The sequence below is a fragment of the Siniperca chuatsi genome, linkage group LG20 (genome assembly GCF_020085105.1).
Source record: "Siniperca chuatsi isolate FFG_IHB_CAS linkage group LG20, ASM2008510v1, whole genome shotgun sequence".
Lineage (NCBI taxonomy): Eukaryota > Metazoa > Chordata > Actinopteri > Centrarchiformes > Sinipercidae > Siniperca > Siniperca chuatsi.
This window is the reverse complement of record NC_058061.1, coordinates 19,096,639-19,239,118: the sequence shown is the minus strand read 5'-3', so window position 1 is coordinate 19,239,118 and position 142,480 is coordinate 19,096,639. Positions and strand designations below refer to the sequence as shown.

Here is a 142,480-nt window from a genome sequence, read left to right as displayed (position 1 = left end):
CTCTTCTAAGATGGTGCTAAAGGGGAGGATTTCATAGGGATGTCCTGTGGATTTTAAACCTCAGGAGGGGTGGTGTGAGACCAAAATAGCAGCTTGTTCTAATTGTTGACTCTGACGGTTTGTGCTGCTTCAGATTCTGATAGTTGCGTCTTGTTATTGTCTGCTGCTCTAGTGGTCCAATATCTGCTTTGGAATCATTAAAAATGGTGAATATTACACTTTTTATTTTAGTTTGTCACCACCTTTGGAGCTTTATTGTTCCGTGTCACTCTTTTTTTCCAGCTAAGATTGCTTTTACTGCTGACCCATTTTAACCACTCTCCCGTGTTTCATATGTGTGTATGTGTTTATTGTGAGCGCGTGAGAAAGACAGAGAGACTGATGAGCATCCTCGATTCTGACCACATCTTCTGTGCCAGGAAACTTCACACATTGACGTCTTTGCTCAACAGATTGAGGCTGCTACACAGAGGAAGGCTCACACTGTGATGCCGCGCATTGATGCCAAGTTGTCACTCACGAATGCACGCGTGTGTTTGTGTGTGCGCCACTCCGCAGAGTCAGTGTGTTAATCCTTACATGGCATTCCCTCCATTCCCCTGGTGTTTTGTTGTTTTTAGACACAGATTGACGCGGTGTGTCGTCATCAGGTAGTGGGAAACCTGGTGCAAACACACACTGTGGATTATATACTAAATTTAAGGGTAGGTTATGAGTAAATACTGTTTTGAAATACCTGTACCCTAATGTAATATTATTTAGTCTGATACACCCTGATCAACTCCCAGACTAATCTGTGTTACGTATGCTTCACAGCTAGAACCCAGTTTCAGCCAGTTGTGAAATAATTTCCCATGAGGTGTTGACATTATTTTATTTATGCCCTGTGTGTGTGTGTCTATTAGCTGTGTGAGAGCTTATTTGTGCCTCAATCATTTAGCGTCAGTAATCTAAAAACAAAAGTGTGAAATACATCACAGTTTCAGCTAATTTATGATCAAGGGGGTGACATTTTGTGGCTGTTTTAATTACTGTACTACAGCGTGATGTCTCATCTTTATTCAGGTTTATCTTGGATTGGGCTTGAGATTTCAATATTTTAACATAAACCCAGAGGTAGGAACTTAGGACGTGGGCAGGTAGGGCCTAATTAAAGATGAAATTGGTTGCACTATGGGAAATGTAGGATCCACTGTTTTTAGAGCCTGACCTATTCTAGAGACTAAATGTGACAATATATCAATATCTCGAGTCCACCAACTTAGCACTAGCATGCTCCTTAAGGTGCTGTTCTTTGCCAGGAAAAAGCATTGATCATTTTTTCAAATGCCTATATATTTACATTTATTTGACAAGGACCTCACTGACATTGTGAATTATTAGTCTTGTCTGTCAAAAGGCGGAATTAGCATAGACCTATTAGCATCGCAAAGAATGTGACTTTGACAAGGAAGGCCACTGCTAGACCCATTTCAGTCAACTTTGGTTTCATTTTACCATGGCCATGATGGTCTAAAAAAATGCTAATATAAATGTTTTGTGCAATATTTTTATCATATGGGTCATTTTGTAATGCACTATGAGGACTTGTTTGAATTAAGTGCACGCCACATCCAGAAGGAGCAACAGTAAACTCCCTGACCTCAGTGCTGCCAACCCTCCCACCCAACTGCTGTCTGAGGATATAGGAAACATACAGAAGGAAGAGCACTAATGCAGGTTATCATCATAGTATCATCATACTTTCATCATATGAACCTTTATGTCATTCCACTGGCTATATATAGGTTATCCTGACTGCTACTGTATAAGACTACATATGTTAATTCTGTTATATGCCTACCCCTCCATCCTAAGTCCTGCTCAGTGTACAGATAATGAAACAAAAATGAAAGAAGGCATTAAGGGCATCCATGAGACTTGTGGGCTAAAACCAATCATACACTCTTGCACACATTTACATCTCTCAGATGTCGACCCACACTTGTGTGATGAGGTTGGGTGCGTCAGTCCATTTACTCCTACGTAATGACTGTTGAGACGTGCATGCACGCACACAACTTCTTGATATGGCATTCCTGTCATTGCTAATGTTGGCACATACATCTCCCACAGCGAATGTTTCATATTCCTAGAAATACTGCCTCTCCTTGGTGCCGCTCCTAGGCTTACATATTGGCCATTACAGTACAGCCTTGCAGTAAAGTTACTATCTGTAACTGGCTCTTTTTCTAGGGTTACAGCAACTGTTAAAGGATTCGCCCAAATTACACATGTCCCTGTTTCTCTGGATACTTTTTAAATTTCTATTTATTTATTTGTAAGTTGGGTCTACTGATCCATTAAAGCTGCAGTAATCAATGTTTTTATATTAACAATGGGTCAAATGACTATGTATTATGTGAAATGGGTCACCCATAGTGACAAACCCGCAGAGAATTATCACCCGACTCTGCAGTTCCCCTCAGCTCTACAGAACTTCATAGCATCTTTTAGCTCATTGTTTTGGTTTTAATGTTGTTTCAGTTTCTCCGCTCTCATGACACTTATTCCAAGCAGTCGCAGGCAGCTGTTTTAAGTGAAAAAGCTCTGATAAACACACTTTACGCTACCTGCCCAGCACCAAATGGTAGCTAGATGAAGTCAGCAACTACCTGGTGGAGCATTCAGCAGCTAAATAGTCACGTTTTCTTCAGGAGTTGCTGGAGACCGACACAGAGCTAAAAAGACGGTGTAGTCCCTCATTCGTCCAGGAGTGTTCTATCGTAGAAAAGGTTTCAGTCGTAGTCATTTGGACACTGTTTTCAGAATCAAGACGTTTCGGCTCCCATCCGGAAGTCATTCTCGATTGTGAAAAAATTGGACGGGAACTGGAAATTTAAGCTACTCTGAGGGCAGGGCTTATGTAACTGAGAGTAGCTTAAATTTCCAGTTCCCGTCCAATTTTTTCACAATTGAGAATAACTCAATTGTGGGAGCCGAAACGTCTTGATTCTGAAAACAGTGTCCAGATGACTACGACTGAAACCTTTTCTACGACAGAGCTAAAAAGGAAAGCTAATACCGGACTTACATTCATCAGGTGACCAGAACAATGACGCCTAGTGAATGCTTATGTTGCTACGCATCTTCTTAATGTGTAAATACACAACTGTTTGCTAACCCTTTCGCAAGTTTGTAAGGTGATATCTTAATATTGTTTACAGGTTGTTACGCTTGTTACGCTATAACTTTTTATAAAGCATTCCAAATTGCTTTAAAAAAGCAACATTAAACAGTAAGAGAAAGAGTGGGCGGCAAGACAATACAAATACACAAAAAGGCCCAAAAGAAGAGCTTAAAATCAAGTCACAAAAACAGGTAACAGGTACCAGTGAAACTCTACCGAGTTTCCATAGTACTGGAGTATGCCCCGACCAGGTAAAACAAAACCCCAGCTCCACTTATTGTTCTTCCTCTTTATGCTCTTACCAGATCACCTCTGCTCGGAGCAGACACACAAAACTCTTTTTCTCACGGCAGCGAAGCGAGAGCCTGCCTAAGATTCCTGAAAAGCTTAGTTAGCGTCAGCAGCTACGACACAAAGTCTACCAGCTAACTTTGCAAGCAACATGAGCAACAAAGCAAGTTAGCACAGAGCTGCTAACTCAGTAAGGAGAACAAAGGAGCGACAGGTTTCCTCCAACCTGCACTACTAAAATACTGCACAGCAAAGACTGCTTCATTCGACATTGGAACCACAACTCTTCCCAGCTTGGCTCATCTGCAACTTCCGGAATTGCCAGCTGACAAAGCAGCAGCAAAGCAACCCCTCTCTCTTCATGAACTGGTATCGTTAACTGGGCTTAGCATAGCGTAACAGTGTACACAGTTAAGCACAGGACTGCTTAACTTTTGTCAATGTACATGTATTGATTTGGTTTTTTCACAGTGGTTTATTGTTGTGATGTCTTTTCATAGTTACATTATTGGGTAGCCACACTGCTAAGTTGATGATAGTTATGCTTCACCCACATACTCACAGAACTTGTTACATCCGGTACCTACTATGTCTCGCATGCAAACTTTCCTCTTTTCTATTCTACACGAATCCCACGCACACATACACACACACATACTTCAAATTGGCCTTAAACATAGTCACACATGTGAGAAAACTAAAGCTCCCGCTTCACATACTATCTTTATTTCTGACCTAACTTGATCATGCTCATGCGCACGACACAAACAGAGGCAGAGCAAAAAAACATACATATTCTTTCTGGCGCATACCCGACATGCGCACAATCACACACACGCTCTCTCTCACATACCCTTGGTACACACACTCCCTTTATTTCTTTAGCTGAATACATTTAGTTAGATTACCTATTGTGTGTTTTACTTTTATTATCTTGTAAATGAATGCTTTTGAATATACAAGCTGGTCTCTTTAATGTTGCACAAGAGTGAATGCTGCCAACCTCTACTATTCACAACTCCAAAAACCTTCAACCTTTACTAGCTATTGGTGGTCATTTTGGTTGTAGTTATTAATTGAATTATTAAGTTCCAAAGTGATAGTTCAAGTATATTTGATGAGACTGAATTAATTAATTGGCTATCATTTTCCCTTCTTTAAGGGTGGTGCCCCGAGGTGAATTTAATGCTAATAAGTTAAATTCTATTATTTAAATGTTGATTGTTCTGATTGCCCAAAGTGAGTGCTAAGTCTTTGATACACCATGTGGTGCAACCTGACGTATCCCCGAGAGTTCCAGGACCCGGTGTAGAGACTGCCCTGCAAAGCCTCTGCAGCCCTCTTCCAGCTCACAGCAGGCCTTCCACCCATTCCCCTGACACTCAGTTACCAGATGTGCATACTTGGCTCTCTTCCTTTCTTGTGTTTCTTCCATCCAATGTTCCCAGGGGACAGTTATCAATTAGCAATTGAGTTAGCAATCACTCTGCTTCGTCTTTTTGTACAGATTAATGTGTTAATGCTATATAATTTTGGTGCCTCTTTGAGGTTTATTAATTATCGTTATTGTTATCTTGGTATCCTTTAAGCCATTTTCCCTACGCAGGTCAGCAAGAATATTACAATACCAGGAATACAAATGACTATTACAGACAACATTATATAAAACCAAACAAACCTGGGTATTTAACAAATTACCATATCTTGCCAACTGGGTTGAACTGAGGACAACATAATGACACATGCATTCTGTTGTTGAGAGAGCAAGCAGAAAACAAACACTATGATTAATGTAATTACACTTACAAGAAAGGCGTCTGCGTTGGACTCTGATAAACTGTGACCCAACAACTTATTATTTTTACTGAGATTCAGTTCAATCCAAAGTGCAAAAATAAGATGCATGTGATTTTCCATTTTACTTAATCAGTGTTTATCAAACATTTTGTGGTCACTGAACGACGGGCCACTAGTCTCATGAACAGTTCCTTTATTGTCCAATGCTTAACTAGCAGATGGATTATAAAACCAATGTTTGTCTCTCCAGCTAGTGGATGAAGTATGAGAATCGACATGAATCTCAAGCAAAAGTCAAAAGGAGCTGCAGTCAAGTGGATGGCTGAGCTGAGGAAACTGTAGTGTCGTTCAGTCAGACATCTCAGTCACTCACCTTACCACTCAGCTAGCAGAGGCAATTTTCTCAAATGTTGTGAAGTTATTTTAAACAACTGACTGTTTCTCCCATCTTTTGTGGGGGGTAATTTAATCTTATGTAATTTGAAAAGATGTTGCATACTTAAAATACACATAATCTCTTTCACTTTTCAAAAGTTGGAATGTGTTTGTCTTGCTTTTCTGGGTCCATTTTCCATTTTGGTGTTTGATGTAATTGTCTTAGACCTGAAACTGGTCAAATATAGACATTGTGACGTCACATCACGTGTAGTTATTTCTACAGCAGCTACGATGATAGCAGAAAATGTTTTAGCTTTCAAAGAATAGCTTGACATTTGAGGATACACTTGTTACATGTTCTGGCCTCAAGTTAGATGAGAAGTTTGATACCACTCCCATGTCTGTACACTAATTACGAGGCTGGGGCTAGCAGGTGATTAGTTAAGCTTAACGTAAAGAATAGAAGCAGGGCAGTGACAGATCTAACATATTTTACATGTGGTGGCAAAGGGGTGGCAAGGTAGTGGCATGGGAGTAAATAAAACACATATTACTACTGCAGGCAAATGACAACAACTGGAATTGATATGAACAGAGAGCAAACACACCATGAGTTCCAGCTGGATTTGTGACAGGAATGGAGCCATGTGTCTCCTATCTAGTGATGTGCGAGTCATGAGTGAATCGTTCGAAACAAAGTGCTCATCTTCACTAACTCGTTCACTGACTCACCCCTCCTACCTGCTACAAGCTAGTTCGAACTGTGAAGGCGAGGCGAGACTATGTGTCACTCACACTATTGTGCAAGAGAAATTCTGTTAAAATATTTGTTTTGTACATGTTTACAGTGACATGACTGAACTACATTTAAATAATAATTCATACAATTACCAGGAGGAATGATTTTAATGAAATTAATGATTGTTTTTCTTCTTTCTGGTTCACATTCTGCAGAAGAAGGCTGGTCCTGCAGTCAGTCCTGTTTCTCCCATCCCAACCTCCCTCAACCCCTCTGGAATCTGTATATTTTTACTTACTTTATTTTTTACTTGATAAATAACTTAAATTTGAAAGTAATTTCAGGACTACTTTTGCAAATTCTTGTCTTGTTCATTTATTTGTTTATTGCTTAATTATTTGTGTAATTTGTTAATTATTTATTTATGTAATGTTTTTATAATGTTTATTATTAATTTGATACCTCATTATTGTATTCTTCTTTAAATTCTTAAGGTATTACAGAAAAAAACTAATTATCCTCGAGTTAAATTTTATTTGGTATTGTAATCTTTTGGTTTAATAATTGCTCTCTTCTTGGACTTACTTGTGACTCTCATGTTCAATTTGTTCGAGAAATGAATGACAGCAATAATAAAGTCCAGGCTATTTATTTTAGTTTGTTTTTGTTTCCAAATAAACCCAGAATATTGCACTTTTTACTGAAATGTTGTCAGTCTCCCTTATTGTTTGTGAACATTTCACTGGGGAGAAAAGAGACCTATATATGCTCAGTATACAATGAAGAGGATATCGACTTTGTAGAATCATAAAATATTTGTTTGAATGCAAGTGAAATTATATTCTTGTGATAAACTTACCAAGATGTATCTGAACATTGGATTTCACCCTGGATTCTTTAACCTCAGCTGCTTCCTCCCTTTGGTGAACGCTGGGGTAATTAGAAAGACACCTAACAGAGAAAAGTCCTCCTGAAAGGTAAACCCTCAATCAGCCAACATCTCGAATACATGAATAAGACATAATCCAAATTATTTGTTAAATATCTGTAAAAAGTATCCAGGGCACCTCTGTCCAGCAATGCAAAAAAAGGGGGCGACTGTAGTCCTCAACTTGGACTTTCAATTCAGAAAACAAGTCATCTTGCCCAGGACACTATGTATACGTGTATAATAGTATTCATTATGTAACCTCGATCTCTTCACTTCAAACTTACTCTGATATTTTATATGGCCAGATTTTGATATTTTGTCAATTAATGAGAGGGCCTAGACCATGTAGAAGAATGCTGATCACTTAATGTGTGCTAGGCAACAAATTCACATTAAAAAAGGAAAACGAGCGTGCACAGTCATGTTCCTCAACAAACCTTTGTTGGAGAATGTCTTTGCACCTACGAGCTCTTGGTTTTGCACAGGTTTGGCCTAATAAAAAACCCTGACGCATTCGGAACAGCTAAGCATGCAGCTCTTTTTCCTTTTCCAAGGTTTAGATCAATAAATAATCTACATTACCTGGTCTCCAGGTTGGTGGTACAGTGGGGATATGAATCCTGATTGTCTGACAATCTTGACATCGGACGCTCTGCCACCACCCCAACCTGTTTGACAGGAACGGGATACTAAAGATGGATGGATTCTGGCACAGTTTCAGTAAGGTAAGGAAAAGCTGGTCTTGAGTGGGCAATTTGAACACCCTCCTTGGCTTAATGAACTGGACAAGATACTTGTGCAATCATGAAAAAACTGCCCAACTGAGCCCAGTCATGGCTTTGCATGCAGTATCATCCCCTTTCACTGCATTGGCACTCAGGCGCTCTCTTGTCCAATTTTCCTTTGCAGCATCATTCTATCTTCTTGCTTCATCTCTCTCTCGTCTTAAATTATCCATTTCAGCAATCATTTGAGCCCTCTCACTCTCTGCCAAGGGTCTTTGGTAACCAACTGCGTTGTCGTCAACATTACATTGGGCATTGTTGTCAGGTCCGTCAGACAAAGCAGAAGCACTTGGCTCACAAACAGGACCTTCAGACAAAGCAGAAGCACTTGGCTCACAAACAGGACCTTCAGACAAAACAGGGGCACTTGGCTCACAAACAGGACCTTCAGACAAAACAGGGGCACTTGGCTCACAAACAGGACCTTCAGACAAAACAGGGGCACTTGGCTCACAAACAGGACCTTCAGAAAAAGCAGGGGCACTGACGCACAAACAGAGGTTCTGAAAGGGTCTGTCTTCGGTGGGAGAAAATGGAGGGCACATAATCAAGATGAAGTCTGTCATTTATTTGGAACCCTGAAATCACGATACATCACAGTTAGCTAAGGTTAACATTAATGTGTTAGTCTAACGTAGTGGTGGGCTTTCAGTAATCTAAACACAGGGATAGTATTTATAGCTAGGTATCTGCCCATAGCAGCATTTAATTGTTAATCAGACATAGCATTAGCTAAGTTAGCTCTATCGGTATCAGCATATCAGCTCAGTGACCAACTGTTTTCACAGAGTCAGGGGTTTTTGCTGCAGCCTTACTTAGTATCACCAGTAGCTATGGTGGCTAATGTTAGACAATGCTAGCAAATATATGTTGACATTAGCCACCATAATGTTAGCTCAATGTCAGCAAACTTGGGACTGCTGTGTAACTGACATTACTAAGTCAGTTTGCAGACTTAAGTATTATCCACTTGTGATAGCCTACTGTTCCACAGTTTAACACACAACAAAAGTAAAACAATCAGCTAAGAAATTTGTGGGAAAATTAAGGGAAATTTCCTTGAATTATTAGTCATTATCCTGGAATTTCTTTTAATGTTTTCTACCCAACTCTCTATGGCGTTAATGTTGGCTAATGTTAACAAACATAAGGCAACATTAGCTAATAACTGTGACCGTAATGTTGGCTAATGCTAGGTTTTATCACAAAAGTTAAACAAGCAACTGACTTAATAAAATCTTGAAAAATAAAGGAAAATGTAGTTTTGTAGTCATTATCCCACAGTTGCTGCTGTTGAGGACAAATGACTTGTCTTGTCACAGAAAGAGAGTGTGTAACAGAAAGAGAAAGAATGTCAATGATATTTAATTATCACATATATTTTAGGCTTATATTATCACTTTGCTCTGCACTCAACATTTCTCAGCATGTTTCCTCATTTCATTGCTCATCTCCCTTTTCTCCATTTCTTTCTCTCTTTTTTGACACTATCTTGCCTTTGTAGATTAGCTCATATACTTCAGATGGCATCTTTTTTTTTAAAATACATGGCAAGTTTTGTATGACACACAAGAGTCCCTGATCCAGTCCAATGTTCACAGTAGAGCATCTCAGTTGCTCTCTGTTCAGACCATGTTGTGTTTGAACAGTGTCTGTTTCGTTCCAACTGTTCTCTCCTTTTGCTCTTACACACACATAGACCTAGGATTTATCCAATCAGTTTCCTTGTGGGCAGGATTATGTTCCTGCAAACTGATCTGTTCTACACCAACCTTGTTCTCACAAAAGACTCCATGCTGTACAATAATACCTGTCATGTTTGCTTTTGTTGTTGCACCCACTCACCTGCTGCAACGTGCCCAGAGAAAAATGCCAGCCATTCGTGCAGCAGAATATGAAAGAACATCCAAAGCTGTAAATGCAATTGCATGATGGGTTTGTTCACTTTCACTCAATAAAACCAGGAATAAATGACACAACAGACATTGTTGTCTGTTGTCTCCAACTATGAAAGGTTTATAAGCTGGGAGGGTAAAAGGAGACTCATTACCTCTCATTTCTGTTCATGAGTTTACATAGTGACCCGTGAATACAAATAAAGTGTGTGTTTGTTTAATGTAATATGAGTGGAGAATATAATTGATTATTGCTAAATGGTATAAAGCACAATAAAAATGCTTGCATGTGTGTGTGTGACAGAGAGAGTGTGAGTGTGAGAGAGAGAGAGTACAGCTGTGGGAAGGTCACAGCAGAGAGAGAGGATGTTGGGAGGGTGCATTCTGTGCTTGGATGAGCTGGGTTACACAGATAAAGACTGACCTTTAATCACCAATGTAAATCCATTCACACACGCACACATATATGTACAAACACACAAACAGTTCAAGTCCACCATCAACAGCTCTTTTTTTATATGGGTTGTGCTGAACTTGCATTGCATTATAGGTACATTTTTTATGATACGTTTAACTTTACCATAGTTCTGTTATGATGCAGAGTAATGTGAAAGCAGCTGATGGCCAGTGAAAAAATGCCATGCTCCTTAGACAGATCAACTCCTACCAACTTATGATCCACGTCTACTGTTTCTCAAACTGACATTATGGTTCTACCAGCTACAGGTTAATTGTGAAGTGTAAAAAAAAGCCCCAATACAGAGACATGATTGTTGTCCTTTGCATATGTCATTTGTAACTTTGAGGTCCATGGTAGAAAAGGTACCTGGACGAATGAGGGACTACACCGTCTTTGAGGTCCATGGCTCACACAAAAGCAATTTTGTGGACATAACAATTTTATCTAATTCAATTCAATTCAATTCAATTTTATTTATATAGCTCCAATTTATAACAGAAGTGATCTCATTGCACTTTTCCTAAAGAGCAGGTCTAGACCGTACTCTTTATAATATTATTTACAGAGACCCAACAAATCCCACCATAAGCAAGCATTTGGCGACAGTGGCAAGAAAAAACTTCCTTTAAGAGGCAGAAACCTTGGACAGAACCAGACTCAATGGTGGCCACCCATCTAAAATGCATAAAAATGCATACAGATGGAGAGGGAGAGAAGGAGAGAGGAAAGAGGCGTATCATGTGAAGTCTCCCGGCAGTCTAAGCCTATAGCAGCATAACTAAGGGATGGTTCAGGACTCACCCGAGCCAGCCCTAACTATAAGCTTTATCAAAGAGGAAAGTCTTTAGCCTACTCTTAAATGTGGAGATGGTGTCTGCTTCCCAAACCCAAACTGGGATCTGATTCCACAGGAGAGGAGCTTAATAACTGAAGGCTCTGGCTCCCATTCTACTTTTGGAAACTCTAGGAACCACAAGTAACCCTGCATCCTGGGAGCGCAGTGTTCTAGTCGGGTAATATGGTATTATGAGATCATTAAGATATGATGGTGCCTGACCATTAAGAGCTTTGTAGGTGAGGAGAAGGATTTTAAATTCTATTTAAAATTTTACAGGGAGCCAGTGCAGAGAAGCTAATATTGGAGAGATATGATCTCTTTTCCTAGATCTTGTCAGTACACGTGCCGCAACATTCTGGATCAACTGGAGAGTCTTAAAGGACTTATTCGGGCAGCCGGATAATAAGGAATACAAACTGAGATCGATCTGATAGATAGGATTTAAACCAGCTTAGTGTGGTTCCTTTAATGCCAATTACATGTTCCAGTCTCTGTAATAGGATGTGATGGTCAATGGTGTCGAACGCAGCACTAAGATCTAACAAGACAAGTACAGAGACAAGTCCATTGTCTGATGCAATTAAAAGGTCATTTGTAATTTGAAAAGAAAGGGAAGGTTAGATATAGGTCTATAGTTGGCTAAAACTCCAGGATCAAGAGTGGGCTTTTTAAGAACCGAGGCGGAGTCCTCACCGCTTCTCGGACTTCTATTGCACACATGTGAGACTGAAACTGTGGAATCAGTGAGGTGCTGTAGTGCTTTAGTCCCAGTCTTGAATGCCTGCTATATGTTTTGCAAACCACTAGAATTCACTGAGCTTGCAGATCTAAGCTTCAAATTTGTTTTTAGCCACAAACAGAAAGCCCCAAAACTTCAATAGGTTTCATCTTCTCATCACTACTAATTAATACATGCAGGTTGGTGACTGCACATAAATCCCAGCATATAGCTTGGTCCTCCTTCAACCTGAGCAGATCTAATCAACCACAATAACAGCAAACACCTGTGTGGGTCTGCAGGGCAATAATATCAATGATAATACATTCTATTTTATAGGTTGATCATAGGCAAAGTTGTTCTGTCTGTCAGTCTGTCAGTTCACCACTTTGGTCCAGACTGAAATATATATATATATAAAAACTTCGTCCTTCACCCTCCGCGGGTGGTCTCATCCTTCGAGCTCGGGTCCTCTACCAGAGGCCTGGGAGCTTGAGGGTTCTGCGCAGTATCTTTGCTGTTCCCAGTACTGCGCTCTTCTGGACCGAGATGTCTAGTGTTCTTCCAGGGATCTGCTGTAGCCACTCCTCCAGTTTGGGGGTCACTGCCCCGAGTGCTCCAATGACCACGGGCACCACTGTTGCCTTCACCTTCCAGGCCTTCTCCAGCTCTTCTCTGAGCCCTTGGTACTTCTCTAGTTTCTCATGTTCCTTTTTCCTGATGTTGCCATCGCTTGGTATCGCCACATCAACCACAACGGCTTTCCTCTGTTGTTTGTCAACCACCACGATGTCAGGCTGGTTCGCCATTACCATTCTGTCAGTCTGGATCTGGAAGTCCCACAGGATCTTGGCTCGGTCATTCTCTACCACCTTTGGAGGTGTTTCCCACTTTGACCTCAGGGTTTCCAGTCCATACTCAGTGCAGATGTTCCTGTACACTATGCCAGCTACTTGGTTATGGCGCTCCATGTATGCTTTTCCTGCCAGCATCTTAAACCCTGCAGTTATGTGCTGGATTGTCTCAGGGGCCTCTTTGCACAGCCTACACCTTGGGTCTTGTCCGGTGTGGTAGATCTGGGCCTCTATTGCTCTGGTGCTCAGGGCCTGCTCCTGTGCAGCCATGATGAGTGCCTCTGTGCTGTCCTTCAATCCAGCCCGCTCTAGCCATTGGTAGGACTTCTTGATATCAGCCACTTCAGTTATGTTCCGGTGGTACATCCCATGTAGGGGTTTGTCCTCCCATGATGGTCCTTCCTCCAGCACGTCTTCCTCTGTTCTCCATTGCCTGAGACATTCCCTGAGCACGTCATCTGTTGGGGCCTTATCTTGGATGTACTTGTGGATCTTGGATGTTTCATCCTGGATAGTGGCTCTCACACTCACTAGTCCACGGCCGCCTTCCTTACGGCTAGCGTACAGTCTCCGGGTGCTGGATTTGGGATGGAACCCTCCATGCATGGTGAGGAGCTTTCGCGTCTTAACGTCTGTGGTCTGTATCTCCTCCTTTGGTCTGTCAGTCTGTCAGTTCACCACTTTGGTCTAGACTGAAATATATATATATATATATATATATATATATATATGTATGTACTAGGAACAGCAAAGATACTGCACAGAACCCTCAAGCTCCCAGGCCCGAGCTCGAAGGATGAGACCACCCGCGGAGGGTGAAGGACAAAGTTTATATATGTAATATATAACTATTACATGGATTGCTATTGCATTTGCTACACATATTTTCAACGTTCCCAGAGGATACGTTCTGATGACTTTAGTGACCCTCTGACTGTTCCTTTCCTTTTTTCCATTTTTAGTTGTTGCCATCCTCCCAGTTACAGCCTTTATTGCTTCCATAGCTGTCTGAAGAGGAGTAGTGACATTTTTTAATGGAGCTTTCTCAGGAGCTCGTATTTAATATTAGACTTGCTGCTTAGCATACATCCAAAACAAGTAATATGACATAAATACATACAACATTCTCAGAGTTTTATAAGCTGAGAAATTGTTTTACATGCTTGTCACATGAAGAGCTGAATCTCAACTAGCACTGATTCCTGAGAGACAATTAGAGCTGATCAGCAACAGCTGTATCACCAGCATGATGGGCTTTTTAAAACCTCACATGTGGCACAGGGAGTATTTTCCCTTGGTGACTGAAGCAATGGGAGCTGTTTGGGTCTTGTTTATTTATGTGCTGACTGTTTGGCTTGCCAAAGGTTTTTATATTCCTTCTGTTTGAGGCATATGTTTAAGAAAATGGTAGTGTAGTATAACAAATGTAGGAGTAAGGTCTTTTGGCATACTAGAGTATGCTTTGCCATGACTTTTGAAAGTTCCTTAATTCCTCAAATGTCATTTAACTGTAACAACTTGGTGTTGTGTTGTGCCATAAAACAGCACAAACATTTGATTAACAGCAAGTGTAATGTCCATAGGCTCTTGTTTGCCAGTTGGTGGCGCAAATGAAAGACGTGATAATGGGCTGCAGAGGAGAATGCGAGGTAACAACATTTGTGACTAAACTCTTTTCAGAGCTCTATTCTGACACAAAGTAACTTAATTTGTTCTGTACGGCAGCTTTGTCTCCCAATGAGATCTCCATAAAGAAGGCCCTTGTCCTAGTCCAGTCAATGGAGTCCATGTTGCAGCAAGATGCTAAAGAAGGTGAGCAGGTTCTGTGAAACCCTACTGGCAAAATGCAAGTTTGTGTAGAACCTTAGTTCTTAACCTCACAATGTGGTTAAGGAAGTATTCAGTTTAATGCTTAATCTGGCTTTTAATCACCTGATACTGGGATTCCAAACAAGTGTAATTAAAACTACATTGACCATACAATGTCAAGTCAACTTTCTCTACTTAAAATCATGCATACAACTATAAAATAGTATAACTACATACCATGACATCATGGATGCAGAAAGACTTAAATATTTGTTCTATCAGGTCATATAAAACTACACTGAACTGGTGTTTTGGACCAATTCTGTAGTCTGTTAATAAATGTTTAAGCTTTGGAAACTCAGTCTCTTGGCAGTCAAATATTGCAGCAGTGTGTCGAGTCTAGCGAAATTGAACATGACTGAATTTCTCTTGGTTCTGAAATGTCTTACTTTTCAGTACAACTGGAAAGCAATGAAGTGGAAGCTAAGGCATCAATTGGCCACAAGAAATTTGTACAATTCCTGAACAGCCCAAAAGACATCAAAACTGAGAAGGATGACAATCTACACAGCGACAACGTGACTGCAGCAGCCGACAACGTGACGGCCAGCGACAACGTGACTGCAGCAGCAGCAGCAGCCGACAGCGTGGACGGCCAGCGACAACGCGTGACTGCAGCAGCAGCAGCCGACAGCGTGGCGGCCAGCGACAGCGTGACTGCAGCAGCCGACAGCGTGGACGGCCAGCGACAACGTGACTGCAGCAGCAGCAGCCGACAACGTGGACGGCCAGCGACAACGTGACTGCAGCAGCAGCAGCCGACAACGTGGACGGCCAGCGACACGCGTGACTGCAGCAGCAGCAGCCGACAACGTGGACGGCCAGCGACAACGCGTGACTGCAGCAGCAGCAGCCGACAACGTGACGGCCAGCGACAACGTGACTGCAGCAGCAGCAGCCGACAACGTGACGGCCAGCGACAACGTGACTGCAGCAGCAGCAGCCGACAACGTGACGGCCAGCGACAACGTGACTGCAGCAGCAGCAGCCGACAGCGTGGCGGCCAGCGACAACGCGTGACTGCAGCAGCAGCAGCAGCCGACAACGTGGACGGCCAGCGACAACGTGACTGCAGCAGCAGCAGCAGCCGACAAGCGTGGACGGCCAGCGACAACGCGTGACTGCAGCAGCAGCAGCAGCCGACAGCGTGGACGGCCAGCGACAACGTGACTGCAGCAGCAGCAGCAGCCGACAGCGTGGACGGCCAGCGACAAGCGTGACTGCAGCAGCAGCAGCAGCCGACAACGTGACGGCCAGCGACAACGTGACTGCAGCAGCAGCAGCAGCCGACAACGTGACGGCCAGCGACAACGTGACTGCAGCAGCAGCAGCAGCAGCCGACAACGCGTGACGGCCAGCGACAGCGTGACTGCAGCAGCAGCAGCAGCAGCAGCCGACAGCGTGGACGGCCAGCGACAACGTGACTGCAGCAGCAGCAGCAGCAGCAGCCGACAGCGCGGACGGCCAGCGACAACGTGACTGCAGCAGCAGCAGCAGCAGCAGCCGACAACGTGACGGCCAGCGACAACGTGACTGCAGCAGCAGCAGCAGCAGCAGCCGACAACGTGACGGCCAGCGACAACGTGACTGCAGCAGCAGCAGCAGCCGACAACGTGGACGGCCAGCGACAACGCGTGACTGCAGCAGCAGCAGCAGCCGACAGCGTGACGGCCAGCGACAAGCGTGACTGCAGCAGCAGCAGCAGCAGCAGCCGACAAGCGTGGCGGCCAGCGACAACGTGACTGCAGCAGCAGCAGCAGCAGCAGCCGACAAGCGTGACGGCCAGCGACAACGCGTGACGGCAGCAGCAGCAGCAGCAGCAGCCGACAACGTGGACGGCCAGCGACAAGCGTGACTGCAGCAGCAGCAGCAGCAGCAGCCGACAAGCGTGACGGCCAGCGACAGCGTGACTGCAGCAGCAGCAGCAGCAGCAGCCGACAACGTGGACGGCCAGCGACAACGTGACTGCAGCAGCAGCAGCAGCAGCAGCCGACAACGTGACGGCCAGCGACAACGTGACTGCAGCAGCAGCAGCAGCCGACAACGTGACGGCCAGCGACAACGTGACTGCAGCAGCAGCAGCAGCCGACAACGTGACGGCCAGCGACAACGTGACTGCAGCAGCAGCAGCAGCCGACAGCGTGGCGGCCAGCGACAGCGTGACTGCAGCAGCAGCAGCAGCCGACAGCGTGACGGCCAGCGACAACGTGACTGCAGCAGCAGCAGCAGCCGACAAGCGTGGACGGCCAGCGACAACGCGTGACTGCAGCAGCAGCAGCCGACAACGTGACGGCCAGCGACAACGTGACTGCAGCAGCAGCAGCCGACAACGTGACGGCCAGCGACAACGTGACTGCAGCAGCAGCAGCAGCCGACAACGTGACGGCCAGCGACAACGTGACTGCAGCAGCCGACAACGTGACGGCCAGCGACAACGTGACTGCAGCAGCAGCAGCCGACAACGTGACGGCCAGCGACAACGTGACTGCAGCAGCAGCAGCCGACAACGTGACGGCCAGCGACAACGTGACTGCTGCAGCAGCAGCCGACAACGTGACGGCCAGCGACAACGTGACTGCTGCAGCAGCAGCCGACAACGTGACGGCCAGCGACAACGTGACTGCTGCAGCCTTATCCTAGACCTTCTGAACTGATCACATTAAGAGGCAACTGAAGTATGGGACTAGGTTTGAGGAACCATGCAAGTGTTAATTTTGCATTGAAGATGTTTCTGCATGTACCCATTTTTATCTGTCTCTGATTTAAATAAAATCTCTAACTGATCTTTGTTTCCTTATTTTTCCAGATATTAGTGTATAGGTTAAATGATTAGGCCTAGTTTCTTTCAAATCCCTATATTGTTGCACATTTATGGCTTTTAACGTGCTGTAGTTTAAACCAGATACCAGTTGCATCAATTCAACTTATAACTGTTGCTGCTGCCAGGATATTGACCGTAACAAGAGTACCTAGCATAGAGGTCTTGTCAAAATGTACTTATGGCTGCAGCATTAATATATTGACCTGATTTGCTTATTTTCAGTACCTAAACAACTTTATTGCTGCTGTGTATTCCTGCTTTAAGTTGTTAGGAATGTCCTGACCCTCAATGCAACACTGCTTAACTATGGGGCCCTGAAGTGACACAGGAAATAAGAATAATAAATTACAAATGGAAAGTGACAATTGCGTGATGCTATTATCTCACATACAGGAGATGTGAGAATCAATCCTCGAACTGCCAGAAAGCAACGGTGTGTATTTCCCAAAATAGTGAACTATTCCTTTAAGCAGGCCTCCAAAATAATAGGGAGCAATCGGCCCCACCTGGATTTTGTGTGTGTATATATAGTACAAGGTGCAGGAGAAAAGCACTCATCCAGGCCACTACTTATTCTTGCTGCTGCCTTCAGGGAAGCACTATCAAGGCATGCAACACTGGTTTTAAAGACAGGTTTTATTCTCAATGGTGGGCGGCCATCTGCCGCTGCTGTGTTAGATTTGGAGAGAGGGGGAAGGTGATAGGGTTAGGGATGCACAATGCAAAGACCACATAATTTTTTTCTTTTTTTTTATTATAGTAGAATAATAATAAATTAATAATAGGAATGACAGCTATAGGAAGAATGTCAGCGTAACCAATAACAGCTGTGGTAGCAGTTGTCTAGCAGGAACACGGGGGCAGCAGGAGGCCCATAGACCCAGACCCTGCAGCTCCGGAGGCAGAAATACCTGCTGAAAGCGACAAGAGGAGAGAAACGAGAAAGCACAGAACTACGGGAGAGAGAAGATGAGTTAGTAACATGCAATAATGGGATAATAATGCATACAAATGGAGAGAGGAAAGAGGCCCATCATGTGAAGTCTCCCGGCAGTCTAGGCCTATAGCAGCATAACTAAGGGATGGTTCAGGACTCACCCAAGCCAGCCCTAATTATAAGCTTTATCAAAGCGGAAAGTCTTTAGCCTACTCTTAAATGTGGAGATGGTGTCTGCTTCCCAATGCTGGAGGGCAGGGCAATGCCATCTAGAGTAACTATATCTGTAGATAATGTGTCTCAGAGGTGTTTGGGGCCAAGTACAATAACTTCAGTTGTGTCTGAGTTTAACAAAATTGCAGGTCTTCCAGGTCTTTATGTCCTTAAGGCATGCTTGAAGTTTAGCTAACTGGTTAGTTTCATCTGGCTTGATCGATAGATATAATTGGGTATCATCTGCATAACAATGAAAGTTTATGGAGTGTTTCCTAATAATATTGCCTAGAGGAAGTATAATAAAGTCCAAGCACAGAACCTTGTGGAACTCCATGACTAACTTTGGTGTGCACGGAGGACTCACCGTTAACATGTACAAACTGAGATCGATCTGATAGGATTTAAACCAGCTTAGTGTGGTTCCTTTAATGCCAATTACATGTTCCAGTCTCTGTAATAGGATGTGATGGTCAATGGTGTCGAACGCAGCACTAAGATCTAACAAGACAAGTACAGAGACAAGTCCATTGTCTGATGCAATTAAAAGGTCATTTGTAATTTGAAAAGAAAGGGAAGGTTAGATATAGGTCTATAGCTGGCTAAAACCCCAGGATCAAGAGTGGGCTTTTTAAGAAGCAGTTTAATTACAGCTACTTTAAAGGATTGTGGTACATAGCCTGTTAATAAAGACAGATTGATCATATCCAGTAAAGAAGTGCTAATTAAGGGTAAAATGTCTTTAAGCAGCCAAGTTGGAATGGGGTCTAAGAGACATGTTGATGGCTTAGATGAATTAATCATCGAAGTCAGCTGAAGAAGGTTGACAGGAGCAAGGCAGCCAAAACACACATCAGGCTCTACAGCTATTTCCAAGGTTCCTGTGTTTGAAGACAAGTCAGCACCGGTTAAAGGCAGGACTTGATGAATTTCTTCTCTAATAGTTAAAATTTTATCATTAAAGACGCTCATGAAGTTGTTGCTACTGAGAGCTATAGGAATACATCGTTCAATAGAGCTGTGATTCTCCGTCAGCCTGGCTACAGTGCTGAAAAGAAACCTGGGGTTGTTTTTATTTTCCTCTATTAATGATGAGTAGTAAGCTGCTCTGGCATTACGGAGGGCCTTCTTATATGTTTTAAGACTATCTTTCCAGACTAAACGGGATTCTTCCAGGTTGTTGGAACGCCATTTCCTTTCAAGTTTTCGTGATGTTTGCTTTAATTTGCGGGTTTGGGGGTTATACCACGGAGCTAACCTTCTTTGTTTTATTATCTTCTTTTTTAGAGGAGCGATAGATTCAAGTTTTGTTCGCAGTGAGCCTGCAGCGCTCTCAACTAGATGGTCAATTTGGGAGGGCTGAAATTAATATAGGAGTCCTCTGTTATATTGAGACATAACATTGAATTAAATGCAGATGGGATCTCTTCCTTGAATCTAGCCACAGCAATATCAGATAGACATCTAGAGTAAAAATTTTTGCTTAATGGCATGTAGTCCAGTAATAGCAGTTCAAAAGTTATTAAATTATGGTCAGATAAAGAAGGATTCTGTGGAAAGACTATTAAATGTTCAATTTCAATGCCATATACCAGAATAAGGTCGAGGGTGTGGTTAAAACAGTGACTGGCTTCATGTACACTCTGACAAAAGCCAATTGAATCTAATAATGAGATAAACGCAGTACTAAGGCTATCATTTTCAACGTCCACATAAATTTTGAAATCACCTACAATAACCACTTTATCTGTTTTAAGGACTAAACTTGATAAAAACTCTGAGAATTCAGATAAAAACTCAGAATAAGGACCAGGAGCGTGGTACACTATAACAAATAGAATTGGCGTGTTTTCCAGGTTGGGTGAGAAAGACTAAGAACAAGGCTTTCGAATGAGTTATAATTTAGTTTAGGTTTAGGGTTGATTAATAGGCTTGAGTCGAAGATGGCTGCAACTCCACCTCCTCGGCCAGTACCTCGCGGAATATGAGTATGAGTATGACTGAGCGGAGTAGATTAATTTAGGCTAACATATTCTCCATGACCCAGCCAGGTTTCAGTAAGACAAAATAAGTCAATATGATACTCTGATATTAAATCGTTCACTAGTACAGTTTTAGATGAAAGAGATCTGATGTTTAAGAGTCCACATTTAATTTGCCTATTTTGTTGTGCTATTTCAGTGTTTTTGTTTAGGTTTTTATGTATAACTCCTCTTCTGTTAACTTTAGATTTTATTAATTTAAGTGGTTGGGGGGCAGACACCGTCACTAAGGAGTTTTGGGTGGGTAACTGCTCTGGAAGTGCAGAGAAGCGTGTAGAACTGCAACTCTGCCTCCTGGTCTGAACTCTGAGTTGTCAAGTGAAAAGTCTGCAGGGCACTGGGGTGAGTAGTACTGTGCTTTCTCTTCTAACAAGTGTATTTATTTCAGTTTTTTACTTGTTTATACTGTATGTAACACCATGTGTGATAGTATGACTGCATATTGAGTACGGCATTGACAGGAGAGCAGCCAGTTGTTCCTTGTATGGAAATGCACCAGTGGCAGTTTAATGCATATGACAAATTCTTTGAGGGTGCTTTTCACATCACTTTTCAGGAGTGTTGTCATTCTATATTTTTGTAACCTGAGATAAGCCCAAATATAGGTGGCTTACCCACTTGTCTCGCTTTGTGGTGCAGTCCCCAAGTACACTCAAAGTCAAAATCTTTACAAATAAAACACTTTAGATCATTTAAATGTATAAAAAAGTGATCTGAGGGCGCATTGGGAGCTCACCTGGTAGAGTGCGACCCACGTATCGAGGCAGAGTCCTCACCGCTTCTCGGACTTCTGTTGCACACATGTGAGACTGAAACTATGGAATCAGTGAGGTGCTGTAGTGCTTTAGCCGCAAGCCACAAACAGAAAGCCCCAAAACTTCAATAGGCTTCATCTTCTCATCACTACTAATTAATACATGCAGGTTGGTGACTGCACATAAATCCCAGCATATAGTTTGGTCCTCCTCCAACCTGAGCAGATCTAATCAACGACAATGACAGCATACACCTGTGTGGGTCTGCAGGCCTATAATATCTATGATAATACATTCTATTTTATAGGTTGATCATAGGCAAAGTTGTTCTGTCCGTCAGTCTGTCTGTTCACCACTTTGGTCCAGACTGAAATATATCAACAACTATTACATGGATTGCTATTGCATTTGTTACACATATTTTCAACATTCCCAGAGTTTACGTTCTGATGACTTTAGTGACCCTCTGACTGTTCCTTTCCTTTTTCCCATTTTTAGTTGTTGCCATGCTCCCAGTTACAGCCTTTATTGCTTCCATAGCTGTCTGAAGAGGAGTAGTGACATTTTTTTAATGGAGCTTTCTCAGGAGTTCGTATTTAATATTAGAATTGCTCCTTAGCATACATCCAAAACAAGTAATATGAAATAAATACATACAACATTCTCAGAGTTTTATAAGCTGAGAAATTGTTTTACATGCTTGTCACATGAAGGGCTGAATCTCAACTAGCACTGATTCCTGAGAGACAATTAGAGCTGATCAGCAACAGCTGTATCACCAGCATGATGGGCTTTTTAAAACCTCACATGTGGCACAGGGAGTATTTTCCCTTGGTGACTGAAGCAATGGGAGCTGTTCGGGTCTTGTTTATTTATGTGCTGACTGTTTGGCTTGCCAAAGGTTTTTATATTCCTTCTATTTGAAGCAAATGTTTAAGAAAATGGTAGTGTAGTATAACAAATGTAGGAGTAAGGTCTTTTGGCATACTAGAGTATGCTTTGCCATGACTTTTGAAAGTTCCTTAATTCCTGAAATGTCATTTAACTGTTACAACGGTGTTGTGTTGTGCCATAAAACAGCACAAACATTTGATTAACAGCAAGTGTAATGTCCATAGGCTCTTGTTTGCCAGTTGGTGGTGCAAATGAAAGACATGATAATGGGCTGCAGAGGAGAATGCGAGGTAACAACATTTGTGACTAAACTCTCTTCAGAGCTCTATTCTGACACAAAGTAACTTAATTTGTTCTGTATGGCAGATTTGTCTCCCAATGAGATCTCCATAAAGAAGGCCCTTGTCCTAGTCCAGTCAATGGAATCCATGTTGCAGCAAGATGCTAAAGAAGGTGAGCAGGTTCTGTGAAACCCTACTGGCAAAATGCAAGTTTGTGTAGAACCTCAGTTCTTAACCTCACAATGTGGTTAAGGAAGTATTCAGTTTAATGCTTAATCTGGCTTTTAATCACCTGATACTGGGATTCCAAACAAGTGTAATTAAAACTACATTGACCATACAATGTCAAGTCAACTTTCTCTACTTAAAATCATGCATACAACTATAAAATAGTATAACTACATACCATGACATCATGGATGCAGAAAGACTTAAATATTTGTTCTATCAGGTCATATAAAACTACACTGAACTGGTGTTTTGGACCAATTCTGTAGTCTGTTAATAAATGTTTAAGCTTTGGAAACTCAGTCTCTTGGCAGTCAAATATTGCAGCAGTGTGTCGAGTCTAGCGAAATTGAACATGACTGAATTTCTCTTGGTTCTGAAATGTCTTACTTTTCAGTACAACTGGAAAGCAATGAAGTGGAAGCTAAGGCATCAATTGGCCACAAGAAATTTGTACAATTCCTGAACAGCCCAAAAGACATCAAAACTGAGAAGGATGACAATCTACACAGCGACAACGTGACTGCAGCAGCCGCCGACAACGTGACGGCCAGCGACAACGTGACTGCAGCCGCCGCCGACAACGTGACGGCCAGCGACAACGTGACTGCAGCCGCCGCCGACAACGTGACGGCCAGCGACAACGTGACGGCAGCCGCCGCCGACAACGTGACGGCCAGCGACAACGTGACGGCAGCGCGCCGCCGACAGCGTGACGGCCAGCGACAACGCGTGACTGCAGCCGCCGCCGACAAGCGTGACGGCCAGCGACAACGTGACTGCAGCCGCCGCCCGACAACGCGTGACGGCCAGCGACAACGTGACTGCAGCCGCCGCCGACGCGTGACGGCCAGCGACAACGCGTGACTGCAGCAGCAGCCCGACAACGTGACGGCCAGCGACAACGTGACTGCAGCAGCAGCCGACAACGTGGACGGCCAGCGACAGCGTGACTGCAGCAGCAGCCGACAACGTGACGGCCAGCGACAACGCGTGACTGCAGCAGCAGCCCGACAAGCGTGACGGCCAGCGACAACGTGACTGCAGCAGCAGCCCGACAACGTGACGGCCAGCGACAAGCGTGACTGCAGCAGCAGCCGACAAGCGTGGACGGCCAGCGACAACGTGACTGCAGCAGCAGCCGACAACGTGGACGGCCAGCGACAACGTGACTGCAGCAGCAGCCGACAACGTGACGGCCAGCGACAACGTGACTGCAGCAGCAGCCGACAACGTGACGGCCAGCGACAACGTGACTGCAGCAGCAGCCGACAACGTGACGGCCAGCGACAACGTGACTGCAGCAGCAGCCGACAACGTGGACGGCCAGCGACAGCGTGACTGCAGCAGCAGCCGACAACGTGACGGCCAGCGACACGCGTGACTGCAGCAGCAGCCGACAACGCGTGACGGCCAGCGACAACGTGACTGCAGCAGCAGCCGACAAGCGTGACGGCCAGCGACAGCGTGACTGCAGCAGCAGCCCGACAGCGTGACGGCCAGCGACAACGCGTGACTGCAGCAGCAGCCGCCGACGCGTGACGGCCAGCGACAACGTGACTGCAGCAGCAGCCGACAAGCGTGACGCCAGCGACAACGCGTGACTGCAGCAGCAGCCGACAACGTGACGGCCAGCGACAGCGTGACTGCAGCAGCAGCCGACAGCGTGGACGGCCAGCGACAACGCGTGACTGCAGCAGCAGCAGCAGCCGCCGACAAGCGTGACGGCCAGCGACAACGTGACTGCAGCAGCAGCAGCAGCCGCCGACAACGTGGACGGCCAGCGACAACGTGACTGCAGCAGCAGCAGCAGCGCGCCGACAACGTGGACGGCCAGCGACAACGTGACTGCAGCAGCAGCAGCAGCCGCCGACAAGCGTGACGGCCAGCGACAACGTGACTGCAGCAGCAGCAGCAGCCGCCCGACAACGTGGACGGCCAGCGACAACGTGACTGCAGCAGCAGCAGCCGCCCGACAAGCGTGACGGCCAGCGACAACGTGACTGCAGCAGCAGCAGCCGCCGACACGCGGACGGCCAGCGACAACGTGACTGCAGCAGCAGCAGCCGCCGACAACGTGGACGGCCAGCGACAACGTGACTGCAGCAGCAGCAGCCGCCCGACAAGCGTGACGGCCAGCGACAACGTGACTGCTGCAGCAGCAGCAGCCGCCGACAGCGTGACGGCCAGCGACAACGTGACGGCCAGCGACCGCGTGACTGCAGCAGCAGCAGCCGCCGACAACGTGACTGCAGCAGCAGCAGCCGCCGACAACGTGACGGCCAGCGACAACGTGACTGCAGCAGCAGCCGCCGACAACGTGACGGCCAGCGACAACGTGACTGCAGCAGCAGCCGCCGACAACGTGACGGCCAGCGACAACGTGACTGCAGCAGCAGCCGCCGACAACGTGACGGCCAGCGACAACGCGTGACTGCAGCAGCAGCCGCCCGACAACGTGACGGCCAGCGACAACGTGACTGCAGCAGCAGCCGCCCGACAACGTGGACGGCCAGCGACAACGTGTGACTGCAGCAGCAGCCGCCGACAACGTGGACGGCCAGCGACAACGTGACTGCAGCAGCAGCCGCCGCCGACAACGTGGACGGCCAGCGACAACGCGTGACTGCTGCAGCAGCCGCCGACAACGTGACGGCCAGCGACAACGTGACTGCTGCAGCAGCAGCCGACAACGTGACGGCCAGCGACAACGTGACTGCTGCAGCCTTATCCTAGACCTTCTGAACTGATCACATTAAGAGGCAACTGAAGTATGGGACTAGGTTTGAGGAACCATGCAAGTGTTAATTTTGCATTGAAGATGTTTCTGCATGTACCCATTTTTATCTGTCTCTGATTTAAATAAAATCTCTAACTGATCTTTGTTTCCTTATTTTTCCAGATATTAGTGTATAGGTTAAATGATTAGGCCTAGTTTCTTTCAAATCCCTATATTGTTGCACATTTATGGCTTTTAACGTGCTGTAGTTTAAACCAGATACCAGTTGCATCAATTCAACTTATAACTGTTGCTGCTGCCAGGATATTGACCGTAACAAGAGTACCTAGCATAGAGGTCTTGTCAAAATGTACTTATGGCTGCAGCATTAATATATTGACCTGATTTGCTTATTTTCAGTACCTAAACAACTTTATTGCTGCTGTGTATTCCTGCTTTAAGTTGTTAGGAATGTCCTGACCCTCAATGCAACACTGCTTAACTATGGGGGCCCTGAAGTGACACAGGAAATAAGAATAATAAATTACAAATGGAAAGTGACAATTGCGTGATGCTATTATCTCACATACAGGAGATGTGAGAATCAATCCTCGAACTGCCAGAAAGCAACGGTGTGTATTTCCCAAAATAGTGAACTATTCCTTTAAGCAGGCCTCCAAAATAATAGGGAGCAATCGGCCCCACCTGGATTTTGTGTGTGTATATATAGTACAAGGTGCAGGAGAAAAGCACTCATCCAGGCCACTACTTATTCTTGCTGCTGCCTTCAGGGAAGCACTATCAAGGCATGCAACACTGGTTTTAAAGACAGGTTTTATTCTCAATGGTGGGCGGCCATCTGCCGCTGCTGTGTTAGATTTGGAGAGAGGGGGAAGGTGATAGGGTTAGGGATGCACAATGCAAAGACCACATAATTTTTTCTTTTTTTATTATAGTAGAATAATAATAAATTAATAATAGGAATGACAGCTATAGGAAGAATGTCAGCGTAACCAATAACAGCTGTGGTAGCAGTTGTCTAGCAGGAACACGGGGGCAGCAGGAGGCCCATAGACCCAGACCCTGCAGCTCCGGAGGCAGAAATACCTGCTGAAAGCGACAAGAGGAGAGAAACGAGAAAGCACAGAACTACGGGAGAGAGAAGATGAGTTAGTAACATGCAATAATGGGATAATAATGCATACAAATGGAGAGAGGAAAGAGGCCCATCATGTGAAGTCTCCCGGCAGTCTAGGCCTATAGCAGCATAACTAAGGGATGGTTCAGGACTCACCCAAGCCAGCCCTAATTATAAGCTTTATCAAAGCGGAAAGTCTTTAGCCTACTCTTAAATGTGGAGATGGTGTCTGCTTCCCAATGCTGGAGGGCAGGGCAATGCCATCTAGAGTAACTATATCTGTAGATAATGTGTCTCAGAGGTGTTTGGGGCCAAGTACAATAACTTCAGTTGTGTCTGAGTTTAACAAAATTGCAGGTCTTCCAGGTCTTTATGTCCTTAAGGCATGCTTGAAGTTTAGCTAACTGGTTAGTTTCATCTGGCTTGATCGATAGATATAATTGGGTATCATCTGCATAACAATGAAAGTTTATGGAGTGTTTCCTAATAATATTGCCTAGAGGAAGTATAAATAAGGTCCAAGCACAGAACCTTGTGGAACTCCATGACTAACTTTGGTGTGCACGGAGGACTCACCGTTAACATGTACAAACTGAGATCGATCTGATAGGATTTAAACCAGCTTAGTGTGGTTCCTTTAATGCCAATTACATGTTCCAGTCTCTGTAATAGGATGTGATGGTCAATGGTGTCGAACGCAGCACTAAGATCTAACAAGACAAGTACAGAGACAAGTCCATTGTCTGATGCAATTAAAAGGTCATTTGTAATTTGAAAAGAAAGGGAAGGTTAGATATAGGTCTATAGCTGGCTAAAACCCCAGGATCAGAGAGGGCTTTTTAAGAAGCAGTTTAATTACAGCTACTTTAAAGGATTGTGGTACATAGCCTGTTAATAAAGACAGATTGATCATATCCAGTAAAGAAGTGCTAATTAAGGGTAAAATGTCTTTAAGCAGCCAAGTTGGAATGGGGTCTAAGAGACATGTTGATGGCTTAGATGAATTAATCATCGAAGTCAGCTGAAGAAGGTTGACAGGAGCAAGGCAGCCAAAACACACATCAGGCTCTACAGCTATTTCCAAGGTTCCTGTGTTTGAAGACAAGTCAGCACCGGTTAAAGGCAGGACTTGATGAATTTCTTCTCTAATAGTTAAAATTTTATCATTAAAGACGCTCATGAAGTTGTTGCTACTGAGAGCTATAGGAATACATCGTTCAATAGAGCTGTGATTCTCCGTCAGCCTGGCTACAGTGCTGAAAAGAAACCTGGGGTTGTTTTTATTTTCCTCTATTAATGATGAGTAGTAAGCTGCTCTGGCATTACGGAGGGCCTTCTTATATGTTTTAAGACTATCTTTCCAGACTAAACGGGATTCTTCCAGGTTGTTGGAACGCCATTTCCTTTCAAGTTTTCGTGATGTTTGCTTTAATTTGCGGGTTTGGGGGTTATACCACGGAGCTAACCTTCTTTGTTTTATTATCTTCTTTTTTAGAGGAGCGATAGATTCAAGTTTTGTTCGCAGTGAGCCTGCAGCGCTCTCAACTAGATGGTCAATTTGGGAGGGGCTGAAATTAATATAGGAGTCCTCTGTTATATTGAGACATAACATTGAATTAAATGCAGATGGGATCTCTTCCTTGAATCTAGCCACAGCAATATCAGATAGACATCTAGAGTAAAAATTTTTGCTTAATGGCATGTAGTCCAGTAATAGCAGTTCAAAAGTTATTAAATTATGGTCAGATAAAGAAGGATTCTGTGGAAAGACTATTAAATGTTCAATTTCAATGCCATATACCAGAATAAGGTCGAGGGTGTGGTTAAAACAGTGACTGGCTTCATGTACACTCTGACAAAAGCCAATTGAATCTAATAATGAGATAAACGCAGTACTAAGGCTATCATTTTCAACGTCCACATAAATTTTGAAATCACCTACAATAACCACTTTATCTGTTTTAAGGACTAAACTTGATAAAAACTCTGAGAATTCAGATAAAAACTCAGAATAAGGACCAGGAGCGTGGTACACTATAACAAATAGAATTGGCGTGTTTTCCAGGTTGGGTGAGAAAGACTAAGAACAAGGCTTTCGAATGAGTTATAATTTAGTTTAGGTTTAGGGTTGATTAATAGGCTTGAGTCGAAGATGGCTGCAACTCCACCTCCTCGGCCAGTACCTCGCGGAATATGAGTATGAGTATGACTGAGCGGAGTAGATTAATTTAGGCTAACATATTCTCCATGACCCAGCCAGGTTTCAGTAAGACAAAATAAGTCAATATGATACTCTGATATTAAATCGTTCACTAGTACAGTTTTAGATGAAAGAGATCTGATGTTTAAGAGTCCACATTTAATTTGCCTATTTTGTTGTGCTATTTCAGTGTTTTTGTTTAGGTTTTTATGTATAACTCCTCTTCTGTTAACTTTAGATTTTATTAATTTAAGTGGTTGGGGGGCAGACACCGTCACTAAGGAGTTTTGGGTGGGTAACTGCTCTGGAAGTGCAGAGAAGCGTGTAGAACTGCAACTCTGCCTCCTGGTCTGAACTCTGAGTTGTCAAGTGAAAAGTCTGCAGGGCACTGGGGTGAGTAGTACTGTGCTTTCTCTTCTAACAAGTGTATTTATTTCAGTTTTTTACTTGTTTATACTGTATGTAACACCATGTGTGATAGTATGACTGCATATTGAGTACGGCATTGACAGGAGAGCAGCCAGTTGTTCCTTGTATGGAAATGCACCAGTGGCAGTTTAATGCATATGACAAATTCTTTGAGGGTGCTTTTCACATCACTTTTCAGGAGTGTTGTCATTCTATATTTTTGTAACCTGAGATAAGCCCAAATATAGGTGGCTTACCCAGACGTAGCATTAACTTGTTAATTTATTAGATTGTGTATATGATATCTGTTAGTATATTATTCAGTAATAAATGTATAGTGATTAAATTTATATGTTCTGATAAGATGAGAATCCTGATGTTTAGAGTGCTTTAACTATTAATGACTGTAAGTTAGCTCTTTGCGTGATAATGTAGTATGTCTGTGACTGATCTGACTGAAAGTATACTTTATATCATAGTTCATGTTAGAGTAGTTATAAAGCATAGTGTCTACTCTACTAATGTATACTAATACTGTTATGACATAATGAAACTAGTCTAATCTTAACTAATAATGTCAATTACATATTGTACTAGTAATGCTTTGAAAGTACTGTAGTATCTGCAATGCAAGTGTACAGTAGCTAATTGAAAGTCATGACAGAATATGAATAGTACAACTGATGATACATCCAAGCACATCGAACAGACAGACACATAACGACACACAGACAGATCATGCCAGCTGCAGCTAGCGCATGCAACTGCGCAGCTGAATGCACGACAAGCAGTAGCATGCGCAGACTACTGACGAGTCGCAGAGACAGGACAGTGACAGCAGCAAATGCACAGCAGGGACAGCAGCTACGTGCTGCAGATCGCACGTGAACCACAGCACGCGATGACAGAAGCAAACTGAGCAGACTGAGCTGAGCGCAAACTACAGACCGACATACACGACACGATAGAAGCATAAGGACGTAATCGACACCTAGCGACAGGACTAGCTGACAGGAGCAGAGCAGATGCGCAGAAGACAGCGCGACAGGAGCATGGAAGCAGCTACGACATCGCAGACGAAGCAGACAGGAAGCACGACACAGACAGACGTGCGCAGCAACGAGGAGCAACGTCGCAGCGAGCAGCTGCAGCGCAAGTGAGCACTGACGACCAGAATGCCCAGACAGCAGACTCGATGCACTACAGACTATGCAAGCAGTCACAGCGCGATGCCAAGCGTGACGCAGGCAGCACGAACGACAGTGCACAAGTACAAAGCAGTACACGATGGCGATCACGCAGTACAGGCTACATAGTGCATGACTGACAGCTGCACTAGCATGCACAGGACATCTAGGACAGCAGACGCAGACTCGTGATCGACGACATTAGCAGAGAGACAGATAGAGATCAGTCATAGCAATACAGATAGCGCTGCAGCAGATAGTCAGCTCGAAGCTAAGCAAGCGAGACTCAGAAGGCAGGTATTGACTGAGCCGCGAATGTGTCTAGACAAGTCTAACAGATGAAGCAAAGTACGGAGCATAGGAAACAAGGTACAGAAGAATGCACAGGCTCTAAATGCATAATACATACACAAATGGTACTCACGTCAAGCAATCACACAAAACAGAGATGAAGACAAAATGAGCTCATGAGAACAGATTACAGAGAGCGGCTACAAATGACGACACGCAACACAGCACGTGCAAAATATGAAAACTCACGACTAACACATCAGGACTAAAAGCACTGTGCAAAGTCTACACATAGCTAAACAGTCATGCAAGACTACTGCTATCTGTGCCAAGAAACTGATGCGCAGCAAGAGCAATGACACGTAATCACAGAAAACGAACATAACACAACCTGAAGGACAGAATGAGAGTGCCAACCAATGAGACACAAGACAACCAGACACTAGCCGTGATATCGACACAGCACAGCGCAGCAAAAATGCTGAAACCATGACAGCAGTGAAGTGCAAAACGGCGAAGCACAACTACCGAAACGACACTGACTCAGAACAGCAGCAGGACACACATGCCGACACGCACAGAGCAGCGCAACAGCAGCCGCAACGGCAGACACGGAGCAGCAAGGCACGAAAGGACAGCGAAGACCGACAAGGCGCAAAAGTCACTCACAAGGCGCAGCAAAACGACGACACGCACAGCATACGCGCGACAGCAGCGCAGAGCAGCAGCAGAGCAGCACGACAGAGCCGAGCGACGCAGCGCAGCGCGAGCAGCAGCGAAACGGGCGCGACACCGCGCACAGCAGCGCACACGGGCACAGAGACAGCAGCGCAGCAGAGCGCAGCGACAACGGGCGCAGCAGCAGCAGCAAACGACAGCGCCAGCGACAACGTGACTGCGCAGCAGCAGCACACAAGCGGCGAGCGAGACGCTGCAAGCAGCAGCCACGAGCCCAGCGACAGCGGACAGGCGCAGCCACAGCGCTGCGACAGCAAAGCAGAACAGACACACACGCGGCGGCAGACAACGTGACCAGGCAGCAGCAGCCGACAACGGACGCAGCGACAATGACGCAGCAGCAGCGCACGCGCAGCACACACGCACACGCAGCAGCGCAACAAGGCGCGCAGCGACACAGCGACGCACGCACAGCGACGGCGCACACGCACAGCGCGCAGCAGCAGTGACAGCAGGCAGCAGCAGCGCCGCGACACGGCAGCGACAGCAGCGAAGCAGCCGCAACGACGCCAGCGACAGAGCAGCAGCAGCACACGAGCACGACAGACCTTCTGAACTGATCACATTAAGAGGCAACTGAAGTATGGGACTAGGTTTGAGGAACCATGCAAGTGTTAATTTTGCATTGAAGATGTTTCTGCATGTACCCATTTTTATCTGTCTCTGATTTAAATAAAATCTCTAACTGATCTTTGTTTCCTTATTTTTCCAGATATTAGTGTATAGGTTAAATGATTAGGCCTAGTTTCTTTCAAATCCCTATATTGTTGCACATTTATGGCTTTTAACGTGCTGTAGTTTAAACCAGATACCAGTTGCATCAATTCAACTTATAACTGTTGCTGCTGCCAGGATATTGACCGTAACAAGAGTACCTAGCATAGAGGTCTTGTCAAAATGTACTTATGGCTGCAGCATTAATATATTGACCTGATTTGCTTATTTTCAGTACCTAAACAACTTTATTGCTGCTGTGTATTCCTGCTTTAAGTTGTTAGGAATGTCCTGACCCTCAATGCAACACTGCTTAACTATGGGGGCCCTGAAGTGACACAGGAAATAAGAATAATAAATTACAAATGGAAAGTGACAATTGCGTGATGCTATTATCTCACATACAGGAGATGTGAGAATCAATCCTCGAACTGCCAGAAAGCAACGGTGTGTGTTTCCCAAAATAGTGAACTATTCCTTTAAGCAGGCCTCCAAAATAATAGGGAGCAATCAGCCCCACCTGGATTTTGTGTGTGTGTATATATAGTACAAGGTGCAGGAGAAAAGCACTCATCCAGACCACTACTTATTCTTGTTGCTGCCATCAGGTAAGCACTATCAAGGCATGCAACACTGGTTTTAAAGACAGGTTTTATTCTTAGTAAGGCTAGTTCAATTTTATTTATAGCGCCAATTCATAACAGAAGTTCTCATTGCACTTTTCCTATAGAGCAGGTCTGGACTGTACTCTTTATAATAGACCCAACAAATCCCACCATGAGCAAGCATTTGGCTTATAGCAGCATAACTAAGGGATGGTTCAGGACTCACCCAAGCCAGCCCTAATTATAAGCTTTATCAAAGAGGAAAGTCTTTAGCCTACTCTTAAATGTGGAGATGGTGTCTGCTTCCCAAACTGTGATCTGATTGAGAACTGGTTAGTTTCATCTGGCTTGGTCGATAGATATAATTGGGTATCATCCACATAACAATGAAAGTTTATGGAGTGTTTCCTAATAATATTGCCTAGAGGAAGTATTAATAAGGTCCAAGCACAGAACCTTGTGGAACTCTGTGACCAACTTGGGCGTGCACGGAGAACTCACCGTTAACTCTAACTATTCTACTATGTTTTTTTTTATTTTATTTTTTATAGTAAATCCTGCCAAAAAAAGACTGAATATGATAGCAAAAAGAAATAAATACATAACCCTAACCTTTTTCTAACAGACCTCCCCCTATAATAATTTTTATACAGTCCCTCTCTAGGAACAAGAAAGAAGTAGAGAAAACACCACAGACCTAATAAAGTGGCAGTAAATCTTCATTATGTCACAGACAAATGATGTTTAGACTGACATATTTATTAGTACTACATCATGTAATTTTCTCCTAAAAACACAGGACACTGCAACAACTGTAGACGTTAAACATATTAAAGCTAATATTAAAGATGAAATCTGCAACTTTCTGCCTCCCTCTGCAGCAGTGACAAGTGATTGAAATTTTGTTTTAACAGCAGTAACAGTGAGTAGTTTGTTTATTTGAACCAGTTACTGCAGAACTTGACGGAGCCACCACATGGTATAGTATGAAACCTCTTGGCTTGTGCTGCTGATTCCCAACTGAACATTGTGTGAAACATGTTGCTACAAATGTGATGGCTCTGTATTTGACAGATCTAACGTGGAACAAAGGAAGAACACAGACTAAATACACTCAGGTAGGGGAGACAACGAGACACAGGTGAAACTAATAGACACTGGTGAAAACAATCAAAGCAATTAATGAAAGAAAGCAAAACTACCAGACACATGAGGAAAGGAGAGTATTACAAAATAAAACAGGAAATCAACTAGACACAAACCCAGAACCATGACAAGTATCAAAGTTAGCAAATTAGGTGAAGGTATTACAGCTTCATACAGTGTATAAAGTGGTATAAAATAATAAAAGGCTGTCAAACAAAAAATCTGGTTCCCTTGAAAAAGAGATGTTGTCCAAAACAAAGTCTGACTAAAACTGAAACTGAAATACTTAAGTGTAAATAAGGTAGTTTCCACGGCTGAACAGTGAAACACATTCACTTAGTAAGAAAAAGCTCTTTTTCCCCTCATTACAGAGCCTGTCCTTTAACTGTGCCGTAAAGTCTAAATGAATTGACATCACAGCCAAAAACTGGACACTGGTGCCTGCATTCAGGAAGACACCAGCCAGGAACTCAGTGGCTTTGATGCTGATTCATGAAAGCTTTGCACTATGTACTGTATCACCAAAATGACCAGATTCAGTATCCCATGTTATTTTCTTTTTGCTTGCCATGATCATGTACATGTAACGTCTCATTGTTGTGCTTAAATCACAGATACAAAATAATGGAATTGCACATACGATCCTTTGAATAATGAACGCATGAATAACATTTCCACAGAATTTGTGATCACCTCCTTTTGATCTCTTTGAGCTTTACATACAAATTAAGACCATCAGACTAGATCAGACCAGAAAGGTTCAGCACAGGGCTTATCACAGCAGTTCAGAGAAACCCACAATAAAAACCCTCTTTAGGATGCAGGACTGCAGTCCTTGGTTGATCAGTCTTTAAGATGAAACAGCTTGTTTTCCACTTGAATTACTAAAGGAGGAGCTCTTTGAAAGTACAAGCCTCTTGAAATGGACTGGTTCCAACATCACCTTGATTTACATACATTTCTTACTGAATAGTTCCATAGAAATTCTTTTGTAGCTTAAGATGATGACTTGGAACTAACTTGTACACACAACAATGGATGCTGGCGTCATAGACTACGATGTGCTTGATAAAATCATCCACCACATGGCACATGTTTGTCATGGTAATACCAAGCCAATACATGATGAGCTCTTCTGTGAACTTGAGCTATCTAAGGCCAAACACAAACACACCCAAATGCTCGACTGGCCTTGTGCCTGCAGCGTCATATTCCCCCTACAGCTCCTCAAACACACAAGTTATTCAGCTGTTTTACAACAGCTTATTACAGCAGTGAAGTCTCTGAGGAGTTTCATTCCAAAGTAAGGGATAAGATGGGCTTAATAAGTCAGTTCACCTAAATCACTCAAAAAAAAGTTCTGGTTATTCTGGATAATCTACAGATCAACAGGCGCCGAATAAATTTTTCTCCCAGGGGTGCCCGAAACCTGAATGCAAACTGCACAAAGACCATCACAGCACAATGCAGTTTACCAGTGAAAGCAACCACCTCATCACCAAATGGATAACCAAACCACCAGCAACAAAGTAAAATATATAGAAAAGAAAATAATCAATCAGCTCAAAAAATCAAGAGACAATAAAACACATTTGATCAAGAAACACACACACCATTATGGGCTCAATTACCACAGTTCTTAATTTTCTGGCATTGCTGGTGTCACTGAAAAATGCAATACACACTACACTTAATCCACACTGTATGCACACTTCTCCTGGTACCGCTCCAAACGTATGGTTGATCCAACTTATTTGTTCATTAAGTGGAAATTAAGTTTAAAAAACTACTTTTCTCTGTCACTCAGTGCTGAATTTATACCTTTATATCACTTCATCTGCTTTTCTTCTTATATTACACTTATAGTAACACACTGTCAACAGTAAGTTTATGATGTTTTTCCAATATGATATCAGTATAAAGTTATTGTACGGAATCCAAGTCTACAGCCATAAAGATTTGAATTTTATTTTGGTGTCATATCCTAGTCCGGGCATCCTGTTCAAAGACTGTCCAACTAAAGGGGAGGAGATTTGTTTGCCAGATGTCTGTCACAAGTGGGTCTGCACTAGTCAAATTTGAACACTCTTTGGAATATTCGTAACACACCTGCATCATCAATACCACAGCCACGACTACAGTATGGTACTGAACAGGACATTTCATTAGCACCTGAGTGAAACACAGTGAATTTGTGCTGGGTTGTGTTAGAAATCAAACTACTTTAAACTTGTTTTCGCCAGTGGGAAAGCAATAAAACAGCAGGCTGACTAGAAACATTGATTTTCCCAGAACAGCAACATTATTTCCAGCTATTTTACTTGACAGATTCCAGTGTGCTTATGTTTCTCTGCAGCCCGTCTCAAAAAGGTCACCACGCAGGAGAGCTCCTCATCTTTGGTGACGCAAAATCTCCTGCTCCATGCAGAGCGATTAGGCCTTACTACTGGTTTGTTCTGCATTCAAGAAAAGAGAGATGGGGGTGTGGGAACTATGACTGGACTGAAGTGTGTCCATGATGCATGCAGGGACACTGAGAGACTTGCTTATAAAACAGAATAATGCTGTGATTGAATGATTTACACAGATACGTTAGCGTGAGACATTGGCGCATTTTGCCATCATCACACGTCATGCTGTGTTCCTTTTCTCTCACACACTCTCAGCTGTGTAGGAACATATTTTAAATTGTGCCACACACACACACTTGCTAAGTGACACCACTTGAAGTGTTTTGCATTACAAATAATGAAAATGACTTTTGATTAAAATGTGCAAAATCACTGCATACTGATTTTGAGTTGCTTTCGGTTCATAATGGCTAGAACCTTGCAAGCTTCTCCTTTTTGTCTTTTTTGCATTCTGTGTTGTTCTTAACATGTAGCATTAGCAGTGAACTTATTAGTATCATTTTAACAAGACATCCCTCCTCTGTTGCTCTTCCTGAGGTTTCTTCCATTTTTTCCCTGTTAAAGGGTTTTTTGGGGGAGTTTATCCCAATTGAGGGTCTAAGGTGTTGTATGCTGCAGAAATTGTAAAGCCCCTTAAGAAAAATTTGTGATATTGGGCTTTATTAAAAAAATTGACTTGACATAAAATCACAGATAATAGGTGTAAGCCATCTCTGTACAGCTTATTTTCCCCCTTTCTGCTTTATCTTATACGAAATGACAAAACCTACTTTTGGAAGTATGTCTGATGTTCTTCAACACATGGTGGCTGAAATCTTGGTTGGGTTTTTGGAGTTGGCTCATTTTGGCAGCCAAATTCTCTGGTGCTCTTACTGGATTATCCTGATTCAAGGGATTTAAAAGTACAATGTCGCTCCTGTTTGCTGTACTGTACTTTTTAATTTTGTGTGGTACTGGTGGAAGCCTCCACGCGACCGACAACTCCCGTGCAGTGCTCGCTAATCTGGATGCAACATGCAGAGGAACGTGGGCATCTGGCTGTGCGCCAGGTGTCTGACTGTTACCCCTGCAGCGTTTCTTCTCCTCTGGCTCTGTGGAATTGGTCCGTCTATATGATTTAACACACCTGCCGATTTTAAATTAAGGACTGGTCTTGGCTTTATTCATTTGAATGTATGCAGTTTGATCGCTAAAACTGATATGATTCGTATCTGGGCACACTTAACTGATGCTGATGTAATGGTTTTATCCGAAACTTGGCTGAGCAAATCTGTTCTGAATATGGATATCAGCATTGATGATTATAATATATATAGAACTGACCAACCCAAAAGTGTCCCAATGTATATCAAAAATAAGTTTCATGTGAATATGCTTCTCTCTACATCATTGAGTAAGCAATTAGAATTTTTAACTCTTGATCTTGAGGTCTCTAAAACACTTCATATTACTGTTGTTGGTTGCTACAGGACACCTGCAGTTGTCAGTGGTGCTCTACCCTCCTTAATACAGCTTCTATCAGAATTCAATTTTAATGAAACTGTCATTATTGGAGATCTAAACTGGAACTGGCTACAACCAGTATCTGATGATTTTAAAACTTATTGTGATTCACTAAATCTCTTTCAGATTGTTGATAGTCCCACCAGACCGAATCTGAAATGTCCTGAAAAAAGCAACTCTAATTGATCTAATCCTAACCAATGACCCTCATAAATACACAGCTGCCTCTGTATTCGCAAATGAAGTTAGTGACCACTGTGTTGTTGCCAGAGTTAGAAATACAATAATTCCCAAAACCATATAATAAAGCGTGATATGAAACATTTTATGGAACAAGAGTTCTTTCATGATCTGGCTGCTCTTCAGGCGACTGCGCAATGCATTCACAGTTGCAATTAGAAAAGCCAAAGCTGATCATTTCTTCACCAAAACTTCAAACAATCTGAACAATCCTTTTAAATTTTGGACATCTATTAAGTCCTTAGCTGGAAATAAAAATAATACAGAATTTCCACCCTGCATCATTAAGGACACATAAAATCTCTGATAAGGCAGAAATGCTTGCTTGTTTTAATGAGCATTTCATTGCCTCTGGTTTCTTGTTCGACTCTTTCAACATTTCTCATTAAAATTCACCTATTGTTTGTTCTGACGGTCATTCAGTTTTAATTTAGTTTTAATCTGGTTACAGTCTCAGAGGTGCATAAAGCCCTCAAACTTTTAGACACAAAAAAATCGGCAGGTCCTGATAACTTGGAGCCTTACTTTTTAAAACTGGCAGCTGATTTTATCGCCCCACCTTTGACATACCTCTTTAATCTCTCCCTGGAAACAAACGAAATTCCCTTATAAGGAAATCTGCTTTTGTTCTCCCCAAGTTGAAAGGGGGTGAGCCTACTGTCCTAATCATTTTCAAGCCCATCTCCAAATTATCTGTCCTAGTTAAGGTTTTTGAATCCCTTGTGAGTGAACAACTAAAAGAGTTCTTATCTACTAAAAGTATTTTATCTAATTTTCAATCAGGTTGTAGGAAAAAACAGTAGTAAATGATTTTATTGATTCCTTTGACAACAAACAACTTCAGTATAGGACTGTCAAAATAAACAGTCTGTTGGTTTGAAACTGGACAATGGCAATGTTTTATACATGCATGCATCATCACAATGCCTACACACGCTGGATACTGTCTACCCTGGAGCACTGAGATACATTACAAATCTCAAAGCTCTTACTCACCATTGCTCTCTGTATGATCGTGTTGGATGGTCTGCATTGGTTACCCTTCGGCTTAATCATTGGCATAATCTTATTTACAAGACTATTCTTGGACTGCTTTCCTCTTACCTACAGATCTACATCCTAAAAAAAACGTATGGGAAGTTATTGTCTTCGCTCCCAGGACTTATTTCTACTGACTGGATGACTGACTGACTGAAATCCGTACTGAACTGGGAAAAAGGGTGTTTAAGTATGCTGCTCCCTCGGCTTGGAATCAGTTTCAAAATCACTTGAATTTTTGGGAGCTGGTCTCATTAGACGTGTTTAAAGCGATTCTAAATGCCTGGGAAGCAGATACATCTGGCTGTAGATGTCTTGAAGATTGTTTCTATATCTTATAATTAGTTCTTTGTTTTTATTGTAAATTGTTTTATGTTTGTCTTATGTCTGCAACCGTGTTTTATCTGCTGCTACCTGTCTTGGCCAGGACACTCTTGAAAAAGAGATTTTTAATCTCAATGAGTTTTATTCCTGGTTAAATCAAGGTTAAATATATATATTTTTTTAAACCCATATGATGGGCAGTAGTTGCAGAAACAGCCTTGCGATCTGATGGCAAGGGTCAAATAATAGGGCTGGCTGGGGTAGTGTGATAACAAAAATATTCACAATAAACAGTCACAATATGATAATAAATAGACAAAAAATGACACCCACCCCTCCCACAGAAGAATAATACAAAGGGCAGAGGTGAAGGGGACAAAAGAAATTTATAGTGGAAACCATAGAGGAAGACATGGAGGTAGGGCTTTGAACTTGAACCTTACAGATACACAGTGTATGCATATTTACTTTGGAGGTGCTCCCAGTAAGGTATATATTTTAACAGATTTTGTGTTATTATATGAATAAAACGTTACTGTAAATATGACCCAGTTACACACTGAAGCAAGGCACTGGTGGATTATTAGAAAATGACATCACAGATGTTAAATGTAGCTTGATCTGTATGGCTTAAAATTGCCTTGGGAGAAATATGACATTTCCAAAACAGCTGCCATGTTTTTCCAGTTTGAAATTTAGAATCAAATACTGATGACAGCCCAGAGAAGAGAATGGTGTAGAAATGGTTTATATTGATGTCTGGGTGAAATAGGGAACTGTCAATCATTGTATTACTTAAAAGGACATCTGCCTACAATAATTTTACTTTCCCTATTGCTGAATGTCTCTATTAGTAGATAACAGCTTATCAATTTGAACTAGTGGTACATACCGTACAAATACCTTAACCAAGAATGTTTAACGCTACAACAACTCACAGTCAATATCTTCCTTTCTTTGCAGATGTAAACATTAGCACGTGGGTTGTAGGATTTCCTGTCCCTGCCTGTAAAATCATCCACCTGCTGATTTAGTGAGGGAGGAATACCAAACTAGGGTTACTGATTAATCACAAATGATCATTTAGTTATGAAGAACTACACTGGAACATTACAGAATTACACACAGACTTAGACAAACAGAAATTTAAAATGAGAATACCTAGGCATGTGGTTCTGTGTGTCTTATTTCAGTGTTAGCGTTATTATATTTTAGTTATGTTATAAATGTTATAATATTTCAAGCATTTGCCAGATAATTACATTATTATTATTATATTACAGATCTCATTTTGCTTTAACTCATCTTGACCCTGAAAAGTATATATTTAAAAATTTTAAAGCATGTTATAAGGAAAACTTGTATGTGCAACAGAGAATGGTGGAAGAAGCACTCAAATTCTTTACATATGTAAAAGGTGTAACACCACAGTGTAAAAGTACTTCATTACAAGTGAAAGTACTGCATTCAAAATTTTACATAAATAAAAGTACACAAGTATTATCGGCAAAATGTACTATAGAGTATGGTATCGAGAGTAAAAGTACTCAATATTCAAGATGTGGAGTTAAAAAAACAACAATATTTCTTCTGAAATTTTATGGAGTAGAGGCACTGTTTAAAGTAACATAAAACTGAGAAAAAGAGTAAGTACCTCAAAATCATTCTGAAATACATTACTTGAGTAATTGTACATTACAGTTACATTTCACCACTGGCAACAGATGAATATCTGAAGTGGACAAAACTAAACTTTATATGTCTTTAACAGAAGTGTCATTGTGGACTCCTCCACTCAATAACAACAAATTCCTTTATTTCATCCATGCTAACTGCTAAATAACAAGATTTGATCAGTAGCAACTATTTTTAATGGCTAATTTTCACGGTTAGTGGAATCATGTGCTGTGCTAGCTTGGACACAATTGACAATTATTACTCTGTGACACACATGGTAAATGATGAAAATTAAAGTCACTAAAATTCCTCCCAAAATGAAGTCAGTCACATTAGATGACATTAATAACTTGGATACATTTTCTGGAGAAAACTGCCACTAACCCTTGTTACTCAAACACACTGAAATTAGCATGATGGTGATGAGCTTGAGACTTAGCTTTGAGGCAACCTCCAATCCATCAATTCTACACAAATGCCTGTAGAAAAAAATGGTAGGTCCTGTGAATCTCCATTGAAGTCTTATTAATTCAAACTGCCTCCAGACATCACCTGTTAGTCAAACAGTGTGGACGGACTCTTTGTCCTTGGAATGTCAGTAGACAATAATTTTGTAGATGGCGGTCTCATCTTTGTCTGTTCATGGTGGCTAACATCGCTAGCACTGCTGATAAAGGTCTTCTGCTTATTCCCAAAAACTTACAAGATGTACATTAATTTCTATGAAATTATTTTAATTATTGGTATTTACAACCGTATCTTGAATATTGTTAGGTGATGAATCCTGTAAACTGAATACAACAATGCCTTAGTGTCCTTTGGACTCATCCAAACTTTTGAAACCCCGTGAATTTAGCAGTTGAGTACCATATTCTGCTAGCACATGGTGTGCAGGTTATCATCTTTAAAGGAACAGTTCACCCCAAAATCAAAAATACATATTTTTCCACTTACCTGTAGTCCTATTTACACCCACCAACCGTATCACCAGGCAGAAGTTTTTAAATGTATTTTTTTTAGTTCCATTATATTCGCGAAAAGGCTGACATCTCTATGGCCGATATTACCAAAACTATCTAGATGGATAAACAGCACTACAGGTAAGAGGAAAAATATGTATTTTTGATTTTGGGGTGAATTGTCCCTTTCTAAACTGTGTCGTATTAGCAGTCAATGAGATAGCAGGCATTTTTGTCATTGCCGATGGCTGAAATACTGCTTTGACCCAGATAGCAGGAACCTAAGAGATGCGAGTGACCTTATCGGTGTGTAACACAACACACAACATAAGTTCTTATTTTAGGTCAAAACTAATCCACCATAAAATTTGTTTCCGCCACATTAACAGTGAGGTGCAAAATGCAGTATTTTATATAACATGCAACTGCTTTAAAAGGAATACACCATGTTTGTGGAGGTTGTTGAGCAGTTACCTGCTGTTAATCCTGGAAGTCCACTGTCCTGACCTCTTTCCATCCGAGGTGTAAAATAGACCATGATTATGTGATCTGAACCCATCAATATCGCTCTACGTCCAGAAGAGTAGAGGTGAAAGAAAATAGGACACTTATTGCATAAGGACACACATAAAATCATATTGTACAAAATGAACTGTACTAAATAATATATAATTAAGAAAATAATGTGCTGATAGCATCCTTTCCCATTTCTATGAGATGCTGATGGTTAATGGGAGACTGTGCCACTTAATCGCAAGGCAGCACAACAATATGAATACTTGCAAGAAACATACAAGGATATATTTTTTTTAAAAGTACTTTCATGATATTGTTGCAAAGATAATACCTTGCTAAACCTTAGTTTCTGAAATAAACTAAGACAATGGGGGGCTCCTGTGCTGTGTGAGCCACTTCTAGATTGTATAGGCACTGATGTAGGCCTATACAAACAAACAAACATCCATCCAACCAACATACCAAAAGATCATAAGAAATGCTGCTGCATTTGCTCTACTAAAATTATATATTTTGTGTTTTTTTTATTATTTTGAAAAGATTTGACATCAACAATTTCCTGCAAATAAACTTCCTGGTATAGATAAACATTAAATTAGTTAAATTTTTATGACCCCCCCCCCAAAAAATTAGATTTTGAGGTTTTCAGGGCATACTAGGTTTCAATTAAGCAGTCAGAGACCCTCCATATTTTGCACACCACTAAACCTGGTAAGAAACCTGGCATCAACCTTAAGGGGTACTCCTTTAGTAGTGCACTTCCATAAAATGAGACATATTTAAAAAAAATGTTTTTGGTAGAAGTATGGGTCAAGCTAAAAATGCTGCATCCTATAATGCAGTTCAGTGTCTTTCAGTAGACCCTCTCTGATGGTTAAATGCCCGCATCTGTCCATCACTGCCCCCAGTTTGTAACGCAGGCTTTCTGATAAAAGGCTCAGTGTGTAGGATTTAGTGGCATTTAGCGGTGAAATTGCAGTTTGCATCAGTTTGAATACAGCTCGCCTCACCCTCCAAACATGTAGGAGAAACTACTGTGGCCACAAAACTCATGAAAAACACGAACGGTCCTATCTAGAGCCAGTGTTTGTCGTATGGCGGGTAGTAGTATGTGGACCCAAATGCAGAATACCAGGAAGCAGTATGAGGTGAAGTAGCCAGATGTCTACAATGTTTATTGGGGTGATGGTTTACAGGCAGGTACAGGCAGACAGGTAACCAACAGGTAATTGGAAAATGGGTTACCGGCTGGCAGTTGTGGAAAAAGGGAAGTGAGTCCAATGTGGCTAAACAGTCCAATAGGGAGCAGGCAAGGTACAAAATCCAGAATCCAGCCAAGGTCCAAAGGAGACAAAGAATCCAATACAGAACTCACAGTAAGAATGCTGGGGAACTGGGCACAGGAACCAGGTACAACAAAAAGTGCACCCAATGGCGACACACACAAATGTCAGGAACACCCATAAGCCCAGAACAAAACTCAAGATGGGAGCATCACCAGACAGGACTCACACCATGCAGAAACAACAATGATCCCACACTGAATAAAGACAGAGACCCGGACTGAATACCCTAGGGGAGGTGAAACAACGAGACACAGGTGCAAACAATTAAGGAAGGGCTACAACAATCAAAACTGGAGGGAAAGCAAACAAAGACAGGAAGTAAAACCACAAGACACACAAGGGAAGGAGAATACTAGAAAATAAAACAGGAAATGAAAAATCTTCAAACTATAACAGTGTTTGGTTTGTCCGTTCTGGGCTACTGTAGAAACATGGCGGTGCAACATGCCAACCTCCGTGGAAGGAGACCGGCTCCCTTTGTAGATAAAAACGGCTTGTTCTAAGCACAATCTGACATCATCAGGGTTATTTTCTCAGACTTGACAAAGCTCCTCCAGAACCACAGAGGAGATTGTACAAATGTTTCCCAGGCTGACAAAACTGATCTTAATGTGCCCCTTTAATAACATACCACTTGAGTACATTTCACTTATTGAGTCTACAAGCTATATATGCAATAAAATCTACTACTATCATTCTATAAGGTAAAAGGTCAGCCTTCTTACTTTTGGTAATGCTTTTTCACACTCCACATAAAGTATGCTAAATCAGAATCAGAATCAGCTTTATTGCCAGGTAGGTTTTTACATACGATGAATTTGCTTTGGTATTTTGGTGCAAAAAAATAAACATAGTAGAAATATCAGAAATATAAAGCAAGTACTGCAGGTCAAGAATCATAAATGAAAAAATATATAATTGGCAAAAAGATATTAAAGAATATAAAAAAAGGTAAGAAAATAATAAAGATTATGTACAATGGTACAATATGTTATTTAAATTACAGTTTGTGCAGGGATGTGCAATGTGCAAAATATTTACATACATGGGAATGTAAAAAAGTTTACAGTATGAGTATTCATTCTCTATGAGAGTCAGTGTTAGTGGGGGAGGGGAGTGTCTGAAACAGTTTGTGTCCAGGTTGGGAGGGGGTCAGCCACAATCTTTCCTGCACGCCAGAGTCCTGGAGGCGTACAGGTCCTGCAGGGAAGGTAGATTGCAGCCAATCACCTTCTCTGTGGAGCGAATGATAAAGTACGCTGCAGTCTGCCCTTGCCCTGCCCTTGAAGTGGAAGGACTCCATAGTGTCAACAGGGGAGTCACACAGGGTGATGGGGGTGGGTGGGGCTGGGTTCTTCCTGTAATCCACAACCATCTGCACTGTCTTAAGAGCGTTGAGCTCCAAGTTTTTCTGACTGCACTAGGTCACCAAGTGGAGGGATGAGGGTGATGTCATCTGCAAACTTCAGGAGCTTGACGGAGTGGTGACTGGAGGTGCAGCTGAGTCAGAGACATGTTTCCCCAGCCTCACAAGCTGCCTCTGGTCGGACAGGAAGTCTGTTATCCACCTGCAGATGGAGTTAGGCACCCTCAGCTGGGAGAGCTTGTCCTGCAGCAGAGCCAGGATGATAGTGTTGAGCTGAAATCCACAGATCCTGGCATAGGTTCCTGAGGGGTCCAGGTGCTGGAGGATGAAGTGAAGGGTCATGTTTACTGCACTGTCTACAGACCTGTTGGCTCTGTAGGCAAACTGTAGTGCGTCCAGGAGTCTGTGATGGCTTTGAGGTGGGACAACACAAGGCATTCAAAAGACTTCATTACCACAGAGGTCAGGGCGACAGGCCTGTAGTCGTTAAGTCCTGTGGTCCTTGGTTTTTTGGGGGACGGGGATGATGGTGGAGGATTTGAAGCACGCTGGCACATTGCATGTCTCCTGTGAGGTGTTAAAGATGTCTGTGAACACCGGAGACAGCTGATCGGCACAGTGCTTCAGGGTGGATGGAGATACCGTCTGGCCTCGCTGCTGTGCGGGGGTTCTGCCTCCTGAACAAAATTGTTAACACTGAGGAGCACAGCAAATAATATAGGCTAACAGAGATGTTCTCAACATACAAGTTGACCCAAAGGCCAGTGAACACATGACATAGTTCTTTAAAATCCTGCTCATTTTGATCAAATCCATAATAGAAACCCAGCATTAACTTTGTGTGTCATACCACAGCTCTCAGTGCTGATTCAACATAACAGAGCAGCGGTGAGGAATAGCACGTGTACTTCTCTTCTTTGCATGGAAAAAAAGCAGCCCAGATTGAAAAACATGTAGTTGAAGAGTTCATTTTTAAATGTTTTCCAAAAAATCATTATACTGGGAATAATTTCCAGAGCTGCATCACTTAAAATGTTCCAGTCCATGAAAAATATACTCATTCTGTTAAGGAAGGACTACATTTATTCACGATCCATTCACACAAGCTGTTAATTTCATTACTGTCAGCATTTTGTCAAAGCAGCACTCTTAGAGATGGAGCTCACTCCGTGTCACAGTGGAAGAAAGCTCAAATATCGACCTGAAGATCTACAAAAACAGCTAACATTAACAGAGCTGCAGAGTGATTAAGCACAGCAACATGTGGGATAGTCGGCACATGCACCACAACAAGGCAATTAAGTCCTTCAAACCCTCGAGTCATCGCCCACCCGCGGTGCATCAAATCCACCACCAGACCTGGCGGGTTTACATGGCCGTAAGACGCCTGTTATATTGTTTCTGTTTGAGTGATGTTGTGCGTCAGTGGATCAGCCTCCACATAAACACACACTCCCAAACTCACATCAGAGAGACTTTTGATGAAAGCGCCTTATGTCATCGATAATTGAATCTTCACTTGGGACTGTGTCTTGTCTGCTCCGATCTAAAGCCTTTGGAGGAGCAGATTATCGTCACACGCAAGGCACACAAATCATCTGCTTCTCATAAAAAGCTCCTCGTCATACATGCATTTGTCTCATCCCTGCTGCTCTGCTGCTTGTTGATCCAAGAACAAAACATGAAAATCCTGCAGGAGCAGCGTGGAGTGGAGACCTTCTGCAGGGATAAGTAGATGAGCAAGTTCTGGAAAAAAAGACGTCTGCCTGATAAAAAAAAATTGCAAAAAAGAAGTGTCTGTCCTTACGACGCCTGAACAGGTCAATCCATTAGCTTGGTACGGAGTCTGGCAGGTGTCAGGAGTAATGTTTTTTTTAACTCACTTGCTCTCAAATTCATAGCTCTTTACTCAATTTGTGAATTAATGTTAAATGAATGTTAAGTTACAGTAGCAGTAGCAGCTGACACTACAGGTTAGCCACTAAACAACATTGTGCTTCTTTTTTTGGACATCCATTTAAGTCCCCCTCCTCTTTTGCTCATTGTTACTTCACTTGGATGTTCACTGTGCAGAATGATGTATGTGCAGAGACACTAGAAGGCTGTTTTTATATTCACCTGCTGAAGGTGGAAAGTTACTGAGTTTTAACACGTGAGCATTATTTTGTGTAAATATTCCCATATTCATAGATTCTGGATTCTTCAATGAGAAATGAGAAGTGGATCTAATCTTGAGTTATAACTACATAATTGAACATTTTAGTAATTTCAGACAAGATGCAGACAGCACATTTGAAACACAATACTCAAAAACAATAAATGATAACTATCACATCATGATTTGCGCTTATATAAAAAAACATTAACATAAACATGTCCATTTCCATTGTTTTACGGTCCTTAAATTCATCATTTTTCAAATTTCCTGGCAGTGTGCTGTAAATAACTCAGTCCAGTCCTTACTATTACATTTGTCCAGCACATCTTTTTCATTAAATCTGATAAGTGCTGTGAGAAGACTCCATGAGACCACAGGAGGATATTAAATGACCAGACACCAAACACAGTGTCTTTAACCCATACTGAATAGCATTTTGATTCTCAATCTGCTCAATGTGCCATGTACGTATCAGCAGCAGCAAAATGTTAACTTTAAATGACAGACATCGTCTCTTGACAGCAAGAGGCAGCAGTCATCTGGGCACACAGACACAGTGGATGGACAGACAGCACGGCTGCAGATGCACCAAAATTAGATTTGTGAGCAATTTTCACGTGTGGTTGTGAGTGAACATGTGTTGGTGTATGTATGTTTTTGTACCACTGTGTGTCTTCCTGTTGTCTCTGTGTGAGTGAGACAGAAAACAAAGGGAAAAACAGTATCATTCAGAGCTTGGGCTCAATACGTACTTCTGCTTTTCCAATTTACATGTCTACCAAACATTTTGCAGGGTTATGTTGTATATACAGTTGTATGCAAAAGTTTAGGAACCCCTGACAATTTCCATGATTTTCATTTATAAATATTTGGGTGTTTCGATCAGCAATTTCATTTTGATCTATCAAATAACTGAAGGACACAGTAATATTTCAGTAGTGAAATGAGATTTATTGGATTAACAGAAAATGTGCAATATGCATCAAAACGAAATTAGACAGGTGCATACATTTGGGCACCCCAACAGAAAAATCACAATATTTAGTAGATCCTCCTTTAGCAGAAATAACAGCCTCTAGACGCTTCCTATAGCCAGTAATGAGTGTCTGGATTCTGGATGAATGTATTTTGGACCATTCCTCCTTACAAAACATCTCCAGTTCAGTTAGGTTTGATGGTTGCCGAGCATGGACAGCCCGCTTCAAATCACCCCACAGATGTTCAATGATATTCAGGTCTGGGGACTGGGATGGCCATTCCAGAACATTGTACTTGTTCCTCTGCATAAAGGCCAGAGTAGATTTTGAGCAGTGTTTTGGGTCGTTGTCTTGTTGAAATATCCAGCCCCGGCGTAACTTCAACTTTGTGACTGATTCCTCAACATTATTCTCAAGAATCTGCTGATATTTCCTCCATTTCCTCACTATGTTCCTCACAGTGGACACTGACAGCTTATATTTCTGCGATAACTTTTTGTAGCCTCCCCCTAAACCATAATGTAGAACAATCTTTTTTTTCAGGTCATTTGAGAGTTGTTTTGAGGCCCCCATGTTGCCACTCTTCAGAGGAGAGTCAAAGAGAACAACAACTTTCAATTGGCCACCTTAAATACCTTTTCTCATGATTGGATGCACCTGTCTATGAAGTTCAAGGCTTAATGAGCTCACCAAACCAATTGTGTGTTCCAATTAATCAGTGCTAAGTAGTTACAGGTATTCAAATCAACAAAATGACAAGGGTGCCCAAATGTATGCACCTGTCTAATTTCGTTTTGATGCATATTGCACATTTTCTGTTAATCCAATAAATCTCATTTCACTACTGAAATATTACTGTGTCCTTCAGTTATTTGATAGATCAAAATGAAATTGCTGATCCAAACACCCAAATATTTATAAATGAAAATCATGAAAATTGTCAGGGGTTCCTAAACTTTTGCATACAACTGTAATTAGATTTTTACTAACACTTAGCTGTCAGAGATCAAATGTTTATCGTTTACCTAGCCTGAAATTTCCTGCAGGACATGATTGTACGTAAGCCAAAAACAGCTGCGGTTGCAGTAATTTTATTTTATCCCGTTATCTCAGGTTCACAATTTAATTATCTCAATTTCTTTTAGTAACAAAGTCGTTTTCTTGAGATACATAGCGGGTTAATTATCTTCAACAAACAAAAGGCCATTTTCTCCAGAAAATAACATAATTAACTGATTAGTTTGAGAAAAATATTACTTAATTTTTTTGCGAAAACAAGATATTAATCCCGTTTTAAACATGAATTGTGTAATTCATATGGACAAAATATAAGTGCAAACTTAAAAAACACATTATGTTACCTTTTAACTATGGTATACTTCCTGTGGCTCAGTTACAGCCTAACCAGAGTCAACTTGACCATGTGCTGCAGTGTCCGGAGGAGGATGTGGGTGGCTGCGGCTGGAAGGCAACCAATCAATCATTGACCATGTTTGGTCTACACGAATCAGCAACTATCCACAATACAGGCAATCCAAGTGTAGGTTAAACCTGGTTAGGATGTAAATGGCCTATGAGTACATAATATGATTGCATGCATTCAGTTCCTATGTATGCACATGACACAACAGGGTGGCATTGACTCCTGCAGGACACTCTTCCTGCAATTTAACTAGTAAGTTTATACTAACTAGGCAGTGGCAGGTCAGTCGCCTAGCACTAACATCCATTCATATTTACAAGTGTGATATCATGTTCAGAAATCAATCGCTATTCAGTCTTTTTTTGAGATCTTGAGGAACATTTTCAGCTACTTCTTTGTTGGACAATTCTGTGCCTGACAGTTGCCAATTTTTCTCAAGAATTTGGCTCGGTACATAACTTGTTCTTGGAATGGTAAATGGTAAAACCGCCAACCAGCCAGTTTGCTGGCCAGTTTCCTGGCTATGGAGGTGCAAGGTTTAATCTGGGTCTGGAGAGCATCTCTGACATGCATCAGAAGTTTGATGCAAAGTCACAAAACTGTGCATTTAACTCTGAATCAATATAAAGGCTAAAAGCATTGTTAGATCTGTAAATGTATAATCCCAGGCTCATGGCTAGCTGCTAAATTTGTCTGTTTAAAAATTACATCTGTCTTGGGGGGAAAAGATTACTATTACAATATGACTAACTGCCCATAATGAAAACATATGACCTTTTAACCATGGTTTTGTACACAATAATGTTCAGTCTATATATATATATATATATTATATTTTATTACTTGCCTAGCCTCAATTTATGTCCTAAAAATTAAAATAAGTTTAACCATGCATCTACTTTTTTGGGAAGTTTTCTTTTCCCTGTTGAAACCTATTGCTTTTCAATTAATCCACCAATTAATTTCTTGATTAATCAGTTTAGTCTATAAAGTGTCAGAAAAGAGTGAATGATGCCCATTACTTTTTCCCAAAGCTCAAACTGACAAACTGACATTGCTTGTTTTGTCCCATAATTTTTTGTCATTTTTCTTAAAAAATGACTTAAATGATTTATCAATTATCGAAATTGTTGCAGCTTAATTTTCTGTTGATTGACTAATCTCTCTGCTACAGCCATACTACAATGACTTAATTACTCCAAAAGAATAAATCAAGTGTATTTGTTTTTTTGTTTGTTTTTTAGAGTTTTTAGTTTGTAGTTGGTATTGTGTCTTTATTTGATGGCTAAACGTGCAGAGTGAAAGGAAATATGGGGAGAGGGTGGACTGAATATTAGAAACACCTCTCAGTATAATACAGTATGACTGAACAGCACCACAAAATGCTGCTGCAATGCTATTGCCAGACAAGAACGGCTATATTGGATGATTCTGCAAAACCCTGGTATATGTTCAGTGACAACATTTTTTTTGTGTGTGTGTGTGTGTGTGTGTGTGTGTGTGTGTGTGTCCATAGTTATGGTAAATTAACTACTGTTATATGGTTAGGGTTAGGCAACTAAAGCACTTGGTTAAGGAAAGGGAAAGATCGAGAAAGATCATTAACTGAAAGGTGAGCATTAATTGCAGATCTGCGATGGGACGCACACTTTGGTTTCCTGCATAAAAGTCAAATGTGCTACACACCCATCCACCACCCTGACCACTTTGCCTCACTGCATAATGGGCACATCGCTTCCTGCATTGAACGTTGGCTTCGGACATAAACCGTGAGATTCAGAGTGGCCATAAAGTTGAATCAGCTATAGTAGGTGGACCTAATAAACTGGAAACTGAGTGTACAGTATGTTGTTATGTCACTATGTAATCGAGGCCTGTCCTATCAGTTTGATCTAAGCATGTCTGAGCCATGTCTGAGTCTGCTGTGGTGCTCTGCTGAAACATAAATACATTACGGATTGAGACTGGTGCTGCCAGAGATGGACTACTCATCATCCCCATATCAGTAAATCATTTTATGTAAGAGGTGACAGTTTAGTGTAACAACTATCCATCCACTCAGCCCTGTGTTGTGTAATAAATGTCTACAGGCCGGTCCTGTCAGACTGAAAATAGAGGGCTGTCCTTCCTCTGCTACACAATCTGCAAAGATCAGGAGGCCAAGATAATTCAAATGCTCATTTCTTACAAAAATGTCCATGCCAACTGGGTAGTACATCCATAGCTAGTTGTCGTGCAATATAGCTCGTAACACTCAGGGCTCAGAGGTTACCCAACAATCTCAATTCGTTTTTATGGCTCAAATTGGGATTGTATAGTTTTTCAGTTGACCGGTCTGTTATTACAAGATTTAATTTGAGGAGAATGAATATAAGGAAGCAAAGTTCCCATCTCAGAGGAAAATGCTGGATAGTGATAGTCACTATTCACACAGCAGCAGTGTTTAAGTAATAAGAGCAATCCTAGAATATCAAATAGCAGAAAAAAAGCAAAGGTGAAATCAGACCCATGTTGAGAGGCTGAAGTGAAGGTTTTCTAATTAAATGTGTTATTTTCTTTTAAATTATCCACTGCAGTGATAAAAAACACGTTATTGTTTAACAAACAGCTGCTGTTTTAATTGCTTGGTAAAGTTTTCTCATTCCTGTTTATGACTGGCCAAATGTGAAGCCACGTCCGGTTAGTTGCAGCTGCATCACTGGAGTCTGATAGCAGCAAACGTTTCAGGGATTAAAAAAAATAATAAAAAATCTGTGATAAACGTAAGATTTTAATGAGCTGCCACTTTGACATTCAACAATGATGCACAGACTAATTTCTACACTCATCGTAACAGAAATTAGACCAGAATGTAATTCATTTTTTATGTTAAAGCAGAAAAATATATAAATCAATATTATAATATTGTAAGACTGCAGAAATAATGCAATGTAAACTGAAATTTCTAGTTTCTTGCCATAAAGTGAAAAAAAAAAGTAATTATGCCACAAAAGAGGTGACATTTCCATCCATCTGTTTTATGCAATTTGTGCATTAAAAACTGAATGGAAATGCCAGAAAAGAAAGAAAGAAAAAAAAAGTTTATTAGACTTAGAAAATATGGTTATGGCTGGGATAAAAAAGTTGGCATACCAAAAAAGTAATGCAATGAAGTTTTTCATTGAATGCTAATGTTGCTCTTTGTCAGCTGGATGTGTAAATGAACCAATGTTACACGTTAGCTACATGTTAATGTTGTTTTTACAGCTTGATCTGCTGCCCTAAAGCGGCCAAAGAAACAATTATTGCAGGTTTGAATGAAATGCAGGATTCTTTACTTTATTCTGGTGAAACGAGCAATAAAATGGTAATATAAGCAAACCCATTACTACATTTGTAAAAAAAAACCCCAAAAAACCCAAAAAGAAGCTAGTTAGTTTATCTCTCCACATGTCACAGAGGCTGACATTTTTTCATGAATCCTGTGGGATTCACTATTCATCATGTGACTGGGACGGGACAGGAAAAAGAGTCAACGGGAGCGGCGTTCTTCCTGGATTGGGACGGGACAGGAACTTTTTTTTTTAGTAAAAGTGGGCTTTTGATGAGGCAGGAGAGAAAGTCCACTCCCGTGTCACCCTCTGCATGTCAGCACCATGCGGTAATGTCTGGGAACAGCAGAGAACGACCTCTGGCCTGATGAGGGTCTCTGCTCGGGAGCAACATGCGATGCAGTCTGTCAGCACAACTGACAGACTGCAATAAAAACTGACATTGTAGCGCAGGGCATGAAGTGACACCACTTCAAAACCAGACTCAGTCAAAATACGGGACAAATAATGAAACACCAATGTCACAGACGGCACTGTCCAGATAAAAATAGGATGTGTGTGACCTAAAAAAGCAGGAAGTCCACTAGATTGGTTGCTGGAAAGTGAGCACACCTAGAGTAACGTAATCACAAAATAACTCCAGGGATGCACAGAACATTGCAAATTGCTCTCAGATATTACTCTCAGAGTGCAGCGTCTCGTCTCTGCTCCTGTCTCTCCCAGAATAACTGGGACGACGCGCGCATAAGGCCACCTCAGCTCTCTGGGGGACTTCCTGATGTTCCCAACCTTGCTGTAACACACTTGAGGTCCGTTACGACATCGCCCTGGATTAGCAGAATCCTACGGACCTCCACCAAAATGGCAATTACATCTCCATTCCCTCGCCCTGTGTCTAGGATGACGCATGTCAGGCTGATCGTTGTCAGTTGATCAAATAGCAAATATAGACTGGAATATTTCATGATAACTCATTTACAGTGACGTTACATTTCTAAGAAGCGGAGGTCACCTAAGTTTGAGCGGTGAAAATCAAAGTGTCCTTTCATTTCCTCGTGTACATACACTTAGCACAGGCCTTGCATGTGAACACTTGTTTCTCGCTTTATTTGCTTTTTTCCATCAGTAGGCGTGTGTGTGTGTGTGTGTGTGTGTGTGTGTGTAACATAACATAATGTGACAGTAATTCAAACTACATCAAATTGTAATTCAAGCAAGGAATTATTGGTGAAATAGAGTGTGTGTGGCTAGGTTTGAGCGACTGACGAAATAAGCGGATTTGGCTAAAATTGCGCTCATGTCACGGGCTTTTCTGGGGGTCTCTGCCTTTACTGTGCGTTTCCTGTAATGTATGCATTGTAGCCGAGAGTTTGTCAGACCATCCTCATCTGCGCCAGAGATATTTTGATTGACACATTTTCAGATAACAACGTTTGACGGCCCATTCCGAAGAAGAATTCCCGCACTGTAACTCATGCTCTCATCGTTCTGTGCTATTTGTGGACACTCTGTCCTCATTTACTCTGTGATGCTGGCCTTCCTCTCCCCCTCTGACGCTGGTACAAATGTTGGCGCTTTTGCCGTATGAGAGGGTGATGGTGATAATGAAAAATGGATGCTCGGACTGATTCACAATGATTTACTGTGTGTAAACCTCGTACATCGTGATCTTATTAAATATATTTCTGTATTTTATTTGAGTGTCAGGCGTCAGGCTAAGAGTGCTGCTGTTGTCCCTCAGATTAGAAATCAAAGCACAAGTTTCACAAGGAGAAAAACAAATGTTGCCCTTCAGCTAATGGAGACAACGATGCATTTTAATAATGAATGCAACAAGGAGTAAAGCACATAGTGTTGCTGATTATTAGGAGGACAGTGTTACAGTACACTGCTGTGTGTCCCTGACTCCTTACACACTTTCTCTCTCTCACACACACGCAGGATCTCTCTCTCTCTCCCTCTGTGTGTGTGTGTGTGTGTGTGTGTGAATTGACAGTACACAGTATACAGGATTATTGCTGATAGTGAGGAGCCGTCACGTCAGAGAGAGGGAACGTACTGGACAGCGTGTTTCTGCTTCATCTCAGGGGAAAAGGTTGAACCTCTTAAAGCAAGGTGTTACAATTCTCCAGCGTGCTGTGCGGGGCGTATTTGTCGTACAGCCTGTTATTAAAATGCAGGCATAGTGATCATTTTGTTGCTAAAGGGGTTTAATCTGCCAACTCATGTAACAGCTCATCACGATTTGTTTTTTTAAATTGAAAATGTAACGTGTGTGTGTGCATATGAATATTCACACGTATTCACAAATTTCACTTAAGCTTCCCTCTCAAGGGCACTTCAGTCATTGTGATGGCGGAGAAAGTGAAAGGTGGAGGAGGAGGGTCCACTTCATTCATGTGAATTCATTAAGGCTTAGGAGTTGGGTTGTTTTACTAAAGCTGGAGTCACAGTGGTGCAAACAGATCTGATTTGTGACACCAATAAGATGGTTTCCTATCAGACTGATTTCCTTTCCTGTTCAAACATCCATGAAAGGCCTGCTTTCTCAGAAACCAGTTTCTCTGTGCTATATTGTCTTTATCTGATGAACATTATTCCTGTTTGGATCCAGGGGCCACATGCAGATCTACACTGTATTAAGGGTGTTTGTGAATTTTGCAGGCTGAAAGCTTTTCTGATCATGTTATATTCTGCAGGACAGCTGGGCAATTTCGATATTTGTATCGGTTTTGCAGCAATGAGACACACGTTTCTGGATTTTTGTTCCGGAGAATACTGAGATTTATGAATGGAAACTGTGCGGACGCCGAGAGATGTCCGTTATTTGGCCCACCGATGCTTATTCCGCAAAATTGCACAATGCAGGGTGCCTGAGGGGTTCAAACTTGGCAGTAGTATCAGCGTGTGTGTTCACTGCATGGGGCTTCTGGATACAAATGAAGTGAAAAGCAGGCATATTTGGGTTGTGTAGTATAGACAGTATAAGAGTATAGAAATAACTTAAGATAGAAGAAATGAAAAGCAGAAAAATAAGTTTTAGTTTGTGTTATTTTTATTGTATTTTACGATTTTGTTTGACTTCTTTGAAAAAAAATGACAGTGACAATAAATATACATTCACTATAAAAAACAAAACAGTTCAGATCGCAACAAAACATTCAAGTGTACTTAGCCATTATAAAATCTACGATAAGATGTAAACAAGACCCCAACATTGAGCCAAGAGTCTCTTTTCTCTCCCCTCTGACATCTGTAAAAGGCATGACGTCAACAAAACACATTTCACGCATCAATGCGCGAGTCTCACAAGGTATGAAGCCACGTCACACATTGGGCTCTGATTGACAGAACAAGCTTACATTCTCACATGTCGCGTGGGCAATGTTGTTTTTTTGTTTTGTTTTTTTCTGTTTTTGGCAGTTTTAGCGGACTCGCGTGTCCAGTCAGTGTCCTTGGAAACAGCGCTGCGCCAGAGCGCGCGGCGGCCTCGGCGACTCCACACCGCCTGTGTCAGTTTGAGCGCAGCCGGCAGCAGAGGTCGCCTCTCAAGCTGACGCACCAGGCTCCGTCTACTTTCAAAGATTTGTTTTGAGTTTGCGCCTCGCAGCCTGCCTAACTGATCACACACCGCTCTTTGTCTTTGCCCTGGCCGCCTCCTATGGCCTTCTCCTTAATGTACATGAGGTCGCTGTGCACGCTGGGTCTCCGGGCGCACGGAGTAACGATACCATACGCCTCCCCAATGTCCTTCATCTTCTTGTTTTTCAGAGACTTTCTGTGAAGCATGTCGCAGTACTGCACGGATACCTTTCGGTGAAGGTCGGGGCTCATTTCGTGAGGTAGTTTGGCCAAGGTAAACAGAGTCTGAAACATCTTATCCACGTTCTCGTTGCGCTTGGCGGAGATCTCGAAGTACGCGCACTTCTCGTCCCCGGCCACCAGCTGCTCGATCTCCTCCTGCTGCACCTCCCGGTGAAACCCTCTGTCGCCCTTGTTCCCGCAGATGACCAGAGGCACATCGATGTTCTCTTTGATCTTGTTTTTCAGGCACGACTTGGTCTCGAAGATCTGCCGCTTGAGCCGCTGCACCTCCTGGAAGGAGTCTCGGTTGTCAAGGCTGAAGACGAGGATGAACACGTCACCTGGAGGGAGAGAAGGATGCTTTGGTTAACTTGGCTTGCTTTCGACGCATGCAAACTGTTAGACATGCAACCTGTGTGTTTTCTAACCCTACAGTAGCCTATAAAATGCACTGGTGCATCCTGCAGCCATGCGCTCAAGGCGCACGGCGCGCACAGTTTGTGCAGCATTCAAAGTGCACTTTTACACGATCGTCATTGCTTTCTGGTTCTCTATAACTATTCTTCTTGCAAAAACAGAAAGACACATCTGTTGATAAGTACCTGTCAGTATGGACAGTCTCCTCATGGCGGGGAAAGGGTGGTTCCCTGATGTATCCAGTATGTCTAGCTGGTAAACGTCTCCCTTGATGCTGTACAGTTTCCTGTGGAAGTCCTCGATGGTCGGCGTGTACTGCTCGTCGAACCTCCCGTTCAGGAACCGGGACACGATGGCCGTTTTCCCAACTTTGGTGGATCCCAAAATCACCATCCTGTAGCAGTTCTTTGCTGGGATGTCAAAATCGCTATCGGAGGGCGACATTTTCTTAATCATGGTTATACCCGGGTTCGTGCACTGTGCGTGCGTAAAAGGCGGATGAGAAGCCTTCGGTAAGTGCAGATGCTGTAGCTTGCTTTGCTGTGCGTTTCTGTCTGAAGTCCGGACTGGAGCCGTGTATTTAAGCGCACGGCGGACCCCTCCTCCCGTCGACGTCACAGCTCAGGGCGCTCCATTGAGCGCTGGGAAAAGCGGACCAAACGCTCACTGGTGCGTCAGTCTGTCATTTCTAATGAAGACGGGAGCGCTGGGAAACAGCAACAGACAGACCCTCCGAAAACTAGTACAATGTATAATATTAAGGCGATGGGGCAGGGCAACTGACGCGGGGGCGTAACAGCAAAATAAGAACTTACACGGAACAGTACCAAGTTAATTAGTGACGTTTCTTCCGGCATTTAACCCGGGTTGGTACACTCTGTTGCAAGGGTGAACCTTGGACATTTTCCTAAAATATTAAACCTGGACAGCGGATGTGAGTTTTGTCTAGACCCAGCAAATATGTTGCTAGACAGTTCTACTCATCAAGTGGCCTTAAAAGTGCAGTTTATTTTTTATTTTTAGTTAACAACAAGCAGCACTGAACCCTGTTTTCAGTTTATTCTCATGCTTGCAAAAGGAAAAAAAATATGCAAAGTAATACACTGAACACATCTTTGCACTTCAAGATTAGGCTACAGTTGTTTAGGTGAGTTAGTATTATTGTACACAGTCACATTCATTTATTTATTCATTCATATCCACAGTAACTGCTGCAGCTACCTATTCATGACACCAGGCAGAAGGAGCCTGTAGCAGCCTTCTGTGCAATGGCTGAGGATTGAGATGCTGCAGTTACCAAAGTAACCAAAAGGGGTCACTCATGGTACAATTTTATCCAAATGAATCCATGACTTAAATGAGGGAAAAAAACTCATAACTGAGTAGCTTTGTGTGTGTGTGTGTGTGTACATCTGTCAACATATACTGTCAATTTCCACAGTCATTTGTCTGCAATGAACAATAACAGTTATTACAAAAGCAAAAGATGTGTGTATGGAGGTGGAGCAAAGCTTTTTTTTTCAGTAGTGCTTCATAAAGTTGAATGGAGTTTTTGAGGCTGAAGGGGGAGGCAGTTGCTGGGTTAAAGGGCCTGGAGGCACCAGAACAGTTTATTCATGCGTGTTGATTCCAAAATGAATTTTTGCTGCTTTAATGTGGCTCATTCAGCAGGTGTGAAGACTGACTTGCATTGAACTTGACAGGAATGAGAACTACATGTAATCAAAAACTCTCTGAGTGACACAGACAAACTGATGCATGCTTTTATGTCGAGCAGGCAGGACTACTGTAATGCTCTGCCGTCTGGTCTACCCAGTCTGCCAGCGGATTTGAGAGCAGCTGGAAGTGTTGACATTTTTAAACAAAAACTGAAAACCTACCTCTTCAGCCAGGCCTTTGATTAAGACTGGTTTGTAGACATTATTTACTTTATTTTATTATGATTATTTAATTATTTTTATTATATTATTTTATTGTATTTATGATTGAATTGATTTGTTTTTACTTTGCTGTCTTTTTAAATATTTTATCCAATTTTTTGTCTATTTTTTTAAATCTAACTATTTTATTATTTTATCTCACTCTATTACAGTCTACACTGCTGTCTTATTATCATGTTGTCTGTCATATGTGAAGCACTTTGAACTGCACTAACCTGTATGAAAGGTGCTATACAAATAAAGCTTGACTGATTGAATGTTCGGAAGTGCATCCCTTTTAAATGAACAAATGAACGGTGAGGAGGGGGTTGTAGTAGCGCAGATGAGAGATGACAAGCGCCTGGATGAGCACCTGGGTAGTGGGTGGAAAAGCACATCCATTTGCAATTTCTTCTGCTGATTACCTGGAGTGTAAAATTTGGATGGAAACCTGGCTAGTGACTTCTGACAGCCATCAGCTTTAAATGTAAATGTCACCATGCAGCCTGGACGAGGGATGTCCAATTCAGTATCGGTACCGATACTGACCTCATTAAGCAGATCGGGGATCAGCAGTGGAATAACTACTACAGAGTAAAAATACAGTTTATTTGTCAATGTCAGTAGAAGAATTGTGTCTTCTTATTCATTCTTATATTAATTCAGTCATGTATGTTTCATGTTCTAAAAGTTAGATTTCAAGCTACAGACAATTTATAATCATTAACCTTTCTTCTGTCATAATCAAACTGGAACCGCAAAGACAGATGAATGATTTTTATCATCTCTTGCAGTATGACCACAGAACCTTCAAGACAAGTACACATTTATTCCTGCAAAGATTCCAAACTGAGCTTCAAACAACTAACCACTGTGCTAAAAGCAACTATAACAAACCGAGTTGCAACCAGATAAATGCTTTCCACTTGTGTTCCCACCAAAGAACTCCCCATACCCCCGTTACGTGTGACTGGCCCCTGAGCCTTTAAACTCTGGGATAATGAGTAAGCGTATTGTCCGTGTCAGTGTTGTATCAGGTTAACATACTACAGAGTGTGCGTCACAGAGTCAGTGGACAACACTGCTCGGCCCGCTCCAAGCTTCTGTTAACTTTAATAAAAAAAAATTCTGGAGGCGTCCTGCTCAGATAAACAAGATCTTTGCTGGTGTTGAAGAAAAAGAGCCACACTGACCCTCTGTGTCCTATGAATGTTTTTGTTATGAGTCATGACTCAGTGTCTTTCAAGTATGTGTATGTCTCGGGGCAGCTGAAGAATAATGTACTCTTGTGTGAGAATAGGTGGTTTCATCAGTGTGTTACCTAGTGTACCACCCCCCCACACCAACTTCAATAGACAGACAGAAAAAAGCCATGCACAGTTAAAAACATGATAGCATAAGGGTGAGGTGCTCATTACATCGGAAAAACAAATAGATGCAATCAAGAGGTGTGTGTTGAGGGAGGCAAAAAAGAAACATCACTGGTCTAAAGTGGAAAACCATCTGAACAGTTCCCCACGATTCAGATTCAGCTCTCCCTCCTTCCTTTCATCTCAGCAACATCTGAAGCAAAAAAAAAAAAAAAAAAAAAAAACCCAACCAAAATTAAAGCAGGGCTACAAGTGTGTTTTCTCCTCTGGTGAGCAGCAGTAATGAGGAAGAGGTGGCGTGTGAAAACAGAGGTCATGTTTGGCTGTCAGATAGATAATGACACTGCGAGGAAGGACAGATGTACCATAGTACAGCGGTGGAACATGAAGTGCAGAGGGGAGTGGAAAATCAAATGGTGCCGACATATGTGAGCAAATACGAGTTCTGCCGGGCAGCTCATAAAAGACAGAGTGAGAGATACAGATCAGGCATGGAAATGTAGTTTGTGGAGTCAGTCAAATACTGGCATGAAGTATTGAAAAAATGATTCCCCCCCCCAATGATAATGTGAATTATGTTTAGTAGGTATAATGTGTGTTATGTAGCATGCTAACATTTGCTAACGTGCAAATTAGCACTTTAAATAAAAAACAGCTGAGGCTGATATGTCATTAAATGTTCTGGTATCTGGTCATAAACCAAAGAAAAAGAAAAATGTTCATCTCACGATGGTTCTAGATTAAACGTCAACCAAAGTTCAACCAAATTCATCCTGAAGGGAACATTAATATCTGTACCAAATTCCATGGCAATCCATCCAATAGTTGTTGAGACACTTCAGTCTGGACTGAAGTGGTGGAGCAATCAACCAAGCAACATGCAAGAGAACTGCTGTGGAACAAGCATGTTAATGTCATGCTGTGCGAAATGTATTAAAAATGCTTTCAAACCGCTCAGCTTCAGGGCACCAATGTCCTTATCTGAGACAGGAGGACGGCGTCTATTTGCTTTTGCTTTTGGCTGCTTGCTTGTGTGGGTAGTGCTGCGAATACACTTTCGCTGGACTAGACATGCAAAAACCCAAATGTTATCTCAATTATAATTAAGTCCACTATTTGATAGCCACTAAAGGTGACGAAAACACTGTTTAGAGAGAGAAATGTAATTACATCTGATTACCTGACTAATTCTTGCACGTAAACTTAATGAAAATCAACTTAATTATTCTAAAAAGAGCATGATTTCAGCAAGCACTCAGTATAATGTGGGATTTCTAACTTTTTTTTTCTTTTTCAGGCAGTTACAAACAGGGCCGCACGCAGGGTTTTAGAAATACTGAGGTCCAAAAACAGAGGTTTTGATTTCCCTGATCTAAATATGTGCATTTTAAGACGATTGGAGAGCATAAATTGGATAACAATAGCTTTAAAACTATGTCAGTGGGCAGCAGCATGAGAATCAGATTAAATGTTGCAATGCACATTCTTTATTTCATCTTTGTGTTTGAATTTGCATCATGATGTATGGCCACTGTTTAACGTAGCGCGACCGTACAGGAGCTATTCGTCACATGATGTCTGGGGATGAATTGCATTGAACGACAAGCAGTCCACTAGTATAATTCTGTAGTTACCTGTATCACGCTTCGCATGGATTCAGCTGCCTGTTCGGTTTACTCAAGTTGTTGACATAATCAAAGAACCACCGTGCTGAGTAAAGATTTTGCATTAATGACAAGATCATCCACTTCACCACCCACCCACCCACCCACCCACACACCCACCCACACCCACACCCACACACACACACACACACACACACACACACACACACCCACACCCACACCCACACACACACAGTCTGTTACAAAGTAAAGTTATTTGTAAGCAATTATTTCACAACTTTTATTATATACACCTCATACATAAAACACACAGAGGTAAATGGCGGGGATGGACATAGTTACAAGGACAGATGGAACTTAATGAACCAAACAACCAAATATAGTAGTTATGTTGTAGAAAAGGACATTGATTTTCATGAGGCAGACTTCTAAACTTGACTAGAGGAAAAAAAAATTACTCAAGGCAGCTGTTGCACGGTGACTCTGACCTACCTTGATAATAAGTATTCATACAATTTCTGAAGTAAACATTTAGTGCAGGAAAATGTAGCTTGTGCCTTAGCTACTTGCAAAGCATTTATTATACAGCAAATTCTTGTGCAAGCGCTTCTTCTTGTAATAAAACCAGGAAGAGAAGCTTGACTATGAGAGGCGTGAGAGACAGATGACCGATGTATTTGGTTAGTTGATTAAAAAATTAAAACTCACATTGACAGGTTAGTTCAGACATGTCTGTAACAACAACAGGAAGGAGAGGTGCAGTGCAGATGTTTTTAGACAGCAGAGACTACAGATAAACAGTTGCGAACATTACTTTAAAAGAGAGCGTTGGTGAATTTATGGATATGGACAAAACCAAGTTACGATGATGTAAATACCCGCGCTGCCACACTGGTATATTTTCATGGGATCTGTAGTTTTTTAAATGCTCACAAAGTTATCATTGTTTAACTTTGTTAAAATCACAAAGGTTTCAAACTTCTAATACCAAGTGCTAGTGGATGCAAATGTGTCAGCCCCAGGAACAAGTTCGATTTTTTCAGAAAGACTGACTGATGAAAGAAATGGTCAATGAGAGACTGCATTGAGTTACAGAAGCTAGTGGAACAGAGACTAGCCCCGACCTGACATCTCTATTTAAAGCATGTAACTTCCCCTAAAAACCATTTTACATTTCTGTTTGTGTATGGATTAACAAATGAGATATATATATGTTAATTAGTAAGCTTTAGCAGTGCTTGTAGGTGGATTTTTTAAACTTTGGACAAGCTAGCTGTTTCAACCTGTTTTCAATCTATATGCAAAACTAAGTTAATCCCCTCCTGGAACCAGAGCCATACTTAACGCACAGATGTGAGAGTGCTATCAAACTTCTCATCTAACCCAAGAAGCAAATAAGAGTATATTTCAAAATGTCAAACTATTCCTTTAATGCAACTAACCCAAAGATATAACTATACATTGCACTAACTATCCCAAAACACTATGTATAGCATCATTAGATGCAACAAAGGTTTTTGACCATCTTGGACACCTTTGGAAGTATGAGCGAAATATTATATTAATGTATTATTTGTCTTATTAGTATACCATTTCTCTTATGCATCTGTTATAATTAATGATCATACAGTATCTCTAAAATGATTCTACTTGCAACAAGCAGCTAGGTAAGAATATCCACTACTACCAAGTCAGCCCACAACAATTTATATTCGTAGTTTTAACTCTTTCTAGTCTTACTCCCCCAGACCCTGTGTTGTCCAGGTCATGTTCTTTTCTTTGTTGATTTTTCCTTGTGTTGTCTATACAACCAGAATTATCCCCTCAGGGGTGGTGTGCCTCCGCCAACCAGTCAATTTACAGTTTACATCCATGTCTTTCCAGAATCATATCATATATGTAGTGAATACTCGGAAGGAATTGAATAAAAGGTATAAAGTGTATTTTTGGGTAAATGGAAGTTATCACTACAGTGGTGTGAAAAAGTGTTTTCCCCCTTTCTGATTTCTTATTTTTTTGCATGTTTGTCACACTTAAATATTTCAGACAAATTTAAATATTAGTCAAAGATAACACAAGTAAACACAAAATGCAGTTTTTAAATGAAGGTTGTTATTATTAAGGGAAAACAAAATTCAAACCTACATGGCCCTGTGTGAAATAGTGATTGCCCCCTAAACCTAATAACTGGTTGGGCCACCCTTAGCAGCAACAACTGCAATCAAGCGATAACTTGCAATGAGTCTTTTACAGCGCTGTGGAGGAATTTTGGCCCACTCATCTTTGCAGAATTGTTGTAATTCAGCCATATTGGAGGGTTTTCAAGCATGAACTGCTTTTTAAGGTCATGCCGCAGCATCTCATTAGGATTCATGTCAGGACTTTGACTAGGCCACTCCAAAGTCTTCATTTTGTTCAAGTGGATGTTTGTGCCAAATTTGAAGAAATTCTCTCAGGGCGTTCCTGAGATAGCGTCTTCACAAGAATGGGACGGACAGACAGACGGACAACCCAAAAACATAATGCCTCTGGACACGGCTATTGCTGGCGTGGAGGCAAACAAAAAACATCGTAGGAAACAATCCTATGGAGTTCAACATGACCTCGTCTTGTACTGTACTGCAACTGCAAAGCATTCAGACTCACCTCTTTTATTTTTCTCTCTCACATATCTTTGCATGCCACATTCAAGTTTATATACTTGAATATGATGTTCAGGTGATACATTTGCATGCAGGTTTTGAGTGGATAAGGTAGTGACATGAGATTCATCAAGTATTCTCACCCAATGCTGCAGATTTAGCGGTCTTATACCACTATTTATCCCAGTGTCTCTGAAATCATTCAGGTAGTCAAAGTGCGTTTCAGGCTGTCTGGGTTGCTCTCGTTTCTGACGCAAGCAACTGCTTGAAGAGACGTGTGTTGGAGACCACTCGCTGGAATTGCTGCTCCTCTTGCTCTCTCAGACTTCAATTGAAATGATCAGTGCCGAGGAAGCCAAGACTGATGCTTTAGATTGGAAAGAAAAGTGAAACAACAGACAAAAAGTAGACTTTCAAAGTTCCGTATTCATATTGAGACAAAAAGTGAACAATCATTGTCTTTAAAATGTAGAGAACTCAGTCTATAAAATGCTTATAATATTGCCAAGCAAGTGTGAGCTCCTCTCTTTTAAAGGTACAGTCACATTAGAATCTGATTAAAAAAACTGCCCCACACTCAGCACAGAAAAGGACCTGGATGTTACAGTTCCAATGTGGGTAATATTTGGGGATATTGGGGAGAGTGTGTAAGAGTGATGCTCTCAGTTTGTGGTCTGGTAGTGTGAACAAGGTGATGACACATTGCTAGAATAATGATGTCTCCGATGCCAAATACAGTCTACCACTTGGGATTAAAAGTTCATTCTTGACCTATATTTGAGGTAGTTTAGCAACGACAGTGCCATTATTAGTTTGTCAACCAGAGAGCACTGACAAGTGTTTGTAACTGTAAAATGTGTTTATGTAAAGAGAAAATAGTATTGGCCGACTATCAACTAAGTTTAGAAAGACAAGCTAGCAAGCTTACCTAGTATGACTTGACCGCATGCTGAAAACCTAAAATGAATATGAAGTCAAACTTCATGGATTTGAGATGGAATGTGTAAATGGGTCCACAGATTATGACTTAACTTTAAGAATACAGGCTAATCTGTACATAGATAAGAAGTAGCCGTTAGTTATGTAGTAGCTACTTAATTACAAACCAATTAAAAGTATCATTTATCACAGGAGCTGCATTAGTACTCCTCGCTGCTGGATTGGCCTAACATACATGTTTTTGATGGTGGGAGAAACTGGAGCACCCAGAGGAAACCCACGCAAAAACAGGGAGAACATCCACACAGAGTTGGCCCAGCTGCGAACCCAGGCCTTCTTGCTGTGAGGGGGACAGTGCTAACCACTGAGCCACCGTGCTGCCCAATGTGGTTATGTGTTGCATCTGCCTGTAAGAGGTAGACATGGTAAAGTGCTGCTTTAAGTGCATCCATTAGCAGTCTTGATTTTTTGAGACACAAAGAAAGACCGGTGATGTGAACCCTAACTGACTCTTTTATTACATAAAAAATATCCCATTGACACAGAGTACATCAGCCGGCAGTGTGAATTGTTCAGTTTGGAAGGGTTTGCATAGGTACAGTAAAGCCATTATTGGTGTAGCGGTAATCTGATAGGGTTCACATTAAATATCATATAACATAACATTAAATACTGTGTACAACATTAAATAACAGTGTATTACATGAACTCTGTCACCACAACAATGGAGGTGTTGAAGGCTATCTTACATTTGTGTTGGTTTTATAGAATAAAAAAAAAACACAACTATCATGTTTCTCTGAACAGAATTGATGAGCTGAAGTCTACATGGCCCTCAACTCTTATTTTTTGTTCTGCTTTGGAGGACACCATGAACATTTCACTCACCCCAGTTGTCCCAGGATGAGGTCACAGTGCAGACATACAGTTACACCATCAAATCTAGCACAGTATTTTCAACATGTAGGGTTTTTCTAAGAATTGTGGCATTTCAGATTAATGGAGAACTCATGGCAGTGGTGAACTAGTGAAAACTATTTGGGGAAATAGGCTAGCTGTTTCCCCGTGCTTTCAGTCTTTGCTAATATCTTGAAATGGAGCCATTTGCACCATTTTATGTCAAGAAAGACACAGTGCATAACAGCAGAAAATAACAAGGAATAATATGGAATGTTATCAACATCACAAGTCATTAACATCACTGGGTCATTAACATAACAGGACCTTTTCACAGCAGACAGTGTGACTTGTTAAACACAGGTGTAATGTTGAACATGCCTTCATTCCATTTAGGTGCTTCTGTTGCAGGGTGCTGGTATTGTGCATGGTGGCTGACTGACATGGTTCAATGGTGCATCTAAATGGAACAAAGCCACCTGTGCTTTTTTTTGTGCTTAGAACTGTAAAACATTACTGTGCAACATGTAACACTCATGAACTATGTACTTCTTGTGCTATGTATTTCTATTTCTTCATGTCATCTGCTGAGGTGGTTAAGAGGTTCAGCATATTGTGGTAATTGCCCGTCAACTTCATGCCGGCTGCATGGCTAAGCTAAGCTAATCACCTCCTGACTCTAGCTCCATTCTTAGCTCACAGACGAGAGTGGTGTCAATATTCTCAACAAAAAAAGCAAATAAGCATCCTTTGCTTAATGTATGTCATAACCATGTGGTCCAAAATTATATCAGAAAAATGGCTCCATGTAGCTTCCAAATTCTTTGAAAGAGCATGAAACAAAATTAAAAAAATGCAACACTTGCAGCTGCAGTGTGACTGTACTTTGAATCCACACTGGAGGTGGATTAATGATCAAGGCTGTTGGTAAGTCTGCCTGTCGTCAGTCTGCCGGTCCACGCGACAGGACGGGAATCCTCAGCCAGACCCGCAGCAGGAAGTGCCTGGGAGGGAGGTGATTATTCATGCTTGCAGCGCTGACTCCTCTCCTGATAGATGTGCTCGGTGAATGGTCTGTAAATACAGCAGAACAAACATATAATGGGACAATAAATCAGAGACTGGAACACCGTACCACTCTGTGCCAGGACCGTTTGTGTGTGAATGATAGGAAGATGCCTTGTGTCTCCACATGTTCCTCCACTCTGTTGCACATGAATGCACACACAGTTTTGCACCACCCACGCCAATATCAAACTAACAGCTGTACTGTTCCTTGTGTGTAATTGAGGGAATTTGAAAATAGATGAGGAGAAAAAAAATAAAAAATAAAAAAAATAAAATAAAAAAAACTTTGACAGGAGCCCAAGATCTAGGCCAGGGATTAGAGCTGTTGTCAGGGGGCCCACGTATCTTAACTCGTTGACACCAGACCTCTGAATCACTACACACATTTGAAAGTGTGCAGGAGATTGAAGGATGCTGGCTAGCCTTTGTTATATTTTGTGGGAACATTGTATCAGTTCTGTGAAGCCTGTAGTATCCTGGTCCGAGTGTATCATCGCCAGCGTGTTATATCATTTTAAGCTTGGTTATGAATGGCTGAGTGAGCGCCACCTGCTGCAAGGGCCAAAGAGGAAGAAATTTTGTGTGAATGATTTCACACACCCAAATTATTTAAAGTAGTTGATGAAAGAGTGTAGACCGTCTCTCTATTTTCTCTGCACTGGACCGTTTATTCCCCCCAGACATTTTGTTCCCAGGACATGTACATTATTTCATTCAATAAAGAGTTTCATTTAAAAGTTCTCTGAGCTAACAAGCTTGCTAACTGTCCCCTGGGATCAGGACTGGGGCCAATCCAGGCATTTTTTGAATAATATTCATACTGGGTGTTTGCTCCGAGTGTGACAACTTTCGGAGATGCCCATTTGCGCTTGGTTAATACACTGACTGCACAGTGTTGGAAGCGCAAGACTAAACCACAAACTAAATAAGCTGCAGCCGGCAGTGTCAATCAATAGTAAGATTGCAAACATCAGTAAGTGAGGAATGTGAGGCAACCACACCTCTAAAATACTGCTGTTGGTTGAAAACGTATTAGTATTTTGATAATGTTGAAGTTGAGGAGAGTGTCTAAACCCTGAACAGACATTCCTGCAGCAGATTCATGTGGACATCCTATATGATATTATAAAAAAATACTCTGACACCATGCAAAATATGATATGAGAATATGATTAAGGATACATTTTCTTAACATATCTAAATTGCTTTACTAATTTAGTACATGCCTATTGTAGGCTAATGTAGAAATAAGTTAAATAGAATTAAGATAAATATTCAAATCTTAACAGTGATACTGTGATACAGACACTGATGTTTGCTCAGTCTCTGTCACCTCAATACAGAAATGACAGGGACTGTCTCCAGGAGTCTCCTGAATAGACAATCACAAATCTGGATAATGTCAGAGGGTCTCGTATGTTCCATATCACATCCCAAATATTATTAAAGCCAGGATAAGACTCATAACAGGGACTCTAGTATATGAACACACTCATTTTACAGACTATGTTTTGTTGACAAGACACCCACCCAGACCATTTATACTTAAATGATTTGGCTATAAAGTGATCAATCCTCACAAGGGCAGTAGAGGAAGCCTGAGGCACCAAAATAAGCCTTTAAGGTTCCTCAAGGGATTTCATAATAGAGGGGAAGGGATTAAAAGTCAGCTTTCACCACTGCATCTCACTTTGGATCATAGGCAATTATGAGCTAAAAAAGCTGAGAGCCGTTGTCTGAAGTCACCATTTCCACACAGTGTGGTTCCTGCATCTATCCCATTGGTGCCTTTACCCATTCCAGTCACTGTGTGAGGTAATAACCAACTGGACGCCTTGCTATCCTTGCACAGTTCAACTAAATGAGATCATTCAGAATCTATGCCAGATGCAAAAGATAAATATAGCATATGAATTCCCCAGTCACAGTGTGTGGTAAAATCTGGCACCTGCCTTTCCCTCAATTCACAGTTTCAGGCTAAATGACAATTTTGGCTTTGCGCTGCCGGAAATTGCCGAAGCGACATGTACACCTGTGCTCTCATTCACAGCGTGTTGATGAATGACATTTTCAGAAAAGTATGATTAAGACGCTGCCAAGGCTAACCTCTCTTTTCCTTTTCACTCGGACAAATGAAGCCATTCTGAAAGATGTGGCTAGACAAAAGGTGGCTGAATCTTTTCCTGCCAACACTGAGTGACTTATGTAGCAGCAGAATAATGGGTGAGAAAATGTGAATAAATCAACCAAAATATCCTTCAGGGGCTCGACGAGGTAGGAAAATGGACAAAGAGGGCTCATGAGGCAATTTGCTGATTTGTATTGGTAAACACTATCGTGTGTGTTTGGCTAAGGTTTTGTATGTGATAAATGTAGGTCAGTAAGTTGTGACCTAGCCTAATCTGCCATTTTCCATCATTTGGCTTGCTGCTACAATCTAGGTGAACCTATTATGGAGTCCTCAATATAGTGAGTTATGGCAAAGTATGATGTGTTTAGGTACAACCATCTGCATCTGTGCACATTTGAATCATAAGCTGTTATGTGTCAGGTTCCACACTTATGTAATGCAATGGACAGCTGCACAGTTAACACATGTGCATACAAACAAACACCTATACACCTGCTCTGAAGATGAGAGGGCATCACACACACACACAGCTTCCTTGCCGAGCTCTGCCTCATTTGTGACTGGCTTATGCAGTCGCACCATGTTTGTGTATTTCTGTACGCATGTGTCTGTGTAGACACGTCTAAAAGTAGGTTGTGGATAACTGTTTAAGTCTTATCTCGTAATCGCCATGGATGAGCAGGAGGAGGAGGAAGCAAGGGAGAAGAGGCTGACCAACAAGGCTTTTAACGTGTGAAAAAAAAAAAAAAAAAAAAAAAAAAAAAGAATATAAATGACCTGTCCATCCCTTTTAAGTCTCTCTCAGCTTTTCGCAGAACTAATGAATATTGTGCTCAAACGGAGATGACATTTGAGAAGAAAACACAAGAGAGGAGGAAGATGGGATAGGAGTAGAATGGTACGTCATTTTCCTACCCAGGTGGCCTTGTCTGCAAAACCAGTGTTGTAACGAGTCTGAAGTTAACTTGAGGTTGAGTGACATGTCCCTGTTTACCTGCCTCGATGACCTGCATGCCTGCTGTGTAGGCCATAGCAGAACAATTAGTGGATGAGCTCTCACTTTAAAATTAAGTAATCATAATAGAACAGACATTTACTGTAGCATTTGTATCAGTTACACTTAGTCACTTCATATGTCTTGGGCCGATCAGATATCATAAAAGCTAAGTGTAAATGGAGCCAAGAAGCATTATAAGTATGTATGCGTCTCATACATAATCTTTATTCCTCCTGAGAGTAACGACGTCAGTAAGCTTCTGTGGAAGTAGCTTCTATAGGTCTGCCCCTGTCAGAACGACAGCTGAAATTACACTGAAATCAGCTGTCGTTCTCGGTCTCATTAAAGTGACAGGAAAAACAGAGCTGTTGTAGCATTGATCTGATCCCGGCTCAGATCCCGGCTAGCTATTATCACTTACTGGTCATAGTTTTAACTAACTGATAAAGTGCACGAAAAAGTTGCACAAATTCTTCTTCTGGCATTTTTGGCAGTTACCAAATAGTGTCAGGTGCATTGCCACAACTTTCTGGGCTGGATTGGGGCTTACACTGATTTGCCTGTAACCCGGGAAAACCAAGATGGACGCAATCAGATTTGTGATCTGTCCAACGGACACACATACATGTGGCTAAGTGTATGTAAAGGGTGCCAAATCACATCCGAATTTTATCTGGATGTGAGACATGTGAAATGACAAATACAGTATAATTCAGGTCTAGGGTATATTGACACACAGACTCAAGATCTGTAGCAATAGAATGGAACCCTACTCAGAATGAATATAATTTAGACTTGGCCCTACTTGGGTCCTGGGCTGAGTCTTGGTTACAAGGAACCCAGAGTACACATAAGGACCAATACTTTGTGGGGAGATAGATGTGTAAGGCTAAAAGAGAGATGTTTATATAGGAGTTCAACAGGGAAGGATTTGGGGTCCCCTACTGTTTTAATTGCATGTTAATGATTTGGAAGCTACTTGTGAATGATCAGATTTTACTATGTCCTCAGTGCATATTGGGATTAATTTCCCCCCCTGTACACCAGTGATTAAACAAATATATTTTATTGACAAATGTGAACAGGGCCTGAGACAAAGAAAGACTCACCCCTCAAATCTTATCGCCACCTTGTAAGCTACAGCTACTATGGCAGTCAGGAGGAGACCAACAGGACTGGCACCACTGAAGAGAGAGAGGGAGAGAAAAAGAGCGAGACAGATAGGTTAGTTATACAGTGTGTGTACAACACGATATGTACTGGATATGAGATCCACTTCAGGCCAGCTGTAGCGAAAGAGAGGTAGAGAAATATATTAAGAGTGTAACATAACAAAGACACCAACATAAAAAGACAGCAGAACTTGAGATTTGATTAAAAACCAAAAATCTTTGTGTCCATCCCAGAGATTTTCCCCATTCTTTTAAAATATACAAAAAAAATTAAATGTGAATTTGCCGTTTCTCCAACAGTTGGACTGAAGAGAATATTTAGCTCCCTGAATTCCAGAAGAACAGAACAGAGGAGTGAAAACTGGATTTTTTTTTTTTAAATAAGTGGTTGTTTGAAGATAGGTATTGATAGAGTAAATATAAAATAGTAAAATCATATATTTTAATATAACAAACAATTTAAAAAAGACTAATTTTTAAACTGAGTTTAAAAAATGGTTTACCCTGTGTAGCATTCAGTTCAGGAGGTGGAACCACAGGAAGAAAATACACACAGAGATGGTTGAATGGACAAAACATGACTTTATTTACTTACTATGAAAAAAGACAAAAGAACTGAGGGCGGCTGAGAAGTTCAGGTAAACGTCCAACAAAGAGTAATCCATAAGTAGTCCAACACAAAAATACCAGAAGTCCAACAAAGGTAAATCCACAGGGAGAACACAGAGGCACAAGAAAAACGCAGAACTGAGGACTGACCGTGGAACTGGTGGGGACGACAATCAGACACAGACCAGAGGAAGACACAGACTTAAATACACTCAGGTAGGGGAGACAACGAGACACAGGTGAAGCCAATTAACACAGGTGAAAACAATCACAGCAATCAAAGACGGGAAGCAAAACTAACAGACACGTCAGGGAAGGAGAATATTTCTAAATAAAACAGGAATTAACCAAACACAAACCCAAAACCATGACACTCTGTGGTTCATCCTTGTGGGGAAAAATAAACACACACAACACACTGACCTACATATACCTGATCGGAAAGTGACATAGTGACATAGATTTATTTTATGATGAAAAAAACAAACATGCTGGTGTACTTTCATATAGAAGTGCACACAGAATTGCATGACGTAGTTAATGTGGTGAGCATAATTAAGTAAAAAACCTGCGCGTGTGAGACTAAAAGCAGCAGTGTGAGTAACAAAAAGTTATGAGATCTGTGTGATCTGTTGTGTAACCTCAAAACATTCTACAATGGTTTCATTTCTCACCACACCACCTATTAAAGCTTACCATTGCCAACCTTGTCACTAAGGCCAAGAAAGAAGCATAAGCACATGAATCAGAACAACAGCACAGTGTGGGGCAGCTAAACAAGGCTTGCTGATGAAGCTTATAAAACTGTCCACCGTGACCTAGTTAAGCAGGCGATAATGGAGGCACCAGAATACAGAGAAAAAAGTCCAGTTCAATTTAGTGCTTTTATGGAGTTTTTAAGGCCAGTTAGAAAAAAATCTGAAAATTAATTTCTTCCTATGGTTCAATAATAATAACATTCAAAGAACATTATGCTTTGGAACAGCAGATATTCAGAGAAAAAGAAGACGTTTTGAGTAATGCCCTGAAAAAGCTTTTTAGCTAGCTAGCAGCGTGGTTCTGTGGATGTTGCCAGTAAGTCTGTCAGCCCAACACTTGGGTGCAGACTGAAATATCTACTACTATTAGATGGATTGCCATGACATTTGGTACAGAAATTCATGGTCCCCAGAGAATGAATCCCATTGATTCTGATGATGATGCCCTGCCACTAGAAGTAAGGTTCACAGATGAAGTTGTTTTGTTTTAAAATGCCTCGACAATTATTGGATGGATTGCCATAAAATTTGATACTGACATTCATGTCCCCCTCGGGATGAATTTTAACAATGCTGGTGATCCCTTAACCTTTTATCTAGCGCCATCATCCTGTCCAAATTTGTCTATGCTTTGTGCATAGGTCCACCATGCACAGAGCAGATAGCGTGGCTGTAGACTCTTAGTCTGCTTAAATTCCAGTCTGTCAGGACATCGAGTCCGCGGTTTTCCTTACAGGACGTTCCGGCTGAATCTGTAATTGAAAATTCTGTTGTGTGTGGCACTCAGGACCTCCCTTTCTTCAAACGTCAGCATGCTTACAATGACAAAAAACAGCAGGTTTAGCAGGTATAATGTTTAGCTTGTTCACCATCTTAGTTTAGTGTGTCAGCATGCTAACATTTTCTAATTAGCTCTAAACACAAAGTATAGCTGAGGCTGATGGGAATGCCAGGTATTTGGTCATAAACTAAAGCATAGGACACATTGAAATTTTGACCTGACAGTCAAAATCCAACAGTGGTTGGATGGAATTCCCACACCTTCTTAAACATAAAATTCAAGGACTTCTCAAGAACCTTCCAGGCCCAATTCCCTCAAATTCAAGGACCCAACACAGCATTGTTTGAGACACGGATCAAGCTTAATTACTTTTTCAACACTGAGAATTTTTATAATGAGAACTAGCAGGCTTTACAGAAGCTCACAGACAACAATTAAACAGAGAGGCTTGACTGTGTGCCGTGATGTTACTTTAAGTAAAACAAATATAAAAAAACTTAAATAAATTCAAGCACTTTCAGTGACCCATGACTATTTATGTCTATTTTCAAAAACTTTCAAGGCATTGATTTTTTCCCCTCAAATTCACAAACTTTCAAGGATTTCAAGGACCTGTGGGAACCCTGTAGAATATTAATATTATAAAAGAGTACGGTTTAGACCTGTTCTATAGAAAAGTGCAATGAGATAACTTCTGTTATGAACTGGCGCTATATAAATAAAATTGAATTGAATTGAAGAAAAGTCACAGGATTGCTAAAGTCCCTGGGATTTACCATCTGGGAACCATGAATGTTTGTAACAAAAATGTATGCCAATCCTAAGAAACTAGTCCAGATATCACTGTAGAGTTTATTTGGATATACATATATACTGTATATATTTATTTTGAAAATCCAGTTTCTACATCATTTCTCCACACATTAATTCATAGGGGATGCCAAGCTAAAAGTTGAATAAAACTCAATAGCGCAAACTATTCCTTGTGCAAACCCCAAAATGATCTGCATGGAAAGATTCTACTAAGGATAGGAAGAAAAATATCTTTTTGTAATTTGTGTGAACTGACCCTTTAATGGGCTGGGAGGCAATTCCAGACTTCTTTGTTAGTTAGTCTACAATTGTGATCATCTTTAGCCTAACTTAAAATCACACTGACTTTATGCTCACAGTTGGAATGCAGTGCCAATATTTTGCTTTTCTCCCTGGAGAACCATAAACCAGGTCAAGACATGTGAAGTGATGCAAGGTTTGGCACTACCTGTGGTTTTCAAAAATTACTTCCTTCAATTCTTCTGACTGCCTTTCACCTTTTTGAAGATCACAGGAGCCTCAAAAAAATGGGACTGCAGCATGGGAACACTAGGAGCTTTCTGTTCAGAGATTTAAAATACAAGGTCAGTACTTTTTGTTAGAATTTGTTAACTTCCACTCGAGAAAGAAGTCTTTGATTTTTCATTCTGACACCAAATCTGACATTTACTCTTTGTGTTTGCGATCCCTGAAACATTTTCAAGGGTTTCAAATTTTTATCCAGCACTATTGTGTACTTTTCCATTGGTTACTGTGCTGGACAGTCGCCATTGCTGAGTCTTATTCATCACTTTAAGGATGCTCCCTCCTACACGTCTATCTCTGTAACATTTGAGTTTCACATCCCTTTCAGTCCATAGTGTAATGTATGTTGATGGCAGCAAGATGGGAACAAAATTGTCGAGTTTTTGAGCACTTCTCTCATGACTTTAGATTTCTGTGTCAGTTCAGTAACAACTGTGATTCCATTCCATTCACGGCTTTCATCGACTTCAAATTTGACACACTTGCTTCAGTGAGGCCCACTGTTTGTGACACACCAATCTGACACAATGATGAGTCAGTAGACCTTGTATGATAATCTCTATTTACCATTGACCCATATTACAAACTGTCATAATTACAAATGACAAAACCGAAACTGGTCAGACCATTGGCTAACTCGCTTGTGCCAAATTGGATAATAATCCCCATTTATCAGATTAACACAGCGCTCCGCTGTACTAGAATTGAGCGCCAGTTTTCTCTTTTACTCTTCGAATTCAATTTGTCCTAGACTTTGTCAGCTATGAGAAAAAGGAGCTTTTCTTTAAAGTAACTCATCACAAATATTTTTGTATGTTAGCCCTTTGGTTTCGGTTGTGGATAAGGGAGACTTTTTGAAATTTCACTGTTACACGATTTGTTATATGATATGATGATCAATCATATCATCCACCAACAACTGTCAGTTGTTATTAGAATTCTGTACATCCATCTAGCTCGCACATGTCTGAAGTCAATATCAAGATGTCAAGGACAGTTGCTATATTGATACATATTGTATATCACAGTATAGCAAATGTTTGCAAAATCACATATAAAATAACCAAATTGCTGCTTAGTTCAATGAACTGTGTTTCAATGTTATGCATTACATCGGACAAAACGTTTCACACATGTAAAACAAAAACTTCAGTAATTCATTTTGTTGGTTTTTGATACAATTTGTTTGAAATCATTCCAGTAATTCTAAGTCCACATGGATCCACTACGTGAACGTGCATTGCATATTTAGCCCCATATCATCTTCTATAAGCTTGCAGCGCTAGGGAGGTTCGTCCACCGAAACTGGGTTAATAACGTATTCAGAGTCATACTCTCCGTTTACCTCGCACATAATCAGAAACATGCTTCCTCATTGACATGCAGCAGACAGATTGTATGCGCTTTAAGTGCAGAGTGTGCTGTGATTCACTGTTGCCTGTGTTCTTCTTAACAAGACATAGATACCTGACCTGACCTCTGGGAAAAGCCATGCAGTCCCTAGAGAACCAATCCACACACAAACACATCAGAGGTTTGTTTCTGTGTGTGAAGGAGTGGGGGATGAGAACTACTAAACACTGACCTAGTTTGAGAAAGTAAATTTAACCTAGAACCTTGAAATCAAAGAAAAACGCTCTCATACACAAAACACATACACAGGACAAATGCATCTTTCATCTTGTCTCATTTCATCACTTTATCCTATCCTGTCTACAGGCATCAGAGAGCCACACTGCTGTCCAATCTGCCCTTGACTGACTGAAAAACTGCATGAAAACGGAAAACAGGATGTCTCCATTATATGGAGAGAATGTAGAACCACAGAGATAATAGTGGTGAAGGGAACACCAGCATGATGGAAACCTGCCAGATATATCACATTGTATCCTCTTTCTAGTATCTGTAAGATTTTAACAACTAAGTTCATTTATTCAAGTACTGTACATAAGTACAGTTTCAAGGAACTTGTACTTTCCTGAGTATTTCTATTTTATGCTACTTCATACTTCAACTGAACTACATTTCAGAGGGATAAAATGTACTTTTCCAATAGGCCTACATTAATAGACAGCTTCAATCAATAAATGTGGCGGCTGTGGTTCAGGTGGTAGAGCGGGTCATCTAGTAATCAGAGGGTTCGCTGGTTTGATTCCCGGCTCCCCCAGTCCAGTTGAAGTGTCTGCCGATGGCTTTGTGTGTGGGTGAGCTTAGTATCATCGTGAGCGCTATGGATAGCACCTTGCATGGCAGCCTCTTCCATCAGTGTATGAATACTGTACATGTATGAATGTGTGTGTGAATGGGTGAATGTGGCAAGTGTTGTCAACTTTGAAGGGTCGGTAGACCAGAAAAGCGCTGCAAGTCCATTTACTATTTAGTCAATCTTGGAACGGCCAATGTTTTGGGGCCTCTGGTGTATCCAGACAACAGATATCTGGGCCAAGACTTCCTCTTTCGTTCGCTGGTCATTGTTTACAGTCCGATTAGCAATCGTGGAACCCATCAGCTATCGTCTCAAGACGATTTGAATGCAGATAAATTAAAAACAGCTAATAAAAAGCTAATCTCTAGGGTCCCGAGATTGATAAAAGACGATAGCTCCGAGACTGCATTTCTGTTATGTTTGTGCTAGCAGAGTAGCAGGAAAACTCAAAGGAATAGGACCCAAATGCAGACTAGGAGGCAGAGCAGGTGAAGTTCAATGATTTAATTAAGAACAGATTGCTTACATGGAAAATCAGGCAGAGGACAAAACCAAGGGAGCAGTCCAAGCAGGCAAATGTATCCAAAAGTGAAGGAAACCCAAACCCAGTTACATTAAAATGCTGCTTACACAGTAATCAGCAATAAGAAAAAATTATTAATATTGTAGGTATGATAATAACACTGACGGGAGTCATTCTGAGTACTTTAACTTTACTACTACTACTTTTACTTTGCATACTCTTACATACTCTACATACTTACTTCCATTCCATACTCCTAGACTGTTGTATTCATACTTTTACTTAAAGCTGCATTAACAGATTTTTTGGCCACTTGCGGGACAGCATAACAAGCTGTAAAAACAACACTGACATATTGTTAATTTACATTGCCTCCTCCCAGGCAATGCTTGTATGGCCCTAAACAACACCATGCCAAGAGCTTTGTTAAATATAAACTCAGTCCTTTCCCTTGCTGCGATTCCCCATGAGCTTTGTGGAGGGTATGAAATTGCAAAAATATAGTTAAAAACACATTGAACTACATAAAAAAAGCAAAAAAAACAAAAAACAAACAGTCGATGACACAGACAACCATCACAAACTAGAGAAAGAACCATCTCCAGAAGGAGACGTCTTAAATGCCGTTGTGTTTTGACCCTCAGGGCCACCGCATTTAAATATTCGTCAGAGGGAGAATTCAGGGCCCCTCCAGCTACAGCGCGATCCACTGAGTTTGTCTTAATGACAGCGAAATCCACACAAATGTCTCCAAGTGCTGCAATTATCCTACCTATGACGGAGAACAAATGCAGGGTGAAGCCATGCAGTTAGATAGAACAGGGCACGTGGAGGCGGTGGCGAAGGATTCTAATGGCGGGGACACACAGGAGGTGGAAGCGCCGAGAAGCGCCATGCTAGGTAAACAAGCAATTCTGCTCCTCTGTTCTCTTCTAATCACAATAAAGAGCTGATCTTTATAATAACCTCATGAATTTATAACTTAAAGCTTTTTATGCGTTTCTGCAGGGAGTGGCTTCTTCTATAAGTTAAAAGGTGTGATGATCTGGGAGCACACACACACACACACACACACACACAGACAAGCAGACACACAGGCTTGTGTGTCTGAAAAGCAACATGCCAACCTCTATGTACTGTCAAGCAGTCATTTTAATGTTTTTTAAACATTAAACATTAAAAAACATTAAAAATTCCATGCATCTCATTCTAGGTGAGGAAGAAAAAGGACAGTTATATGCAGTGTCTATCAGTTGTCTATTTTTAGTTTGTTTTTAACAATAGTAAAGTAGTAAGTAGGATTGAAGGTTTATTACTTCCTGAGAATATATCACGTGTTTCCTGGAAAAAAACTGGATTTCTCACCATAACTGACATTTGATTTTAATAGAATTGTGGATAATTAATCATAAAATGGTGTTTATTCTAATTTTCTGATGTTATTATTTTAAATATGTTATATTATGTGGTAATATTATTTTGTAGAACAACAATTCCTTTTAAAAGTACATTATCCGTCCATTATGAGATGGAAAAATCTTAACATCAACCATACAGAATCATTTAATCCACTGCTTTTGATTATCTCATCTTATCAGTTTTAATATTTATGAGTGGTTACATGGTAGCATATGACCATTTTATAGCTTATTACTGCATGGAAAAAAGAAGGAAAATCCAATGCATGCAACTGTTTTGTCATGTTACTCCATTATTATTTTATTGCTCTTGGATGTTTAGATGTAACATTGGGACATTAGGATCTGCACACGATGCTTAGCCTGTTGAATGTTACTCTGAGCTCTGATTTGGGGATGGCAGCATGCATGTCTGATTAAGCCACTTGCTGAACCACCTGCCTTTGCATTAACAGATTTTGCATTCTGCTTTGTTAATCGTAAACTGCCATTTTATAATATGAAAATAAAGCAATTGGAAGCTGAAAAGTTTAACGAGTTCTATTATCATAATAATGGCATTGGGTTGGACTTATTTATTGGAGTATTTATTTATGGCAGGTAAGTGGTAGCATTAATAAGGCTTGAAGAAGGCGTCTTTGTTTCAGTACATATGGGTTCCTGCAGGTATTTTTCCCAAGAAAAAGGAGTAGGTTTTGGTGAGAACTCTTGGGAAATACAGGAATCTAAATTTCTGGTGTTCAACCCTATTTGTGAATTTGTGGACAACAACAATGCTTGAACTTTACAGGCTATGGCTATGTCTTGAGATGTATTTAACTGTATTATGACTGAACTCTCCCTCTGCTGCTGCACTGTTCACATACTGTATACACACTTTAGTATCAGCCACAGCTGAATAGCAACAGGGTAGGGTAGAGTGGGGAGGGCAGCGAAGTGATTTCGCCCGCACCAGAGTGACTTTTTGAAAGTCAGCGGATGCATGCGCAAAATTTCATAAAACGTGGAAACAACATTCAATCGTGAGTTCAGAATTACCCGCACGACAATGTCGAATGTTTGCTTTAGTCTTCTGTATTCTGACATAATGAATCCTCCTTGTTTGCTGCACCCAGTGGTCAATACATGCGTTATTTGGAAGTGGGGCCTGTATTATAAAAATTTCCACAACTGCCAGTAACTGCAGGTGTCGCTAAATCAACCAAGACTGAAATCTTATGGATTGTATCTTTAATACCTTCATTGCTTAAAGTCACATTTAATTGTATCATGAAGTTAACATGACTTAACACCGTATCTACACAGGCTGCGCAGTGAAAGCAACATGTGAGTAGTGCCGAAGTAGCAGCTTCAGCCCTCCGTCAACGTCTACACAAGCCCAATGTCTACACAAGATGCATTCAGGAACAGTACGGCAAGATGCAGAGCCCAAATAAATAAATATATAAAAATCTTCTTGGGGTCGTGGTTCCTCACGTAAAGTGTGAGGGAAACATCTGTCATCAAGCAGTCTGTGTAGACAGCTGTGTTGATTAAAATAGAAGTGCATCTTCAGCTGAGGCAAGCCTTAAGAGTCTTATTATTTATTATTCATGGTTTATTTGATAGGGACATACAGTATACATAGACAAACTGAATACAGCTATCCAATGCAAGTATCACAGTGTTACAGCAGATGCTAATAAACACTATCAGTCATGCTAGTGGCTTTATTTTTAATGTTATTTAACTTTTCGGTGCATTTAGTTCAATGCACTGCTGTGCCTATCAGCATGCTAACATGCTCACAATGACAATGCTAACATGAAAATATTTAGCAGGTATAATGTAACCATCTTATTTTAGCCTGTTAGCATGCTAACATTTGCTAATTAGCAACACAAAGTACAGCTGAGGCTAATGGAAATGTAAATTTTTCCAGGCATTTGGTGGTAAACCAAAGTAGTGGACAAATTTTGACCTGATGATGGCACTACATGAAAAATGGGTGACCATGAAAGTTATTTCAATTCATGCGCAGGAGAACATGAAAGCCTCTATTAAATTGAATGCTTAAATAATTATGTAGTTATTTATAGAGATATTTCACACAAAAACACATATGTCAACCTCTTGGTGGCACCAGAGAAAAAATTTGGGGATCACAATAGTCATTAGGATTTATCCATGGGGACCACTAATATCAAATTTCATTGTAATCCGTCCATTAGTTGTAGAGATATTTCAGTCTGGACCAACCGACCGGCACTGTCATCCTTGCTGCTAGCTACAAAAATGATGCTGTATAATGTATATTGATGGGTTGTGAAATAAATGTATGTATGTTTAATTTTGTTATTATGAATTCAACTGAAAGTTCTGACTGTTCCACTGTTCTTAGCCAGATGTGTAACATGCTTTTTTGATTGCTAAAAGCAATAATTTAACTTCTTTCCATTTTCATAATTAATTTTGTTATTACGAATTCAACTGAATGTTCTGACTGTTCCACTGTTTTACAGAGACATACAGATATGACGAGGGAGCAGATGTTCCCCCTTTTCACGCTTGATTTCACTGATTGGGATTTAGCCAGATGTGTAACATGCTTTTTTGATTGCATTTTGAAAAGCAATAATTTAACTTTTTTCCACTTTCATAACCTACTTTCCTAAAACATATGTGCATTATGCTGTTGCATGAAAAGTGCTGATCAGCATGAAATAAAGTTTCTGCTGTGAGTCATATTTGTCTGTACATTTTAAGCTGTCAAGAGCAAATATGATATGCACCCTACAAATTACAGTATAGACAGTAGCAAAAAAGGACTACTGTAATTTAGGACTACTCCAGCTTAGTACCACAGTCCTTTTTCTGCCGCAGTCCTCCATGCAAAAATACATGATATGTAACCAAAAAAAGGAATAGCATCATGCAGCAATTTTAGCTCCCATCTTATTTATTTAGCAACATGAGTCCAGCTCATGTTCATGTATTAGTCTAAGTGCATCTGCTAATGTGTGCCAGCTAATCTCCTGTCCAGGTCACACAGAGAGGCCAATAAGTGGCCTAATGTGTGCAAAGATTGTTTGGCACAGCAAGGGGCTTGTGGGAGTGGAAGCAGTGTGTGTGTGTGTGCGAGTTTTTTCGACTTCTGATGTTCTTCAGTTGTATTTGCATGTCAGTGTGAGTGAGTGCGTTCTTTGTGTGTGTTTGAGGTTGTGACAGAGGTCCTTCAGGATCTAAAGTACTCTCAGTCACAGAGAAGATGAGGGTTTTATGGCTTTTACGTCACAGTTAACAAGTTATCTGAAGTACATATTAATAACAAATGAGAGAAAAAAAGAAAAATCACCAAGATGTGACAGTAGGTATAGAAATGCATAAATTAAAAGGCACTCTATGGAGTTTTTGACCACTAGTGGTGCTGTAGAGCAAAATTTTGATGAGCAAGTATCTTTATAGTTTGTATCTTGTGTTCTATCAGCATGCACATAACATCGCACACTACACGAGCATTAGTGTAACATGATACACATTTCTGCTGAGAGCAGAGGGTGATACTGTTAATCGATAATAGGTGGTGGGAATGTGCCATTATGGCAGCAATGCAACAATAAAAGGAGAAGAAGAAGAAGAATGCAAGCTGATGTATACAATGCTCATTTTAAAACTTTCAAAAAAGTTGAGATCAATTCAAATCAATTTCAAGTTCAATCTTGACCTTGAAAACAGCACTTGACTAAACAATCTTAACTCAAGGTCAACTTACTCACCTGTTCTAGAGCTTTTGTCCATATCCCATGGTCCTTATTAGCAGATGGAGTATTCTCAGTTGTTGAGGAACTGTAAATGTTCAAACAAGGTCTGTTTCCAAACTCGAGAATGAACTGTCAAGCTCAACTTTTAAACCTGCAATAATTTTTTGGCCCCTTGGGGGCAGTGGAAACAAGCTGTGAGCACAACACTGATATATTATCATCTTTTAAATTGATATGGCAAACTCGCAAATAGTAAGCTTGAGTTGGAAATGCATTCAAAATGCTATTAAGGCTTTAAGGATACACATAATGCATTAATTCATTAATATAAAAACACCAAATATACCAATTGGCACCATATAAATTTGGACATTATTAAAGCAGCACACATACACAAAGACATTAGCACGTTTGTGTCAGTTCACTTATGAAGGGTTAAAGCACAGGTCCATTTTGAGAGCTTTTATTTGTGTTTCTGCAGATCCTGAGGACAACAACAGACAGGGCCAAAGGGATGAAGACTGAAGACGGCAGAACAGGTTGAGGCAGAGGCTACTACTGTATCTCAACAGAGGGGGAGAGAAAGATGGAGGTAACTGGAGGGACACAGGTGAGAGAGAGATACAGAGAGAAGAGGTGATAGTGAAATGAGGCGATAATTGATTTGTTGAAAATTAATTAAATTCAAAGTAGAGAGAAAATGGGGCAAAATTTGTCACAACAAAAAGGACTATAGAGGCGGTAAAATTAGGAATGGAGTCTATGTAACTCTGTGTGAGCAAGAATGGGGGGCTAATAGCTTTTTTCGGCGGCTGGCTCATCAACCCTGGAGCGCTCGCCTGGCAACTACGCACGCCGAGAGATGTGGTCACAGTTGTCATAGAGACGAGGCACACGTAAAAGTTTTTACCTCCCCACCTTTTTCAAGAGGGAAGTCATTTGCAACTTGGAGAAAACAACGTTTTCCATCTACGCCACTTCTGCATGCCCTCACTTTATTTAGAACGTCATTTGATGCACATCAGCATTTTGCCAGGCAGTTGGCGGTTATTTTTTCTTTAATTCAATTTTATTCATGTGTTAACTTAACTCCTCAAGTAATAGTTAATGACAAACCTGGTAAAAATAACTTGTTGCTATGATTTATTAGAGCCAATCTCAGCTACCGACCAAATTACACTCTTGTTGACCACAGATACATTCATTAAAGTGATCTCTCCTCCTTTCCAGTCACACACACACACACATACACACACACACACTTACATGAGTGCCAGGCCGAGGTAGTTGGCAGTGCTGCCCCAGTACATCGGGTTCTCTGTGATGTTGAAGGGAAAACCTGTCACCTTCTCATCCATCAGGATGCCAAAGTAATCACCTGGGAAACCAATACAGACACACAAACACACACACACACACACACACACACACACACACACACACACACACACACACACACACAATGGGTTAATGATGTAACAGGTTGAGCTGAGAGAATTTATTGAGCTCTATTTGACACAAACACTGCATTTCATAACTAAAGTCTCTCCATTTTTATACCCGTTTTTCCTGTTTAGTGATGCAGGAGGCTAGAGCCTATCCCAGCATGCACTGGGCGATTAGCAGGGAACATCTCTGGAGGTGTAATGGCTCCAAATTTGTCTCCAGGCACCAGTTTATCAGCCAGTTCTGGTGGACTGTTTCACACTGTTGCCATGGTTCTCGCTGCGTCGTCAACCTTGATGTCTTGTTTTAAACTCAGACCAGACAGATTTTGGTCAGGTCATCATGCTACAGTTATTTTTGACATGTTTCTGACAAACAGCTGACACTGAAGTCAGACTGAGGAAGCCCTGCCAGGGAAATGACTTTAGCACCACACAGCCTTGTTAATGTTACACTGTCTGCCTGCCCCACTGTCACTTGGCTGTTACTGATGTCAACAATATGACGACCGCATGGATATGACCTCATGTGAAAACTCTGGGTGAAAGTTTGGTTTTTGTAACACTTGTGGCAAGAAATGAGCCAGAAAATATTAAACTGAAATTTTAATTCTTCTCCTTTTTTGTGTAAGGAAACATAAATAATGATGATATTATGTATATTTGTCCATTTTTCAAAAGAGGATAGAACAGTGTCCAAGGTTTAATCAGCTGAATGGGTGTTGCTCATGGAAGGGGTTGACAAACATTTAGTAAGTGTTGCTAGGAGACCCACTGTTAACTTATGTCATACCGTGAATGTATTAGGAGAGCTGGATACAGCACGTCCCCCACAGACCACCATTAAAAAAAAGACTTCTATAACTACTGACAGCTTGAGCTGCAAAGAAAGTCAATTATTAATATTTGTATTACGAATTTTTAAACCATGAAGGTTTTATATATAAAACTTTCCCAGAGCCTAGAAAAGTGATTGTGCATGACATCATGCCAATGTAAAGTCTATGGGCCGAGCGGGTCCGAGCATGCGGGGCCAGCCACTAATGCACTAATGCAGTGGGCCGCACAATATGGAAGCAAACCAGGCAGCGGCCAAACTTTTTTGGCTTATGTACAGGGCGAGCAATTTTCATTCAAATGATTAGGCGCCATCTTGGAGTCTGGTATCCAGTTCTCTGCTGTTCAGTTTGTATTCCACTTGGAAAGCGGAAGCCAGACAGCTTAGCTTGCTAACGTTAGCTCTGTTTCCCACTAGACATTACTTTTCGAAACCTGCCGAGTGCCACTGTCAAGCTTCTGCACTCTCAGCGTTGTTTGTCCCACATTATTTAAAGGAGGGGGGTCAAGCTAGCGTTAGCTGTCTCTTCTTTATGGGTCCAGTTGTGATGATGGCAAATGACCAAACTGTCTCCCAGCATTAAGTATTCTTGTGAGCTCAATAATCTGTACCGTGTGATTTGAGTCATGACAGAGTAACGTACAGGGTCACAGAGTAACATAGGTGGTGCTCAAATCACACACAGTACTAAGCACCGGCTAACAACGTCAGTTCCCCAGCTGGTTAACTTTCTGTGTGGTTGTTGGAATTGTATTGATATTACAAACAATTTTTTGTACCCATCCACACAGTTTGACAAATCAAATTACTGCACCAACATTGTCAGTCAGCAGCAGAAATTCACGCTCCCTGGACAACACTTATGCCACATTTCCACCACGCAGTCCAGTTTGTTACACATTAGAACAGCTATTTTCGCATTTCCACTGGCAAAAGTTGTGGATGGTACCAATAGAACCACTCCATTCCATCCCGTTTTTTTGTTACCCCTCTGTTGAGGTACCTAGCACACTGGCCCAGGACTTTAAAGGTGGCGCTAGAAACACTGCAGTCCGTTGATTGGTCAACAGAATCGTCACTTCTTGTGCGACAAAGGACTCAATGCACAAACCCGCCATTTTTAAATATCCCATCAATTGCAACGGAGCTTGCTGGCTGCAGTCTTTTCTCAAACAAAGTTTGTCTCATTGTTGTAAAAAACAGCCACATACTGAGAAGAAAATGGTGTTTGTTTACGGTGTAAACGCAAAACAGATCTAGGGTTTAGGTACATGTAGGTAAGGGTTAGGTATGGGTTTCAAGGGTACTATACCAAAAATGGTGGAAACGCGGCTCTAGGTAGGGAGCGCCATCACTAAATATGCATACTTATTTCTAAGCAAAAATGTATTTCAATTTCTGTTAAATTTTTCAGTAAAAGTAATTTTAGCATGTTTCTTCGGTATTGGAAGCTTGTGGTAAACAAGATATTGATGTCAAACAAGTGTGTGTGTGGTTACTTGCGCAGTGTGGGTCTTTAGCCAATAAAACACCGGGGGCAGCTTACTATTGTTTGCTATGTAATAAGTTTCCCAGGTATTGTGTGCACACAAACACACACGGACATTCAAATACTTATGACTCCCTCGTCCACCCTCCTACACACACAATCACATTCACACACCAGTAGGTAAAACTGACCTGTTGAATTACACATGTGGTGCTGCTGGCCCTGTCAAAGAGAGACTGTTAATGCCCAAGTTATACAACAGTTTTCATTATGTATGCTCATGTTAACAACACAAAAAGGGCAGGATAAAAAAGAGATTATATAAACAAATGTGTTTGGTTTTGAATAGAAAACCAGCTGTAATTGGACTTCAAACTATATGCTAACCTCATTTTTGACCTCCAAAGTGACTACCGGTAACCCATTCAGATTTGAAAGCCAAGCATAAATTTTTTTGTGTGTTCCTGCGTAACTGTCGTTTCATTGTGGTTGTGAAAATGGGCAATCTGGATTTGCTGAAGAGTAGTGATAGCACTGTGGTAGCCTAGAGGTTAGAGAAGTGGGTCTGTGATCAGTAGGTTGTGATCAGAGTTTGGATCCTGGGCCAGTCGGCCAATACGTTAACACTCTGTGTGTAATTTGATTGAATTTGGATCTTTGTTTCTACCCCTGTGCTATCAGTTTGAATCACCAGGTTGTAGTGACTCAAAGGGCTTAATATAGAGCAAATCAGACACATCAAATTACAGCACACACTCACAGGCTATATCTTCTAGTATATGTGTGTGTATATCTTTGTGGGTGCCCATGGCAGGAGGAAATGGAAAGGAAATACGATGCAGGTAGATCGTGGTGAGGATTAAATCTCACCCCCCACATACGCACGCACACATACACACCCTTGTAACTTAAAATGAGTTCAAAAGTAAATTACGTAAATAATTGTAAAATAATTCCTGGATCACCATATTGGAAACAGCTAATGAGGAAAGCAAAGGTCATACAGTATCAGATTTAGGGAGCTACAGTATGTAACAATAATGATCTCATCCCACAGCAGAGGTATTTAATTTTTTTAATTCAATCAGTGACCTTTTTGTTGAGCTGATAGCATTACCTATCCAGCCCATGCTCACCAGAAAAACGGCCATAAAGGTCAATTGCATAGACTACATATAAAGATGGACGACATGTCAGCTCCCCAAAACTTAAGCCAAAACATCTTGGCTGGCTGCAGCCAAACTACAACCTCAAAGTACACGTCAAATTAATTTTTTCCAAAGATGGTTTATGTCATTTTAGTTAGTTCCTATCATGCTGATGTATGATGTGTTCGTTTTTTTGATACGTTTGGTTTTAATTAGTAATTTGATGCTATAAAAAGGGGGTTTCACGTTATGATTGACAGCTGAGCTGTGTATGGGCAGGACCTCGATACCGCAGCTCCAACTCCGATCACTACTGTGCAGAATCTGGCTCCAAATGACGTAAAAAGCGGCTCCCGTATCCGGGATATTTTGGCTTTATTTTTGCACAGTGGGAGGAAGTGACCTCTAATGGCCATAGTAATTATGATGGGAGCAAAGAAGGAAGTCAGGTGACGTTGTTTAAAGAGCGACAAAGTCCACGTTGGGATGTGGCTGGATCAAACAAACACAGAACTTTCATCCAGGAGACTGGGGTTTGTGTCCCGTGTGAAACCAAGTCTACGTTGACATTATTTAAAGGTTTAAGTTAAATAACGCCACGTGACTTACGTTATTTACGTCATGTGACTAATGTGACATACATAATGTATTTTAACCCAAACCACAATCTTTTCCTAAATCTAACCAAGTAGTTTTGTTGCATAAACCTAACCGAACTATGACTGTTTCACAACATTAATCACGTGTTTAACGTTATGTGACTTACGTTACGTGACTTAAAAGTACTTAAGCAGTACACCTGTTGCTGGTACTTTCCAACGGTCATATATGTCTTTTTGGGGAACGGTCGTATATATGTCATCCTGATGCTAGAGGAATGGCCATGAGTTTATTCACATCAATTTATTAAAAATACATGAATGTGTTCAGAAATTTTCATCGCAATATACCAATCATACTATGACATATTTCTTATACAAAGTTGATATTTCAGCCTGGCACTGGAGGAAAACTTGCAGTGCCCAAATTGGAAAGGGTTTATCCTCTGGGGAGCATGACTATACTAAGTGAATTTCCTAACTGATGTTTCTTGTGTACAAGTAGTAATTTTGGCCGGAAAGAAGATCAGGGGCCAAACAAAACAAATATTAGTACCGAACCCCAAGTGAACATAGACATCCATAGAAAATGTCATGATAGCTGTCGGTATCCACTGCTAGCCATACAAAAATGTAGAAACTGCATTCTCATAAATCACTGGATGCATATAATTATCTACTCTGTGCAGCAAATTAATGTTTTCCTCTGGGGATATTGAACATTTCTTTTACAATTCAGGCAGCAACAACTTGTCCTCAACTCCTCTCACCTCAGTTTTCTGGACTACTATCTGTTTACTGTTGCCCATCTGTGTTCACATGCGCCTGGGAATCTTGTCTATGAGCTGATATTGGCTGGGCCTGGTCTCTGGCGCTTCTCATCAGTCACACTGTTGTCCTTGAAAAATAACTTTGTTCACTGCTTTATAGACTTTAACGTTGGTGCTCCAAATGGTCAGAGAATGTAACATGCCAGCAGAGTCCCTTGTGAGTGGTTTGCTCAATCTGCATACAAAGTAGACTCCTGTTCATAAACACACACACACACACACACACACACACACACACACACACACACTCCTGCCAACTCCTGTCACCACCTGCAGCTCCCGCTGCCTCCCCTCTGTTGTCACAGTTGGGGATTAGTAGAGACAGAGCGATGGACTGAGGACATTCAGGACAGTGATGAACAAAGATGGTGCATGAGCTGAGACAAAAAGTCTGGATCTTGGAGATGACTCAGTGAAATGACTGACCTAGAAACTAGAAACCAGAGCTTGCCAAATGGTCATAATGGCAATGTCATACTCGTGTCCATTTGAATCAAGGCCTGGATGTACTCAACAGCACAACAAAGGAAAATAAACATGTTTGTCTCAGAGACAGATGCGAAGACATTTGTGTGCGCCATATGTGAGGACATGAAAGTGTTTGTTTGCACGCAAATGAGGACGGCTGTATAAATTGGTGCAACTGTGTCTGAGTTCACGTGTCTGTCCCCAAGTGCACTTATAAGTCTTCGTTAGGATACAGCATGTGTGTGCATCTTTCCCCAAAGATCCAAAGATCTTGTCAGACTGATTTTTATTACACATACAAGAAACTGGATTTGGTGTGTTGCTTACTGTATGAATGCCACCTTACTATTTAGTAATAAAAATAAATGCATGTTAAATAGTACACAATACATAGTACATACTGTAAGTAGTATGTAATAAATATAAATAGAGGAATGTAATTAAGACAGTCTGTACTTAAGTGCAACAATGTTTTGAGCTAAATGCTAATGTCAGCATGCTAACATACAACACAATGACAATGCTAGCATGCTGATGTTTAGCAGGTATAATGTTTATCGTGTTCACCATTTTAGTTAATGGTTGGGGGGGTGTATAAGCCTGTGGCTTCTTGACTTCTTATCTGGACTTTATACAAACCTTTGTGCATGCAAATAAAAAAAACCTTATTCCCCCAGAGTGTAATACACTACATCAAACTGCGACCTCAAAAAGGAACAGAGTTAAATTAACACCTCTCTGATACAGTGTCAACAACAATTTGAAAAAATTTAGCAAAGGTAGTATTGATTACAGGACTGTGGTATTAGATTGCATTATAGTGTTTCTGGTCACTAAAGTTAAATAATCCAGGAGAAATACAGTTCATCAATATGTAGAATCATTAAAAAAACACAACAAATGTTTCCTTTAAGTACTCAAAAAATAATTTTACAAGATAAAAGCACCAAACAATATTTACAGTATTTCAAATTGTAATTGCAGTGCTTTGATGTTTGTGACTTAAAGTGACTCAAAAACTTAATTTGCTTCATCAGGACTGTGTGGGTGTGGTTTGATCAGATTTGATTTGACAGTGACCAAACAATGCACCAACTCACTAGATTTTGATTGAAATAATGCTAAATTATGATTGGTGCACGAAAGTAGTAACATCACCCTTTTACAACTGAGCCCCGCCCACTTCAAACCAATGAGAACAGCAGTGTGAATAAAAAAAGAACAGAAATCTTGTACGTGAAATGACCATAACTGTTCTAACTTTGGCCGAAAATAGTGTGTTCATGTAGGATCCCTACAGGATCCTCTAGTGATGTCATTATACAACTGTTTTCACAGGGTGAGTACTAGTTCCTGTGACTAGAGAATGTAGCTTGACATGTAAAATCAGACTGCCCCTTTAATATTTGACACTGTGTTTGATACCCACCTAAGAAGGTTCCAGTGAATCCCAGAGACAGGAAGCTGCTGACCACCAGCAGAGTGCCCAGCACCATTAGAGTTACGCCAGCGTAGAAGACATCTGTCCTGTCCATCAACTCCCACCTGGCCTGGGCCTTCATCGCCACCGTCATACTGCAGAAAAAAACAAATCACAACCACCTTTATTTAACCAGTGTATTACTGTATATGCTCTAGTTTTGATGAGTAGTGCTAACTGCATGGACCTAAGCATGCAGAAGACCCTTTACGAACAGATCACGAGAGAGTATAACAAGATGTACAACTCTTCACATCTCGGCTATTGTGATGTAGAAATGCAGAAAAAGGGGCTGTTCTTCTGCCATATTTTGGCAATACCCCAAAAGGTCTCTGTTCAGTTGTTGTAAACTCAGATATGGGATTTTTTTCTTCACAAAGTACTCGTTAGTTTTCTATTGTGCAGATCATATTGATATGTAAAGATGAATTTTACATCAGTATTTTACTTTGTTGTTTTTAAATTTGCAGGTGTGAATATTGTCTTTAAATCAAATCAGAGCTTTGTAGGTGGGATTAAAGAATGGGGGACACCATCTTTCAGTGCAAAAGGTAGAAAAATAGTGACCCGAAAAATTGCTACAAAAATAGCAGCAAGTGTGGATGAGATCGACACAACTATACAGGTTGTGTTAAGTCGATTTATAGATTATATTTTATTTTAGATGCTGCATCAACATTTGTTTCATGAGTTATCCAAACTAGAAAATGAAACTGATAGCTGTTACCTAGGAAACATGAATTGCAAACCGGTGTCTATGCTCAACTCAAGAAGGTTTGTTAGAGAAGGATTCAGGAGGTTCCCAAAAATTCTTAATTATATGGTGTAATTGAAATCAAAATTACTTATATGTAATGTGTATAATAATAATTCTCATATAATTTTAATATTTTTTGTAGCACTCAATGGGCGTACAGTTTTCACAGTATTGATTCCCCATCGGAAGGAATTCGACCCCCTCCCAAACAATCCTGGCTCAAACACTGGTTAACTGCTTCTTGTAACCACAACCACAGCTTCAGAGGCTACAGCCAAGTACAGCTCTGTGAGCACAATGGTGCTTTGAGCTAAATGCTAACATTAGCATGCTAACATGTTCACAATGACATTGTGTTAAACAGTAAAAATGCTAATGATTAGCAAGTTTAATGTTTATCATGTTCACTATTTCAGAATTTTAGCATGCTAACATTTGCTAATTAGCATTAAAAGCAAAGTACAGCTGGGTTAATGGGAACGTCATACATTTTGCAGGTATCCGGGTAGAAACCGAAGTACTAGACAAATTGAACTTTTTGACCTGATGATGGAACTAGAGGAATCATGAAAGGTTGTTACAACATGAATGTCTGAACCAAATTTCATGGCAATCAATCCAATAGTTGTCTAGACATTTCACTCTGAACCAAAAATGTCAACCTCATAGTGGCACTAGAGGAACAGTCAGGGGATCACCAAAGTCATTAGGGTTAATCCTCTGGAGAGCCTGAATGTCTGTACAAATATTTGTGCCAATCCAACTAGTATATGTTCAGATAGTTCACTGGATATGGAAAAATTTTGACCTGCTGGAGGCACTCGAGGAAAGGTCAGGGCATCACCAAAGTCAGTAGGATTCTTCCTCTGGGGAAAACAAATGTCACGGCAAGCCCTCCAATAGTTGTTAAGATATTTCAGTCTGGACCAAAGTGGTGGACTGACCCATCAACAGACCGTCATTGCCATCCATAGAGCCACGCCGCTACCACAACTAGAAAATTACGTTGAACATGAGAACACGTTGTCAAACTGAATGATGAAGTGAAAACGAAATGTGAATTGACCCCTTGTGTCATTGAACATGGGCTGGTGAGCAGCAGTAGTGCAGCAGTTTTAGAGATTTAAATTCAAATCTATTTTTAAACCACCAGTGATGGGCCATTAGAATGCAAAGACCCAGCATCACTCCAAGTTTCATCATGCTTGAATGCCATCACTATGGGATCAACTGACTCTGAGATATCATCATGACATCATTGCATGGAAATACATTCAGGACAACCAGAGGAGTAATCACTGGAGATTGATAATTAATAATACTAGAGAGTCACATTTTCATTTTGTTCACCAAGAGTATTTCACTCACTCATTGAGTCCACCTTTGTTTTATTTTGTACTTCAGAGCCAATGTACATTGCATTATTTATGTTTGAAGTGTGATACCTGTAACTGGTAACACAGAACAGGAAGTTAGTCTCAATGCATCAAACTAGCCTTGTAGCACACAAAAGCCTCACTAATTGAAATGATCAAGCACTTTTTCTGTTGAAAACTCTCCCACAGTCTCTTCTAATGCATCGACTGCATGTATGTGTGTGTGAGTATAGAAGGACAGAGACTGCTTGTTAGCTAGAGTGCTTTTAACTTTCCCTGACGTCACCCTCAGCTGCAGTCTGCGCTGACAGATGATGTGAGGGTCGTGCGCTGCCTAAGTGTGGTCACAGTAAAAGCATTTTCATTTTGTATCCACTGTGTACTCCTACGATGTTTGGATGAAGAGTTTCTGAAAGGGTGAGTGTCTGCTTTAAAAGGTGCTCAGTTTGGTTTTAATGTTGCCTGTATATAAAAGATGGTACCTGCAGAGTGCTAACACAAAGAATGAACTTTTACTAAGATGTAACAATTGATTTAAACTCAGGAGTGAATTCAGTTGTTTTTGGCAGTTTAGAATAGCACTACTTAAAATGTGGTGGCACCAAATAACTGTCTCAGCCTTGTTCCAAGTCTGGTGTATAGTTTGAAAGAATTGGAAACATAACTCATGCTTTTAAAGACAATGAAATGAAGGCAAACTGCTGTCCCCACTGATGATGGTATTCTTAACTGATATGAACACTAGAAGGTAAGTCACGGCAAAATGTGAAGACAAGTCTGTAATACTTTAAAGTTAATGTGACTATAATTGACTGTTTTTAACTCACCCAAAATAATCGTTATCACTCAGCTGACAAGTCCCTACATTTCTACTTTATATTACAAACTAAAAAATATTTTTAAATAGGATCCCAACTAACAATTGTTTTCATTATTGATTATTTTCTACATTTCAATAATATCAAAAATATTAAATGGGTGGAAAATAGTGAAAAACACCCATCACCATTTCCAAGAGCCCAAAGAGACATTCAGTTTACATTGATAGAAAAACAGAGAAAATCAGCAAATCCTAACATTTGAGAAGCTGAAACCAGAGATTGTTTGGTATTTTTGCTTGAGAAATTACTCAAATGATTAATTGATTAGCACATTTTCGGCAATTAAGTTTCCGTCAAATGACTCACCAATTAATGGACTGTTAATAGATTTGTTTCAGTGCTACTTATGAAGATGTAGGTTTATGTAACAGCAACAGCATGCATTCTGAAGCTTAAAACAAACTTAAAACAAGCTAGCAATAGGTGGCTAAAAGGTGTAGACGTCGCCATTTTATTTACCATTGTTTTTTTCGCCAAGTAGTTTAGACTCATTTGACTCATATAAAACCGCAATTTACTAGCAAAAAATAAAAACTTAAAAAGGATATCAAGTGTATTGTTGAGATGCAATATGTTTTGGTTCAGGTCCAGTTCAAAGTTGCTGATGATCATCAGGTTTAATGTTTACCAGGATTTAGTCAGTGGCTTGATCCGTCCACTATGAGAACCAAACCAAAGTAAAGGGGTTTCTAAATGTCCTTTCAGATAGTAAATAAATGTTGCTTCTAATGGGCAAAAAAACTGTGCAGTTAATGCTCCAGAAGAAAAAAAAATTCTATCTAGGTGTACAGGGATACAATGACATATAACAGCTTAAAATGCACAATATTTGTTTGACTAATGAATGAGGATAGATGGGAATCACTAGTCACTGTATTAAAGTATATTCTAAGCATTCCATGAAGAACTTGATGTACAGGCCTAAACATTTAGTTAATACTTCAATATGCATGAATGCAAGATCACTTGTGTAAAAATACACCTGTTTTACCGACATGAATCCCACATTGTAGCTCCAACAAAAATAATGTCCCTTTCTGACTAACTGAGATCCCAAAGATTCGACTTGTTATTAAGATATTCTTTTGGATAATAATTTAAGCCCTCAAAAAGCAAACTGTTTTGTATGGAAAGTGCAGCTTTAAGACTGATTGTAGCCTATTTCTGGTGAACCCCTTTGTGCTCTTCATTTTGCATTTTATGTAAATTGTGTTAAGGCTACTGTGTCTCGCAGCCTCTAAACGTTACTAAGCCACAGAATTCAAATGTTTAGTAATTCCAGCGTTGAAAGGGTAATGCTGTAAATTATAATGGAACACACACACAGATGCTGGGAGGGATGGAGTTTGGTGTGTTTGTGTGTGTGGGTTGCCGTCTGAATGTGGTGTACTTCCGTAATAAAAAAAAATGGCTCCCAAATCAAAACCAGGTTAGGGGTTAATAAGAGAAAACTGGGTTATGGGGTCTGTGCTGTGAGTCTTATGGCGTTCTCCCTTTGTCAAAGGAAGCAGGAAGTATAATGTGATGTTGGATTTTGTTCTGCCACAAAGAGCGACCCCTGGGCTTTCTGTTAAGTAAGATGGCCTAGGAAGGCAAACTGCTGGGATTTGGATTGGGAAAGCGGGTCTGGGGGACGGAGGTGTGAGTAAGGGGTTAGCGGGTGTGAGGGACTGACTGCTGGATGTACTGTTACAACTGATGACTAGTCACTGCTTATGTCAGAATCAAAACAATAAACATAGTAAGAGAAAGTAAAAAAGATTTTTTTTTAAAAAGTACTACAAAAGTCAAGAAATGTAAAATATATAATTGAAAAATATAAAATATGAAAAAAGAGCTGTACAGATCGAGCAGGAATGTGCAAAATATTGACCAAGTTGTGCACTCTGCAAATTGCTCATTGATGCATGCTTTTTTCATTTCACTTCCACACTGTTTTATAGTATAGTGTAACATTTTTTTGGGTGTTATCTGTGACTGTGGAGTCGGCGCATGTTAACACAGCAAGGATGATGGTATTAGATAGTATAAAATTAAAGACCCACTCCTCTGTACCTTTCAGGATATTAAAAAGAAAATCTGACTATAGAGAAAAACGGCATGATGAGGAGGAGGAGGAAGTATATGAGGGTCAGGGAAGGAAGGTTCAGTGTGGGAGTCGGACAAAGTCCCTTTCACAATGCGCCGCTTTACAGCAGAGCTTAGAAAAGAAGCACGAGGAGCAAGGCTGGTGATGTCACATAACCACACTTCTGCCTAAACTCTGGTCTTGTTTCTACAATTTCAGGCATTAAGCTTCAAATTCTCTTCATCTGAATCATCTTCCAAAACTGAATGTGTCAGACATAAGCAGGCTCCTCTTACTTCTGGCAGGATTACAAGCTTAAACAGTTACAGGAACACACACACACACACACACAATCGCTTCTGATATTTCAAACCAAAATAATAGCGAAATGCTGCAGAAATCTTGAACTATATTCTCTGACACAGCAGTTTTCAACAACCTTACTGTCACTTCCACCAGTGTGTATTTCTTTTTCTTACATTTTAACAAAAATAGATGTCTGAAATGTTCTTTCTAGTACTGATGCACTCGAAAGACACAAAATGTTATCTAAATGTTATCTTTAACTCATGCAGATTTAAGACATGTTACTTTTAGTTCTCCATCATATCTCTCCGCCCAGTTACATATTCCCTGTTCCAATCACCTGGTTGAAATGAAAGTCACAGAGAACCTTTGGTAAAAATGTCAGATTTGGTCACAGGGCCGCTCGTAGTAGTAGAGTCCAAGCAGGGCCACCGTAGGTGATGTTCTCTGCAACGTGTTTCAGAAAAAATGAACGAGATGAACTTTTTCCGCCAGGCCTGTTCAGTACTCTAGGAAGTAGCCCTTAATGTGGTTTAAAAGGGGAGGGAGGGACGTTTGTTGCTTATACCTCAACACACATGCACTGTGTTTTTGTGATAACAGATATTGATCTGCAGTACTCGGATAGTACCTGTGACCGAACAACACTACAGTCCTTCCAGACACTGAGTGGTTGTTCTGTATTTTGGCAGCAGCAGGGTGCAAAAGCGTTGTTATTGTGTGCATGTTAGCATGCTAATTTTAGTATTTATAAGTACAGCCTCACAGAGCCACTAGCATGACTGAGACTAAAGCTTTGTTCACACTTTAATACTGATGCGGACAGCTGCAGACTTAAATGTGGACAGCGGATGCACACGCCCTTCTATACATGCTACAATCGGGGGTCCTTTAATTGGATCCCCATTAGGGTCACAGACGCTTGTGGCCATGTGCAGCCATGAATTGGCCTTTAGTGTTGTTTGAACAATAATATGATTGTACTTTAGAAGAAACATCATTTTCCAAGCAATTCTTTAACATCACAATATATAAGAATTGTTAATGTGGTATGTTTTATTTAATAACTAGTTCTTCAAATGACACACTACCCCATTCTAGACTAAACAATGGAAATACCCATCATATTTCTAAACATGGGTTTTGGTATATTCTTTTTTTAGCTTTTAATATTTCCTGAGCAAAAACACAGAGGGAAGGGAAGTGTAACATTTCTACATTTAATACTTCTAAATGTGTAAATCCCAATCCTCCCATCTCATTAGACTTCCTGTTAAGCGGCAATTAAACACAGCGAGTTCATAAAAAATTGACCTGTTAAATTTGAGCATAATCAGTGGAAAGCATCACTGCTGTGTACTTAGCAGATAAAAATAGGCATTCTGTATCCATTGCTTGTCTGTCAAACAGCCTATAAATCTGTGGTGGAGCTATAAAAAGACACAGCTGTCAGTCAGCTAATCAGCACGCCAGTGAATCAGTCAGTTTTGTAAAAAAAAAAACATACAATGTTTGTATGTAACATGTATGTATTATAAAAGCCATATAGTATACATACTAAACTAGCATACAGTATGCAAACCAATTTGTATGACATGGTATGCAATCTATACAGAATTGGCCAAAACATGGAAAGTTTACATAAAAAGAATAGAAATTATGTTTGTGTAATAAGAGTGGCAGAGTGGCAGAGAACGAAGGCCAAACATTTAGGGAAAATAAAAAGCCACCACTTAGTGTAACACACGATTACGCAGCTGTTTTTGTCTCAATTGTGCATTGAGCTGACTGCAAAACATAAATATCTTCAATGTTTTCCAGCAATATTTAGCAAAATGTAGATGCAAAATAAAGCTTATTTCACTAGAATGGCCAGGGTGGCTTTTTGAAAACTTGAGTTGTAAAATGAAAGTTCAGATGACGTCTGTAGTTTTACTTGCATCATTTAATGTTTTGGAAATTTTGAATGCCTGAGGAGCTTTTCTTTCCAAACAATGAATGGGCCAGAGAGTGAATTCTGAAAGCTGTAAACCTCAGCATGTGGTGAAGTAATTGTTAGTCTTTGAGCAACCACATCGACCCCCTGGAAATATAGTCATTTCGTGCTGTGGGGCAGTCAAGATGTTACGTATTGCTCCCTTTCAAATGATAAACCATGCTGATTATATTCTATCAGGGTTGCACAGTTTTCAGAAATAAAATAGGTGAAGCTTGAACGCTTATTATTGAAGACTGCATTTTTTTTTCTCCATGGGAATGACTTGCTTTAACCGGCTTCCTAAGCGAGGTATTATAATGAAGTCGTCAGCAGTATGGCAATCCAAAATGCACACACCCCATCTGTACTTTTCTCTCCATCACATTAAGCAAAGCAGCAGTAGCCCTTGGTCTGATTTTATTTTAATTAGCAGCTACTCAAACTGCCACTGGGCAGCAGAGTGGACTAAAAAGTAAGGAGATCAATCCTGCTTCATGCTGCGCAGCATCCACCCAGCTGAGGTTGCACTGAGCAAAATGCTAGAAATAAACACACTTATCGATTTTTGAACAGCGTGACAATCCAGCTACCTTTCTAATAACCGATTTAAATGCCGCGGCTCATCCAGATTAACTGCAATCAACAGCAGATCATTATTACACAGCACACATTACAGTAGAGTGTCAATCGACACTTGATTATTACAGCTACACATGTAACGTGTGCTTGATGACACAGGCAGCACACGAAAAAGATTTTCTTCTGGGCGGATTTCTATCTGCCATGAAACTGTCTTCAATCACACATGACATGGAATTCATAGCACATATATGAATGTGTGTCAGCTATCACTGTCAAATATACCTAATAATACCTAAAAGAAAATAATTAATGAATACATTAATCACTCTGGAAATGCGGTTCAGAAAGAAGTTAAATGAAATGGTCTGCAAAATGTTCTAAGGCAGCAACAACAGTCTGCTGGCTCATAATGCTCAGTGGCTTATTTTGTACACTTGTACTTGTTTGGTGTCTTTTAATCAGCACTTTTATTACACCACTGAGTCCATCTTTGTACGTTCTCCATCACTGTCAACCACACGCAGTAGGCTATGTATACAAATATATGAAAATACGTTGTTTGTGCACTTTTCCATTTATCCAGTATAAACCCTGTCTTTTTGTCAGTTTACACATGTAAAGATCAGAAATAATGATTTCCAAGCCTATGATTCAATAAAGAAACACAACTACATTTTCTTTCAGCTACTGTACTTTTTACTTTTACATCGACACAAGTGTATAAAATAGGTAGGAGTGATGTCTGTGGAGCAGAGGCTCATTCCTGAATGAAGCCTGCACAGCATGTGAGAGATACAGCATATACAGAGAGATATACAGAGAGTGTCTGTTCTTAAATTCATGAGTAAAAAATATAAATTTTTATCTCATCATTTTTACATTTATTATAATTATGTTAAGTTTTTGTATTGTTCTGATCACAATTTGTCAAAACTAAATAGAGGTGAACGAATAACACAGCAGGTTAATCAACAGCTTTGTTTGTTGTTTGTTTGTTTGTTGAAAACTGTGTTTTCCCTTTGCAATACATTTTACAACTTTTCACGGACATGTTATGTTATGACCTTCTTCACTGTTTCCATTCTTCTACAATACAAGTAGACAAGATAGAAAGGCTACCAAAAACTAGCCTATTGATGCCTTTGGCTGTGTCCTTTGGTCACGTGACCCTTGCAGAGAGTCTCCCAAGGGAACGTAGAATCAGAGCCTACAGGTGGATGCTGGGGTGGAGGTGGAGCTTTAGAAATGCTAATGCCTGTGCTTTTAAATTTGCCAGCAAACAAAATGACAAAAAAGTATTCTACATTTTCTAAGCACTTATTGGCATTTCTTTATTAATTTCATTACAGTGCAATAGTGCAACTCAAAACATTTCAAATGCTATACATGTTATTTCAAAGAGTTACTTTCATATGAGCAAGTCCAGGTTGAACATTTGAGCATTCTGGCCATTGTTCACCCCATTCACAGCTTCTGTTCCTAGCATATCTGAGTAAATGAATTGTTACTACTATTTTTAGTTTCTCATGTTGCACTGTGTGTTGATAAACATTCTCTTTAGAAGCACAAGAGAAAACTGGCAAGACAATTTATCACTTTAATGCAGCTTGTTCTAAAAGCACTGTTGCCTGGCAACAGACATCACATCCTCCGAGAGAGGGATAAAAATCTTCTTGCACTGGCATACTGTATATGTGTGGTTTTGTTGCGGGCGGTTTGTCACCATTTTGATCCACACAGGGAGTTGTGGGAGTGTGTACTTCCACTGGGTACAGTATGATGGCAGGCATGGGGTGACACTGGCACATACAGAACCGTGGGCACAGATTAGGATGGGAGGAAGGAAGGCAAGAGAAGCACTGAGAGAGAAGAAAAGAGGACAGAGAGGTGGAAGAAAGAAGAAGAAGAGCGAAAGAAACAGGGTGAAAGGGAAAAATGCTAGAAATTGAACAGAATGACCAAAGGTTTATCAAAGTTGCTCAGCTGGGTGTAGTATTAAGCATCAACAAGAAAGTAGAAACAAAACTGGCCAATTGAGAGAAAAATTATATAAGACAGGCCTTCATTATGCATTTTACATTGTGAGTCAGTGGGTCGGGGTGGGCAGGAAATCAGCTGAATTACTTTAAAGCACCAAACAGGAAGAGGGCGCTGTTGAACAAATGAAGCTAAAGCTTTCTCACTTCCTGGTTCAAAGAAAGGCAGATAAAACATGTTTATTCTCTTTGGGTAAGAAAATATTAGTGAGAGAAACAGCAATGGCAAAGACAAGAGGTACAGGAAGAAACAGGGTTGGGCAATGTTGGGCAAGAGACCTGAATGTATTACTCATTAAAAAGTAAATAAATTAGTTCACTAATTACTCAACAGCAAAAGTAATTAGTTACATTACTCGTTACAATGCTTTTGTTACTCTTTGTAACGCTTGTCTCGTAGCTTTAAGAGTCGACTTCATAAAAGAACAGAAACAAATGGAATAGCTAGCTAGCTATAGCAAATATGTGTAGTCTGTAGTCTACAGTCTGTAGTGATTGCAAAATTCAGCAGACAAATTAACGAAAAATGTGAGCTGTAAAACTGCTTCACATTCAAACTGAACGCACCATGAGGCGACCAATGAAGTAAAAATGTTATAGTTAGTCACACAATGATGTGTTGATGCTAACCCAAAATGACTCATGCTTCTAATAAAATTTTAATTGATCAAAACTGAGCTAATGGAGCTTATGGAAATGAAGAGGCTAAAAATGAGTTGAGCAGAATAAGGAGAAAAGTGTGTGCTTCACCTGTGGCTGCGGTACACGTTGAGCAGAATGATGACGAAGCCCAGGCAGTAACAGGCCAGGTAGGGGCTGCCAAAGAGCCTGGAGAGTCTCTGTGTGCGATGCTCCCATCTCGCCACCTGACAAATGACAAATGACAGAGAGCAGAGGGCATGAGATGATGGTTTCCCTTAAAAATCCCATCAAGTAGCTATTGAAAGTGCCGGTGATCTCCTTATTATGCCCGGTGGTACAGTCCGGATAACAATGAGTGGAAACAAACTGCGTAGACAAAAAATATTTCAGTATATGGATGGATTGAAAAACAGCGCTAATTGGCTTGCAACCTAAAATGAAAGTTTGTAATGGTGATTTAGTTACTTAAAAGATAAATCCGCATTCACTGATTTATTTTGGCCACTTGGGGGAAGCACAACAAGCTGTAAACACAACACTGACTTATTATCAATATATTATCACCTTATAAAGTAACTATGGCAAATGTGTATGTTAGAAAACATTTGCTCACACATCCAGCAGACACTGAGCAACATTAGCATTTATTTATTGCAGTTGTGTTTCTGTTAACCTGATAAATGTAAGTCCAATATTCGTTCCTTCCTTTTTCTAGCTCTGGTCTGGTCTCCACTGACTCCTGAGGGAAATATCTGGCTCTTTAGCTGATAAACGCTGTTCACCAGCTAGTTGCTACAGTTTAGTGTTTTCAGAGATTTTCATTGAAAACAGCTGCCTACTGCTACTGGAAATGGCACTGATGACAGTGGTGACACTCTGGTGAAACAGTGGTGTTGTGGCCTGAAAATGGGAGCAGGTGTGGGTGATTACAGGCTGGTGAGGCCTGGCATATCTGTGACACCTTGCTTCAGCTGTTAGGGAAAAGTTCATGTTTAATGTAGTGGTTGGTGTAATGATGTCTTCATCATTTTAGGCATTGCTCTAGTGCGGATTAGCAGAGAAACAGAACGAGATGCTTCCTAGTTGAAATATCTTCAAACTAGACAGCTCAGAATCCATTCAGGAGTTGACAAACGGACTGACTGAGAGTCTATTCTAGTGGATGCAAATACTGACTGGCTGAAGAAGTGACTGAGTGAATGGCTGACTGACACTGTGTTCAGATTGAGTGGGTTTTATTCTGTACTTCAGAGGGATGTTAAGCCTCCAGAGTAAAAGCAGGACTCCATCAAGAAAACAAGCACCAGATAAACAGGCTTACAATTATGAACACAAGGGCCTTGTCAAGGGCTTTCCCTTGATTGCAAGGTGTCTGCATGATATGTAGCTTATTGATATAGTTTAACATGTTTATTTTGAGCTTATTCCCCCCCCCCTCTCAAAACGGCAGCGGCGGATGGCCGCCCACCATTGAGTCTGGTTCGGTCCAAAGTTTCTGCCTCTTAAAGGAAGTTTTTCCTTGCCACTGTTGGCAAATGCTTGCTCAAGGTGGAATTTGTTGGGTCTGTGTATATTATATTTGTTAATTATACAAAATTATTATAAAGAGTACGGTCTAGACCTGCTCTATAGGAAAAGTGCAATGAGATAACTTCTGTTATGAATTGGCGCTATATAAATAAAATTGAATTAAACTTGTTTGTGAAATCTGATGTGAAAGACCCACATCAAGTGCTTGGATTTGTGTATTTGGACAGCACAATCTCTTACAAGTCATTAAGTGGAATCATGGACATTTGTGCTGAGATTTTTCATCTGTTCAATCTGTTTATTTCACAAAAATATCAGTATTCAGATGAATACCAAAGTGAGCGGGGTCTACACCAGAAGTTGTGGGGAAGATACAACTCAGAATTGCATTGGGCGGCATCCCGTGATTGGTCTTTGAAAACTGGAGGTTGTAATGATAGCAGGCCAGGATCAAAATAAAGTTGGTTTTAAGCATCTTTAAAAAAAATGTGAAAAAGCTATTTTCAAACAAATGAGCCATTGACAAAAAACGACCATAATACAGTAGCTCATTGTACATTGCATAATTCTTTTAAAAAGCAGGATGTGTATGCAATGGGAGGAGGGCCAGATGAAAAGTGCCAGGCCTCAATACCGGATCATAAGGTAAAAATAACACCTATGGTACATCCTGCACTGCACAGCAAATATGTCAAAACTGATGAAAATTTGTTGAGGATGAACCTCATGGAATGTCGAACTTAAAACGATCTACACCTCTCTGTTTTTAGCCTATAGCCAATTTTTGTTTTCATTTTAGCAAATCTGCATCATGGAAAATCATGCTGCTGTGGCTACTAGAATTTCCATTCACACTCTATAGACAACAATCACCTGGATTCCTATGACACTGAAGAAAAAGTCTGAATCTGATGACTTTGCGGCAAGATCTGAAGTTATACGGCGAGGACATCTTCTGTGATTTCTAAATGGATTTGTTATTCTTGATGGACGTTCAAGATCCTACCACTGTAAACAGTGAGGTCCGCTGGGTGACATTTGTGGCAAATTATGGGTGAAAGGGGAAAATAAATGAAAAATACTGCCAACAATTTGATGTGCTTCGTATCTGCTCAGAGGGAATTATCTGTTCATATTGTTCTTATTTGTTTACATCTCTAAGACAGCTGGCACATTAAAGCAAACCAGGTAGTTGTATTCTCTTGCTGGAGCTTGTAACTGATGTTTGCTGTACAGTTTTCTCAGTGTTGCAACATGCAGATCCCACAGGGACCGGCAGCAAAAGATCTTATCTAAGTGGTCACAATTGCATTTTCCCAGATGAACTTCACACCTAAAATAGGAAATATTCAACATTACTGACTGAAAGAGTTATTGATGGACTGACTGACTAACTCGAAAGGACTGACTGAATGTGGGCTGAGGAAGTGCATAGATGACTGTAAAACACAGCAAATGTTGCCATGGCAACACCTTTTCTATGTTCAGGAGAGGAAAGATAGAAAAAGAGAAGGAAAATGAATGTAGGTGAGAGGAAACCAACTTTATATGGTAATAAAAGAAAAACTGAAAACTGAAGAACTGATAGGATAACTGATGAGTGATAGGGAGTTAAGCTCCATGCTCAAGTGCAATCAGAGGTTGTTGATGAAGATTTACTTAAGAGATAAACCCAAGGGTACTTAGTCACTCCCTTTGGATCTTTAGAATAACTGACCAAAGAATATCTTTAGTCTCCTTCTCCATGTTCCTCTGCACCCCATGTCCACTGTATTTTCATTTCAGCTGCCAGCAGCCTCTTTCATCCCTCCTTCCTCTCTACCTCCATGCCACGAAAGGAAGACTGCTGTGTAATTAAAGCCCAACCATTTAAGCACTTCTGTGACTCAGACTATGGTTACGTCCAAATGTTGATTACATTACAGTTTGCTCTGTAGGACACTGGGACACAGCGAGCCAGAACGTCAACAATAACAATGAAGAGAATAATGGTGAGAATTAGCCTTGCAGGTAACACGTTTGAGAATGCAGAGATGATAAGATGACGTAATGCATTTTAATGTGAGACATAATAGAACTGCACACATACCTTTTTAATTCAAACAGCATGGTGGTATGTCTTCAATTGAGGGTGACACTGATTATTGAACTGAAGAGGTGGCTGTGTTGTCAACAGACTAATACTGCACCAAACTGGAGCTTGTGCAACGGTGGGCACTTTAAAGAACAGATTAGGATTTTAAGCCTATCTTAATACAATTATTCACATGCCATGTATGTTGAAAGTCCCTTTTCCAAACATATTTGTATTCCAAAGATTAGTTGAAGCTAATTTAAGGCTTCTGTGGACTGAGTTAGCCAAACAGTAGCTATCTTTGTCTTGGATGTCGAATGTAGGTTTGTTCCTAAGACACAACATCAGGAAGTATCCCTATGCTAGGCAACACTGTCCCTGGAAACACAAAAAGGAAATGTGCTAAAAAGACTAACTTTGGAAAATACCTGCTAGATTTAGCTAACTCAACCTGCTGAAGCCTCATATAAACTTTGGCACAACTTTGGAATTCAAACAAGGACTGTGGATTATGTCCCCCATCTGTTACAGTGTTGTTGTACTAGGAACGGATCACTTCATGGCCATTATGGATGTGAGTAATATAAAGAGCGACAAATAACATTAGCTACTGTTATTTGGTCCGCTAACACAAAATGTACCTTTCTGTTAGCACGTTTTCCTCCTGAATGCAGTCTTCTAATCTATCAAGATATTGAGCTAACATTAGCTACTGTTATTTGGTCAGCTAACACTGAATGTATATTTACGTAAGCACATTCTCTCCTCAATCTAGTCTTTTGCAACTTTCCATGAGTTAGTTAGCAGGCTACGCTACATAACAGTTTGTTCACAGCAACCTGGTCACACTAAAGTGTGGAGATGCTGCTGGTGTGTTGTTGGAAAGGGCTTAGAGGATCTAAGCTTATGTTTTAGAGAGGTGTTGAATCAATTCTGGTAAATTTTTAGGCCCTAGTTAGTGGTGTTGGTGTTGGATGGCATAATAATAACACTTTATAATATGCTGCCCATTCCATACAAATATTAAGGGAAGAAGGTAAGACAATGTGGATAAGAAAATTTTATCAACCTCAAGGTCAATTCTCAAGCTCTACACAGAATTAGTTAAAAAAAAAACAGTAAGGCCATGAATAATGAATAATATCTAACCACTTCGCACAGGGAGTTACTGTGGTCATTAAACTACTATTGAGCTATTACTGCACAAGACTTTTACAATGCAAAGGTTTGCACTTTATATGGGCAAGCTTTTGTTTTGTGTGTAATTTTTCTCTATGTTACTATCTTTTTAGAAACATCTTTAGAAATATTATTAAATCAGAATTTAATTGTAGCCTCAAAAAAATAGTGATGACTTAGTGAGGTTTATTACGAGAAATACATATAGTTAATTTGAAACCCAAGAACACATCTTATGATCTTATTTGGGAAACATGCCAAGCACCCTCCATCATCCCCATTAGCAGGCCATTTATGCCAGTATGCTTTAGTCCGAGGCAGCGATGGGACTGCAAGCTCCCCCACAATCGTCCAACATGATTTACAACTCTCCACTGGGTGATGGAGTCCACTAAAAATACTCAGGTGTTCTGCATACAGATTAATGATGCTGTTATCAAATCATCAATCAAGCCATGGAAATAACGGAGGGCAGGGATGAGGAGAGTACAAAGAGCGGTGCCAGCTTGGCAGAACTAGCAGCTCTCCAAGACAAATTCAATCAAGGCTTAGGTAACAGACTCCTCCCGCATCCCCACTTAAATCTGAGATGCAGACACTTGAATGGGCTTGAACTTAGGACATCGGGAAGACATCTGAGGGGGAGGGACTGATGTCTCATGTTCCTTGATGGGAGAACAAAAGCAGCAAAAATGGGAAAATATATACTGAAAGCACCCTCAAACTCATCATCACCTCATCCACACGCCAAGAACACACACACTGACAACACAACCGAAAATACAACTTATGTAATACTACTGTGTGAAAAGGGTACTTTGGAGTACCTTCATTCTATCTGATTCTATCAGCCTGATCAACAGCAGGAGGTGTACAGCTGTGTTTAATGGAGGACAACCTGCACACACATGCACAGCTAAGTGTATTAATGCAAGGATGTGTGCTGTCCTGGAGTAACAAGGAGAAAGAGAACAAGAACATAGGTGGATCACATGCACACCAGCGACACCCTCATTAAATCCTTCTCAATTCATAAAACACTGATTGAATATTTAAATATCTGGAGATTTATGGACATTTTGTCAACTGCAGTGCAGATAATACTGGGAGCACATCTTCTTTTAACAAAACAAACTAAATTTAGATAAACATGGATCAAAATCTAGGGACAGGGCCATTTAATTTTTAGCCATGCTAGCAGTGTGGCTCTAGGGATGTCAATGCTGTCTGTCAGTTAATTGGTCCACCTCTTTGGTCCAGACTGAAACTTAACTAATATCCTATGGATTACCATGAAATTATGTACAGACATTCATGGTCCCTAAAAGATGAAGCCTACTGACTGCAGTGATCCCCTGAGTTGGTGGTCTTCTGCCAGCAGGTCATTTTTTACCATGAGGTTGACATTTTTGTTTTTTTGTGAAATGTCTCAACAACTATTGAATGGATTGAATGACTTTGGTCATCCGCTGACTTTTCTTCTAGTGCTACAGTGAGGTTGACATTTGGGGTTGCCACCACAACTATTCAATGCTATGAATGTCATACAGACATTCATGTTCCCCTCAGGATGAAATGTAATAACTTACTTTTCAATTAGCACCATCATTGGATCAAAATTTCAATTAGTCAAATAGTTTGGTTTGTGACCAAATACCTGAAAAACGAATGACATTCCCATCAGCCTTAGATGTACGTTTAGTGCTACTTAGTATGCTACTTAGAATGTTAGCATGCTAACACAATGGTGACCATGGTAAACATTATACCTGATAAACATCAGCATGTTAGCACGTTAACATTTAGCTAAAAGCATGATTATGCCGAAGTACAGCCTCACAGAGCAGCTAGCATGGCTGTAGACTCTTATTTTTGTTATATTAAGGAAGGCAACATTGGCTTCTTTGATCAAAATATCTTGACAACTGCTGGCCAGATAGCTATGAAATTGGGTATGAACATTTTGTGTTCCCAGAGGATGATTCCTCGCATGTTGGTGACCCCCTTTGTTCCGTGAAAAGAAAATTATTGGCTGAATTTCTACAGTATGGGCTGTGGTTATTCATGGTCCTGAGTGGATTAATTCTAACATTTTTGCGACCTCTTGACCTTTCTTGTCAAAATGTTCACTTGTACACAAAAAAGGAATTGAATCCGCATACTGAAAACAAAACATGCTCCACTCAATTCACGCTTGCCATTTTGGACACTTCATGAGCTTTCCATTAGGGCTCCGTCTGGAAATTATGTCAACTTTGCATATTACATTTTTCATTATCTAACAGTCAGATTTCCATGAAATGTGTTGGTCAAGTTCATGAACCTTCAGGTATACACCCCTTGGCCCATGACCCCATGACCCAAGTCATCTATTGCCACTCTCAGGTTAACTTTTCAGCCACAGTATTGTAAGGGATCAATCAGTTGCATTGCTCAGTAGCACATTAACAAGAGCTAACTCTCAGTAGCTCATCCACTGTATGTATTTACTCCCTTGAATGAACAGATGAAACATTGAATCTGAAGGTTGATTTATTTTACTGGACTGGGAAAACACAGTAAGTACGTCATTTTGATCTACAATAAACACAGTTTAATTCTGCCCTTAAGACATGCCTTTCATGTTAGTTAAAGCCTAATAATATTAAGACCTCTGTTATGGCTGCACCCATTCCACCTCCAGGCAAAGGCATGAGGTTGAACCGAGCATATCACCCTGATTATGTCACCAACAAAGATTCAGCTGAAATGCTTATAGGCTGCGAAATCGTAAAATCAATACATACAGTCTCAGACTGTGGCTTGTTTGTCATGGACACAGTTATGTGACTATAATCATTGCCTTTCTTGACACTGATCATCTGCCTTTATGAAAAGTTGCGGACATACAGACCATTTGCCAATCTGTGGCACAGTGGTTGGAAGGACAGGCATCTTTAGATTTTGTAAAGCATGAAAGCTTTGACCGTGAAGGGATTGATGGAGACTTACCAAACATATGATCCATGTTTATCTGCTACTATATTGACTAATAGTATGCACAGTATAGACAGCTATAGAATTGGGGTGGGCAATATGATGGTGTGTACTGTCAGGTGATATAGCTCTGTATAGCTGTCCCTTTAATATCTAGTTATAATATCGAGTGTATTAGGCCATTGTGGGCAATGTTGCAAATCAGTGAGCAGGACTGATTTATGGCAATATTAGATTTTTATATGATGAGATTAAGCTCTTTGATATTTATGTATCTAATTTGCTGCCAGTCCTGTCAACAATTTACCAACTGATTTTCCAGAAAATGGATTATATCATGATATAATAAATAATATATTGATACCGTCTTATAAAATCACTTAGTCTGTGAAATTGTTTATCCATATGGCCCACTCTACTACTGGGATTACTTTCTCTCTTGCCACATGAAGTGAAGATGATGGCTGATGGGAGATGGTTCCTCTACAAATTACTACATGGGAAAATAAATGATTATTAACATATGATAACATGATTATCATCGTCAATCATTAAACAAAGAGTAAAATTGTTATTTTTGTGTTTCTTTTGTTTGTGCTCTTGTCACTTAAAGAATATGTTGAACAATGAATCAATTTCCCAAAAAACTGTTGTCTGTCTTTAAGAACCTTTCCTTTAAGAACTGTTGATCTCTTTGGGCTGAATATGAGGCTATGGACTAAAGCTATGTGGCAATGGAAAAAAGCTAAGGGGGTCACCACTGGTCAGGCAATCAGTGTAACTTTGTCCAATCAATGACAAAAAAATAAAGGCCTGATTCTTTCAGCAGCTGATGTAAATAATTGAGGCCACTTTCTGAAAATGACATGAATGTACAGTAAATTGCAGTTTGTTGTTGTTTTTTATCTATATATTTACAGGCAGTAAGCCAACAAATAGTTAGGGGCACAAGTTTGTTTTTGTGTTTCTTTTGTTTGTGCTCTTGTCATTAAAAGAATACTGTATGTTGAACAATGAAGCAATTTCCCAAAAAACTGTTGTCTGCCTTTCAGAACCTTTCCTGAATTTGAGGCCAATTGAAAAGCTAACATAAATAGCTGCCACCACATGTGCCCTTCAACTTCAACTCACAGCAAATCAAACAGCACATCCGAGTTCAGAAATATGAATGTGTTTAAAGAACAACGGATTTGTTAGTGACACCCAATCTGAAGAAAACAACAGCAATCTCAACATGGCTTCCAGTGCCCAGCGGTGTGACACACACACACACACACTCACGCACACAAACTTTAGCCTACATCGCGTGGGTACGTTTGAGGTCAGATCACCCAGGCAATCAGTGTAATTGAGTCCAATGAATGAAAACATGAAAATAATGAATTGAATCTTTAGTTCTCCACTGGTCATGAAAATCTATCTGCATATCTCTTACCTGACTGAACAAAATACATATGTACAATAAAGAATTTGATTACTGACTCAGATCAGCAACTGATTATGTTATTTTCAGTATCACAGTCATTTGGGGTCAAGCTGCATTAAGGGATTTTTGACCACAAGGCGGAAAGACAAAAACAAACAACAATAAGCCTTGATATACTTTAAAGAGGTACTGCACACTTAAATGTGTTTTTTGAGCTGTAAACTAAATTAAATGACTGTACTGTGATGAAACACATTAATGCCAGTGTTTATACTGACATTCTTACCAAATTTATGAAAATCTGCATTTCATGGGTTGAAAATGGCTCAACACACCCTCTACTGTTTTAAATCATCCTCAACCTTGCAAGGCCAATTTGACATAGAGTCGACCTTTTGGGACTAATTTACACCATGACATTTATATAAAAAAAATAATGTTAACGTCCTCTAATCAGATATGGGCGGCCCACCTCCCCCACCTTTGAGTGGGAGTCTGTGTAACCGCACTCATTTTCAAATATATACATTGATGCATATATATATATATATATATGCATGATTGCGATGCATCATTGACAAGAGTTTATGCCAGTTTTTGCTAACTCTCTACTTAGTATTATTCAATTTTGGCGCAATGGTACGCACTTGTGCTTTTGACGGCTGTAGAAGCACCACTGGACTGCATTCTTTCCCTTGACGATGATCCCATGATAAACAGCAGGGCTGCGGCTACTGACACTCCCCCACAGATGCACACACTCATCGAAGAGCCTCTCAGCCTCTTTGAGCCGCTAACGTTAGCTCAGCTACAACACAGGTACCACACAGAAACTTTTACACAGGGCCATGAATGTACTTCTGACTGTCAAAGCTCCAGTGTGTTTCCAGCGCAGACACGAGTAGTCTGACAGCAGCTGCTCATGGCTGGTTAGCTGCCTGTCTGTCACTCTGGTTGGTGTCTCCTTACCTCCTGCAGCACACACGAGGCCACGCCCCCTGAAGTGTTTGTCCTGGAGTCCTCTGCTGTATTTTTTAAATATGCTGGGAGGGTGGGAGCTAGCAGAATTTTGGGGCTTTAACAAGTTCATATGACTACCGTGTTAGCAAAGAATTGCCTGCGTATCCAACAGACACAGCAACATCAACAGGAGAAAATACTAATGCATATTCACTGGTATTTAATTTCTGGTTTCAATTGAGTTCTCAGTTGATTCTCAGTTGGATCTGCACTACAAACCCCTTGACATTGCTAACCTTTTTGAACTGAACAGATGAAACATTGAATCTGAAGGCTGATTTAATTTACTGGACTGGGGAAACACAGTAAGTATGTCATTTTGATCTCCAATAAACACAGTTTAATTCTGCCCTTAAGACATGCCTTTCATGTTAATTAAAGCCTAATAATATTAAGACCTTTGTTATGGCTGCACCCATTCCACCTCCAGGCAAAGGCATGAGGTTGAACCGAGCATATCACCCTGATTATGTCACCAACAAAGATTCAGCTGAAATGCTTATAGGCTGCGAAATCACAAGATCGATACATGCAGACATCAAAATTATGGACTGATATGCTCTCCCTGTATCACTTTTACTGGGAACATCACAACTGGAACAAATAAAAATACATAAAAGGAACTCAGTGTAGTTGTACATTAGTACATTAGTTCCAATCTAATCAATCTAATCGTCTAAACGTCAGAAAAGAAAATCAAACCAAAAAGTATTCGAAGCATGTTGCAGAATCTCTAAAACCAACTGCCCATCCTTTGCTTTCTTTGGCTCAACAAGCTCTTGTTATCATGATTTCTGATTTCTCCTGACCTAACAGACAGTTTCAGCTGCATGAGACTACCAGCCACTGCAGCAGCTGACGTGGACAGCATGAGCTGATGAGTACTTTGTTCCCATAGATGTAGGTCACTGGGCAGCACAGACCTGATGACTGAGACTAACTCCATATGCAGGGAGAAGATCAGATGATGTTTAATATGTTGTTTGCTCTATCGGCTTCATCGCCACATATGGGCAGGTTGATAATACATGCACCGGGTGCATCTATTTAATCTATTTGTTCAACTGAGGCTGACCTCTGCTTGTGAGGGCACATTGAGAGGGGAGATTTTGTTTGTGCAGTTACGGAAAAATAGTAGGAAAAAAGACAGTTATCAGGATCATCTGATTGCAGATGAAGCCAAAGAAAAAATATATACACTATTGGGTCGAAGGTCGTGGTGTGTTTTTTGTATTTAGTTTTTCTTTCAGAAACGGTAAACACAAGAGCAAACGTGTATGGCATGGATTAAATAGTGGGCTTTATTTTCTTAAACATGTAGCAGATCACAGTCACACGCGCCCTGCCCAGTGCGTCAGGGACGTGCCAAGCGCACTTCTTGTATTTTCGTTGCCAGGCATATGGGTTGGGATCAGAAAGAATACATTATAGGTGGGCATGATAGAGGCTGTGACGGTCATGGCTAATCACAGTCACTACTTCCATCCCCTTTAACGACAGGGCTCTCCCTGTCATGACGCACTAACAGTTTGGGAATCCAGTGGAGTGAGTTTCAAATATGAATACAGCAGGTCAAATAAACCGCAAAGAGCAGATGATGACTCTTTTTAAGTTGAATTTACATGTGTAATAGTGCACGAATATATTTCTCATCACAATGATTCTTACTGTACAATAACCATTTGCTGTTAAATACCACCGTAGTGCTATAAATAAAATGAAAGTAGAATTAAAAATCCGGTTTAGTTTCATTTGTGTTGTATTTCCTTATTCGTAAATTGTTTTAAAAAGTTTCATTCAGTTGGAATTTACTTTTTTACATGCAAAGTGATTGCTGACAATCTGGGAAAGAAATATTTGCCTGCTTAATCTTTATACTACCACATAATCATGATCCTGGTAATTGTCCACAAAAAAATGTTTAAATAATACTACAAAACAATACCATTACAAAAATTACCATTAATTTCAAGTGGTAAATCTGCCACAGTTATCATTGTACACTGCCTATGTGCAGCGCTAAATTGGAAAGCTTGACAGCCGCAGTAACAGTAACTAAGGAGAGCAGAGCTTAGCAAACGGTCAATTATACAAGATTGGTGTAATGATACTGCTGCAAATTGGAATACAAAATCCAAATTAACACAAAATTGCCTTACTATACGGTACATCTCAAGATCTTCAAGTAAAAATAGTCACTTCTGAACCCTAAACCAAAACCGTTGAAGAGCTCAGGATTGGCCAAAAGCCTGACTTCACAAAAATATTGTCACTTGAGGTTAAAGCTACAACTGGCTCTTGTAGGATAGAAGTACATGCCCGCCCACACAGACACACACACACACACACACACACACAGCAGCAGCAGCATCCAAACTGCACAGTCCTCAGCTGACGCTAATAATCATTCTAAATATAACTGCCATTAAGTTTGTGTTCTAAGAAAAAGACTTTATGCTCCCATGTACGCAACACTTCACGTCAGACCATAAAAATAATTGGGCTGAATGTTGATTGTTGAATTTTCATTCTGCCAGAACCTGTCGTGTTATCATATAAATTGATGGGTTTCATTACAAAGAAAATGTACAGTACACATATAACTTCATTTATGTGTATGCATGTAAATATGGTCAGAGATATCTCAAGATTATCTTTAATATCTCAAGATACCGTTAATAGTAATAATAATAAACTCTACGGTTGTCTGCACTATCCCACCTCAAATCTAAGAGTAGGTGTCAATTTTCTTTTGTTTTGGAATAAAGCTCTTCAACTATAAGCAGAAAAAGAAGAATCTGGCATTGACATCCACTTCACTTATCAGGAAATAATGGCTTTCCCAACCTGACACATATGAGCAAATCATCACCACCTTTCACAATTACTCTCATGTCTTATTCTTGTATTTTTCCCCCATTACTCAGTTCTTTTTTAAAATAGCTTTCCTTATCTGTTCAACTATTCATTGAGAGGTTCTTTTTCCATCCTTGTCTTTGAGTCTCTAATTTTCATTTCTGCTGTTTTGACCCCTCAGTGTCTCATTTTTTTCAAATTGATTTATTTTCCCCTCTTTTCTCCTCAGTTGTGACACGCAAAAGGATCGTCTGCCTCATTTTCAGAGTTTGCTTTTATTCTCTCCTTTTCCCGGCATTTAGAGTTTGCAAATAATCAGAGATATGGTGGAGGTCACATTGACATCACGTTGCACTTCCCCTTGTTCGCTTTTTATATTCCCTTTGGCTTTTTTATTCCATCCTCCCTGTCCTCTCCTCTCTAATTTCTTGAGACATTGATGAAATGAAACACCTATCCCTTTCCCTTTTCTCTCTGCCTCACTCCATCAAGTCCCTCCTTGTAGCTGTCTAAACGCTGATGACACATTCAGATGTTATTGTTCTGCACAAGGTTGAATCAGATAAGACCCCTGAGAGATGGAGCACAACATGGGAGCTGAGGCTACGTATGCACACTTTTGCATAGGTGTAAGCCAGCATCTAATCTGCCGACTTATCACATGCAATTTAACGGGGTGCTGCTTTTGAGTTTATTTCTGTAATTGGCTATAGTATCAGCTGTGATTAGGGCTTGAAAGCAGAGTGAGAATGATCAATTAAAGATTAATAACATGTTCAAGATATTCATTTGAATTTGAACTGGATATTATTTAACACTATACAAGTGGATATTGTTAAAATAATTTTTTCATACAACTGAATTGTCAGTGTTGGTTTGGTCAAGTTTGCAATCGTTCTACTACCACTTGGAGTGGCAGAAGCTCAAACTTTTATCCATTTATCGATGTATCAAATGACAATGTGGAAACTGTGACAATGTGAAAAGGGTCACTCTCAGTGATAAACCTACAGAGATTTACCACCCGAATCTGCAGCTCCCATCGGCTTTATAGCAAGTTTCAGTTGATAGCGTCCATGTCGGCTGCAGCAAGCAGCTCTTTTCAGAGACAAAGCTCTAAAAACCCATTGTACACTACCTGCTCAGCACCAAACAGCAGACAGTCAAAGAGACTAGCTGGTGAACATTTAGCATTTAGCAGCTAAAGAGGCAGATATTTCCTTTAGGAGTTGGTGGAGACCAAAACAGAGCTATAAAGAGAGTGAATGTTGGACTTATATTTGCCAGGTGGACAGAAACATGACTCCAAATGAATGATAATGTTGCTCCGTAACTGCTGCATGTACGTATGTATGTAAGTACGCCATATCTATTTAAAAGGTAATATGTCAATGTTGTGTTCACAACTTGTTTACGCTGCCCCCAAGTGGCCAAAAAAATCTAGTAGTAGTACTAGTTCAACTGTTTATCCAATACATTTACCTTATTATCTGAACTGTTTATCACTTTTAGCTTTCTAGTTTAACCATTTACCCATAACTTTTAGCTAACTGCTTAGACTAATCTGCAAGCTTGCTAGCTAGCTTTCACACACTCTATAGCAAAAAATGTCCAGGTGTTATAGCTGACGCAATATGTGGATTGTTTCAATCAACTTGTAATTTCTGTTTTTGTAAATTAGTTGAGCAGTCTTTCCAAGTACCCCCTGGCAACAAAAGAAGTATACTGTACTGTATACTGAGATCTGGAGGATGCAGAGGTGGAATGAAGCGGTAAGGGAAGAGAGAGGCATGCAGACAAAAGAGACTTAAGAACAAGAGATTTAAGCCGTGTCTGCCTTCTCTCGTCATGGGCAACGTGAGATCACTGTCGAATAAAATGGACGAGCTAACAGTGTTAGCCCGGAGTCAGACGGAGTTCCGTGAGTGTAGTTTGATGTGCTTCTCAGAGACATGGCTACACCAGGATATCGCAGACCATAATGTTTCCATCGACGGCTTTCAGACTGTTCGGGCCAACAGGGATCATACCAGGAGCGGTAAGCGGAAAGGCAGCAGGCTTGCTGTTCTTGTCAACAACAGATGGTGTAACCCTGGTCACATTACTATCAAGCAGAGTATCTGTAGCCCGGACAGCCCACAGCTGTGGGACTCCGGCCATATTATCTGCCACGTGAATTCTTTTTGTTGTGGCTGTTTACATCCCCCCCTTCGCTAACCTGGCATCGGCATGCAACGCCATTCACACCGCCATAGCGCAACTCCAGACTCAACACCGAGTGCACTCATATTAATCTCAGGTGACTTCAACCATGTCAGTGTTTCAACAACACTAACTAATTTCACCCAGTATGTGAGTTGTCCTACTAGAGAGGAGAGGACACTGGACCTGCTGTATGCTAACGTTAAGGACGCATACAGCACTAACCTCCCACATAATGACGACCCTGGTGCTGGAACAGCTGCGGCCCATGGTCAGACCCCTCCCCCACCCCCTTTAGTTCACCTACCAGCCCTGGCTGGGAGTTGAGGACGCCATCATCATCCTGCTGAAGCACATCTACACCCACCTGCACAAGCCAGCAAGCACAGTGAGGATCATGTTTTTTGACTTCTGACAGCGTGGTCAGCAACACTGGGGCCCCACAGGGGACTGTCCTCTCTCCCTTCCTCTTCACCATCTACACCACAGACTTCAGCCACCACACAGAGTCCTGCCACCTTCAGAAGTTTTCTGATGACTCTGCTGTGGTGGGATGTATCAGCAGTGGTGATGAGACTGAGTATAGGGCTGTGGTGGGGAACTTTGTCTCTTGGTGTGAGCAGAACCATCTGCAGCTCAATGCGACAAAGTCTAAGGAGCTGGTTGTAGATCTACAAAGGGCCAAGGCACCAGGGACCCCGGTTTCCATCCAGAGGGTCAGTGTGGACATTGTAGAGGATTACAAGTACCTGGGAGTACACATGGACAATAAACAGGATTGGGCTAGGAACACTGAAGCTCTTCACAGGAAGGGCCAGAGCCGCCTCTATTTCCTGAGGAGGCTGAGGTCCTTCAACATCTGCTGAATAATGCTGAGGATGTTTTATGAGTCTGCGGTGGCCAGTGCTATCCTGTATGCCGTTGCATGCTGGGGCAGCAGGTTGAGGGTAGCGGACACTAACAGATTCAACAAACTGATCCGTAAGGCCAGTGACATTGTGGAGCTGGACTCTCTGTCGGTGAAGTCAGAGAGGAGGATCCTGGCCAAACTACATGCCATCTTAGACAGTGTTTCCTACCCACTCCATGACGTGCTGGTGAAACAAAGGAGTACCTTGAGCTCATCCCCCCAAAATGCACCACAGAGCGCCACAGGAAGTCATTCCTGCCTGTGGCCATCAAACTCTTTAACTCCTCCCTCTAAGTGTCAGTCTATATGACCATAAGTCAATAAACTGGACATTGGATCATTAACATCACTGTAAAAAATGAAATAATCGTGCAATATTCTCTGTTTAATACTCCAGTGCAATATACTCTGTTTTTAGTCTAATTTATTGATATTTATTGATACTTGAATATCCACCGTCTTATAATAATCATAATAAGCTACACTTAACTTGACAGTAGATGCACTATTACTTATTACTTATATTATTACATTGTATTATTATACCGTACATTCTTATCATCAACCGGTAATCCACTTTGTACTTTACACTTATTTTAATTTTATACTTATACCCACTTGGTACTTAATTTATCTGACCTGTATTATAGTGTATTATATTTTTTGCTTAGTACTTCTATTCCTGTGTGCCCTGACGTGATAGTGAGCAGCTGTAACAAAAGAGTTTCCCCTTGGGGATCAATAAAGTATTTCTGATTCTGATTATACCCCAGGAGTACAGGTACCCCTGGTTAGGAATCACTGGTCAAAGCAAGAAAAGACATGATGTCAAATACTCTCCATTTTGCAGTCAGTTTCTAAAAACCTTTCTGTTGGTTTCAAACTAGACTTTACAACACACTTTTCCAACAATTTATTCAAGCCACTATTGCTGGACGGGAGCATTATTTTGAAGGTAGCAGAATATGGCTTGCACAGCAATCTTCCTGTTATAGTTACACAGTTAGTTCCCACAACCTGTTATCTAAACCTGACGTCATGTCCATGTGATTCCAGCTGAGATGTCAGCCTAAGGTAGTGAGATAAAACAAGAAAGAACAGGCTGAACACTTTCCTCCCAGTGCCTCAGTGTCAGTGTGACATCTATCTAATGCAGCCACTGACCTAATCTAATCTAATTTATGTAGGAGCAGATCTGAATTTGAAATAGTTTAAGATATCTTCAGAGGTTGGTACTGGGGCAACCTATTGTTATGCATCCAAGCAAAGATGTACATGACCTAGTTTTCATCTTCCTTACCACATCTGTTACTGTTTCCTCTCCAATGACCAAGCACAGGTACATTCTACATGCCTGTTGTCCGGGCAACTAATTCACAAGGGTCTATATAATGAGAGACGCAAATGAAATTGAATTAAAAAACATTTTAAATATCTATTGCACTAACCTTTTCTTTTCACCTGAGTGCTTTAAATTTACTCTCAATTAGAAAGTGAAGGCTGAAGTAGAGTGCAGTGAGTATGAAAAAAGAAAGTGTCTATGTCACTTTTCCTCGACTACATAATTATGACTTGAAAATATCTAACTGTAAAGGAAGGAATCGTCTTTCTTGCTTTCTTTCTTTCTGTGTCTGCCATTCGAGTGCAGTGTCGATTTGGTGCAATTTGGCCAGATGGTGGCACTATAAAAACAAACTTTACATTTACGTTACGTTTTGGCCTGTAACTTTTGAACCGTAAGTCTCAGAAACAAAATTATTTTCCAGGCAAATCTATCCATATAAGCCATGCACATTTGCGTCTAGATTGATTTCCCACCATTTTGAATTTGTCACCAAAGTTGTTACAGAACATCTCTGGACCAAGCCGGAAAAAGTTTTTGTATTTTTGATATTCCATACAGTTTTGCTATAGAGGGCCGTCAAAGTTTGGCTTATATTACAAAAAATGTCATATCTCCTGAATGCTTTATGCTATTGCAACCATATTTGGTGGACATGTGTAGACATGATGTCTGAGTGACCATGACAAATTTGGTGCCATTTGGCTAATCGTTGGAGCTGTAGCAGCATCATCTAACTATAGGAATATCTGTCTGTATGTGTGAATGACTGTCCTTTGCATATCTCGTGAACTGTTCATCTGATGGACTTCAGACTTGGCGGGTGTATTGCTGAGGACCCAAGAGAGTGAAGTGTTAAGTGTGAAGTCGATCGGAAGAGTGGTTTTCAAGAACACTGCAAGCAGCAATACCAGGAGGCCAGCAATCAGCCCGTTCCAAATGGGCACGTGCTCCAAATGGAAAGGTCAGGGTTAGGGTTAACCCTTTCTCTCAACGACGCTGGTTATACCTAATGAGGCGTCAGCTAATTTGAGTTTTAATGTTAACGTTTTGAGAACTCTACACATTGGTAAATTTAATGTTATTAAGCTAAAGTTTGCTAGCTACATTCAATGATTAATGTCAGCCTTTCCTTTGTGAACTGAACTTTGAGCTAACTCTTGTGAAGTGTGAACTTACACAACACTGTTGGGGTAGCTGGCTAGCTTCAGCATGAATTTTATTAATAGTAATAATATAGCGGTAAAGATTTCATTCATTCACTCAGTTAGATTTCAATGGCAAGGCTTTTCTTTCAGCATCTCCCACAAATGCTGATAACATAGTCTATAATCAAATTTTTGAATAACACATTGACATTTTTAATACATAAAACGATTGTACATTTTGATTTTCATGTGTGCAGTGTGTCCTTGGCGTACATTCAGTCAATTAAATGTAATTTCTGCTTCTTTGTTAAATTACATTTAATAATGATTATTATTATTAATAATTTAGGTGTGGCTCATGTTTTGGAAACATCTCAATAAACTGTCTAAAACTGGTGGCATATTGTAATATTACTGAGTTGTTAATAAAGTTTAAAAAAGGAAAAACAACTGGTGGCACATGCATACATCTAAAACTGTGGGTCTGCAACTGCTGCATCTAGAACTGTGGGGGCTTTCTGGCTCTGCAGGTCGATGATATTGAGAAAGCTGCAAGCTGCAGTATAGGAGGCCAAGGGCATTTTGCTGGTGCATTGCTACTTTCTTGGCATTTTACTGCCACCTGTAAATCAGTAACCACTGGCAGAAATGTGTACTGTTACCCTTGCACGTGCAAGGGTAACAAACAAAATGGGGACCCACTCGTAAAAAATATTTCTCCATAGTGCTACTAGTGGTCAAAAACTCCACAGGGTGCCTTTAAGTTGCAGAAGCAGCAGAAAAATCCCAGAAAATGTTGGGAGTCCAATGATAAAATAGTTCACTGTCTCTAATATGGAACACAGTTTATTTTGGGTTGCAGCTGTCATACACATAATGGTAAATTTGAAATTATTTGAACTTGGAAGTAAGGACAAAGTACAAGCCCACTCTTTCACTGAAGTGAAAATAAAGAAAGGCTGTAATTTTACGACTGCAACATAAGGAGAGTAAAAACAAGCTAAGAAGAGAAGCTTCTAAATGCAATCCTCTGTAACTAGCTGATAATTCATTTTGATAGCGATAAGTAATCAGTGAGAGACAGACTAAAACACATCGGTTGCAAAAGCCCCTGGTCCCTGATAAACGTATCACAAGGTTGTCATGCAGATTAGACTCAGATTCTGTAATTCCTTCGCAGTGAGTTAGAAACTGAAGCTATAACTGTGTTTATGAATATGAATGTATATGCCTCCCCATCCAGAAAACAACAAACAGCAGAAGCAATATTACAAATTGCAGGGTGATGTAAAAACATGGACATTGTGTATACATATAAAGGCCCAATTGTTAGAAAGTACAGCAGACACACTTAATGGCCTCCAAGTCCAAAAGAAGAAAAGAGGCAGAAAACACAAAAGGAGCAGAAAAATACTTCTAGCTGCTTCTTGCTAGTCTTGATTTTGGCAACACCTTTGGTGATACATAGGGTGTGTATCGTGTAATTTTTTGATATTAGTGCCAGTATGATACCTGAATATGGTACCAATACCAAAATTAATAATTCATTAATTAATTACTAATATTTTGATACTTGACTTTTAGGAACATAAACTTGTTTTTCTGCAAAACAATTCTTGGCCCTTTTTTTTTTTTTTTTTTTTACAAAATAAGCCAAACTTTTGAAATACATCAGTTTCATTTTGTCCCAACTCAAGCAGCAGTACAGAAACTTTGTCTAAATCAAATACAGTCTGAAATTAGCAAAATTATAATTAAAGAATAAGTAAACAAGACTAAAGGCCCAGTCACATTGGCATTCAAAATAAAATTTTGCAGTTTCAATTTAATTGGCTCGATTAGTGGATTTGCTCAAGGTGGTGAAGTAAAATTTCTTTCATGTCAATTTCAGCTTTGATGAACTTTGTCATGCAAATTTGCGCTGTTGACCAACAGAAAACTTGACTGCGCTGACCTTTGAGGGAACGGAGGTACACATTCAAACTATCACTTAAATAAACTGTGCAAACATTTTGACTCAGCATAGCAGCAGAGACACAGGTGTGTTCCTTTAAGGGTTCCAGTAAGTTATGCTATTGAACCAGCGTGCACAATGCAAGTTCTCTCGAACTGGCAAAAGTGGTATGCAGCCATCATTAATGTTACTAAATACACCTGTGCTTTTCACTCAACATATAAATTGAGATTCTAAAACTTCAACTTCATAGCGTAACTACTTACATATATAAAAGATTTTTAAAAAAAATGAAGATTAGTCAAGCTAAACTTAAAATATACCTCTAATTTCAAAAAGATTTCATGAGGGCTGTTGCAGGCTAAAGAATGTGGAACTGAAATGTCATGAATAGAGAGGATCCAGACCCTATAATAAACTCATGCTTGTAAATTCTGTGTATTTTGAGAAAAAACAAAATTTAAATAGTCAAGTGAAATCATTTAGAACAGAAATAAAGGAGAAGTATGCACATTTACAGCTCATTCAGGATTGCACAATTAAATGTAGTTGTAGCCCCCTCCACACTACACACACAGAAAATGTATAAACAAATATTTAAATTAGAATGGAGTAAAACAATAAAATAGGCAATAAAATAGAACAAAGTATATAAATATAGCACTAAAGGAAGAATAAAAAGGAAAACTGGGTGCGAATGGACACAAATTTGATCAAGGCTGTGCCAAATGGTCAAAAATGTGCACCTATCCCAAAATTTTATGACTCCCTTTCTTGAATGTTCAGAGATATAGGAAAAAGGAGAGAAAGTGAAGGAAAATGACATTGAAGGTCTGAGATCTGTAAGAGGCTAAGCTGTCACAGAAACACACATTGCAGTACTCAAAAAGCACTGAGGTTCAATACCCAGTCCTAGTGATAAGTTGTCCCTGCTTTGGTGATTTGCTCATAGGGTCAGGGTTAGGGTTGACGTTAACGTAACACACTTCTTCTTGTGGATCAGAGGCTGTTTGCTAGGAAAGAGGCCCAACCTTACACACGTTTAGATTAGTAAATGGAATGCCTGGACTAACAAAACAGTCATTTTTAATATACATACAGATTGTGACTTTAAGAGACAGGCCAATCACCAAGGACAGAGAGAGGGAATGAGACTAAGGAAGACAGATACGTAGGAAAGAAAAGCCCAGGGGATCGTTGGGGAGTGGCAAGAGGGGAGATGAAGGCCTAATCATACAGGACAAAAGAGAAAATGACTACTGTGTGATTCACTAACCCTTCCTGTGACAAAAGCATTGTTGGCGAGAGCAGCAGGACAGACTGAAAGGAGAACACAACAGGGGCCAAAAGAGAAAAGTGATGCAGAGGTGCAGTGAGAAAAACAAAGGAAATGAAGAGCTGGAGAAGAGGAGGTGCACAGGGAAGATGTTACGGATACACTATGAAACATTTGTATGAGCAGATATTAACTTATTTTCAACCTGGGTAATGTGTTCGGGCTGTGCATGACCAGTGGTGGGGAATCTTTCTGGCACACAGGAAGTGGTACGTTTCATGTATTAGGCAAACAAGGCAAGAGAATAACACCATCTGTGGGATGGAGTTCAACTTCTGGAAAGTCTCCAAAAAGAAAAAGAAATGGAAACGCTACAGAAACAGAACTGACATACAAAATTCAGATGAGAAGAGGAGTTGATAAAAGCATTGATATACTCATCTGAGTCGAATTCAATTATTACCATGTGCCCAGAGCAATAAGCTTAAGAAGCAGCAGCATGTGGTGCAGCAAGTCAGGGTTTGGCCTCTCAGGTTACACACAGTCCACCTTGCCTTACTGATGGAGGTGAAGACTGAGGTATTTTATTTCTCTTGTTGTGAAGCACTTTGTACTTTGTTTTGATAGGTGCTCTATAAATAAAGTTTTATTATATTATTATTAAGACTGCAAGCACTAGTCAGGGCTGAAAACCACCACCATCTCTGCATGTTGTTTCAGGTAAAATTAAATCTTTTTTGCAAATACAACATTATCTATCATAAAGTATATCAAGGACACAAAACATGATTTTAAGTTAAGGTTAGTGCATTTACGATACCTAGGTTTACCTAGCATTTCTTTTTACACACACTCCTGCAATCACTGTCTGACTGACGAGGGATGCCTGTACAAAACTCCACAGCAATGAGCGCTTAAAGAGAAAAAAAGACTCCCACGTAAATGGATTCAACTCCTAATGACTGACCCAACATTTAGATGGCAAGTCTAATGCAGTGACTAATCTGCTTTGCCTTAATGAAATTCCATTCGATTCCTACTAATCTCGCTCCCTGGATGTAAGCATTCAAAGTTTAATAATCAGTGACCATAATCAATGACCCTTAGACAGTCATCATACCCATTGTCACAGAGCAGTCACGATCTGGAGGTATACTATAGAGGCTGTAGGCACAGAAGTTGGACTGTCAGAGGTATGAATATGAATAAATATGATGGGACACACACACACAGATACATAGAAAACAAGAAATCAGCTTGCTGCACAACACTCATCTCCGTTAGTCAGTCAGTTATCACCGCCACGCTTAGTGGGAGGAAATGACATCATCAACACCTGATGACACCCCTGCAATCAGTGCACAGGTGTAATTAGGCGCAGCAGTCTGCAAGCTGGATCTGAGTCTAATGAGAGTGCTGCACTGTGCCGGGCTGACCAGAGGCTTTCAGAGACTCGGCTCCGGTCTGTAGAGGTGTCAGTATGTAGGCCACCGTCACACACAGACACACTTGTAGCCCACACTGTGCAGGTGTTGCTGAGTTCAGTTAAGCCTGCAGAGATTCTAACACTCCCAACAGAGCGAGAGTACAAAGCAAAATTGGTGCATCCGCAGGCTGACCGTTCCCGGTGCCTGACAGCAGGATTGGCTCTGTTCCACAATAAGGTCAATGTGTCACAGCCTCACTGTGGCACACTGACCTCATGGCCCCACTGAGCCCATTGTTTTAGCCTGGAAGTCTCCCGTTTCTGATTCTATTTTCTGGCTGTAACCGTGTCCATGTGTCACTGATCAAAGAAAAATCATTAAAGAAGAGAGAATATCACTTGACTGATCTGCCTCTTCAACACAAAGGAATGTAGACTTATTTTCAATATGTCTTCTGATAAATCACAGCATTTGATAGTTTTCCTAAGGCATAGCCGGGGGTGAAAGTAGATTGAAGTTATTGCTACTAAGTTACTACTGCCCCAACTTTCATCGCTTCATATTGTTCAAATGATGCGCCACAGAATTATTTCTGAATGTTGACAAAACTTTCAAAATCAAAATCATAATGTATGGTATGAAAACCAGTCACAAATTTATGCTGGTAATGTGTCAGCCAAACACAAAAATGTTTGGACAACCCATGGAAGTAGCATAGCTTGTTTGACCTGCTGTCCGTGTTGTTGGAATCAAACTGAATATCATGAAACATCACCACTTACTCAGTCATTTTACTTGGGAGATTTTTAGATATAGATATTTAGATGTTAAGCAGAGAGACTTCCCATCAAAGAGGAAACTGATGTTCGATCCTCCATGAGTAGCTAGCAAAGCAATAATGGGAAAAAATAACAGTGATTATTTCACTAAATTCAGGGATTCCCATTATTAATCCAAATTATTTGCTTTGGTCTGAGGAAACAAAATAATATCATTGCACTTTTGCACCTTGACATAGACTTTCACTGTTTTGACCAGGATAACAAGGAATTGCATCGTCACAACATACAATTATACAGTAATTGTGCTGTCTCTGAGAGCACATATGGGAAAAAGCTGAGTTATGGTTGTTTGTTTTTTTTGACAGGTCAAACCATGTGTAGGCACACACAGCACTCCACAGCATACCTCCTGCAGACTACAGTTACCTCTAGGTTGAGACTCATAATGGGTACCTTGAGCCTTTTGTATTAAAAGTATCCCAGCCAGTCTTTTTCTTTACGTTTCTTTATACATAAAAAGGTCATTTGTTCCCAACCTTGGGGTCAGGACACTATGCAGGGTTGCCTGATATGCAAATGAGGCCGCAAGAAAGTTAAAAACAGATTTTTTCATAAATAAATATAAAGATCATTTAAACTGAGTTAATTTTCAACAAGTTATATTTAAAAAAAGAAAAAATGATAACTCGTTTGAATTACAGCAAGATACATGACCCTTTACCTTCACAAGACTGCCATCTTCTTCCAAACTAATCTCAAAAATCCCTGTCAGTCATTAACAAAGTATCCAATAGCAAAGAAATATCATTATTCAAATAGCTGGCATCATAAAAATTCAGGTCCCGGGCCAGAAAAGGTTGGAAAAGACTGCAAAGTAAGTTATTGAATTCCCGCCACTTCTGAGTCTGACCCTGACTTCTGAGCTGCCTGTGAATGAGCCCCAGCTGATGAGTGTACTAAGACCATCCTGGAACACAATTAAATGCCAATTTGACCTAATAGAAATGCTGCCTAGTAAAAGAGCTGCATACATGTTGTACAACAAGTAAATAACTGTTTCAGACTGCTGGGTCCTTTCAGTTCAGACTCTTGTGGTCACAACATCCACAACTTCCGCGGTCATATCAACCAGCTCTTATTACACGACTAACAGGGAAGCATGCACCTCACACTCCTGCCACTGTGAAAGAAAAAAAAGGAAGCTTCCTACTTACTCACCAATCTTGGATTGGGGAAGGGAGGGGAGTGTAGGTGGAAAACATGACTGAAAAGATTAGATAGAACCAGACACTAATCAATGATGTAGAAATACAAGATGCCTCCCTGTTCAATATACTTTAGGCAGCCTTGAAAACGGTTGAATGTTTGTTGACATAACCTTTCAAAGGTGAAATCTTAAAGCTGTAACAATTTAAATTTTTACAAGAACAATGTGCCAAATGACAGCATGCAACATGAAAGGTGTGGCTCATAGTGACAACCCCACAGAGATTCTAACACTCCCAACAGAGCGAGAGTACAAAGCAAAATTGGTGCAACCACAGGCTGACCGTTCCCGGTGCCTGACAGAATAATTGGCTCTGTTCCACAATAAGGTCAATGTGTCACAGCCTCACTGTGGCACACTGACCTCATGGCCCCACTGAGCCCATTGTTTTAGCCTGGAAGTCTCCCGTTTCTTCTTCTGATTCTATTTTCTGGCTGTGACAGTATGGGATACAGTACAGGATAACAGCTGTGATAAACAAACTTTACACTACCTGCTCAGTGCTAAACAGCAGACAAAGTTAGAAGTTAGCTGGTGAAAATAGTGGAACATTTAGCAGCTAACAGCAAGAGTTGATGAAGGCCAAAGCAGAGCTAAAAGCACTCAGCCAAGACATTTTCTATGGAAAAGCAGTCTGATAAGGTGATCCTTTGATTCAAGTTGAAACATTTCAGCCTTTCTGTGCTTATCAATCTCAGCACTGACATGCTAAACCTTCAGAACTATCAGGAGCAAGGTACCAGCACAGCACATGGAGTCCCATGAAACAAGGCAACAGTGTGACCTGAAACAACTGATGGTGAAAAACGGACTTCACCACTACATTTCATCAAAATGCCATCGCCATAGATGAACATGTTCCTTGGACCTGGTGTAGAGGGACAAAGATACAGGTTAGCACCCTAATGACACATATGTCACCTCAACATCCCATCAGCACTTGTCTGAGCCATCAGGTGTGACAGGAGTACAGAAATATTAGAAATCGCTGGGATACAAGGCAGTTTGTTTTTAGCATACAGACATCCATCACATATGTGTGTCTGTTTCTTCCTCCACCCTTTAGAAGACGGTAGTCCAATAAAGTCAAATGACACACCATCCCCGACACTCAGACCTTGTAGGAATATGGCATTGTAGTGTAAACAGCCAAGATGAAAGGATCTTTCATGACCTAAGTAAGTTCCATCAGTCCTAATGCTGTTTGCCCGAATAACCCCCATTACAGCCACTTACAGCTTATCTTCCAGCAAAATGCACAAAAGGGGTGATTTGGGATCATGCGCAGAGCCAAGAGCACCTCAGCAGCATTTACTTTAATGCAAATAATTGGCTTCTCTTTTGTAAAGGGAGAGCTACTGTATGATGAACACACGTCCTGCTGGGCTGTGCAGGTGTGATGGTAGACAGAGCCAATGGTCAAATGACTCACCATTAAAGGTTAGTTAAATGACATTCTGGAAATGAAACACATGCACCTGTAATTTCAAAAGCAGCGAGGAAATTATGCCAATTTTAGCCAATGATCCTACAGCACTATTATTCAATCTGGAAAATAAGAGATCATTATAACATGTAGTTAACATCATAACTAAAGTAAGTAAAAGGAGACTGATAGAATACATGAAAATGTTTGACCTGCAATGTATCTGTTTAACCTCTTGTGAATTGTGAATTTTAATTGATTAATTATAATTCATGGTGCACTTTACAGCAAAGTGCCACATAAAGATGGTGGGTAAGGACTACAGGTAGAGAGGATTTTTTCTAATATGACTACTATACCTTAATTGCAGTGTTATGTAAACCATAATTAGACTGAAGTGTTGGCATGATTCACTCTCACTAAGGAAGATGTGATTTGAAATGCATGACTACAGTCTGCATAGCACTTTTGTGTGCACTTGATATCTGGAGCATCTCTGATGGAAAACAATAGAGAACATCTTCTTTGTATGTCTTTGTGAAACGGACAGTCCAGGACTGACTCTTTTACAGAGCATTGCAATGGACACACCCGAAACACCACCATTATTATGGCCTGATTCTGAGATGCAATGTTATGCAATGTATAGTCTATTAGATATTACCTATAATCAACAATTAAGATATCTGAGATTGGATCATAAAATGTAGCCATCTTGTCTGTGAAAGATAACCCTCTGTGATAGACAGAAGGGCAGTTTTATCAGGCTCAGGGACACTGTCGGGACAGTTTGCCTTGATTTGACAAAGACTGTGGACAGATGCACAAGTTTCAAAACCATAGCTGGTAACGCTCAAGTTCCCAATTGGTTTCTTCCACTACATTAACCGAGTTATTGGCATAAGTAATGTCAGTACAGTGTCATTTTTGTTGTGTTTTTTTTATATGTATCCATATGCACCCAACAGAGTAGGGCTTCAGGAGGAGAATGTAACTCAAGTAGAAGTTCACACTTTCCCCCTGAACCTTCCCATATTCACCAGGTGCCACAACCAACAAGTAGGAGTCAGTAATGCAGCAAGATCCCTCACCGGCTTCCAACGATGAATCAGTTGCGTGCACCTTGCAAAGCCAAAAGCACCACAACATTTCTTGAGTTGATAAGCACAAACAATAATTCACTGATTAGCTTGTCTCGATTACTGCTGATTACTCACAGCCACGAACAACAGCAGGAGTTGTTTGAGGCTGCCAAGATTCTTAATTGGATTGAAAATATTGCATAGTCAGACTGCTGTCTCAAAAAGGTCACAGAAGTCTGGTGAAATGCAAGCGCCAAAGGGTGAAGACACACTAAGCTGCCTATACACTTCAAAATAATACAACTATGCTATGGAAAATTTGCTTGTATCCAATCAAAATCCAATTAGGAGTATAGTTTCTGGAAAATGTCCCACTTTTTTTGCTGCAGACCTCAGCGAGCTTAACGAGACAAAGTTTTGGCTACACAAGATTCAGTATACAAGAGGCCATGCGAAATGATTTAGTAGCAACAATATCTACAGTATGATCTACAGTAGCTCTTACCACATTCCAGAAGAAAGGGTTGAAAATGATGGCGATCACAGCGATACAAAAGCTGGAGTCATGAAAGTCGATGAGTTTCAGGAGCTCTTCCATCAGCGTCAAGTCCATCTGAAAGAAACCGCCTCGTGAAAAATACAGTTGTGAGGAGAAAAAAAAAGCGAAGTGAAGCACGGCATATGGCATAAAAATGAATTTGAGAGACTGATATGAGTTGGAGCAGCATAGACTGATAATCCTTCTCTGTCACACACTGGGATGCTCTGTGTGGTTTTCCAGCTTGTGCCTATTGACGCCAGAGATGGAGAGCAACAAAGTATGTGTTTTAGGCCAAAGCCTTCAGTTGGCTTTGGGTGTTTTATGTGTTTTACACACAAGGGCAATACAGCCACACGTATGTCATGTCACTTTACAGTTTGACAGGCCCTATCTCCACTTTCATTTTAAGCTGTTGGACTCATATATTATATTAGACTCTGATCACATCAAACAGAATTCTGAGTGTTAATGTATCATTAGAATGAACAAATACTGTAAATAGCGAACTGTAAGTAGAACCAAAAAAATATGGTGTAATGCCTAAAGCCCTGTTAAATGGTAAAATGGCTGCAAATAAAAATGACGATATCTCTGGTTCTCCTGCATCGATTTTGATGCAGGCGATTTTGCACTGGTGGCAATGAAAAAAATACAAAATAACACCATGAATATTTACAGTGGTGGAATGTAACCAAGTACATTTACTCAGATACTGTACTTAAGTACACATTTTGAGGTACATGTACTTTACTTGAGTAGTTCGTTTTATGCAACTTTATACTTCTACTCTGCTACATCTCAGAGGCAAATGTTACTTTTTACTCCACTACATTTGTCTGACAGTTTTAGTTATTAGTTACTTTTCAGATTACACATTTTCATACCCTTCCTGTCCAGTGAAATCCATGTATCTCCAAATTTGGTGATATTGAATATTTCTGATAAACTGAAGGATTAACTTCCTTTATGGGTTGAGAAAATCCTCCGACTTCTTTAGAACTATTTAACCCCCTATTTTACTTTTGATACTTTAATTACATTTTGATGATAATATAATTTTCACAGTGTGGTATTAGTACTTTTACTAGTAAAGGATCTGAGTTCTTCTTCCATCACTGAATGTTTCAAGAGTTTACTGCTACATTGCACAAAATGATGGCCGGCTCATATTCAATTTCCATTTCTGTCTTGAAAGATAAACGCCACTTTCATTGGACTTTCAATACACAGATAATGAACTATGGAGGACGGTAATATTTGACATTTCTGCTGGATCTCTGCAACAATTAGCTAGCTTACTCCATATAACAGTCATTTCTTGTCATTGTGTGTGAATTACAGGCCACCTTCTGAGCTGCTTCTGTTGTTCACTGTGGAGGGATATTTATCTCAGATCGGTTTTTCTCATCTGTTTCCAGTGATACAGGCTGACACGGGCAGCAGGTCAGAGTTACCCTGTTGAGTTTAAGGAGTGCTCTGACCTCGAGTAAGGAGCTTGCAAGTAAGTGAGCGAAACAGGGACATTTCAAATGATATGTTGTTAACTGCTGCAGGCCGGTACAGGTGGCTGTCAGTTAGCATTGTTGTTATTGTCAACAAATCCCATGACATCATGGGACTTATTATTGAAATGAATGACAAGAGATAAAAAAAAAAAAATACTTTTCAACATATCTGTATGCAGGTTACAAAACCAATGGTACTTTTTTTTATCAAAATAAAAGTGTAACAATATTATTTATGGGTTGTTTTTTTTTACCTTAATTCGTTATACAATTTAAAAGTTACTTTGATATTGTGCTTTGTTGAAGGTGCAATGTATTGCTTGGGGTCAACATTTGTGTAGTGCGGGTTTGCAGAACACCATGCTTTTATTTTGAAAGAGGCGACTGTATCGGCTGTTTTCCGGCTGTCGGGAGCGCAGCAATGAGGCAGCCTTGTCTGAGAAAGTGGTGCCGTTTCACGTGAAGGTTAGACATGCACAACAGCTTCGTATTTAACAGTTTCAGTTTTACCTTCGAATAGTCGACGTTGCCGAGTCCTCCGCAGCAGTCCAGCGGCACAGGATGCTTATTTCCAGCAGGATTATTGTTCCGCACAGCGGCAGTGCTGCTGTCGCTCATACACACTGAGAGAACACTGGCACACCACCAGCACTCACCTATATGTGTGTGTGGGAGATAACGAATATTGCACAATATTGAGTGCAAGGGTCTTATGTTTCAGTGAAAGAAGGGTGCACTTGTGCTGTGGACAACTAACACACGTCTAAGTAACCTCTAACCCTGCTCAGTGCATTCTGGGAAATGTAGTTCATAGCTCACTTGAACTGGATAAAAGCAATGGATTGGTAGCTCACACAGGCAGCCACTTTTCTCACTCAGAAATGAACTTAAATCTTTCATGTTTGGACCTGCTGCTACACATGATAACCTGTAGGATTGATTTTTTTGCGTCCTGCATTAGTTTTCTACTTTGTAGTAAATGAATAGTCAGTTGATCTATAATGACATCTGTTGGCTGAAAATATTATGGCTTTTTAAAGTGTCACCAAATTTATTGGCATACAACCTGAACTAAGGGCTCAGTCTGTGATTTGGTGTCTATAAATGTAAATTGAACGGTAATATTACCACCAAAATTCAAATAATCTTTCCCAACTTGACTGACTTTTACTACAGTGACTAACACCTGAACTGTGAGTTGTTATTGTTTTCTTGTGCTTTAATGGGTCTGTTTGCATCAGTAATGCTTGTAATCACTGCAGCGAGCATGTCAGCTCATTCATTTCATTAGGCTAAATAGATCTGGTTGGTTGACATGAAAAACAGAAATAAAATAAAAATACTCCCTCTTCCTGCCTATCTTACATCATTCTCAGTTTCGCTCCTCTTTTTCCTCCTCTTCTCCTCCCTCCCTTTCTCATCTCTCTCCTCCTTTTCTTGTCTCATTTTCTCTTCTCTTCCCTCCTCTTTGCATCTCCCCTCCTCTTTACCCATTCTTTCATTCCATGCTTTTCTCTCTCCTCTTTTTCCTTCACTCCTCTGCGCTCCTCTTTTTTTCTTCTCATCTCATGTTGGTATATTTCTTTGTCCTGCCTCATTTCTCATTCTTTTGACTGTTTTCAGTTTTCTATTTATTTCCTTCCTTCATGTCATTACCGTTATTTGCTTTCTTCTCTTCTTTCCTCCTTCAGTTTCCCTGTCCTCTTCATTCATATTTCTGCTCAACTCCTCCTCTCTATGTTAGCCTGATATCATCCTTTCCTCTGCCCTTCATCCTGTCATTTTTTCCTCTCATTCACTTTCTAGTGTCCTCTGTTCTTCTTGTATTGTCCTCCATCCTCTGTTTTCATCTCCTACATTATTTTTTTCTCCCCTTCTCCTTCCTCATCTTGCGTTTTTTCCTTTCCTACCATTTTTTTCTTTCCTTTTCCACCTCTTTTCCACTTCTCTCCTTCCCTCCACTCCTCTCCTCTCTTCCCCCACCCCCTGCTGTTTGTTTGGAGTCTATCAATTAACTAGAAGACGCCCCATGTGGAGGGAGAAATAGAGGGCACGTAAAGCCTTGCAGCTCCCTGACTGAGTATAAAGTCCGTTCATCAGCCTGAAAGGTGTCAGCGCCGAGAACTTCATCATGTAAAATAAAACGGGCATGACATCCATCCAGCAGGTAAAGATTATGGTTATAATTGAGAGCCTCTCCTCCGTCTTCCCATCCTTCTTGCTCCTTCAGCTGTACTTTTTCTGCTCCTTAAGCTCCTGTCACCCCCAGATGCAAACTACATGAGGACCATACATCCAAACAGAGACAAAAAACATTTAATGCAAACATGACAACAAAAAAAGTTCTATCCTTTGCACAATCCCTGTTTTGTTCCCCACCAAAGGCAGTCACTCAAAGTCTGCATATTGTTTCTGTGCTGTTCCCGCTGCAGATAGAGCCAAAACACATTTTTTTTCAGCTGTTATTGTGTTCAACATCTTTGTAATGACAGAGGCTGTTCTCTAAGGCTCTCTTGACTCTTTTCATTCTCGTATCCATCCGTATAAATGGAATTGAAAGGACATTGGTATAAAACTTTGGAAGGAATAACATGATTACATATTGAGAGCAAACAGATGGATGGGATTCGGAGGAAATCGTTGTATAATAGAAGAGTCAGACAAGGGAGCTTGGGGACAAAACTGCATTGAAAGTATAAATATAATATAAATACCTATAGCGAGGCTATAATCGGTACTGTATATATTAACAATGGATCACATGACTACTTGTGAAAGGGGTGGCTCATAGTGATGAATCCACTGATAATTATCACTAACTCTGCAGTTCCCCTCAGCTCTGCAGAAGGCTTTCAGCTAATTGTTTTAGTTTTATACAACTTCGCTATTTATTCGAGATAGAAAAAAAGAAAAACAAAAGACAGTGAAAACAAAGACCAGCATGAGGATGTATGCTATATGACAGTTGTTAAAGGAAGTCACTGTTGACATTGTTTTAAAAAAAGAATGATTTGTAGAGAGGCTGGGTCATCCTGAATTTCATCCTTCATTGCTGTTTATAGTAGGGATGAAGGGAAACTAACAGCATCACGCACAGTCTCTCTCTTCCTCCCACACACACAAACACACACACTTACAACATGCATGTTTCAATGTAGTTCTGTAGCTTCAAAACCAAATGAGCAACAAGTGAAACTAAATCGTTTACAGCTCCATAGTTGCTGTCCTGCAGCTGATCCTGACATCCAACCTCTCTGTGCATGCGGTACTGGGGCGATAGAGTTAGTGTGATAGGTCAAGACAGAAGAAGAAATTCTACCTCAGGTGATCAATACAATACCACATTTAAACAAAAGAGATCTGAATCACTCCTATGTGTGCATATATGCAGGACTAAAAACAATAAACGGTATTTGTTAGTTGTCTGCGCAAAGACATAGACACACATATATAATCAAATGTGTTTGCAAGACCTGCCGTTTACATACAGTATCTGTTCCGTTTGCAGGACACACAAACGCACCCATTTCCACATAGTTAAACATTCACACAGCTAACTGTGTTTACTTTTCTGTGGATTAGACAGGAAGAGTGTGTGTGTTGTGTTTATTACTGAAATAGAGACTAAACAAGCAGAGGAAAATATAAGACAGAACAGCAGAAGCCGGTTGATCTCTCATGTACACCTTTCTCTGCAGTGAATTAAGTTGCTATGAGACTAGAAGGCTGTCAGAGTGATGAGGATAACAATGCTCTAAGTCTGTTCTTCTCATTCTCTCTATCTCACACTTAAATCAATATACTGTAGCCACTGAGAACTCTGTTTTGCCCTTTTTCTTCTTTTCCCTCTGATATGCATGCAACACACACTTCTCTGGACTTTCATTAACTACAGTATTTGCCCAAGCCCTAAGTCTATCATTGAAGGTGGATAGAAACACAGACAACATCTATTACTCAATGCAACTCAAGTTATGTCAGTGATATCACATATCATTTTCCTACAGCCATATCACAGCTGTATTAAGTTACTGCTAATGCAAATCCAACACTTCCTACCGCTGCTGCTTCACATTAAAAAGCATTCAACTGGCAGGGGAATGCTTGTATTGCAAAGCAGTCATGGGAAATGCAATGCATTTGTCACAGAGTTTGGCAGTAACCGAAGTCGGTTACCAAAAAAGCGTCTACTAAACAAGACAACAGTCAATTTCGACATTTGTTTTGACAATGGATTAGTTCTAAATATTGCAGGGAAAAGGAAACAAGAAGGGGACAGAAGGCGACAGGCTGCACACCTCCAACTCCTCAGCCAGGTAACTCCTTTCACTGTGCTTTGCTGTTGTGTGGAAAACTGCTTGCACCATGTGCAGCATGAACACAGATCAGAGCGGTTCATCATGGAATGATGGAAAAAAGGCCAATGTGAGTCCGGCTGCACTGTAAACAGATCCAGCAGTTGTTCCTCTATTGTAAATACCTGCTCAAGGAGTGTTACTGTAGTATTAAACCACAATTTTTGTTACCATGGTGACCACAAGTGTCACCAAATCAATCGGGACTGAAATCTTCTGAAATCCACCTGTTCTTCTAATGTGTGTCTTTGCAGAGTTGATACCAAAATGTCATCACCAAGACTCCACCCTGTTGGCTTTTCTGGCCCCAGTAACTGGCAAATATGGCAGTGAGCAGTAAACTCCAGGCTTCAGAAATGGATGTCACAGATTCTACTTACGTATTTTCTTGCATATTTCTTCAGTTTATGTTCTGAATCGTCCTTGGATTGTTGCAGAATCAACAAAACAATAAGACAAATGCTTAAAAAGTGCACACATTGTATGCAAAGTTGGTGTATAAGATTCACTAATGACCAAACTATTTCTGTTTGCATGAGGCAAGTAGGTCCTCATAGTGTAACACATTAAAACACAAACCCACGTTACACATAAACACACAGCCAGAAGGCCACATACAACACACACGCGCACATGGTGTTCAGCACAGGTAAACACTGTCTATCAAAACAGCTGCTCGTCGGCATCATTTCCTCCAGCTTCCTCTCCTGTTTACAGTCAGACGCTTTCACAGAAGACGAGACCCAGGCAGAGGCAGGGGAAAAAACAACCAGCGGAAGGCTCTACGTTTGCTTTCCCTCAATCCCTCTGTCCTTAGTGAAAGCATTGAATCATCAGTGACAGATAACAAATAAGGTCGATGTTATTCAAAAACACACAAGCTCTCATGACCACACGTCTGAGAGACAGAAAAATTAAGTGCCATTAATGTGATTAGATTTTTTGATGGTGTGTTATCCAGTATTGCAAGTGAACCTTTTTTTTTTTAAAACCTCTTGACATATTGAATGTTATATTTACTTGGTTTAGTGTTGGAATACTTTTAATATCTATCAAATATGTTAATCATTATAAGGATAGTTAAGAGTAATTTTTGTGTACTGGTAAGAACTCATGGTACAACTGATTCATTATATGTGTATACTGTGAGCATGTAGATTGCTTCATGGGAACCAATGCTATAAATGCCTAGAGCCACTATCGGACTGGAACAGTTGGTCTTCTGTTCACAGCTCACCCATAAGCTCCTCCTTCAGTTAGTTAACATAAACTGTTTGATGTGATACATATGATAATGTGCTACAAATAAGATAAGACATTGGTTGAGTTCATGTTAAAATGCTTTTGACTGCTGATCATTTTAGTTAGTTAGACTAATTCACAACGTGGGTGAAAAAGACAGGAAAATAAACAAGGGGAAGCGATGCCAGAAATAAAGGCGGTGTAACAGTCATCTGATGATGCGACTGAAACATTTATCGTCACGGTATCCATTAGGTTCAGTGTGCTCTCTCATTCATTTGTTCGGATGACTTTAAGCACGTGGCCTGAACAAAAGATGTGTACTTGACTCTGGCTATAGAAACTGACTTTTTTAAAACCTGCATTAACTGATTGTTTTGGCCACTTGGGGGCAGGGGAAACAGGTTGTGAACACAACATTGGCTTATCATCCCCTTTTTAGTTGATAAGGTGAACTTGTTAGCAAACAGTTGCTAACACATTCAGCTCTACAGAGCAATTAGCATTCATTTGAAGTCATATTTCTGGCCACCTAACAAATGTAATTCCAATATTCACTCTCTTTTAGCTTTTTTGGTCCCAACCTACTCTTAAAGGAAATGTCTGGTTCTTTAGCTGCTTAATGCTCCATTATGTTCACCAGCTAGTTGCTAACTGTGTCTGTCTGTTGTTTGGTGCTGAGCAGTTAGTGTACAGTGGATTTTTAGAGCTTTTCTGCTGAAAACAGTTGGTGCAGCTGAAACCAACGCTACAATACTTTTTTAAACAATGGATTAAATGACTTGTGTAATGTGAAAGAGGTCACTCATTCAGACAAACCCACAGAAAATTATCAGCCAACTCTTCAGTTCCCCTCAGCTATATGGAGCATTTTAGCGCCTTTGAGCTCATTGTTTTGGATTAATGGCCTGCAACTTTGCTGTCTTGATTTGCTCTCACCACTCTAATTAAACTAGGTTGCAGGCAGCTGTGAAACAACTCTTACAATCCAACTGTACGCTACTAGTGACTAGCTGGTGTACATAGTATTAGTAGCATTTAGCAGCTAAAGAGCCAGCTATTTCCTTCAGGAGTTGGTGGAGACCAAAACAGCACTAAAAGGAGAGTGAATATTGGACTTACATTCGTCAGGTGAACAAAAAGACCATATCTGCTGGATGTGAAACATGTTACAACTGTGATCATATGTCAATATTGTGTTTACAGCTTGTTCCACTTCCTTCAAGTGACCAAAAAAAAAAATAACACTGCTCTAAAAATCAACCAAATCAATGCCAGAGTAAGCTTTCATTACTATACAGCATCTGGGGATCGAAATAAACTCATTTGTCTTACAGCACCTATTTTGGGTTTCACCAGGCTTCAGTCTAATTACTAAATCTAATTGTGGTTCCTTTGCTCTACCTGAGGTTTGACATGGACCATGAGATTATTTCTGCCCCCAGCGCAGTTTAGCCTCTAAAAAATGATATAACTATGTTTCCACTCTGCACCGAAAGTAACTGTGTAGCAAAAATGAAGTCAATCCTTCAGTTCATGAGCCATATTTAGCATCATAAATCTATTTTCCAGCTACATATCAATCCATCCCTTTTACCCTCCATTTACCCATGTACCAATGATTCATTCATTCACCAACCCATTCAAGCATCCATCTATCCATTCATTCATCTGCAACCAATTATGAAGACTGATATGATTTGAGCTAAGTCTTATTTCTAATCTCTGTTTCCACTGCCATTATGAGCTTTGGCTTGTTGAGCTGGTCCCGGCCGGTCAGTTCATTGTACAGTGTCAGACCAGTGCAACAAATCTCAATAGTGAGGAATCAGATAACGCAGCACAGGAAATTGATAAGCATAGCAAATTTATCAAAGGAAACAATGGGGATCATCCTCTTGTTTATGTCTTGGACAGCCCTGCTGTTAATGTCGTCAGCTCAACTGAATTAACACCGATGATAATGCGTAATCCTAAAACTCATCGTTATTTGGTACTGTACTCGTCCACTGATTTGTTACAGCCATGTGATATCAAACTAGCTGTAATTTACGCAAAGAGCAAATTTACACCAATTAACTTACACAAAGAACGTATTGATCCCTACACAGGAGTGACTGGAACTTCCAGTAATAGTTGCCGATGTAATATTTGCCAACAAGATGTACAGATAGTGTATTGAGGAGTTTCTTGTAATCCAGGCATCATTGGGTTAAGCAGATCAAGCTTATGATGTGTAGTAACGGATGTTGTTGTTTTGGTACAGGAGGTGAATGCACGTGCTGCCCACTCTTCCTATGTCCTGTTGGCAAGTAAACAAACAGAGAAAGCTTTATTAGATTTAAGTCCTTGCTACCTGCTGTGATGTAATGAAGGCTAAATGTATTTCTTTCTTTATTTTGAAAAGTGTTCAATTAGTTTTAACCCAAACCTCTTCCCATAAAACTGGAAACAAAGAGCAAATACACATGGAAATCACAGTGACAGGTGCATGGCAACTGCATTAATGGGACAATAAAGACAACAAAACAGTAATTAGCATAAAAATGACATGAATGGACCATTATAATGATCATAACAACAGCAAAAAAAAAGTCCTTTAACGACATAACTGAAAGGACAGTAATCAAAACAGCACACAACTGTCCACATGTGTATGTCAGCCTACAAAGCCACTGTTCATGTATGTAAGAAATAGATAAATAAAGGTAAAACAAATGAATGAATGATTTTCTCTGACTCATTTGGAGAGAGTTTAATTATCGCTATGGTCAGCATACTTCAATCTAATGTTTTTGCCTTGTATGTAAACATAAACCCTTATGATATACATATACATCATAGTTATAGTGGCAAAATGTTGTACATTAAGATAGATTTTCAGGAAAATAGAATAAATTATATTATGTTTTGCTCATTTTAGTTATTTTTGACATGATGTCACCATCATTTGTCTTTGTTACATAAAAAAGTGTACCATGTTTGCTACCGCCTCAGGGCAGTCCTCCATATACTATAGCAATTCAAGTTGTTTTATACTGAATGTTTATCGTGTGTCATCATTCAATTCAACTCCCTCACTCTTTGATATTATTATTCAGCATTTAGACTGATATGCATTTAAAAAAATTGTCATCTTGCCTGCTCAGCACCAAATAGCAGACAGACAATGTTAGCGACTAGCTGGTGAACATAGGGGAGCATTTAGCAGATACAGAGCCAGATATTTCCCTCAGGAGTTGGTGGAGACCAAAAACAGAGCTAAAAGAAGAGTGAATATCAGAAATGAATGCTAAAGTTGCTCTGTGCCTGCTGGATATGTAAATAGCCAACTCATAACACGTTAACCGTATAAATCAAGGTGAAAATACTATATGTCCATGTTGTGTTCACAGCTTGTTTTGCTGCCCCCAAGTGGCTAAAAAAATAGTTATTGCAAGTTTTAAGACAATCTATGACGTAATTCATTTGAAGCATACTGACACCTGTATTTCACCATGTATTTCCTCTCATTTTCCCACTCTTTCCAAAAATCCTGGGCTAATTCATCACATAATTTTACTTCTCTTCCTTTCTGCTTACTTCCCCCTCCTAACTTCTTTCTATCTTTCCCTCCATAAACTCCCTCCTTTCCTCCATCCTCACTCCCTTCCACCTCTCCCTCCCTCCCTCCCTCCCTCCCTCCCCTGTAATTACAGTGTAAATGAGGCGATCTGCGATTGAACTCTGTATGTAAACAAAGAGTCACCCTGTCGCTGTGGATCGATACAGCTGATGGCTGCCGCATGATTGCAGCAGTAAATTGATGGGAGGTGACAAAGACAGGACTTCTGTACACATCCAGGCTCATGTGGGATCATTAACTGTTGCCTGAAGAAAAAAAAATGCCTTCATGCGTCATTCGTACGCCGACGCTGAAATGGCCATTTCCATCAAATATGAACAGAATGTCAATGTAACTACATGTTCAGTAAAGCATGATTCAGCCATAAATTAACTAAAAATAGATTTTGGCCTGCAAAAAAATTACACTAGTTTAAGGAAGTATTTAACATAGACAGTCCCCCATTCAATATATTAAAGGTGACACCTTGTTACAGTTACACACCATCTAATATAGTTTCCCATTAAGACTTCTACTTCCTAATATTTTCCTACGTTGTCACAAGGAAACATGCGTCACCTCTCTGTGGGAGACTCTCTTCAATCCGCCCAGAGAAGGAGATTAACGCGGTTTTCTAATTTGATCATAGTAATTTTATGAGTCTGTCAACGAGAGGCCTCTGTAGCAGTGACGGAGGCTGGTCGCAAAGAGGCCTTTCATTTTGGCTGCCAGTCTGAGAAAGAGAATGAGTCACACAGAGCACAGAGTGGCAGCATTTAAACTGTTGGT

At 40.6% G+C, this 142,480-nt stretch overlaps 3 protein-coding genes and 1 long non-coding RNA gene across 6 annotated transcripts; 1 reads left to right on the top strand and 3 right to left on the bottom strand.

The window, feature by feature from the left end:
* The first annotated feature begins 22,298 nt into the window (after positions 1-22,298).
* Positions 22,299-23,762, top strand: LOC122867990. The gene is made up of 4 exons (XM_044179488.1): positions 22,299-22,393; positions 22,611-22,676; positions 22,753-22,839; positions 23,293-23,762. Exons 1-4 carry the CDS (start codon positions 22,300-22,302, stop codon positions 23,760-23,762), a joined length of 717 nt encoding a protein of 238 aa, XP_044035423.1. The 5' UTR covers position 22,299.
* Positions 23,763-25,594: 1,832 nt separating this feature from the next.
* LOC122867613 lies at positions 25,595-32,730 on the bottom strand. The gene is made up of 2 exons (XR_006375967.1): positions 32,125-32,730; positions 25,595-25,633 (listed from the first exon to the last, which is right to left on the bottom strand). It is a non-coding gene; the product is annotated as an uncharacterized LOC122867613 (long non-coding RNA).
* Positions 32,731-56,323: 23,593 nt separating this feature from the next.
* On the bottom strand, positions 56,324-58,159 carry LOC122867995 (dexamethasone-induced Ras-related protein 1-like). The gene is made up of 2 exons (XM_044179495.1): positions 57,697-58,159; positions 56,324-57,435 (listed from the first exon to the last, which is right to left on the bottom strand). The coding sequence occupies exons 1-2, from the start codon at positions 57,965-57,967 to the stop codon at positions 56,906-56,908; spliced, it is 801 nt and encodes a 266-aa protein (XP_044035430.1). The 5' UTR covers positions 57,968-58,159; the 3' UTR covers positions 56,324-56,905.
* Positions 58,160-66,501: 8,342 nt separating this feature from the next.
* Positions 66,502-133,806, bottom strand: pemt (phosphatidylethanolamine N-methyltransferase). 3 transcript variants are annotated; one of them, XM_044179193.1, is made up of 8 exons: positions 133,001-133,806; positions 130,950-131,057; positions 102,676-102,791; positions 91,891-92,036; positions 84,911-85,022; positions 83,660-83,729; positions 72,209-72,283; positions 66,502-67,977 (listed from the first exon to the last, which is right to left on the bottom strand). In XM_044179193.1, the coding sequence occupies exons 1-7, from the start codon at positions 133,106-133,108 to the stop codon at positions 72,212-72,214; spliced, it is 732 nt and encodes a 243-aa protein (XP_044035128.1). In that variant the 5' UTR covers positions 133,109-133,806; the 3' UTR covers positions 66,502-67,977; positions 72,209-72,211. The 3 variants fall into 3 exon arrangements, with proteins under 3 accessions (XP_044035128.1, XP_044035129.1, XP_044035131.1); XM_044179194.1 differs by lacking the exon at positions 83,660-83,729 and having other exon boundaries at positions 133,001-133,789; XM_044179196.1 differs by lacking the exons at positions 72,209-72,283; positions 83,660-83,729 and having other exon boundaries at positions 133,001-133,802.
* Positions 133,807-142,480: the final 8,674 nt, after the last annotated feature.

Coding starts and splice junctions, on each gene's coding strand:
- LOC122867995 (XM_044179495.1), bottom strand. CDS start 57,967: ATGATTAAGAAAATGTCGCCCTCCGATAGCGATTTTGACATCCCAGCA. Junction 57,436..57,696: donor GAGACTGTCCATACTGACAG/GTACTTATCAAC, acceptor CTCTCCCTCCAG/GTGACGTGTTCATCCTCGTC.
- pemt (XM_044179193.1), bottom strand. CDS start 133,108: ATGAGCGACAGCAGCACTGCCGCTGTGCGGAACAATAATCCTGCTGGA. Junction 131,058..133,000: donor GCAACGTCGACTATTCGAAG/GTAAAACTGAAA, acceptor GGTTTCTTTCAG/ATGGACTTGACGCTGATGGA. Junction 72,284..83,659: donor GGACAAAAGCTCTAGAACAG/GTGAGTAAGTTG, acceptor CTCTCTCTTCAG/TGGTGCCAGTCCTGTTGGTC.
- LOC122867990 (XM_044179488.1), top strand. CDS start 22,300: ATGTGGCACAGGGAGTATTTTCCCTTGGTGACTGAAGCAATGGGAGCT. Junction 22,677..22,752: donor GCTGCAGAGGAGAATGCGAG/GTAACAACATTT, acceptor TCTGTATGGCAG/ATTTGTCTCCCAATGAGATC. Junction 22,840..23,292: donor GCAGCAAGATGCTAAAGAAG/GTGAGCAGGTTC, acceptor CTTACTTTTCAG/TACAACTGGAAAGCAATGAA.